This window comes from Aphelocoma coerulescens, chromosome 5, assembly GCF_041296385.1.
Source record: "Aphelocoma coerulescens isolate FSJ_1873_10779 chromosome 5, UR_Acoe_1.0, whole genome shotgun sequence".
In the NCBI taxonomy this organism is placed as follows: domain Eukaryota; kingdom Metazoa; phylum Chordata; class Aves; order Passeriformes; family Corvidae; genus Aphelocoma; species Aphelocoma coerulescens.
Window position 1 is genome coordinate 2,229,295 of NC_091019.1, and position 122,618 is coordinate 2,351,912.

The 122,618-nt window shown below is 62.0% G+C and overlaps 22 protein-coding genes across 38 annotated transcripts; 7 read left to right on the forward strand and 15 right to left on the reverse strand.

Annotated features, from left to right (window-relative positions):
• The first annotated feature begins 14,331 nt into the window (after positions 1–14,331).
• SYT7 (synaptotagmin 7) lies at positions 14,332–21,932 on the forward strand. The gene is made up of 8 exons (XM_069018781.1): positions 14,332–14,909; positions 16,531–16,656; positions 18,917–19,052; positions 19,458–19,728; positions 20,082–20,251; positions 20,624–20,738; positions 20,820–21,019; positions 21,828–21,932. Exons 1-8 carry the CDS (start codon positions 14,332–14,334, stop codon positions 21,930–21,932), a joined length of 1,701 nt encoding a protein of 566 aa, XP_068874882.1.
• Positions 21,933–26,268: 4,336 nt separating this feature from the next.
• Positions 26,269–27,117, reverse strand: LRRC10B (leucine rich repeat containing 10B). Its single transcript, XM_069018782.1, has one exon. The coding sequence runs from the start codon at positions 27,115–27,117 to the stop codon at positions 26,269–26,271; it is 849 nt and encodes a 282-aa protein (XP_068874883.1).
• Positions 27,118–28,032: 915 nt separating this feature from the next.
• Positions 28,033–30,254, reverse strand: LOC138111082 (uncharacterized). Of its 2 annotated transcripts, XM_069016281.1 has the most exons (7): positions 29,709–30,254; positions 29,417–29,628; positions 28,818–28,897; positions 28,692–28,742; positions 28,484–28,564; positions 28,337–28,409; positions 28,033–28,256 (listed from the first exon to the last, which is right to left on the reverse strand). In XM_069016281.1, the coding sequence occupies exons 1-7, from the start codon at positions 29,993–29,995 to the stop codon at positions 28,126–28,128; spliced, it is 915 nt and encodes a 304-aa protein (XP_068872382.1). In that variant the 5' UTR covers positions 29,996–30,254; the 3' UTR covers positions 28,033–28,125. The 2 variants fall into 2 exon arrangements, with proteins under 2 accessions (XP_068872382.1, XP_068872381.1); XM_069016280.1 differs by having other exon boundaries at positions 28,692–28,897.
• Positions 30,255–30,334: 80 nt separating this feature from the next.
• Positions 30,335–32,300, reverse strand: SDHAF2 (succinate dehydrogenase complex assembly factor 2). The gene is made up of 4 exons (XM_069016290.1): positions 32,233–32,300; positions 31,546–31,754; positions 30,702–30,811; positions 30,335–30,621 (listed from the first exon to the last, which is right to left on the reverse strand). Exons 1-4 carry the CDS (start codon positions 32,245–32,247, stop codon positions 30,491–30,493), a joined length of 465 nt encoding a protein of 154 aa, XP_068872391.1. The 5' UTR covers positions 32,248–32,300; the 3' UTR covers positions 30,335–30,490.
• A 9-nt stretch (positions 32,301–32,309) lies between these two features.
• On the forward strand, positions 32,310–40,055 carry CPSF7 (cleavage and polyadenylation specific factor 7). Its single transcript, XM_069016275.1, is given in 11 exon segments — positions 32,310–32,357; positions 32,969–33,089; positions 35,456–35,674; positions 36,114–36,217; positions 36,462–36,607; positions 37,831–37,963; positions 37,965–38,237; positions 38,314–38,432; positions 38,512–38,677; positions 38,768–38,941; positions 39,028–40,055. Coding segments are annotated over 9 exon segments (1,383 nt in total). The 5' UTR covers positions 32,310–32,357; positions 32,969–33,035; the 3' UTR covers positions 38,937–38,941; positions 39,028–40,055.
• TMEM216 (transmembrane protein 216) lies at positions 39,992–41,672 on the reverse strand. 3 transcript variants are annotated; one of them, XR_011151246.1, is made up of 6 exons: positions 41,597–41,672; positions 41,308–41,409; positions 41,133–41,225; positions 40,719–40,920; positions 40,324–40,628; positions 40,002–40,076 (listed from the first exon to the last, which is right to left on the reverse strand). XR_011151246.1 is itself a non-coding variant. In XM_069016287.1 (5 exons), exons 1-5 carry the CDS (start codon positions 41,607–41,609, stop codon positions 39,992–39,994), a joined length of 540 nt encoding a protein of 179 aa, XP_068872388.1. In that variant the 5' UTR covers positions 41,610–41,672. The 3 variants fall into 3 exon arrangements, 2 of the variants coding, with proteins under 2 accessions (XP_068872388.1, XP_068872389.1); XM_069016287.1 differs by lacking the exon at positions 40,324–40,628 and having other exon boundaries at positions 39,992–40,076; positions 40,674–40,920; XM_069016288.1 differs by lacking the exon at positions 40,002–40,076 and having other exon boundaries at positions 40,094–40,628.
• A 291-nt stretch (positions 41,673–41,963) lies between these two features.
• Positions 41,964–44,662, reverse strand: TMEM138 (transmembrane protein 138). The gene is made up of 5 exons (XM_069016289.1): positions 44,594–44,662; positions 43,447–43,662; positions 43,203–43,374; positions 42,371–42,446; positions 41,964–42,288 (listed from the first exon to the last, which is right to left on the reverse strand). The coding sequence occupies exons 2-5, from the start codon at positions 43,572–43,574 to the stop codon at positions 42,176–42,178; spliced, it is 489 nt and encodes a 162-aa protein (XP_068872390.1). The 5' UTR covers positions 43,575–43,662; positions 44,594–44,662; the 3' UTR covers positions 41,964–42,175.
• Positions 44,661–47,137, forward strand: CYB561A3 (cytochrome b561 family member A3). 4 transcript variants are annotated; one of them, XM_069016282.1, is made up of 6 exons: positions 44,661–44,807; positions 45,655–45,860; positions 45,925–46,133; positions 46,208–46,362; positions 46,575–46,731; positions 46,845–47,136. In XM_069016282.1, exons 1-6 carry the CDS (start codon positions 44,767–44,769, stop codon positions 46,866–46,868), a joined length of 792 nt encoding a protein of 263 aa, XP_068872383.1. In that variant the 5' UTR covers positions 44,661–44,766; the 3' UTR covers positions 46,869–47,136. The 4 variants fall into 4 exon arrangements, with proteins under 4 accessions (XP_068872383.1, XP_068872384.1, XP_068872385.1 ...); XM_069016283.1 differs by lacking the exon at positions 44,661–44,807 and adding an exon at positions 44,862–44,938 and having other exon boundaries at positions 46,845–47,137; XM_069016284.1 differs by lacking the exon at positions 44,661–44,807 and adding an exon at positions 44,862–44,921 and having other exon boundaries at positions 46,845–47,137.
• Positions 47,138–47,637: 500 nt separating this feature from the next.
• Positions 47,638–51,192, reverse strand: TKFC (triokinase and FMN cyclase). Its single transcript, XM_069016272.1, has 17 exons — positions 51,091–51,192; positions 50,816–51,005; positions 50,635–50,745; positions 50,371–50,552; positions 50,222–50,300; positions 50,034–50,123; positions 49,887–49,921; positions 49,705–49,789; positions 49,542–49,631; positions 49,329–49,445; positions 49,039–49,158; positions 48,818–48,955; positions 48,467–48,573; positions 48,287–48,390; positions 48,175–48,208; positions 47,979–48,068; positions 47,638–47,891 (listed from the first exon to the last, which is right to left on the reverse strand). The coding sequence occupies exons 1-17, from the start codon at positions 51,094–51,096 to the stop codon at positions 47,721–47,723; spliced, it is 1,749 nt and encodes a 582-aa protein (XP_068872373.1). The 5' UTR covers positions 51,097–51,192; the 3' UTR covers positions 47,638–47,720.
• Positions 51,193–51,807: 615 nt separating this feature from the next.
• On the forward strand, positions 51,808–63,539 carry DDB1 (damage specific DNA binding protein 1). The gene is made up of 27 exons (XM_069016268.1): positions 51,808–51,915; positions 52,486–52,634; positions 52,739–52,855; positions 53,704–53,925; positions 55,117–55,231; positions 55,340–55,437; positions 56,126–56,284; positions 56,666–56,749; positions 56,901–57,017; positions 57,336–57,438; positions 57,538–57,613; positions 57,693–57,801; positions 58,024–58,202; positions 58,283–58,446; positions 58,526–58,633; positions 58,846–59,053; positions 59,152–59,247; positions 59,416–59,527; positions 59,988–60,111; positions 60,343–60,507; positions 60,831–60,925; positions 61,049–61,219; positions 61,691–61,800; positions 61,942–62,111; positions 62,228–62,330; positions 62,528–62,651; positions 62,941–63,539. The coding sequence occupies exons 1-27, from the start codon at positions 51,855–51,857 to the stop codon at positions 63,022–63,024; spliced, it is 3,423 nt and encodes a 1,140-aa protein (XP_068872369.1). The 5' UTR covers positions 51,808–51,854; the 3' UTR covers positions 63,025–63,539.
• A 1,133-nt stretch (positions 63,540–64,672) lies between these two features.
• VWCE (von Willebrand factor C and EGF domains) lies at positions 64,673–70,930 on the forward strand. Of its 2 annotated transcripts, XM_069016271.1 has the most exons (20): positions 64,977–65,167; positions 65,662–65,756; positions 65,830–65,919; positions 66,185–66,313; positions 66,400–66,516; positions 66,583–66,699; positions 67,184–67,312; positions 67,412–67,719; positions 67,794–67,887; positions 67,977–68,059; positions 68,246–68,333; positions 68,442–68,527; positions 68,710–68,827; positions 69,186–69,271; positions 69,442–69,538; positions 69,607–69,689; positions 69,840–69,930; positions 70,041–70,123; positions 70,235–70,316; positions 70,421–70,930. In XM_069016271.1, the coding sequence occupies exons 1-20, from the start codon at positions 65,058–65,060 to the stop codon at positions 70,819–70,821; spliced, it is 2,487 nt and encodes an 828-aa protein (XP_068872372.1). In that variant the 5' UTR covers positions 64,977–65,057; the 3' UTR covers positions 70,822–70,930. The 2 variants fall into 2 exon arrangements, with proteins under 2 accessions (XP_068872371.1, XP_068872372.1); XM_069016270.1 differs by having other exon boundaries at positions 64,673–65,167; positions 65,662–65,919.
• Positions 70,931–71,264: 334 nt separating this feature from the next.
• Positions 71,265–75,687, reverse strand: LOC138111080 (pepsin A-like). Its single transcript, XM_069016276.1, has 10 exons — positions 75,624–75,687; positions 73,268–73,492; positions 73,030–73,174; positions 72,723–72,840; positions 72,495–72,613; positions 72,214–72,413; positions 71,977–72,093; positions 71,765–71,903; positions 71,598–71,690; positions 71,265–71,510 (listed from the first exon to the last, which is right to left on the reverse strand). Exons 2-10 carry the CDS (start codon positions 73,321–73,323, stop codon positions 71,361–71,363), a joined length of 1,137 nt encoding a protein of 378 aa, XP_068872377.1. The 5' UTR covers positions 73,324–73,492; positions 75,624–75,687; the 3' UTR covers positions 71,265–71,360.
• A 1,173-nt stretch (positions 75,688–76,860) lies between these two features.
• VPS37C (VPS37C subunit of ESCRT-I) lies at positions 76,861–80,398 on the forward strand. 2 transcript variants are annotated; one of them, XM_069016279.1, is made up of 6 exons: positions 76,861–76,907; positions 77,215–77,349; positions 77,945–78,049; positions 78,119–78,290; positions 78,523–78,605; positions 78,857–80,398. In XM_069016279.1, exons 3-6 carry the CDS (start codon positions 77,957–77,959, stop codon positions 79,586–79,588), a joined length of 1,080 nt encoding a protein of 359 aa, XP_068872380.1. In that variant the 5' UTR covers positions 76,861–76,907; positions 77,215–77,349; positions 77,945–77,956; the 3' UTR covers positions 79,589–80,398. The 2 variants fall into 2 exon arrangements, with proteins under 2 accessions (XP_068872380.1, XP_068872379.1); XM_069016278.1 differs by having other exon boundaries at positions 77,215–77,344.
• A 321-nt stretch (positions 80,399–80,719) lies between these two features.
• CD5 (CD5 molecule) lies at positions 80,720–86,791 on the reverse strand. Its single transcript, XM_069016119.1, has 11 exons — positions 86,352–86,791; positions 85,340–85,638; positions 84,754–84,792; positions 84,195–84,485; positions 84,051–84,113; positions 83,632–83,931; positions 82,461–82,748; positions 82,156–82,287; positions 81,514–81,567; positions 81,155–81,259; positions 80,720–81,076 (listed from the first exon to the last, which is right to left on the reverse strand). The coding sequence occupies exons 1-11, from the start codon at positions 86,789–86,791 to the stop codon at positions 80,991–80,993; spliced, it is 2,097 nt and encodes a 698-aa protein (XP_068872220.1). The 3' UTR covers positions 80,720–80,990.
• Positions 86,792–87,817: 1,026 nt separating this feature from the next.
• CD6 (CD6 molecule) lies at positions 87,818–91,745 on the reverse strand. The gene is given in 13 exon segments (XM_069016273.1): positions 87,818–87,992; positions 88,073–88,237; positions 88,472–88,618; positions 88,714–88,794; positions 88,885–88,980; positions 89,065–89,187; positions 89,286–89,423; positions 89,524–89,592; positions 89,686–89,992; positions 89,995–90,362; positions 90,462–90,512; positions 90,802–90,867; positions 91,691–91,745. Coding segments are annotated over 13 exon segments (1,764 nt in total). The 3' UTR covers positions 87,818–87,894.
• Positions 91,746–92,840: 1,095 nt separating this feature from the next.
• On the reverse strand, positions 92,841–99,171 carry TMEM132A (transmembrane protein 132A). Its single transcript, XM_069016267.1, is given in 12 exon segments — positions 92,841–94,399; positions 94,476–94,667; positions 94,866–95,142; positions 95,431–95,633; positions 95,706–95,849; positions 95,920–96,112; positions 96,189–96,347; positions 96,854–97,209; positions 97,286–97,855; positions 97,931–98,139; positions 98,908–98,973; positions 98,976–99,171. Coding segments are annotated over 12 exon segments (3,651 nt in total). The 3' UTR covers positions 92,841–93,313.
• A 461-nt stretch (positions 99,172–99,632) lies between these two features.
• On the reverse strand, positions 99,633–102,048 carry TMEM109 (transmembrane protein 109). Its single transcript, XM_069016291.1, is given in 5 exon segments — positions 99,633–100,397; positions 100,482–100,584; positions 100,671–100,898; positions 101,670–101,920; positions 101,923–102,048. Coding segments are annotated over 5 exon segments (1,077 nt in total). The 5' UTR covers positions 102,047–102,048; the 3' UTR covers positions 99,633–100,026.
• PRPF19 (pre-mRNA processing factor 19) lies at positions 101,964–105,905 on the forward strand. Its single transcript, XM_069016274.1, has 16 exons — positions 101,964–102,054; positions 102,222–102,371; positions 102,615–102,691; positions 102,765–102,906; positions 102,990–103,063; positions 103,174–103,236; positions 103,323–103,364; positions 103,450–103,524; positions 103,648–103,723; positions 103,852–103,961; positions 104,103–104,258; positions 104,336–104,405; positions 104,660–104,745; positions 104,957–105,127; positions 105,252–105,357; positions 105,449–105,905. Exons 1-16 carry the CDS (start codon positions 102,036–102,038, stop codon positions 105,544–105,546), a joined length of 1,515 nt encoding a protein of 504 aa, XP_068872375.1. The 5' UTR covers positions 101,964–102,035; the 3' UTR covers positions 105,547–105,905.
• A 139-nt stretch (positions 105,906–106,044) lies between these two features.
• On the reverse strand, positions 106,045–111,299 carry ZP1 (zona pellucida glycoprotein 1). 4 transcript variants are annotated; one of them, XM_069016296.1, is made up of 12 exons: positions 110,131–111,299; positions 109,862–109,983; positions 108,315–109,788; positions 108,064–108,207; positions 107,790–107,974; positions 107,486–107,583; positions 107,204–107,331; positions 106,945–107,134; positions 106,716–106,866; positions 106,405–106,489; positions 106,201–106,322; positions 106,045–106,111 (listed from the first exon to the last, which is right to left on the reverse strand). In XM_069016296.1, the coding sequence occupies exons 1-11, from the start codon at positions 110,288–110,290 to the stop codon at positions 106,204–106,206; spliced, it is 2,856 nt and encodes a 951-aa protein (XP_068872397.1). In that variant the 5' UTR covers positions 110,291–111,299; the 3' UTR covers positions 106,045–106,111; positions 106,201–106,203. The 4 variants fall into 4 exon arrangements, with proteins under 4 accessions (XP_068872397.1, XP_068872395.1, XP_068872394.1 ...); XM_069016294.1 differs by having other exon boundaries at positions 109,862–110,037; XM_069016293.1 differs by having other exon boundaries at positions 106,945–107,331.
• Positions 111,300–111,368: 69 nt separating this feature from the next.
• Positions 111,369–114,183, reverse strand: LOC138111090 (acyl-coenzyme A amino acid N-acyltransferase 2-like). 3 transcript variants are annotated; one of them, XM_069016297.1, is made up of 4 exons: positions 114,014–114,183; positions 112,936–113,405; positions 112,299–112,501; positions 111,369–112,021 (listed from the first exon to the last, which is right to left on the reverse strand). In XM_069016297.1, exons 2-4 carry the CDS (start codon positions 113,396–113,398, stop codon positions 111,434–111,436), a joined length of 1,254 nt encoding a protein of 417 aa, XP_068872398.1. In that variant the 5' UTR covers positions 113,399–113,405; positions 114,014–114,183; the 3' UTR covers positions 111,369–111,433. The 3 variants fall into 3 exon arrangements, with proteins under 3 accessions (XP_068872398.1, XP_068872399.1, XP_068872400.1); XM_069016298.1 differs by lacking the exon at positions 114,014–114,183 and adding an exon at positions 113,786–113,972; XM_069016299.1 differs by lacking the exon at positions 114,014–114,183 and adding an exon at positions 113,811–113,888.
• Positions 114,184–114,548: 365 nt separating this feature from the next.
• CCDC86 (coiled-coil domain containing 86) lies at positions 114,549–116,785 on the reverse strand. The gene is made up of 4 exons (XM_069016300.1): positions 116,508–116,785; positions 116,053–116,182; positions 115,635–115,709; positions 114,549–115,016 (listed from the first exon to the last, which is right to left on the reverse strand). The coding sequence occupies exons 1-4, from the start codon at positions 116,687–116,689 to the stop codon at positions 114,897–114,899; spliced, it is 507 nt and encodes a 168-aa protein (XP_068872401.1). The 5' UTR covers positions 116,690–116,785; the 3' UTR covers positions 114,549–114,896.
• A 275-nt stretch (positions 116,786–117,060) lies between these two features.
• LOC138111092 (membrane-spanning 4-domains subfamily A member 4A-like) lies at positions 117,061–118,935 on the reverse strand. Of its 4 annotated transcripts, none has more exons than XM_069016303.1 (6): positions 118,584–118,935; positions 118,281–118,400; positions 118,039–118,098; positions 117,540–117,695; positions 117,340–117,459; positions 117,061–117,227 (listed from the first exon to the last, which is right to left on the reverse strand). In XM_069016303.1, the coding sequence occupies exons 1-6, from the start codon at positions 118,752–118,754 to the stop codon at positions 117,183–117,185; spliced, it is 672 nt and encodes a 223-aa protein (XP_068872404.1). In that variant the 5' UTR covers positions 118,755–118,935; the 3' UTR covers positions 117,061–117,182. The 4 variants fall into 4 exon arrangements, with proteins under 4 accessions (XP_068872404.1, XP_068872406.1, XP_068872402.1 ...); XM_069016305.1 differs by having other exon boundaries at positions 117,061–117,191; positions 118,584–118,933; XM_069016301.1 differs by having other exon boundaries at positions 117,061–117,459; positions 118,584–118,934.
• Between the last annotated feature and the right edge of the window lie 3,683 nt (positions 118,936–122,618).

The following is a 122,618-nucleotide window of genomic DNA, read 5'->3' on the forward strand; positions in this document are numbered from 1 at the left end:
GGAGTCTGGTCTTGGCTGGCAAGGGGTGTTGGGAATTGGGATCAAGCTGAGGCGCTTCCCAAAGCGGCTCCCGCCAGCTGGAGGCATTTTCGGGGAGCCGCAGGGGGCCGTGCTGCTGGGGGACCACCCAATGATGTGTCAGGACAGCCGCGTCCGAGCGCGAAGCAGAGCTTGGGGCTGCCCGCAAAGGCGCCCTCTGTGCCACAGGGCCAACGTCTCCCTTGCTTTGGGAACACCGGACAGCTCCCTTCCTCCTGCCAGACCCCTCCCTCCATCCCCGTCCCCGCTGCTGGCACCAGCTGTCCCCTTTGGGGCGACCTTCGCATCCCTAAAGCTCCATCTTAGCGCGGCGAGCAGGTGCCGGGGGCCCTGCTCCCCACGTCCCCATCTTTCCCGGCTGGAAGCGTTCCGAGCAGAGCCGCGCGGCGGCTGGAGGTGGTGAATCAATAACCAGGCAGCAGCTGCCTGTTTTCCCCCCGCACCGCCTCGGAGCGGGCGATGGAGCGCCCTGGTGCTGGCGCGGCCGTGGGAGCAGCTCCCCGGGGCTTGGGAGAAAAGCCGGGCTTCCAAAGGAGCCGGAGCACGGCGAGGAGCGAGGCGGGGGCCGGCGGAGGGGCTGCGAGCGGGGTGAGGGAGCGTGACGGGCGGGAAGGCAGACAAAGAGCGCAGGGATGGCAGCGCACGGGCCTCGCCGGGAGCCAGGCACCTGCTGCAGCCTCGCGTCCCGTGCGGCGCCCACACGGAGCGGGAGCTCCAGACCCCCCCGGGACCCCCATCCTGAGCGGCTCCGGGGTCCCCCTCCCTGCCAGCCCCTCTGCTCCAGCCCGAGAGATGCTCCCGCCTGCGTGTCAGAGCATCCCCCGCGGCCTCACCCACGGCCCTTTGTCCCCCTCGGCGGCTCCATCCCATTTTCCGTGGAGGTGGGGGGTCCCCGCGGATGCTGAGCCCCCGAGGGTGGGGGTTCCTTGCTCCCAGCAGTCGCCACCAATTCCGACCCTTTCAGCCTCCCCACGCCCTCACTGACGTGTCCCAGGGGCCCCCTAAGCACGGCTGGGCCACAGCAAGGACAAGGATTGGGGGGCTGCCCGCCGGGCGGGGGGTCTGGCAGGGAGGTCTTGCTGATTCCCCCTGACTCCAAGGAGCAGGAGAGGAGCCGGAGGCGGCTTTTCCAGCGCCTGATCTCGCGGCTTTTCCGCCTGCCGAGGAAGGAGGGGGGAGCGGGGAATGAAGACAGATGCAGATAATATCGCTGCCACCCCCCGGCCCCCGGGGGCTCGGCTACAATATCCATTATGGATGGATCTGGCAAGGGAACGGCTCCCGGAGAGCCGCGGGAGCGCGGGCATGATGGGCAGAGCCCCAGCGTCGAGCAGGGGGACGGACCCCCCTGGCTGTGACTGGGGCCCCGGGGGGACGTGTGTGGGGCCAGGATGGGCGTGGGGGGCGGCGGGTTGGGATGTGCCAAGCGCAGCATCCCCCATCCCTGTGGGTGCCAGCGTGGCTGTGGCACGGGATGCTCCGCGCCCGCCTGCCAGCTCCGGGTGCCCCCCCGGCGCCCCGTCCCCTCCTGGTGTCCCCGGGCCTGGCTGCAGGAGGGAGAGGGTCACCTTGGGGGGAGTTAATGAGGTTTGAAGGGAAGCGGTCGCGGCGGCGGGGACGGAGCCGGCGCGGCGGCGGAGGGACAGCGCAGCACAGCAGCCCCGCTCCCGGCCCTCCGAGGCCGGCACAGCCCGCGGGATACACCCCGGGGGGCTCCGGGTGTCCAGGGAAGGAGGGGTGATCGTCTCTTCCCCTGCGGAGGGGCTGTGGGACACTGCTGGCTGCGGGGGGCGATGGGTCCTGTGCCCGCTCCACCATGGATGACCATCCCTGCAGCCCCATGGATGACCCTGTCCGTGTATCCCTGGAGGATGCAGCCCCGGCATCAGGCTCTGCTGGAGGATTTCCACCGCCCTCACCTCCCCCGGGCACCTTGCCATACCTGTGTCCCCAGTCCTCCCTCTGGGGCCTTCCTCGGCCCTTCATTCCCCTCCTCTGCCTCCTCCCTCCGAGCTGCACTTCTCCATCTTTCCATGTGCTCTCCTCCAAGCCTCCTCTTCCTCTCCCAGCACCACCAGCCCCCAGGTCTGAGGGCTGTGGCCGACCCTGAGCATCCCCCATCCCTGAACTTCCTGCGGGAATCCTGTCTCCACGGTGGCCTTGCCGTGACAAGACGTGGATCCCGGGTGACGTGACTGGGGGGCACTGCCCGGGGGGAATCAGGGAGCTGGGGAAGCAAGAAGGGGGCTCGTGGAGCTGGGCTGGGCTGCACGGAGCCTGCCCGCCCCTGTTCCCCGGGAACCGCTGGCTCTCTGCCTTGCCTCTCTCCCGCTGTCACCCGAAGGGCTCGGGAATGATGGAGAGCCCTGGGGCGAGAGGCTAAGTGGCGACGGCGCGAGAGCTGGCAGTGCCACTCGGGATGAGAGCCCAGCCTGCTCCTCCGTGCCCGCTGCCGGAGCCAGGAGAGGATTCTGCGCCAAGGGAAGGGGGGCTGGGGTGACTCCAGGGTGGGGAGCGATGCCCAAGGGCTCATTTTGGAGCAGGGATGACGTGGAACACCAGCCTGGCCGGGGCATGAGCGGCGTCCTCTCGGGAGCAGCGGCTTGGAATGGGGATGGGGATGGGGATGGATGCAAACCGCGGGAGCAGAGGGGGCTCCGGGGTTCTGGGTGCTCCTCGGGAAGAGAGACGCGGTGGGGACCACGAGGCAGAGAAACCACACGGCTCTCCGGAAATCCTCGGCCAAAAATAGCCCGGCACCGGGGAAGGAGCGCCTTCCCTTGCCAAATTCTCCCTCCATCCCCAGCTGCTGCTTGCCGCGGCCACGGAGCGGGGACGGGTGGCATCAGGGCTGGAGGGACACAGGAGGGACACATCCCTGCGCGGCAGCTGGTGGGGATAGGGGATGTTTGGGAACATCCAGGCGGAGCTGTGCGGTGTTTTGGGACGCTGTCCACCTGCCCCAGCCCCCCGTGGTGGGTTGGTGGGCTCCACCACCCGAAGCCCCCCAGGACCGGCAGCTCGGTGTGGGGGAGGCAGAGCCGGCCGCATTGACAGCTCCGGGGGATGGACAGATGGCTGGATGGAGAGGCAGATGTGTACGAGGGGATGGATAGACGGATGGATGGATGGATGGATGGATGGATGGATGGATGGATGGATGGATGGATGGATGGAGAGATTGATGGATGTGTTGGAGAGGAGGACGCACAGATAGACAGACAGATGGAGAGCAGACGCCCGTTCTCGCCCAGAGCACGCCTGGGGCGCTGAGCTGCGGCACCACTCCTCTCCCCCGAGGCTCATCCCAGGATCCTGCCGGGCAGCGGGATGGCCGTGGCGCTTCCAGTGATCCCTCACGTCTACAAAGCCCCTGGCAGCACGTGGGCAGGTGGCACCGCCGGACCCAGCTGGCCCAGCCCTCCAGCTCTTCCACGTGACACGCCAAGCCTGGCTCACAGCATTCCCAAAATGCCCACTGGGTTGTTACCAGGGATGGCAGCAAAGCCTCGTCCCCCTCCGTGCCCATCCCTTCTCCCTCTCCCTGTGCCAAGGGCTTGGATTCCACATTCCTGCTGTGCCTGCCGGGGTCCTGCCCTGCTCGCCCCCACCCCACGCCCGGGATCCTGCACAGGAGCGAAAGCTACAAATTCACAGCTTTTCAGCTGCATCCTAAAAATAAGAGGTTTGGGAAATATCAAGCAAATGAGTGGGAGGATGAGAAGAGGAGGAATTAATGGCCTGGTGCCAGGCAGGCAGCATCTGGGAAGCCCCGGCGTGAGAATGTGGCCACCTCGCTGAGTGCCACGTGGCCCTCCACCCTGGCAGCACGAGGGGCTGCTCCGACGCCACATCCCTGCCCTATCCCTTCCCATCCCGCATCCCTTCCCTGCCACCACCATCCCTGTCCAGGCTCACCGTCACACCCCATCCCAACTCTGCAGCTCACGACGACGGCACACGGCGGAATGTTGGGGGGCGTGCACTGCTCGCTTGGCACCTTCTCCTGCTGCCCTTTTCCCGGGAATGCACGCGTTTCCGCTGCCGGTTTGGCAGCCTGGCACATGGAGCCGTTTCTCCATGTGGAGCTGTGGATGTCGGCTTTGATCACCACTTCCAGGGAGCTCAGCGGGAGCTTGGCCGGGGGGGGGCTCCCCACAACTTTGATTTTCCCCCCCAGGGTACTTGGCATCTGTGGATCTCGCCGCTGGAACAGGGTGAGTGGGAGGATGCTCCAGGAGATGGGGCTGCAATGCTGAGCAGCTGCCAGGGAGACGCCGTGTCCACAAAAGCTGGGAATTTCAGGGTCTGGATCCAAAAACATGGCCCTGAGAGCCTGGATGGGGCCATCCGTACTGGGACACCTGCAGAGAGGTCGGTTCCAGCCAGGGTGCCACACGTGTGAGGCTTGTTCTGAGGCCTTTGCTCATCCAGAGCCGCTGGCAGTCCATGGAGATTCCAGCCTCTCCATCCTGTGCAGGAACTTGGGAGAGGAGCTGGAGCCGCCCATGGATGCCCCTCACAGGGGCTTTGCCCTCCCAGCGTTGCTCCAGGGCTGTGTGCTTTGGCTGGAGGTGGTGGCGGAGCTGTCAGATGGGTCTGAATCCTGGGATGGGCACAGGAAAACAGGGAACTGGGGGAAACAGGTGGAGCTGCCCTGGAGCCTGAGGGTCTCACTGTGTTGGGCTCAAACGAGGCCTGTCCTGGAGCTGAGTGTGCACAGGGCCACCAGCGTCACAAAGCCACCAAGGTGTCCAAGGCCACCGGGAGGCACAGGGACACCGGGATGCTCAGGGATACTGGGTTGCCCAAGGCCACTGGGATGCTCAGGGCTACCAAGATGCCCAGGGCCACCAAGATGCCCAAGGCCACCAGGATGCTCAGGGACACCGGGATGCCCAGGGCCACCAGGATGCACAGGGCCACCAGGATGCCCAGGGCCACCAGGATGCCCAAGGCCACCAGGATGCACAGGGACACCAGGATGCACAGGGCCACCAGGATGTCCAAGGCCACCAGGATGCACAGGGACACCGGGATGCCCAGGGCCACCAGGATGCACAGGGACACCGGGATGCCCAAGGCCACCAGGATGCACAGGCATGCTGGGATGTGCAGGATCACTGGGATGCCCAGGGCCACCAGGATGCTCAAAGGCACCGAGTGGATGACAGAGGCCACGGAGGAGTTGCTGGGAGCAGGCTGGGACACCTCCGGGTGTCCCTGGAACGGGCTGTGCCACGGCTCCCACATCCACCATTCCTGCACTGACCGGAGCTGAGCCGTGTGTCGGATCCATCAACATCAGCAGCTCTTCCCTCCTTCGGGGGCATCTTGCCGGATCTCCGGCTCTCACACCGCTGGAGAGGACTAATCCCTCCTGGATCTCCGCGCCTCTCCTTGTGCCGGGGTCGGGTTTGAAGTGTTTCCTCACATCCACAAAGGCCGGAGCTCGCTCGTGCTCCGGAGGCAGCTAATCCCGAGCCCCCGGGAGCGGCGGATAAAGGAGGACAGGCACGTGACAGCATCCCTGTCTCCCAAACATTCCTCGTCTCCCACTCCGAGGTGGGGACTGTGATGGGTGCGGGGGTTCCCTGCTTGTCCCAGGTTTGCCACGGAGACCCCTCCCCTGAACCCGGAACTCTCTCCACTGGCACAAGGACCCCCCCCTGCCATGGGGACCCTCTGCCTGCATCCAGAGCCCTCTTCCCCTGGAACAGGGACCCTCTTCCCTGGCTCCTGCTCACGCAGCACTGCACAAATCCCACGCTGGAGAGCTGCGGCGCTAAGGAGGCAGGTAATCCCCTCATCAATAACGGCCTGGAAAAGTGGAATTATATCCCGTCAAGTGGCATTGAATCCTGATGAAAGAGCCGCAGGGATGTTCCACCCCCTTCCCAGCCTCCGCAGCATCCCCTGCTCTGCCAGCACGTGGGACGGGATTGGGACCTCGATCCCTCCGAGGAGGGGCGTGGGGTCTCCGCCTGACGGCCCCCCCCTCACTGTGCCCTTGGGATGAGGCAGGAGCGGCAAAGGGCCGCTAGGATTTGGGACATGGCCGCAAGGCCCCCGGGGCCGCGGACCCTCAAGTCCCACCCAGCCGTCTCCACGCTCCCGCCTGGATCCGCGCTGGCAGCCGCGGAGATTTATGGAGAGCGGCGGGGAAGGAGGGCCAGCGGCGGCGTAAACAAGCGCCGCGTTTGCACCTTGTCACCCGCTCCCGGGGCTGCGTCCCGGTGCCACGCAGCTCCCCGCGCCCCTCGTGGATCCAGCCGCCCCAGGACATCCCATCCCAACCGGCACAGGGACCCCACACCGCGCCCCAGGGCTGGGGACGCGCCAGGAGCTCCGAGCGGCTCCGAGTCTTTAATTAACCGAGAGCTAATTGCCTGGAAAACGAGTCATTTAAGTCACGCTGAGGGCGGCGCAGCCTGGGGGCCGCAATCGCTCCCCCCGCCCAGGGGACACGGTGTGATCCCATCGGGAAGGGCCGGACCCGCCCCGTGCACAGGGACACCCCCGGAGCTCCCCGGGCAGGATCCCGCTGGCGCATCCGTCAGGATCGTGGGGTGACGCCAGGTTTGGGGCTGTGGTGGCACCTCGGCTCAGGGAATTTGGCTCCGGGAACCGGCGCTCACTGATGTCCCTCTCTGGCCACTGCCACGGCCGTGGTGGCTTCCGCAGTGCCCACGCCTCCCCTCGCCTTCTCCTTTGATTCCATCTCTCCAGATTAATTTGAGGATGAACTTGACCCCTGCGAGGACCGAGGGATCTGTTGGAGCTCCGGGATAAGCCAGAGGGGTCACGGTGTTCCCAAGCTGGAGCAGGGAGCGCCAAGCGGGGGGGCAAGGAGGGCTCATCCCAATTCCCAGCCCGCCCAGTACGCCCAGGTGCCACTTGAACTGGTCGGGGTCCCACCCCAGGAGGGGTGCCCGGCGCTCTCCGGCCGTGCCGGCTGCTTCCCATTCCCCCGGCAGCTTATCCAGCCGGGGTTTATAAATGTTGGAAATTAAGGGCTGGTCCCAAATTCCCTCCTAGGCAACAGTTGCTATGTGAGTTTTATACACAGCTCCTCGTGATCCGGGAGCGATGGAGGAGCTGCCTTTGGATGGAGGGAGAGCGGGTGCTGCAGGGGGGACCGGTCCCCAAAACCACCCCCACCTCATCCCGCCCTCTTCTTCTCCTGAAGGAATTTTTTATAAATCTCCCCCTCGCGGTCACCATCCCCTTTGCTCGTCAGCTTCCAGCGGGGATGTGGGAGCTGCGGGTGCCTCGGCACGTGCCGGCGGCGATTCCAGAGCCCCGATCCCCCCTCCCGGTCCACTCTGACTCAGCCCGGCCTCGGAGCCGCCGGGAAATTTCGTTACAATAACAAGGTCTGCGGGCGAATTAATTATTAACATCTATTGTTTAATATTTATACTGCAGCACCGCTCCCGGCGCTGCTCCGGCCTCGCCGCCTCCCGCCGCCAGCTGGGGCTCCCACCATGGACAATCCCATCCCAGCGGGCACGGCGGGATGCGGAGCATCCACAGGGATCCTGCCTGGAGACAAGGCGGAGCCGGTTTGGGGCCCCACTGGACCCCTCCGAGCCACCTTGGGTCCGCATTCTCATCCCACGGTGGTCATTCCGCACGCTTGGGAGCATGGGTGTGAGCGGAAGTGCTGGATGAGGCTGATGGGTCCTTCCCACACTTTTGGGGTCCCCACGGTTGTCCCCACGGCCACGCTGGGGAGGGGCAGGTCTGCATTGCCGTTTGGGATGAATCCGAGTGGGATTGGCTCACAAAGCAGCACCGCGGCCTTTGCCGGCCGTGCCAGCGCTCCCAGGGTGCCGGCGGGGATTAAAGCTCCATCCTGAGCTCCCGGGAAGCGCTCGGGGCCGGATTCCTCCCAGGACACACGCCACTGGGAGCCCAGAAGCCACGGAGGTGGCCACCGTGACGTGACGGGGTCAGAGCCTGTTGGACCACCTTCCCTGCGTTTTCCCTCCCTGTACCCCCACGCACGCCGGGAACACCCCGGGATTTAGGTCTGACCCCCCCTCTGTTCTCTGCTCCCCCCAGGGACCCCCTCCCGCGACGTCCTCCTGGTCTCAGCCATCATCACCGTCAGCCTTAGCGTCACCATCGTCCTCTGCGGGATCTGCCAGTGGTGCCAGCGGAAAATGGTGAGTGGCCGCTCCCCTCCCGCCTTCCCGGCATCCCGACGTGCCCGCCGTGTCGCCGGGCGGGGGCAATTCCCGCTTCCAGGGCAGCAGCCAGGCGGAGGCAGCTCCCCGGAGCCGCCGGCTGCAGCTTTTATTTGGGCTTTTCCGGATGTGCTAATGAAATGTTTGGGCGAAACTGTTTGTGTGGCACAAAGGGAAGTTTCCAAATATATGGATATATACTGGTGACGAGCCGGAACGAGCTGGCCCCTGTCCTGCTGGGCACGCTCCTGCCTGGAAAAGCCCCGCGGGAAGGCGGCCAGCCCGTCCCTGGCAGCGCCGGGTGCCGTGAGCCATCCCTGCCGCCCGCTGCGCATCCCTCCTTCCCTCCCCGCTTCCCACCGGGGACTTGGGACAGCGCTCCCTCCCGCCCCGCATCCTTCCTCCTCCTCCTCCTCCTTCTGCTCCTCCTCTCCCGGCAGCAGGACGTGCTCGGCCACGTTTCCTTCGCCATCGGAATCGAATCTGGGTCAAGTGCTGCGATGGCAGCGGCGCTTCCCGCGAGGGAGATGCCCACCCCGAGCCGTGGGAAGGCAGCATTCCCTTGGGAATGGGAGAGGGGGTCCGCAAGGCGATGAGGCAGAGGGAGGGCGGTGGGTGGGAAGGGCCCTTCCAGGTGCCACCCAGGGGATGGGGAGAGAGGGAAAACCCTGGAAAGGAGGAGGCTGGAGCTGGCAGAGGAACAAACAAGTGTAAATTGGCCGGGAAGGCGCATCCCAACTGGCCCTCGACAGCGCCCGGAGCTGGAGCGGCTGCGTGGGAATGATGGCCAAGCCCGGCGGGCCGGCTCCGGGCCGTGCCCACGCGGCCACCGCTGCCGTGTCCTCACGAGCCCCGAGCCTCTGCAGCCGGGGGACATGGATGAGCGCAGGGCTGGGGGATGATTCCCTCCGGGATGGCCCGTGAGCATCCAGGGAGGTGCAGGTGCTCCCCTACAGCTCCTGGCAGCATTAGCCCTCGGGCATCCAAGAATATCCAACATCCCTGCAGTTCCTGGCAGGATTAGCCAGTGTGAATCCAAGGAGATCCAGGTGTTCCCCTGCAGCTCCCAGCAGGATTAGCCCATGGCTGCCCAAGGACACTGTGCTGAGGGTCCAGGTGCCCCAGCAAGCCAAGGAGGTGGCTCCATGTGGATCTGAAGAGGCTGGGAAGAAGGAGAAAGGAGAAATATTCCCATTCCATGGGCAGGCTGGATGCAGGCCGGGCTCCTGAGATCCAGGAGCAGCGTGATGGAAGTTTTCCACCCCACCCTACTCCGGCAGCTGCTCCCATCCCACCTCATCCGCCCAGCACCTGCTTGGAGCATCTCTGGCTCCCAACTGTTGGATAATTGGCATTAATTGGCTCCTGCCCACCCTGGCTCGGAGCCGTGCTCGGAACCTGCCGGAGTGCCCTGATTACCAGCCCCAGTTAGGAGCCAGCTCTGGCTTCATTATCCTATGGCAGCGCTTCCCTGGCGCTGGGAAAGGTGAACTCAATTAATTCAGGCCCAATTAGGCCTAAAATTATCCGCTCCTTCCCAGTGAGGCCATGGAATGGGATGCTGGCGGCGGTGGCCGTGCTGTCCTTGGGGTGACGCAGGGCATGAGCCCTCAAGGACCAAGGGATGGAGCCTTTGGGAATTTTGCTGCCTAGATGGGTGGGATGGAGCCTGGAGACTGTAAGGGAAAGGGCAAAATCCAGGTCAAACCCTCCAGGTGGTGGCAGCTCCCATTCCCCACTGGGATACTCCTGGGGTCCTCTGCCAACCCCTGACCCCCTCTCCTCTCTTTTCCACAGGGAAAGCGTTACAAGACTTCCCTGGAGACTGTGGGAACTCCGGATTCCAGCCGAGGCCGCAGCGAAAAGAAAACCATCAAGTAGGTGCCAGGATGGGGGGGGAGAGGAAGGACAGAGGTGGCCGTGCCTTCTCCCAGTGGGAGAGGGGCTCCAGGAGACTGGGAGAGCTGGTGGGTGTCTCCAGCATCCCTGTGTATCCCACTGAGCCGTGGGCACGACGGAGTCACGGGAACGTCGGCGCGGGTGTCCCCAGGGATGCTCTGGGCCTGGGCGTGCGGATTCCGAGCCCTGCCCCGCGGGGCTGGAATGACTCTGCATCCCACGAGCATTCCATGGAGGAAGGAAAGCAGAGCTGGCGCATCCCACGGCGCTGGGTAGGGAGCGAAGGAGAGGTTGGAAGATGGGGGGGCCTCTCCTGGGCATCCCAGATCCAGCACTGCCCCTCTGCAGGCCTCCAGGGAGGAGGGGACTGGACCAGGAGGGAAATAGCTCCTGCCTGGAATAAGCCTATGGAAAACCTCCTCCCGTGGCTGGCCTGGATGCTTTCGGGGTGCAGGGGTACCTCGGGCACCTGGCCGGCTGCTCCCAGCCAACCGGGATGAGCTGGAAATGGAGCGGGAGGCACATCCTGCCCAATGTCATGGCACAGGCGGCTTTCCCAAACCCCAGTACCTTCCATACCACTGGGATCAGCCTGGAGCTGCAGGTGGGCGTTGGGGGCTTTTCCAGTCTCTCAGGTGCCAGCAGGGAGCTGCTGGGTCTCCCAGCCCCTGGTGGCTTCCCAGAGCCAGGAGGTCCGGGTTCCGTGCCGGCAGCAGGCCGGTTCCGCGGGAAGGGATCCGCAAGGGAAGGGATCCGCAAGGGAAGGGATCCGGAATGGTCTCCAACACGCAGCAGTGTCATGGTTAACCAAGCACTTCCAGGACCCGGCTGCTGAGCAGGCGAGGACACACGGACAAGCGTGCCGAGGGCGCACAGACACGCGTTTGGGAATGCCGTGCCGGCACCGCGCTCGCCGCCACCTCCCTAGCCCCTCACATCCTTCTCTCCTTCCCAGCCGGCCGAGCCACCCGCTCCAGTCTCTCCACAGCTCTTCCCATCCCTCCATCCATCCATCCTTCTGTCCGTGTCTGTGTGTGTGTGGTGTGTGTGTGTCGGTGTCCGAGGGGTGGGCTCCCTGTCTCTCTCCGCAGGATCCTGGCGCTCCGGGGGCGGAGGGCTGCTTTTCCTTCCCTCTCGCAGGAATTCAGCTTCTCTCTCTTGTATTTCCCTTTTCTTTCTCCCCCGGAATCCGGCCGCTGTAGCGATCTAGACAGAGACTTTTGGAATAACAATGACAACACAGTGCAGCAGAAATGGAGCTCCTACCCTCCCAAGGAGTTTATCCTAAACATTTCTCCTTACGCTCCGTACGGTGATCCGCGCCTTTCCCTCAAGTGAGTCTCTCCTTACCGGGTTTGCTCCGCGTAGTGAGTATATGGGCAGCACCCACTCGCCTTCCTCCTCCTCTTCCTCCTCCTCCCCCTCCTCCTCCTCCTGCTCCCGGGCTCCCCGCACGCCACCCCATGGGCCGTCCCATGGAGACGAGCAACCCCTCCTTCCCGCATTCCCGGGGCCGGCCGGGATCTCCCTCCAGGACGGGGTTGCGCGTTGGGGGCACCCCCTCGGCACGGGGACGGGTCCCCCCGGGGCTGGGCTGCCGGCGAGCGGGACCCCCCTTCCCGAGCCCTCTCCCTCCTCCGCCCTTTCTCTTGGATGTTCTGCCGAGGCCCCCGCGCACCCCGCGGCCAGGACCCCTTTTTTTTGCAGTGCTGATGTCTCTCTTTCTCTCTCTGTCTGTCTGTCCGTCTCTTGTCCGTCTGCCCCCTCCGGCTCTGTCGCCCTCCCCTCATTCCCCGACGGCTCCCCACGTTTTCCACGTCCGTCCGTGTGTCCGTCCGGCTCCCTTCGTGTCTGTCTTGGGGGGGTCCGGCCGCCGGCCCGGCCCAGTGGCTCTCTGTTATCAGGGGCCAAGCTGACGGCGTCGGCCGCCGCCGGGCTGTCCGGGGACCGCGACGGCCGGCCCGGGGACAAGCAGCGGCTCGGCGAGGATGGAATGAGGAGCAGCGTGTCCGCCCACAGCGAGCCCGGAGCGGGAAAGGCGGCACGGGGCCGCTGGCACACGGTGCAGAGCCACTTGGCCGCAGGGAAGCTCAGCCTGTCCAAGTGAGTGAGCACGGCACGGTCCGGCACGGCACGGCCACGGCCACGGCCGGCGAGCCCGGGCGCCCGCTCCTCGCTGCGGATGCGCTTGGATGGGGGCCACCGACAGGTCCCCGGGGCCGCCAACAGGTCCCCAGGACCACCGTGCCGAGGGAGAGGAGGCGTTTCCCCTTCTCCCAGCGGTGTTTTGGCTCAGGGGCAGCAGAGGAGGCAGCCGGGCAGGAGCAGCACCTTTGGGTGCTGTCCCCGGCGTACTTCCAGCGCTGAGGGTGCCTCTGCCCAGTCCCGGGGGGAAGCGGCTCAGCATTCCCAGCTCGGCTTCTCAGGGCAGGCAGCGCTACCTCGGTGGTGTCCCGAAGGCAGGAGGTGCTGTCCCAGGCTCCCATCCCTCAGGGACAATCAGGGACAGTGTGCGGCACCTCCCCTCCGTGTGCTCCCCTGACCCCCGGCACAGCCACCGGACCCGGCGCCGGCACCTGATGTCGAGAAAAGTTGGGGAAAGTCAGGGATTGATCAGATTTAGGGAAAACCCGAGCTCTGGCAGGCTCTGCAGGGCTCCAGGCCGGGGTGGGGGTCTCGGCGAGACCTTTCACTGCCGGCAGCGCCGTGGCTCTGCCGGGGGGTGCCGGGGCTGTGCCGGCTGTGGGCTCCTTCCGGCGTTCCCGGTCTCTGCTCCGGTTCTTCGCGCTGGGATGTGGCAGCCGGGGCGTCCCGGGAGAGCTGTGTGACACCGCCCATTCGGCGTGAGGCTGCTGAGCTCCAGCTGGGCACTGGGAAGCAGGAGGGAGCGGCGAGGAAAAGCGGGAGCTTTCAGCCGTCCCTAGACTTGGTGGAGAAAAATCCCGCTGGGAATCCGGACAGGCTGGCGCAGGCGGCGAGGGCAGGGTTAAGGGGATGTGGCGGAGCATCCTGTTTTCCAGCATCCCTCCGGCGCAGCGCCGCCGGGAGTGGGGGTGTGCCGGGGGTCCAGGCCGAGGGTCTGGCTGTGCCGGTGCCAGGGGATCCATCCGGGCACGGGCAGGGCGCGGTGCCGCCTGGCACGGCGCTGGAGGAGCCCGCGCCTCCAGCTGGCGCGGGGCCGACAGGAGCCAGATTTAGTTTCCTGTGACTGAGAGGTTGTAAATTGAACTAATTTGGGATTCGATAGGAAAACGAAAGGAGGTCGGCGGCGGCGCCGGGGGGGAGGCGGCAGCGTCCGGGCAGTGCCTTCGGCCCCGGCCGTGGGGCTCCGTCCATCCCAGCTCTCCGCTCCTCTCCACTCCCTTCCCTCCTCTCTCTCTTTCTCCCACCTTTCGCTCTTTCTTCACCTCTTTTTTTTCTGTTTGTGTTTTGGAGCTGTTTATCCCTCCCCGCTCCCTCTCTGTCCCCGCTGCTGGCATTGCACGATGGCGCAGCTTCGCCCCGCGGTCCCAGCCGGCAGCGCCGGGGCCGGGACAGGGTCGGTGGCTGCTGCTCAAGGCCGCTCCTCGGTGCCGGGCGGGACCGAGGGGGACTTTCCTCCCCTGATCTCGCGGCCACGAGCTTTGCCAGGCTGCCGTGGGCAATCCGGCGCGGCTGCATGGGCTGTGCCACGCATGTGCTGCATGGCCAGCGCCGGCCAGCGCCGCTTCCTTGGGGCATCCCGCCTGCTCCCCCCCGCTCCGCCGCCCACACGAAGCCCGTCCGCCCCGGGCCGGGCTGCTCCGCTCTCCGTGTCCCACCAGAGCTGCGTCCGTATCCCCCAATCCCACGATCTCCCACCCCGGTGGGTGGGAGCCTGGCTTGGCCCTGGGGACGCCTCGCTGGAATGTCACCACCACGGGGGTTCGGCCCCCGCCGCGGCGCTGCGGGATTCCCCCCCTCCCGCAGCCTCCCGCACCGAGGGGACGGGACGCCGAGCCCCCGCGGCGCCGCTGCTGGGTGCTGGGCTGGACTGGGAGGGACTGGGACGCTGCGATGGGCTGGCTGGCAGCACGTGAGCGGGCGCCACGGGATTTGCCTCCACGCAGCAGCCTAATTATCCCGCAGAGCAGGTCGGCCGGCGTGCTGGGAAGGCGCCGGCGGAGCGGCGGCCGCGGGAGCGGGTGGGCATCCGGCCCTGGCGAGCCCCCCGGGAGGCAGGATGGTGGCGGCCCGAGCCCCCCGTGCCGCCGGCAGGGCCGAGCCGCGGGCGAGAGGCGGAGGATCCGGGCGCTGCCCCCGCTGGCTCCCGCCGGAGCGCTCCCTGCGCTGGGGCATCTTCTCTCTAACTCTCTTCTTTTCCTTCCTCCAATTTTGCCCCTTCACCTTCTTCTCCTTTCTCTCCTCTCCTCTGCCCTTCCTCTCCCTAAGTTTCGAGGACTCCACCCTGTCCACAGCCACTACCCTTGAGTATATCCCCACCTCAGCAGGCGATCCCAAATTCCAGAGGCCCCGCACCCTCGTGCGCCAGCAAAGTCTGCAGCAGCCCCTGAGCCAGCACCAGCGCGCCAACCACAGCCAGCCCACCACCAGCCAGAGCCTGGGCCACCTCCAGGCCCACAGCGGCTCCTCCGCCGCCGCCGCCAACTCCCGGGGCTCCCGCGGCGGCCCGGCGCGCCAGGGCACCGCCGCCGGCTCCAAGACACGGATGGCCGGGGGCCGGAGCCGCTCCAACCCCGGCAGCTGGGACCACGTGGTGGGGCAAATCCGCAACCGCGGCTTGGACATGAAGTCCTTCCTGTAAGTGTGCGTTCGCCATCGCTGCCCTCTGCATCCTCCTCTCCATCCCCCTCTATTCCCCTCTCCATCCCTTCCCCTCCTTCGCTCTCTCTGCTCCATCCCTCTGCTCCATCCTGCTCTCTATCCCTCTCTCCATCCCTCTCTCCTCTGCTCCTTTGCTTGCCCCAGCGTGGCCACTCATCCGTCACCCCCTCGGGGACACGCTGCCCACGGCCTGCAGGAAGATCCATGTCCCCTCCGGCTCACAGGGGGCTCAGGGCAGGGGCTCATGCACTTCCCCAGTGTGCTTTGCCACGTCCCTGGCCATCCTCTTCCATCCCCAGGGATGGGCCAGCCCATGGGACGGCCACCTGCGAGGTTCCCAGGGAGTGGCGTTGTCCCAAGTTGTCAGGGTGGGGGTGGCAGAGTCCCCCGTGCCGGGGTGACCGTGAGCTGGGCCCCGATAATAATTCCCAGCCGGAGGAGCTGTGGGATCTTTAATCTGCCTTAACCCCATCTCCTCCATCGGCGCTGGATTTCCAGCATCAAACCCCGGGGATTAATCCGAGTCCCGTGTTGTTGCCGCATCTCGGCACATGACATTGTCCCTCCTCTGCAGAGCTGGGCCCCCCGGCTCCATCCTCCCTTGGATTCTCCAGCTCCTCCCCGGCCGCTATTGCCCCCCGGCACCCTGGAAGAAGGGATGCTGAGGTCCCAGCTTTGCTTTCCGCAGGCTGGTGGTGCTTGGAGGGGGACCCAGGACTGATCCTGCCCTTCCATGAGTTGACACAGCACTTCCTGCACCAGGATTAGATGAGGGACACAAATTTGGGTGCCCATCCCGCTCCTTCCCGCTCTGGAGAGAGGGTTGGACCTTCCTCCAGGCACCCTGGGGCGCGCTGCCCGCGATCCCCTCTCCGCTCTGCCCTCTCCCACCGAGGGGTTCCTCCCAGCTCCATTTCCCGGCTTCCCGACGTGGAGCTGCGGCTCACCAGCCACCCCGAGGGTCACGTTCTCCCTGTTTACCCAGCGCCCAGTGCTGGTTCCAGCCTGGCTTGGCGGAGGGGGAGCAGCCGCAGAGCCCAGACGTGCCGAGTCAGCGCCGCTTCCCAGCGGAGCAGCCGCTGTCATTTCCCACCGCCTCTTTCCCGATCCATCGATTTTCCTTTCGCTCTTCACCCTGTTCACCCTCCCCGGCGCCGCGGCCTAAATGTGGTTACGGACCGGGGCGAGGACCCGGAGAGGGCAAAGAGCCTTGGCCATGGCACCGTCAATCCCTTCCTCCACGGAACGATGCTGGCACCTCCCTCCTGTCACACTCCCTCATTCCCAAGCCCCTTCAGGCATCTTTTCCCCCCGTTCCTCAGGATTTTGGCATCCTCCCTGCCCGGACCGCTGGAGGAGAGGGACAGCGGGGGTATCCACGCGTGCCGGGCTCCCCGGAGCCGGCGCCTTTCTCCCCACAGCCCTGCGCGCCCATCCCGGCCATCGCCACCTCGCAGGAGCCGGCGGGGAGAGCCGGGGTCCCCTCGCCGCCGGGGGTCCGCGGGACGCCGCCGGCTCCTGCCGGTTCCCTGCCTGACGCTGTGTTCTCCTCTCTCTTTCTCTCTCTCTCCCGCTGCCGGCGGGGCCGCCCGGGCAGGGAAGGCCGGATGGTGGTGTTATCCCTGGTTTTGGGACTCTCAGAGCAAGATGACTTTGCCAATATTCCCGACCTGCAACCCGCTGGGACGCAGCCGAACCAGGCGAACGCTCAGGGGGACAAGAGGTATGAGCGAGGACGAGGCCAGTCCCGCAGGAGGAGGAGACGAGGGCCCCACCCAGGGTGGAGGAGGAGGAGGAGGAGGAGGCTGGCCTCGTGGAGCGCGAAGGTTGGAGCGGCACAGGGTGGCCCAGCGGGACGTCTGAGCTCTCCCCGGCACCGGCACCCGCGGTTCTGCCTCCGGAGCAGCGGCACCGAGAGGACCCCCATCCCTTCCTCCTCCCTCCTTCCTCCCCCTCCTGCCCCTTCCCGGCCCTGGCTGCATGCGGGAGGGGGCGGGGGGACGCGCTCAGGGACAGGGGGACACGGGGGGTACCCCCGAGTGACGCCGCATGGGCTGAGCCGCGTCCCATCCCGACACGCTGCTGCCACCTCCATTCCGGCGGGATGGGCAGCTCCCCCGGGCATCCGGGGACACCGCTGCGGTGGCACGGGGGCAGAGCGGGCGCCACTGGCCGGGGGGGGGACGCCGTACCCCCCGTTCTCCTCCAGCACGGCACAGCCCCTCGCCTCCGGCTGCTCCCCGCATTCCCGCCGTGCCGCAGGCTCGGCGGCGCATCCAGCCCCGGCACCGGCGCCCGGCCGCGGCCACCGGCGCTGGCTGGCAGGGGCAGAGGGTCCGTGCGCCGCCGGGAGCGGGTGTTCATCCCCTCCGGAGCGGGGAGGAGGTGTGAAGCCGGCGGGCGCTGCCTCCCCGTGTGCTCGGCGTGCGGACGAACTGGCACCGTTCTCGCCCGCCGGCTATTTTTACCCTGCTCCGCTTGGTTTCGCTCCATCTTTTAGCACTTCCCTCCCCGGCGTCGCGCTGCGCAGCCGGTCCCCGCCGGGAGCACCGGCAGCCCGTGCCGGCCGCCGGCTGCCCCGTGCCGAGGGGACGGGGACGTGGGACACGGCGGGTGGGTGGCTGTGCCGCAAGACCCTGCTCCCCGCTCCCCGCTTGCCGCAGCTCCCTGCTCCGAAGCCCCATCCCAGCACACGCATGGCATTCCCCACCTCCATCCCTCCCGCTCCCCGTTCCCTGGGCTCCGCAGGACGCGGCGGGATCGGCCGGCGGAGGGGACGCGCTCCGGCAGCCTCGGCTCTCTCCCGCCCACCGACGCTGCCGACCACCCGCTCTTCTTCCTCAAAGCATCTCCTCCATCCCTGTTTCGCAGCTTCTTCCTTCCAGCCTGTCCCCGGCGGCTCCAGCCCGGCGCCTCGGCGTGTCTCCTGTCCCGGCGACTCCGTCTGTCCGTCCATCCGCCCCGCTCCTCTCTCCCATTCCCTCCCGGCAGGCCGGCGCTGGACGACGCTGCTCCTCCTTTCTCTTGCTCTCTCCCGCTCTCTCTCCCGCTATCCGTGACTTCCGCCGGCATTCCCGGCTCCACCGGCGCCTCCTCGCTCAGCGGCCTCGCCGCCGGCTCCTCCGCCTTCATTTTCCCTGGTTTTTAACCTAATTTTGCCTCCCCAGCTGCCTCGGCCTCTCCGGCCCTTCCCGAGTGCCATCCCGTGTGTGCGTGTGGGTGTCCCCATCGCCCCCCCCATGTCCCCTCCCCGTGTGTCTGCGTGTGCTTGGCGTGGTGGCGCGTGTCCGTGGCATGTTGTGGCTTCCCGTGTGTCCCTGCGCCTCTCGGCCCCTCTGGTGGTTTGTCACCGTGTCCCAGCTCGGGCAGGAGCCGTGGCGGGGGGGGTGGGAGCATCCCGGGCTGCCTGTCCCCTCCGCCACGTGCCTGTGTCCCGTTGTCCCCGTGCCTCGTGGCAGCGTGGCCTCGGCGCGTTCCCGCCCGTCTCCATCGCTGCTCTGTCCGTCTGCCTCCCGCCGCTCCCGGCTGCCCACCCTGCCCGGCACCGTGCCCAGGAGCCACCGTGTGTGGGGACAGCCAGGACAGTGATCCCAGGGGTGTCTCAGCCACAGGAAAGGGGGACACGGGGCAGCGAGCCCACGTGAAGCACCCGTGGGTGGCCGGCGCCCACCGGGATAAGGGGCTGTGGTGTGTGAGGAGCAGCCGGAGCCGTGCGTGCTGTGGGGACCGGGCTGTCCCTGCCATCGCCGTGGGACGTGGCCAGGGGGACCTGCTGCCGTGCCCTAAGGGTGCCAGGCCACCAGCTGGCTCCGGGACCAGGGCCGGGATGCTGGCGGGCTGCAGCCACCGCCTGTCCCGGCAGCGTCCCTCGGGCGCCGGCACGGCCCAGGCTCAGTATCCGCTGGGAGAGGGCGCCCGGGACGCCCCTCGCTGTCTCGCCCTCGGCTCCCGGCCCTTCTCCTCCAAGGCCTCTCTTCCCGCAGGTTGCCGGCCAGTGGGAAGGCTGGGAATGCGGCACCGGCGCCGGGGCAGCCGCCGCACGACGAGTCCGACCGCAAGACGGAGCCGCACTCCTCCGTCTCCGACCTGGTCAACTCCCTGACCAGCGAGATGCTCATGGTGGGTGGGTGGGGTGCGCCGGGTTTGGGGGTCTCCATGGTCGGCATCCCACCCTCCCGGCTCTTCCCTGCGCCATCCACGAGCACGTCCCCGCCCGCTGTGCCAAGTCCCCGTCGGCCGAGCCGACGCGCCGCGGACGTGTCCCCCGGGCTGGCACGAGGGAGCGAGCGGTGCCGGACACGTGAGGGACGCGCTGTCAGGAGGAATTTGGCTAATTGGAGCTCCCGTTCCGCGGGACGAGTGGCGCCGAGCCAGGAGCCGTCGGAAGCGGTGGGGGCGGCAGGGAGCCGGGGAGAGGCTGATGTCCCCTGACAGCTGGCAGGGCTGGGGTCGGAGGGACTGGGGTCGGGTCCCCATCGGCCCCCGGCGCTGCGCTCACCCCCCTCTTCTTCCCCCCTCCTGCAGCTCTCCCCGGGCTCCGAGGATGACGAGGGCCACGAAGGCGTCAGCCGGGAGAACCTGGGCCGCATCCAGTTCAGCGTCGGCTACAACTTCCAGGAGTCCACCCTGACCGTGAAGATCATGAAGGCGCAGGAGCTGCCGGCCAAGGACTTCAGCGGCACCAGCGACCCCTTCGTCAAGATCTACCTGCTCCCCGACAAGAAGCACAAGCTGGAGACCAAGGTCAAGAGGAAGAACCTCAACCCGCACTGGAATGAGACCTTCCTCTTCGAAGGTACGGGCTGGGATGGACTGGAGTGGGTCAGGGTGGGAGCGCAGCCTCCTGGGACGCTCCTGGGGTTCAGCTCAAGCCACCAACGTGGTGGACGTGGGTGATGCCATGGGTTGGCCGAGCCACCGAGGCCAGGTTGGATGTGCATCCCATAAAGGGGATGTGGGGGAAGGCTTGGAAGGCTCCATGCCCCCATGGGTGGGCGCAGATGTGGGAACTAACCTGGCAGCAGCTCCTCGTGCCGTGGGCTGCTCCCCATCCTCTGCTGGTTCCCGGGGTCTTGACACCAGGACAGGAAAGGTGGAGCGGTCCTGAACTGCTCCTCATCTCCTCTGGCTTCTCCATCTCCGGCACAGGGTTCCCCTACGAGAAGGTGGTGCAGCGGGTGCTGTACCTCCAGGTCCTGGACTACGACCGCTTCAGCCGCAATGATCCCATCGGAGAGGTGTCCATCCCGCTCAACAAGGTGGACCTGACCCAGATGCAGACCTTCTGGAAGGATCTGAAGCCCTGCAGTGATGGCAGTGTAAGGCCCTGGACCCCTTCCCGCCCCCTTGGGGAGGGGAGGTGACCTCCAGTTCCAACAGGGACATTTTCTGCTTCAACGTCTGACGGAGACTTTTCTCTTCCCAAATTTTATATTAAGTAGCCCAAAGTCTCATTTTGGGTCAAACCAAAGTGTTTCAGGTAGACTTAAAATGAATGTTTCCTCCTGCCTCCAGCAAGACCAGAAAATGTCCCACTGGGGGCGGCCCCGTTTCCTCCTGCCCTGATTTTCTGTGCTTTCCCAAACCCCACCCTTGGGCTGCTCCAGGTGGGGGTCCCATCCCAGCACCCCTCTCCCACCGAGGAGCTCTGGGGCGCGTGGGTGTCCTCAGAGAATGCATGTGTCCCTCAGGGAAGCCGTGGGGAGCTGCTGCTGTCGCTGTGCTACAACCCCTCGGCCAATTCCATCGTGGTGAACATCATCAAGGCACGGAACCTCAAAGCCATGGACATTGGGGGCACCTCAGGTACGGCTCCGGCTCCCCCCGGTCCCGGGGCAGCATTCCCTGGCATCCATCCGGGGCTAAGAGCGGCTCCTCTCCCGCCAGATCCCTACGTGAAGGTGTGGCTGATGTACAAGGACAAGCGGGTGGAGAAGAAGAAGACGGTGGTGATGAAGCGGTGCCTGAACCCCGTCTTCAACGAGTCCTTCGCCTTCGACATTCCCACGGAGCGGCTGCGCGAGACCACCATCGTCATCACCGTCATGGACAAGGACAGGCTGAGCCGCAATGACGTCATCGGCAAGGTGGGTGACACGCCCGAGGGACAGCCAGGTGGGAATCGGGGACAGCCAGGTGGGAATCGGGGACAGCCAGGTCCGGGGCTGCCGGCGCCTGCTGCCATCTCCCGTGCGGAGCGCGGTGGGGACCCCTCGTGCTGGGTGGCACGGCCACAGCGTGCCGGAGTTTCCCCAGAAAAGCAGGGATGGGGCATGGGGAGCCACACCCGGATGGATCCCACCCCCTGGGATTACGCCCGGGGACAGGAGCGGAGGAATCATCCGTGAAATCGCCCAGCTCATCGTTAGCGCAGCGATGACAAACGCGCGCCGTAATCTCCGCCCTTGATCCCCGCACGCCGCGCTGGGATCGGGAAAACACAGCGGTTGGGATAAATCCATCTAATAAATCCCAGGATCAGCGCCGCGGGCTGCCGGGCAGGGGCGGAGGTGGCAGCGTCCGCGGTGTGGGCACAGCCAAGAGCCCGATTCCAGGGATGGACAGGCAGTGTCCGTGATATCCCGCTAAAACCCCGCCGTGGCCCGAGGCTCGCTCGCTAATCACTTCTGATCGCATAATTAGCGGCGAGCTCTGCTCCACCCCGGCTCTCCGGCGGTGATCCGCGGAGCCGGAGCGGTGGCACCGGCTCCCCGAGGTGGCAGCAGCAGCCGCGAGTGCCGGCACACGCGCTTTTCCGCGGCGCCATATGGAAAATCGAGGGATAAAAATAGCCCGGCTCCGCGCCCAGCCCGGAAAAGGGGGGCTGGAGCAGTTTGAGGGTGAAGGGACGGGGATGGAGCGGCCGCGGTGGCTCCAGGGGTGCCTTTCCCGCAGATTTACCTGTCCTGGAAGAGCGGTCCCGGCGAGGTGAAGCACTGGAAGGACATGATCGCCCGCCCGCGGCAGGCGGTGGCACAGTGGCACCAGCTGAAGGCCTGAGCGCCGCCGGACCGCGGGCTCGGGGTCCCCCTTCCCAGCTCCCAGCCCCTTCCCGCGGCGCTCCCGGCCAGGGACCGGCGGGACAGAGGCCTGGCTCGCGGGGACCCTGCGGGAGGAGGGGAACGGAGCCCCCCGACCCCCCGGGCTCGCCTCTCCCTGGGGTGGGGGGGACGCGGAGCCGCCCCCAACCCCGGCCGAGGAGGTGCCAGAAGCGATGTCCCTCCATCCCTATTCCCACCACCGGGCAGGACTTCTGCGAGTGCTTCCAGCCCCACTCCCGCAGCCCCTCGGCCCCTCCCCGGCCTCGCCCCCCCGCCCCCCATTTCAGGGGGTCAGGCTGCGGGTGCCGGAGGGACCCCCTGTCCCTCCCCTTTCAGCTCAATAAAACCTCTCGGAGCCGCCAGCGGAGCCACGGAGCCCCCCCTGCCCCGCCCCGTCCCCGCCGCCCCCCCGAGTGTCCCGGGGCGGGCGGGGGACACCGAGGGGAGGGGACAGCCCCTTTCCCTGGGATCGGAAGCCATGACACAGTTCTTTATCCAAAGCGGGCCCCTTCGTGCACTGCCTTCAGCCGGGTTCGATGCTTTACCTCCGTCTTGGGGCTCGGCGGGCGCGGGGGGTCCCTAAGCCGCCCCGGGCACCCCCGGTCCTGCTCTCACTCCCACCCGGGGCAGGTGGGGGCCCCTCGGGGGGGATGCGGAGCCCCACAGGGCCCCCTTCCAGCCGGGCTGCTCCGGGAGCCCCGTGCCCACCACTGGGGATAAAGGGTGGAGCGAGCGCTGCTGTCCGCACCCACCGCGGGCAGGTGACATTCCCCGGGCTGGTGGCATTCCTTGGGACAGCCAGCCTGGCAGGATCAGTGCCAGCAGCAGCATCCCCACGGAGCCCCGGGATGCACATGCCAGACCCCTTCCCGCTCCCTGGGACCCCCAAAACCAGGGACAAACCCACCTGGGAGCCCCACAGGGGGTGACAACGGGGTCGGTGGTGGCTCTCCGTGGCGGACGCCGGATCATCCTCAGTCTTCCTGCTCCCCCCGTGGCACCCTCGGTTCCCAGCAGCTCCCGCAGCCCCAGTTTAGACGATTTTGGACAATCTGGAGAGAAAGTCATACTACTGCTACTACAGTAATAACAATGCTTTTAGGGACATTTGTATTTTTGTCATATTCTCTCTTTTTTTAACATAAAAGAAGAGACTTACATGCCTGGGGAAGGGGTGGCAGGGCCAGGGCTGTGCCAAGCCGGGTGCCCCCCGCAGCCCCTCGGGCACCCCGCTTTTCCAGGCCGGATTCCTCGTCCGCGGTCGGGCTCCCCGGGGGTTTGTGTGTTCATTTTTAACTCTAGAGCTCGTAGCCGTGATCTTGTTCAGGTTCTCTCTTCTTCATGTGACGGTAACATCCAACTGGTGTGTAAAATACAGAAACACAGGAAAAAAAAAAAACAAAAAAACCAAAACAAAACAAAAAAAAAACAAAAAAAAAAACACCAAAAAAAGACAAAAAAAATCCATGAAAAAGAAAAAGATCAAAAATCCAATAAAGAGCCCGGCCCGGCCCGGCCCGGCTGAGGAGCGGCTGGAGCGGGGGAGTGCCCGGCTGGCGATGCTAAGGATGGGGCGCGTGGGTCGGGGCGTCTCCTTTGCAGAATCCTATTTTTGGGGAGCGGGGCCCCTCGTTTTCTGGAGGCAGCCCCTGCTCTCAGTAATAAAGGACAGTCAGTAACTGCCAGCGTGAGTCGTCTCTGGGATCGGGGGAAGGCGGGGGGCAGATCCTGGGGTGGGAATGGGGGCACCACACCTGGGTGGGCATCCCCCCGACACTGGGCATCCCTCTCCCAGCTCCGAGCATCTCTCCCAGCGTTATCCCTCCCAACCCTGAGTATCCACCCGCTATTATCCCATCCAGCTCTGAGTATCCCCCCAAAACTCTGGGATCCTGCCGGGATTGGGATCCCTGTGGCGGCTTCAGGGACAACAATGACCCCCCCAGCCTGCTAGGAGCCAGATGAGCTCCCATCCCATCCAGGTCTGGGCCGGGTTCCTTGGGGTGGGATGTGCTGGATAGGGACTGGATTTTGGCTCCAAAAGGAAGGAGGAGGCAGGGAACCATATCCTGTGTCCAGGTGCCATTGTGAAGGCTCCAGTGGCTGTTAAATAATTCACCGAATGCTGGTCTTGAATAAATAAATGAAACTCCAAACGCAGAGACGGCAGGAGAGCCATCCATGTCCTCCTGGCCCAGGATAAAATCCCTCTGGATTCACCCTTCAGGCCCTGGGATGCAGTGTTGGAGGTGGCAGCAGGGGACAAGGCAGCAGGGGACACCCGCACCCACTCCGGCTCCAACTGAGCCAAACCTGGGAACTCTGGCATTCCCAAGCTGCCGATGGCATCGGTGCCACCGATCCTGGCTTCTTTCATCCTCCCAAATCTTTGAAAGCGCAGCGATCCCGGCGCTCCTGTTGCACGGATCAGCAGCAATTCCCAATCCCGTTGCTTTGTGCTGGCAGGCAGCGGGAGCAGATGGAAATAGCAGCGTGATCCCAGCTGCGGCAGGGCCACAAACCGTTGCACACGGGGCCGGGAGAGGAGGCAGGGATATATATAGGGACAGACGTATGGATGATGCACGTCCGGGAGTGGGGACTCGCCGGTGCCAGCGGCCCCAAAATACTCGAGCGGAGCCGGAATCTGTCAGATTCCCACTGACTGCAGCAGCTCCTGCTCCTGGTGTCACCGCGATCGTCACCAGTGCCTGGATCCCGACCCAGCTCCTTGGGAAAAGCAGGGAGGGAGGACCCCCCTATCCCAGGTGTCAGAGCTCTTGGATCTGATCCCAGCCATGGGGACAGGCTGGTGGCATCCAGAGCCACCTGCATCCCAGTTCCTGCCGAATGGATGGGCTGGCAGGGATCTGCATGGAGCTGGTGGCATTGGATCTTGCCTGCAGCCTGGGCTTGGAATGCTGAGGGTCCCTGCCAGGGTCAGCACCCTCCTTTCTAATTAGCAGCAGTGTCTTCCCAGATAAAGCAGCAGCCCCCTGGATCGATGGCACAAAGGGCTGGGAGACACCCAGAATTCCAGGGGTGTGTTCCTGGGATGTCGTGGGATCCTGGGATGCTCTGCCCCACAGTGAAGGGTACCTGGGTGGGAAAAGGGATTGACAGTCTGGACCTGCTGAGAAGACCCGATTCCAAGCTCCTGCTAAGCCCCAAATCCCTGAAATTACCCCGGAGGAGCTGGCACCAACAGCTCCTGCCCATCCCGCAGATGAGGAAGCTCCACGTGTCCAAAATAGCCGTGGTTCCCGCTGTGGAATAGGAAGCGGAGGGAAAAGCCGGCAGCATCCGCCCTGCCAGTGCCGGAGCGGATGTGGCAGCAGCTCTGGCTGCCTCCCAGCCCCAAACCCAAATCCAGGGCCGTTAAAAGCGGATGCGTGGTTTGAAACCTCCAGCGAGCTCCAGACCTCGGATCCCCGAGCTTCCCACCACACCGGCTCGGCTTGGGGACAGGCAGAGGGAATCGGGATTCCTTGGATGTCCAGAATAAGAGGAGCTGGTGGTCGCACACCAGGATGTGTTGCTGGGTTTTAGGGATCCCAAATGAACCCTTCCCTGAGGCTGGTCCCCGTCACCTTTCTCTCACACCAAATTCCTTGGATTTGTGCTTTTTATTGCCTGAGCTCGGTCCAAGAGGCACTTGGAGAGAGGAAGAGGGAGGGTAAGGGGTCAGCCCTGGATCTGGTACCTGCTTTGGGACAGACGGTGCCAGGGATGAACCTCCTCTTCCCACAGTGGCAAAACCTTTTCCAGCTTGGAGACAGGCAGTGCTTAGACCCAGGTGGATTTTCCAGCGGCTCCTTCCCAAACTTCATGGCCAGGAGGAGCCTGGTGGAAAATTCTCTCCCCCAGCCCAATTCCAGCAGCAGGATGAGGGTCTCAGGGTCCGTGCCTTTGTTCCCAAACCTCGAAGCTCTTCAGGATGATGGGACCCATGGAATGGATGCAACTGGCATTGCGTTTCCCTGTGCTGCCCATAGGGACAGGAGGAAAGGATTTCTTGGAGGTGGAGGGGCGGGAATGTCCCTGTGCTTGTGGGGTGGCAGTGTGGGATCACCTCGCAGGACAGGGGGCTGTATCCCAACCCAAGGCACCCTGGGGTAGGTGGGATCACTGCTGGGGGCCCTGCAGATCCAGAACAAAACTCTTTGCTGAATGACACTGATCCTCAGACCGTCGGTTTTCCTTTGTGGCTGCTGAGCTTCCTCCTTTCCCAGCCCTGGATGGGAACTCCTTGGGAGGCAGGTGGAGGCTCTGCACCCTTTCAGGAGGACAGCGGCTCATGTTTCCTCAGGAGACCCCGTCAGGGCCGCGAATTCCCCCTCCCCATCCTGCAGCCCATCCTCGGGGGATACCGGGGTGGCCTCGGTGCCTTCCTCCTCCTCCTCCTGGCGCTGCAGATTCTGCAGCCGCTCCTGCCGCGCTTCCATGTATTCCTGCGCCCCATCCCCCACCAGCTGCACTTCATCCCCGACACAGGGCGGCTCCCGGACGGGATTGTGGTCGTAGGACAGGAGGCGCAGGGAAGCGAGGCCGGTGAGGTCCGGGAAGCTGGCGATGCGGTTGCGATCCAGGTCGAGGACGCGGATGTGATCCATGCGCAGCAGCACGGGCGGGAACTCCTGGAAGCGGTTCCCGTAGAGCCAGAGCCCCCGCAGGCCGCCCATGCGGGGCAGCGCCGCGGGCAGCCGGCACAGCCGGTTGTCCCCCAGCTGGAGGCTGCGCAGCTCCGGCAGCTGCAGGAGGGCGCGGGGGAAGTGCGCCAGGAAGTTTCCCTCGATCCAGAGGCAGCGCAGGCTCTGGAGCTGGGCGAAGGCGGGCGGCAGCCCCTGCAGCCCGTTGCGGCCCAGGTACAGGTGTGCCAGGCGGGGCAGGTCGCACACGGCCTCGGGCACCTCCATCAGCTCGTTGCCGTCCAGGGCGAGGGTCCGCAGGTGCTGCAGCTCCGCCAGCTCGTCCGGGACCTCCCGCAGCCCCGCGTCGCTCAGGTAGAGCTTCCGCAGCCCCTGCTGAGCCCACAGCTCGGCCGGGACCTGCCGGCCCCGCACCTCCAGCCGCTGCTCGACGCCGTCGGGGCCCTCGGCGGCCGCCAGCCGGGCCCCGCGCCCCGAGGAGCCTCCGCTGCCCATCGCGCACCGGGACCGGCACCGGGACCCGGCGGGGCGGGCGGGGCGACGCCGTAGCCATGGCAACGCGCCGCAGCCAATGGGAGACCGCGCCCCCTGCCATTCATGCCCCGCCCCGCCGTTCCCACGCCCACCGCGCCCCATTCATGCCCCGCCCCGCCGTTCCCACGCCCACCGTGCCCCATTCATGCCCCGCCCCGCCGTTCCCACGCCCACCGCGCCCCATTCATGCCCCGCCCCGCCGTTCCCACGCCCACCGCGCCCCATTCATGCCCCGCCCCGCCGTTCCCGCGCCCACCGCGCCCCATTCATGCCCTACCTGTGACCCACCTGAGCCCTACCTGGCCCCGCCCTGTCCCCAAACCAGGCAGGACCCCCTCGCACCCCAGCATTCCCAGCCCCTTTTCCAGCAGCCTGGCATCAGCATCCTCACCCTGAACTGGGTGTGGGGTTCCTAAATTGGGGGGGGGGGGGCGGGGCAAAATTGAGTGTGGGGCTCCCTGGGCTGCGTAGGGATGCCTAAACTGAGTGAGGGTCCTTAAACTGGTGGGGAGTCCCTCTGTGATCCCTCGCATCCCCCAGGACCCTCCAGGGAGCCACCCTTTGAGGCACAGACCCCCTTCCTCATGGCCAGGGAAGACATGGTGGAAGCCTCTCCAAGTGCCCCCGGTGCCACGGCTGCCCACCCTGCGGGATCCTTCCTCCTCCTCCTCGTCCTCCCGCTTCCCATCGCAGCCCTGCCTGGATTTTCCCGCAGCAAATCAGCTGTGTCATCCCAAAGCCGGCTTGGAAAGCCGGAAAGCCGGGCTCGTACAGCCCTCCAGCGGCAGCTGGCCAGGTGACAGCCCCCGACCTTCCAAAAACCCTCCTGCCAGCTGTTGGGATGCAGGAAATCCCCAAAACGAGGGGGCAATCCAATGGCATCGTGCGCAAAGTCTTTATTTCTCCCACGGGGATTTGGGAAAAGCCGAGGATGGACTCCCGGGATGCGGCAGCACGTTTTTGAGGGGGTCACGCCAGGGGCTCATCGATGCGCCACAGGCTGGTGGGGTGGTTGTTGGTGCTGAAGCCACTGGGAGGTGGGATCTGGATGCCCTCCACGGATCTTGGCGCCCAGGCAATTGGAGCCTGTGCCCACCAGCCTGGAAAACCCACAGGGGAATTGGTGAGGGGGGTGTCCGCTCCTCCTGGGGGCTGCAATCCCTCACCCCCCCAAACTCACCTGGCGCTATGGGGGCCAGTGGCGAGAGCTTGGTCAGGTACTTGTTGTGGACAGTGGCGTAGGACAACGGCTCCTGAGGGATGGAGCAGGTTGGGGGCGTGGTCCCGTGGGAAAAGGGAGCAGGACAGGGGACAGGGCTGCACCCACCTTCCTGGAAGTGACTCCCTTGGGTCCCACTCGGAGCTCCAGGGGGGCGAAGGGCGGGGGGTGGCCCATGGCAGGCTGGGGCTGTGTGGGGACACAGGGATGAGATCCTGCTCATTCCCATGCCCTGGCAGCTCCCACTGCCTCAGAGCCCACTGGGAGCACTAGGACAGGATGTCCCCTGCCCTTGCCACTCCCTCCCTTTGCTTACAGAGGTGCACATGGAGGGAAAGGAATCCATCCGAGCATCACTGAAGTCGAGCTGTGGGAGAGGAAAAGTGTCCCCTGGGGTGCTGAGGGGTGGGGGAACAGGGGACACGGTGGGGACAGGGCTCACAGGCTGCTCTGGCAGGGTGAGGTCACTCCTGGGGGCGGTCCCAGTGAAGCCCGACAGCTCCGTCGTCCTCTGTGGGGCATCTGTGGGGAGCAGATGGAGCAGGGACGTCCCCTGTGCCCCCGGGCCTGGCATCACCTGGATACACCTGCCCCACTGTGCTGAGAGGGGGCAGGGGGTCTCCAACACTCCCCAAACCTCCTGAGGTCTCCGAGACCACTGACACCCCAAAATCCCTGGAGTTGGATGCGGCCCTGGGACCACAAATATCCCCAAAACCTTCCTGATGATGGAGCTGGACCTGCAACCCCCAGGACCCCAAACCCTCCTGGGGATGGAGGTTTCCTGGGAATCCTAACACCCCAAAACCCTCGTAAGGATGAAGCTTTCCCCAGGATCCCCAGGACCCCAGAACCTCTTGGGAATGGAGCTTTCACTGTGATCCCAACACCCCAAAACCCTCCTCCTAAGGACAGAGCTGTGCCTGCGATCCCAACACCCCAAAACCCTCCAAGGATGGAGCTTTCCCTGAGATTCTCAACACCCCAAAACTCTGCTGGTGATGGGAGCTTTCCTGGGATCCCAGGACCCCAAAACCATACCTGGCTGGGCAGGAGCGGTGCAGCGGCTCCAGGTGCTGCATTCCCTGGATGCTTTCGGCACCCTCATCTCCCCGAAACGGAGGCGGGAAAAGGAGAAGCCAGCGGGATAGCGACACTCCAGCTCATCCACACAGTGGGGCAAGATCCTCTGGTAGGCAGGGTGGGCGAAGAGCGTGAAGTCCTCGGAGGTGGTGGACACGTCGGTGTCCTGGCTGCGGCGGGAACGGCCGTCACGGAGCGATCCCAAAACGTGCCCCCTCCTCCCCCCCAGATTCCAGGAGCAGGGACCTACCGCTCCTCGTACGGGGAGATGAGGGACGAGACCGCCGCGTAGTTGTTGGCGACGTATCCCGAGCCGGTGTGGACGCCGAGGAGGGGGTGCACATCCCTGTCACTGAGGGGCTCAGCCCCCAAAACGCGCCCCCCCTCGAGTTTTTGGGGTGCCCCCCTGGGCCTCTGCCCAAAGGACGCCTCGTAGGTGGTGACATAAGAGCCCATGAGCTCAGAGGGGGGGCCCCTCACCACGGGGAACCCTGTCCCCAACCCCGCGGCCGGCGAGTCCTGTGGCAGGGATGGCATCCTGGCACTGGGAACGGCCCCCTGGCGTTGGGAATGGCCCGAGGCACAGCCCTACGCCATGGCTGGAGCTGCGAGGCCCTCCCACAGGGCAGGCCCGGGAGCTGTGGAATGCGACTCTGTCTCCTGGTAACGGCGACAGTGCGGGAGGCTGCGGCTGGAGGGCACCGGGAACCTCCCGGCGTCTCCAAGCGGGACCTGCCCCGGGGCGGGGTCACCTCCTGGGGGCCCTGGGAAAAGGGGCAGGTGGGAATCGGGAGTATCAGTGAGGTGGGATGTGCCGCAGCAAGCTGGGAATGTCTCCAAGGGCCCGACCCCGATGTCACAATGCAGGGCCAGCAGTCAGGCAGGGCCGGTAGCCACGGCTTTATTCAGCATTCCATGAGTGTCCAAAGGCTGCTGGAAGAGGAGGAAAACCGCGGGGAAGGCGGGAACGTCAGTCCGGAGCCCCGTGTCCTTCCGTTCCTCCAGGGAATGGGGACAGGGGCAGCCCCTCCCTCAGCGTGGTGGCTCAAACAGATATTCCAGGTCCGGCTGCCGGAGCCTCTGCTCCCTGTTCCTGTTTTTGGCGAATTCCCTCAGCATGGCCATCACGTCGGTGTCGAATTCCGCCGGCGTCGGCTTCGCTTCTGAGGGGAAAACAGGGAGAACTCAGCTCCGTGCTGTCCCAAAGTGCCATCCCGGTGTCCCAGGGCGTGGCCACACGTACCAGTGGCCCAGTAATAAATGTCCCAGTCGTTACTGGGCTCGTTGATGAGGCGGTCATAGCGGTTCAGCTGCTCCTCGCTCATGCGCGCCAGGTTTTCCTTGGCAAAGAGGCTGGAGAGGGATGGATCGGGATGGGATGAGCAGGAGATGAAGGAAGAGTTGGGACATGGCAGCCAGCTCGACGTGATCCTGGAAAACACGGACCCCCAGCCTGCTCCCCTTCACCTCAGTGGGTGGGAAAACACCAGCACAGCATTCCCAGAGAAGCTGTGGAATCTCCACCCCTGGAATCCCCTTATCCAGCCTGGATAAGGGCTTGGAGCAACCTGGTCTGGTGGAAGGCGTCCCTGCCCACGGCAAGGGTGCAGCTGGGTGATCTGTGAGTCCATCCCAAAGCATTCCAGCATTCCATGTGCTGGTTCACATGAGATATTGGGAAGAGATTCTTCCCTGGGAGGGTGCTGAGGCCCTGGGATGGATTTCCCAGAGAAGCCGTAGCTGCCCCATCCCTGGAAGCGTTCCAGGCCAGGCTGGACAGGGCTTGGAGCACCCTGGGCTAGTGGATGGTGTCCTTAAGGTCCTTTCCCACCCAAACCATGCCAGAATTCCACAATTGTACGAGCCTAACCTCTCCTTCAACCCCAAAATCCAACTGGCCTTGCGTTCGCATGTCCCAGGATTTACGTACATCCTTCCCAAAGGATTTTGGCTCACTGGGCTCTCCCGGCTCACTGGATCCTGAACCAGCAGCATCTTGGAGCGATTTACCCCAAGGACTTTCGCACCACCTCAACAAACTCCTCCCTGCTCATGGAAGCACCTGGAACACCCGGAGCCGAGCCCACCTGAGCAGGATGCAGTTTTCCAGCATCCCCCTTTTCCTGCTCTCGTACAGCAGCCGGGCTCTCTTGGTGTCCAGCGGCTCGTCCGGGCGCTCCTGCCAGGGGGGCAGCGGGATCTCCAGCACGTCCTTCCCGGAATCCGTGGGGGAATCCCCCCGGTAGCCGCGCTGCGGGACCAGCGGCCGCAGGAGGTGCCGGCGCAGGGAGCAGAGCTGGAGGGAGCAGGGAAAGCACAGCGACGTCAGGCCTGGGAGTGCCAGCAGAGGGACCCCCCGAATCCTGCTGGACACCATTCTCAATCCCACCCCCCCAAACTCTGCCGCCCACATCCCATAAACCCCCCCTTTTGTCTGCTCGGACTCTCCTTCTCCCCTTTTTCTCCACTTTCCCCCCCAATACGCTAATTTTTCCCCCATCCTGCCTTTCCCCCACACTCACCCCTTTCCTCTCCTTTTCCTTCCCCCTTTCTCCCTTTTTTTTTCCCTTTCCCCTTTTCCCGCCTTTTTCCCCCTTTCTTTTCCCCCCTTCCCACTTTTTTTCCCCTCTCCCCCCCTTTCCCTCCCCCTTTTATCCTTTTCCTCCCACTTAACCCTGTTTTTTCCGCTCTCCCTCCTTTCTCTCCCCTTTTATCCCAGTTTCTTTCCTTCTCCCTTCCCTTTCCCCTCCCAGTTTTCCCCCCTTTCCCCCCACCCTGGCCGCCGCCATCTTGGCCGCGCGCCGCTCTGGCCGCGCCCCCTCCCGACTCGATGGTGCGGGGCGGGGCGTGCCGGAAGTGGGCGTGGCCACGCCCGGAAGTGGGCGCGGCGGCGCTGGCGGTGAGCGCGGGCGGCGCGCGCGGGGCCGGGATCGGGGGAGGGGGGGCCCGGGGTGGGGGGGGCGCGACCTATCGCGACATATCGCGACCCGCCGCCCCCTCCCCTCACATCCCCCCTGCCCACAAACCCCCCAGCCCGGGACCCGCCGCTCCGCAGGGCCGCATATGGCGGGGACGGGGCGGCGCGGGGGGGGGGGGGGGGCAGTGGGGGATCTTGGGAGGGGGGGAAACAGGGATTTGGAGGGGGGGCAGAAGGATTTCGGGGGACACGGGATTTGGAAGGAAATGGGATTGGGGGGGCACAGGGATTTGGGGAGCAGAGGGGATTCAGGGGGACACGGGGATGTGGGGGGGGGACGTGAGATTTGAGAGGCAGAGGGGGTTTAGGAGGTAGAAGGGATTTAAGGGGGCACAGGGATTTGGAGGGAGGAAGGGATTTAGGGGGAAGAGGCGATTTGGGGGCACACAGGGATTTGGAGGGAAGAGAGGATTTAGGGGGACACAGGGACTGGGGTGAGGAAACGGGATTTGGGGGGCACAGGGATCTGAGGGGACACCCCCAGCGTGTCCCCAAGGCCTCACTGTCCCCCTGCCCCGTCCCCCCCTTCCCAGAGCACCTTCCGTGTCCTGGCTCCGCCCGGTCCCAGCCCGGGCTCCCGCTTTTCCCGCCTCTGGAAATATGTCCGAGGGAGTGGATCTGATTGACATCTACGCCGACGAGGAGTTCACCCAGGTGAGGGGTGGGATGGGGGTGCAGATCTCCCCCCCCCCCCCCTTTTTTTTTTTGGGAAGAGATCCCAGTGTCCTGCAGCTCATCCCGTTGGAAGATGCAACTGGTGTGGCTGGGAAAAGGGAAGGATCATTCCCGATCGTTCCCAAATCTGGGTGGCTGCCACCTGCAGCTGTGATTAAAGGGTTTCCCTGTGGGCTGTGACACGTGGCTGGTCACAGAATGTTTGGGATTTAAGGGTTTAGCTGTGTCCTGGTTGGAAAGATGAGGAATTCCAGCTGGAAGAGGCACTTCCAGGGAATTACACAGAGAGGGGATACTGAGAGCCAAACCCATGGGATCACCCAGGCTGGGAAGCTGCACGGGGACTCGCTGTTCCCGTGCTGCTTGTCCCATCCCAGGAATATCTGGGATTCACAGGAGGAAATGATGAAGGAAGGGGGTGTTGGAGGAGCAGATTTTAGGGAGTTCATGGATGTGGGAAAGCAAGTGTGAAGGCAGATGTTGGAAAATTAGAAACTGCCACGGAAAGCCTGCGGAGGGAAGTTGGCAAGAGGAAAAGTCATGGAAACTGGAAGCGAAGCACCCGGAGGAAGGAATCACCATGGAGAAAAGAATTCTTATGAGCTCCTGGCGGGATGAAGAGAAGCTTCTTCTGGATATTGGGTGAGAATATCCCACGGAATTTCCTGGGAAGAGCAAGTGGCCAGAGGATTCTCAAAGCTGGAATGATGATCCAGGCCAGTGTCGCTCCCTTTGGGACGTGTGGCAGGAGGAAACCCGGAGTGAGTCCACGGCGGGATCAAAGCAGTGGGGAGGTGCTGTGGTGTCCCTGCAGCACTCCAGGGATGCCAGTGTCATTCCAAATCCCACAATCCCAAGTGATGATTCCCATGAACAGTGCCCGGCCTCGTCCCTGCGCACCTCTGTTCACCATGCATGGATTGGGAGCAGGAGAATCCCTAAAATCTCCCAAGCTGAAGCAGAACTGAGGGATTCCAAGGGATTCCTCCTCTAGCCCCTCCTTCCTATTTTTGCTCTTGACTTTCTGAAACTTCCAGGCGGGAATCTTCCAGCCTTGGGCTGTGTCCAAAGGCTCCTGGTGGAGGTGGGAGCGTGGGAGTCAGATTAACCAAACACTGGAGCTTTTTTTGGGAATGAACACAAAACTACAGCTCCCTCTTCAAATCCTTCTTTTATCAGCTCCGTGGAAAGAGGTGGATACAAAAGTTCAGGGAGAGGGAAAAGGGTTGGATTTTGTGGATTTCCTGATTTCCATGATCCTTGGAAAGCTGTGTGCTGAGCATCCTTCCTTGTCCAGCTCCCAGTGGGATGTTTGCAATTCCCTGACCATCAGTCTCCAATAGAAATCATTATCCAAAGCGCCTGGAATCCAAAATTTGGGAGCAGAACCTCTGGTTTTTATGGCACAGCAGCTCCCGGGGGACGGATCCTCACCAAGTGATTTTGTGGGATGAAACACTGGGCACAATCCGGGTGAGGAACTGGGATCCATAGAGAACACAGCACCTCCTGGACATTCCAAATTAAATATATCCCCAGACAGAGTGGGAATTGGGAGGCAGATCTAGGACACGCTGGAATTCCCAGCTCTGGAGCTTCCTGAGCTTCCTCTGCCGAGGGGAGGGACCCAACATGTGGGAGCTCCTACCTTAAAAAGGGTTTTTTTCCCAAAAATGAGCGAGTTTGGGGTGCTGGGCATGGTTTGAGGCGGGTGTGCAATTCCCAAGTTGGATTTTTGGGAAGCATGTGTTGCCAAGGAGCAAGAGGCTCATCCCTGGAGGGTGTTTGGTTTTCCTCTGCTGAATTCCTGCCCTCCAAATTGGGAATTTCTTCCTGGTGGCAGCAACAGGGTCTTGTCCTGTTGTGGGGGATCCAAGTGGGCTGATCCTTGGGATATGCTGGAGCTCAGTTGGGGTTTAGATGGGATACTGAGAAGAATTTCTTCTCTCTGAGGATGGTGAGGCCCTGGAATGGATTTTCCAGGGAAGCTGTGGCTGCCCCATCCCTGGAAGTGCTCCAGGCCAGCTTGGATGGGGCTTGGAGCAACCTGGGCTAGTGGAAGGTGTCCCATGGCAGGGGGGTGGGATGGGATGGGATGATCCTTAAGGTCCTTATTCCAAACCATTCCACGATTCTGTGAAATCGGAGCCCATCATCCTGGTTTTTAGGATTGCCCAGCCGAGGGGTGGCCGTAATTCCCAACTGTGCACAGACCCGTTTGGGCCTTAAACCTTTGGACTCGACTTGGAAATTCGACTTGGGAACTGGGACATCAGGTTTGGAAACAGCAAAGGAGGCTTCCCGAACCCTTCCCAAGCCGGGATCTCACGGCGTTTTCCCGGCAGGACCCGGAGTTCAGTAATGCTGACCAGATGGATCTGTACGACGACGTGTTAGCAGCCAGCTCCCAGCCCCAGGAAAAGCGTTCCAGCAGCTCGGAAGCGCCTCCAGAGATCCGTCAGGAGCCGTCTCCCAAGCCCAACAGCAAACCCCCGGCCATCCTGTACACCTACAGCGGGCTCCGGAACAAGAGGGCCGCCGTCTACGTCGGCAGCTTCTCCTGGGTGAGTTCATCTTCCTGGGAAATTTGGGATTCCTGGCGAACCTCGGAGGGGCTGCTGGGCTCTCTAGGGGACTGGCAGGGATTTTGAGGGCGCTGCTCCTCCTCAATCCGTGTTGTCCCGGTGTCCTGAGCTGGATTGTGAGCTGGGCTCGGCTTTGTGATCCTCAGGGAAGAGGGATTTGTATCCCTGAGGAGCTTCTGGGCTGGGGTATCCGCCGGTGTCCCTTCGGAGCCGGCACTTTGGGGTGTGCTCCCGAGTTGCCTTCTCCTGCTCACAGATGCAGGGACAGTTTTGGGAAGGCTCTGTCTTGTCCGGAGAACATGGCTCTGTTATCCGTTCCCAAGGATGATTTTAAGCTCCCTGGGGGTGACATTCCTCAGGTGGGTGGGGGACGCTGGGGACACACAGATGGACACCAGCCTGTTCCCTGTGCCCTCAGTGGACGACTGACCAGCAGCTGATCCAGACCATCCGCTCTGTCGGAGTCTACGACGTGGTGGAGCTGAAGTTCGCGGAGAACCGAGCCAATGGCCAGTCCAAGGGGTGAGAGCCCATGGGATTTGGGCTGGGAATGGCGGGAGCCAGGCTCTCACCACAGCATCCATTGTTTTGTGGAGGGTGAGGGAGCAGCTGGTGCTTTTCCTGCCTGTCACAGGGGATTCACGGAGTCCCAAAGAGCATGGAAAAGCGAGGAGGGGGTGTGGAACGGTGGGATGGGATCAGGAGGAGAGTCCCGGGGGGGTCTCTGCAGCGGGATCAGGGCTGAATCCCCCTCTCTCCTGCGCAGGTACGCGGAGGTGGTGGTCGCCTCCGAGAACTCGGTCCATAAACTCCTGGAGCTGCTTCCTGGGAAGATCCTGAACGGAGACAAGGTGGAGGTGAGGCTGGCGACCCGGCAGAACCTGTCGCAGTTCGAGGCTCAGGCTCGCAAACGTGAGTGTGGCGCCGGCGCGATGCGGGCGGGGGGTTCCACCTCACACACGTCCCAAATCCCCCCCGGATCAGCTGCCAGGCCCAGCCCAGCGAGCCCTCGGGATGGGGGGAGACCCTGCCAGGAGCGTCTGGGGGTTGTTTTTCCCGTTCCTGAGCCGGATTAGCTCCTGACCCGAGTCTTTATGATCCCCTTTTAGGTGCTCCCACACTGCGAAGATCCCTCGTAGCCTCCTCCTCCTCCTCTCCAAACTGAATGGGCTTAAGCTCTTCAGGCTCTCAGCATAGCTAAGACCCTCCATATCTATTAGTAGCTCCTCTCTGGATCTGCTCCAGAATTTTTCCATCCCTGCGGAGGTAAGGTGCCCAACACTGGAGGAATATTCCAGCTGGGGCCTGGCCGTGGGCGTCCCTCAATGGCGATAGGTGGTCCTGGCCTCACTCCGCAGTGATGCGACGGGATCCGCAGGGATTGTCCTGGCAGGAGCGTGTCCGAGGAGGTCTTGGCCAGCTCTGGTCGTTGTAGCTCCCTTGGCATGTTTTGTGCAAGGAAACCCGCCCCCTTCCCAGCAGAGTTGCTTCGCTCCCTTCCTTTGGCTCCAGTGCCCGAGGGGATCGGCTGCTTGGTGCTTAGGCTGTGTCCCGACCTGCCCTGGAGTTTTGGTGGAGCAGGGAGTGTTCCCTGGGCCGAGTTCCAGCTGCCCCCAGGGCACAGCAGAGCTCCCGTGCAGCCTTTGGCACCGCTGGGAGCTGTGGCTCCTGTCACACCCCTTCTGTCTCATCCTCGAAGCCTCTTTGGACAGAGCAAGGCTTCTTGTCCCTCTTGCAGTGCTGAGTTTTCCTTCCTCCGGCAGCAGCTCCGTTGCTGTCAGCACTTGGGTTCTGTCCCTTCGTGTTCCTCCACGCTTGGGCCTTCCCAAATCCATGTGTGGATCTCAGGCTCTCCGGGTCTTTGGATGCCTTTGGGGATCTCTCACCATTCCTTGCGGCTTTTGGCTCCTGTCCCTGTGACCTGCCTGTCCCCAGGGCGCCGTGCGGGGTCCTGCTGGAGAGCTGGGCCCCTCTTGGAAAAACACATGGAAGTGGAGGCTACGTGTGACCGGCTGGATCTCTCTCTGGGCACCTCCAGCCCTCCGGGGGTGGGAGGAAGAGGAGGAGCAGGAGGTCTCGGAGACCTGGGCGCCCTCCAGCTGCACCTCACAGCTCTTTCCCTGTGCCACTTCCAGGTGTGCCGCCGCGGGCCCACTCCCGGGACTCCGTGGACGCGGTGGACGGCCGGGCGACGCCGACGGAGAACGCGCTGCCCCCCGCCCGCATGGAGAAGCCCCCCTCGGTCCTGTCCTTCTTCAGCCGCCCCCCCCGCGCTGCCCCTCATGGGGCTGCCCCCCCCTCCCATGCCCCCCCCACCTCCCCTCTCCTCCGCTTTCGGAGTCCCTCCGCCTCCTCCCGGAATTCCCTACCAGCACCTGCTGCCGCCGCCGCCCCGGCTGCCCCCGCCCCTGGCCGTGCCCCCCCCGGGGGCCGTGCCCCCCGCCCTGCACCTCAATCCCGCCTTCTTCCCGCCGCCCACCGCCGCCCTGGGACCCCCTCCGGATACCTACGGCAAGGCCATGGCTCCCTACAACCACAGCAGGTGAGCCAGGCGGGAATGGGGGGTGGGGTGCTCGGGGAGGACCCCACTGATCCCCCCGTTCCCGCTGTGCCGACAGCCGGGAGCTGGGCCCGCCCATCCCGGCCGTGAGCGAAGGGGAGTTTGAGGAGATCATGAACCGCAACCGCGCCATCTCCAGCAGCGCCATTTCCAAGGCGGTGTCCGGCGCCAGCGCAGGTACTTCCCGCATCCCTCGTGTCCCGGCCCCCGTCCCGGGATGGATTCCCGCTCCTGACCCCCTGCTCCGCTCCCCCAGGGGATTACAGCAACGCCATCGAGACGCTGCTCACGGCCATCGCCGTCATCAAGCAGTCGCGCGTGGCCAGCGACGAGCGGTGCCGCGTCCTCCTCTCCTCCCTCAAGGATTGCCTGCATGGAATCGAGGCCAAATCCTACAGCAGCAGCTCCAGCAGCAGCTCCAGGTATCCCCCTGGATCCAGGGAACGGGATCCTTCCCGCAGGTGAGCGACTAAGAGGTCACCCTTTGGGTTTTGCCTCCTCTTTTCCCAAAGGAAAAGACACCGATCCCGGGAGCGCTCTCCCAGCCGGTCCCGCGAGAGCAGCCGGCGGCACCGGGATCTGCTCCACAGCGATGATCGGCACGAGGATTATTTCCAGGAGCGGAGCCGGGAGCACGAGCGGCATCGGGACAGGGACAGAGACAGGGACCGGCACCACTGAGACAGGTGGGAGGCTCGGGAATCCCCTGGAGGCGTTGAGGGATGAGGGAAGAGCGCTCCGACCACTGCTCTCCTCTCCTCTCTCCTGGCAGGAATTTAGCAGGAAGTGGTTTTTAATGGACTCGTATCTCCTCACCTCGATCAGGACGCCGTGCCCGAGGCCGCTCTGCCCCATCCTGGCCCCCTTCCCACCACCCCCAACCCTCTCCGGGCGGGACTCCCGCCCGCACCTCGTGGCCTTGGGAAACCCCCACCGCTGCTGCTGCTTCCCGGGGCCATCCCGCTCCGCTCCGTGGACACTCGGACCCAAAGAGAAATGGTGCTTTTACTCCATGGAGGGAGGTTTGTGAGCCCTTCCCAGCCCGGGGGGGGGAGACGGAGGGGACGGAGCCCTCCCCGTGCAGCTTGGGAGCTTGGAGATGCACAGCTCCCGATCCCGGGATCAGGAGCCACGTGCCATCCTCTGGATTGCCTGGGGACACTCCTGTCCCCATCGCCCCGGCGGGACACTGTGCCACGCTCCTCCTTTGCCCCCTCGCCCTCCAGGAGCTGGGAAAAAGGGGCTGGAGCTGGGCCGGGGGTCACCCTCTCCTCTATCCCGACATTCCCCACAGCAGCATTCCCACCCAAACAGCAGCTCCAGCCTCTCCCGCAGAGCCTTCCTTGTTTTAGAGGAAGCGGAAGAGGCAGGGCAGGCTGTGACCCCCTCGTGTCCCCTCGGGATCCCAAGCAGGGAGAGGAAGAGCCCAGGAGGGTCGGGATGAGCCGGGACACACTGGGTGACTTCCAGGGCTGGAATCACCCCCGGGTGGGAAAACCGAGGCCCTGGAAGTCTTTTTAAGTTGAAATAACCCAAATTCAGGAGAAACCACCCCAATTTTCCCAAGCCCCACAAGGTGGGAACACTCGGCGGGAGAGCTCCGGGTTTTTTTTTACTTACCGCCACAGATTTTTAGTTTCTTTCCAAATAGTGGAGGGGGGAAAAAATTCCCCCCCAAATTGCAGAGCAAATCCCTGGAAGCCCCGGCGAGGCGCCGCCCCTCCTGCTCGCAGTGATTAGATTTGTCTTTGGATAGGTTGGAATTGTGTAATAAACTCGGATGACGTTGTCAGTCTTTTATACAGCGCTCCTGTTGCCTTCCTACAGTGGGATTTGGGATAGTGAGGGATAATGGGAGGGATTTGGGGAAGTCTCTGCACCCGTTGTCCCTCACCCTCTTCCTCCTCCGATGGGCTCCTGTGGTTCCCAAACCAGCTCTGAGGTGCTGGAAGCACCTGAGCGTTCCCAGGGGGACCCACATTCCCGGGCACCAGGTAAAAATAAATATTTATTGGAAAATAGTGAATTTTTCTGGAAGGTCGTAGAAAAAAATAAGGATTCTTCATACCTTGAGCTGGCTCAAACTCTGAGGAGCGAGGCCAGGTGGAGTGGAGGGTGGGAAAGGAGGGAGGGCTGTGTCCTGGGGGGAGTGAGTGCAGTGGCAAGTGGGAAAAGGGAGGGATGAATCCGTGTGGCAGCAGGTCCCTGGTGAGGCGGGAAGCAGGAAAAGTGGGAGGGACGTGTCCAGGTGGCAGCAGGTGAAACGGGCAGCGGGAAAAGTGGGATCCTCCCCCTTCCCGGGGCTGGGAAGTGGAGCTGGCACGGGTGACGCTTCCCCGTGTCCCCGGGCCGTGTCCTCAGTAGGGATCCGCGCTGTGGAAAAGGACAGAGACAGGGATGTGTGGGTGCCAAACCAACCTGGCAGCTCCCGCGCCGCGTCCCCCAGCTCCCGGGATGCGGCACCTGGAGAAGGAGAGCAGCGCCAGGAAGCCCAGGAGCAGCTCCAGGCCGTAGAAGAGGAGCAGGATGGCGCTCAGGAACGCTTCCAGGCGCAGGGAATACGTCTGGAGCAGCAGGTAGTACACGGCCAGCACGGCCGCCGGCACCGTAAGTGCCAGGCTGAGGGACAGCGGCACCTTCCGCTCACACAGGTTCCCCTTGGAGCCTGTGGAACACAGGGTGGGATCAGATCACGGAAATCACGGACGGTTTTGGGTGGGGAGGGAAATTAAACACCCCGTTCCCGTGGGCAGGGACACCTTCCACTAGCCCAGGTTGCTCCACGCCCCATCCAACCTGGGCATCCAGGGATGGGCTTCAGGAGTGTCCCAGGACTCTGCACTCCCTGTGGAGCCTCTGGAATTCGGGGGGACTCACCGAAGAAGATGCGCGTGGCCTCAATGCCGAGGTAGAGGAGGAGCAGCACCACGTCCACCACCAAGTTGGAGACGGGATAGGGCAGGAGCAGCACTGCAGGAAAGGCACCGCCCTCAGCACCACATCCCTGCCCATCCCGGCGGGATCGGGAAGAGCTCTGGAGAGAAAGACTCACCTTTGTACACGAACACGAACGCTTCCAGGAGGAAATATGTGGCGCAGTACCAGCCGTTGAGGAAGAGCAGGACCTGCAGCGGAGCCGAGGAGCGATGGCGGCCTGAAGGGACACGGGACGGCCATGAGGGGGGGGCGCACGGGGCGGCCATGGCAGCGCGGTCCCCCGAGCCCTGCAGCGCCTTGGCCACCCCCCAGCCCCTTTCCCAGCGCCGCTCCCAGCCCGGGTTCCTCCCGGTACCCTCCGTACCCTCCGGAATTCCCCGTTTCCCCCCCGGTCCCGCTCCCACCCCTGGGCGCCATCTTCCATCTCCATGGGAACCGCCGCCGCCGCGCTCGCCCGCACGGGGGCGCCGAGGGCGAGGAGCCGCTCTATCCCCCCCTCCTCATCTCGCGATGCTTTGGCAGCGCGCGCGCGCCCGCGCGTCGCCGCTCTACCCGCACCTCTCTATGGTCGGAGGACTGATCGCTGACGCGCCGGTTCGCGTCCCCGTCCCTCCAAACCACGCCCCCTCCGATCCATCGGGATAGGAATCCCACACTGGAAGACGGGAATATCCCCGTTTTGCGGCTGCAAGCGCAGCGCTGAGCTGGGTTACGACATAAGGATGTTGGGAGTGCAGCCGTGACAGCGGGTGGGCACAAACAGCCGGCAGCCTCTGGAAAACACGTCCAATTTATTCCTTTGGGGTTTCCAGAAACATTCCAGTCCCAACCGAGGCTGTGGCGCTGAAATGCAGGGATGCCCCAAAAGCCTCCCGCTGACTCCCAAAATCCCAAGGGCTGCTCCCCAGGGGAAGGATGAGCCAGAGCCGACCCTAACAGAGCCTGTGGGGTGCAGAGAGACTCCAGGGGATTCCGGGGATCCATCAGCCACGGAAGTGGGCAAATTCCTTGCGGAGCCAGAGTGAATCCTGGTAGAAGAGGGGGTCTCCCAGATGCACAGCTGTCCGCTTGTAGAAGTAGCAGTAGAGCACGGCCGCTGTAGGGAATTTGGGGATGAGAGAGGGCCCCCTGCACCCCCAAAGGGTGCGGGATCCCACCCCGATCCCAGGAGTCCTTACCCAGCCTCTGGAAAACGAACAGGGTCTGGAGGCCTTCAGTCCAGATGAAGCGGCTGGAGTCGCGCCAGCGCAGGTTCTGAGGGGGTTGGAAAGCTGGGAATAACCCCTGGAGCAGTTTTGGGGAACCCCCCCCCGCCCAGACCCCTCACCCCATTCCAAAGGTTCTGAGCAGGATAGAGGGACGTCAAGCCAGGAATAACACCTGGAGAAGTTTGGGAAGCTCCCTACTGCAAAGGTTAAGCAGCTCAGGGGATTTAGGCACTGAGCCAGGACCTATTCCGGCTTCAGACTGCAGATCCCTGCAAATCCCTGCAAATCCCCTTCCTGGATGGTGTGGGCAGCACTGGAGCAGCTGCTGTGGCTCCTGAGCCCCCAAAACATTCCCCGTGCTCCAGGGCAGCAGGATGGGGGGAACTCCAGGAGGTGTCCTGGGGATGGGAACTGCTCCACTGGGAAGGAGCCAGGAAGGAGTTTATTTGGGAAAGAAAAGGGGGGGAGAGGCTGTCAGGACAGATCCAGGGGCCTGGACAGCCCTTGGAGCAGTGGGAAGGGAGGGGCCTGCCCCCAGGTACAGGGATTAATCCCAGAAGAATCAGGAGCTGCTAGTACAGGCTTTCCCTGGGGAAGGTGGATTTTCTGATGGGTCACGGCCCTTAGGGAATGAGCTGGGATGGGGCTGGGATTGGGCAGGACCCTTCCAGCCTGATGCCAACCACGGGGTCATGGAATGGGACACCTTCCGTGGGGAGACGGTGAGAAAGGACTGCGGGAAGCCGGGGGTCACAGAAAAATCCCTTGGGAGAATCCAGCAGCTGTGCCCACCCAATCCTACCATAATCCAGATGTGGAAGGAGATGCTGAGCGCCAGGTAGGCTGCGGAGAGCAGGATGGTTCCCTTGAACTTATGGAAGAGGAGGTTGACCAATCCCGCCTGGAAAACGTAGGTGTTGAAGAACATGAGGAAGACGATGATGACGTTGAAGACGATGGCGATGTCCTGGATGCTGCCGGGAAAACAGAGGGATTTTGGGATCCTGGGTCTCCCAGAGCTGCTGCCCCACCTTCCCAGCACTCACATGAAGAGGACGAGCTGCACGGCCGGAGCCGTGCGGAGCAGCTCCGAGAAGGAATTCACAAAGAGGTCATAGGAGAGCAGGAGGAACTGCAGGAACAGCACCAGGCTGTAGTTGCTGGGCTGGAGCATCCTCCTTCCTGGGGCTCGGAGCCCTCAGCCCCAGCATTCCCAACGGATCATGGCGCTGCTCAGCGGGGCCTCTCCCGACATCCCGGACCTGCAGAGAAGGCACAGGGATTGGGATGGATCCCAGGAACCAGGAAAACCCAACGAGCCGTTTTCTCTCTCTCCTGCCCAGTTCAGTCTCTTCCTTCCCCCCCAAATCCACCCCAATCCCCACGTGAGGAAATCCAGGCATGAGGGAGACGTGCAGTCCCAAGGAGCAATGTCCAAGCAGGTTATTCCTGGCCGTTCCCAGCTCCATGGGCAGTTCTGAGCAGGTTTGGGCATGTCCTGCTCGAGGCACGGGGAGAGGAGTGAGGAGACAGACGGGAATTTTTGGACACGGGAGCAGGTACAGTCTCCTCGTGGCACACATATCCCAGGGGAACAGACCCCCCTGGAACATCCTGGCTGGAAAGGGACGGAGGGAGCAGGGCTGTGCCGGGGGCTGAATTCCGTGAGAGAGAGACACAGAGCTGGACTGGGGGAAATGGGCTAGAAAGGGATGGAAAGTGGCTAGAAATGGGGGGAAGGGGGCTGGATACGGAGAGGGGAAGAACTGAACGGGGCGGGGGAAAGGGCTGGAACTGGGGGGGAAGAGAAGCTGGACATGGGAGCGGGAAACGGATGGACACAAGGCGGGGAAAGGGCTGGAAACAGGGGAGGAAGACCTGAACGGGGAGGGAAGAGGTGGTCATGGAGAAAAGGGCTGGATATGGAGGAGAAAAGGACTGGATATGGAGGAGAAAAGGGCTGGATATGGGGAATAAGGGGTCACTCTCTGCCCCCCCAGACTCTGCGTCACTCCTCCCCCTTCCCACAGCCACCACTGCAGAGCCCCCGAGCCCCCTCTCGCCGCCCTCTCCCCCGTCCCTGACACCCACCCCGCTCTCGGGGTCGCCCCCCCGATACGCCCAAACCCCCCTGGGTGTCGAGGGTCCCGGTCCCGGTGGGTCCCCGCCGTGCCCCCCGCCCCGGGCGCTCACCCGCCACCGCCATCTTGGTCCCCATGGCAACTGCCGCCGGAGCCGGAAGTGAGGGCGGAATGGAAGCTGGAGGACCCGCGGGGGCCGCTCTGGCCGCTGCTCCCCTCGGTGGCGGCACATTGGAGCGGGCGGGGAAACCATAGAGATGAGCCGGCAGAGCGGCGCCCGCCAAGATGGCGGCGCCCAATGACGAGGAGGGGGCGGAGGGGCCCAGGTACGGCCCCGGAGTTGGGGCGGGAGGCGGGGGGCGGCTCCGGGGTCGGGAAGGGCCGAGGGACTTCCTGGTCTGGGTTTTGGGTGGCGTCGGTGCCGGGCGCTGTGTCCCCAGGTCCAGGGGAGCCTCAGGTTTGGGGGAGCTGTGGAGCCACGCGTTGCCAGATTTCGGGGAGCCATGGCACCCAGTGTCCCAGATCTGGGAGGTCCATGAGTCTCTGTGTCCCAGATTTCGGGGAACCGTAGGGCCCCGTGTCTCCACCCTTTTCCTGTCTCTATGTCCCGCGAGGCAGCTGATTTGAGGGTGTCGGGACATCCCCCGCCCTCGGAGGGGACAGAAATACCCATTTCTGGGGGCACATGCAAATCACATGTAAATCACATGCAAATGAGTGCGGCCGGGTTCCTGCCGGGAGAACCGTGACAGGTGACACCGGGAGCCCCTCGCTGCCATTCCCTGGGCTGCTGTGCCCGGGAATTTGGCTCTGCATGACCTGTTCCACCCCTGCTCTCCTTCCCAGTCCAGGCCACAGCTGGACTCTGGTCATCCCCTCAGGGTTCCCAGTTCCCCTTTCCGTGGTTCCTCCTGGAGATGTCGGAGAGCCCCAACAGGCACCTCAGTCATCCCCAGGTGCCACCATCCTGGATCCATCCCTGCCCACCATTCCCAGGCCGGGAAGCGGCTGGGGCACCATCCGTGGCTGGGAAGCAGCTCCATCCCTGTCACCTTTCCCAGACTGGGAAACAGCTGCCCCCCCCACACCCTACTGGGGCTCCCAGTTCCCCTTTCCGTGGCTCCTCCCCAGGACTGCATCCGGAGCTTGAGCCGGCTCCTCGCTCACCCACAGGTGCCAACACCGCTCCACGGCCATGCTGGACGTGCCCTTCCTGCCCTTCTGCGCCTTCCTGGGAACGCTGGGATTGCTCTGCGTGGCCATGGTGGGCACCTGGTGCCAGCACTGGCGCGGGGGTTTTTCCCTGGACGGCAGCTCCCGGACATTCAACTGGCACCCGGTGCTGATGGTGACGGGATTGGTGGTGCTCTATGGCGCAGGTGAGCTCAGGAAGCGCGGGGATCCCGGCACGGCTCCTTCCTCACCTTTTTTCCCCCCCCACAGCCGCCCTGGTTTACCGCATTCCCAACACCTGGAGCGGCCCCAAGCTTCCCTGGAAGGTGCTGCACGGCAGCTTGGCTTTGGGAGCGTTCATCCTGACCGTGCTGGGGCTGGCGGCCGTGTTCTGCTTCCATAATTCCCAAGGGACGCCCAACATGTACTCGCTGCACAGCTGGATGGGGCTGGGAACTGTCCTGCTCTTCTCCTGCCAGGTGGGAGAGCCTCCCTAGATCCCCCAAACCCTCCGGCATCCCGAGTTTTCCAGCCTCACCTTCTCTTCCCGCAGTGGGCAGCGGGTTTTGGAGCATTCCTGCTTCCCTGGGCTCCCGCCTGGCTCCGGGCACTCTACAAGCCCATCCATGTTTTCTTCGGCTCCACCATCCTCATGCTGTCCGTGGCTTCCTGCGTGTCAGGAATCAACGAGAAGCTTTTCTTCAGCCTGTGAGAGTCGGGGGGGCTTGGGAAGATTCCTCACAGGGAAAGGGGGGCTCGGCGTGGGGATTTGGGCTGGATTTGGGAGCGGCCAGCTCGGAGCAAAGGGAACTGAGCGCTTCCTCCCTCAGGTGTGTGGTTCCCTGCACACTTCCCTGCAGGCTTGGGGAGGTTTTGGGTAATGTCCAGAACATTCCCAGCCCTTCTCTTCCCCGCTCCAGGAAGAACGGGACCACGGTGTACAAGCTCCTGCCGGCTGAGGCCGTGTTTGCCAACACCCTGGGGCTCCTCATCCTCATTTTTGGGGTGCTGGTGGTGGCTGCCCTGGCCAGGCCCAGCTGGAAGCGCCCGGATTCCGACTCCCCGGACTCCCGCCAGGTACAGGATGCGCTGGGTGGATTTGGGAAGCCGGACTGGGAAGCTGCCCCCCCAGCACAGCCCTGAGGGTGGGGAAGGATTGAGGGATCCGGGCTCATCCCTGTATCCCACAGCCCCTGCTCTCTGGCGAGCGCTGATCCCAGGGATCTGCCAGCACTCCCAAGCTGCATCCTTGTGCCTCCACGTGCCAGCTCCTGCCTGGATCCCGGGCCATGCCAAACCCCAGCGCTTCCCAGTGCCATCCCTCATTGCTGCAGCTGGAGCTGCCGGAGCCTCACTGGGATGAAGAGGAGCATCCGTATCACTCCCACTCCAGAGGATCCGGCTCAGGGTGGAGCCACTCAGGGACCTCACGGACATGGAATAAAGCACTGGCTTCCGCAGGGCTCCAGCACTCAAATCCCTGGGGACAAGGGAGGGCCTGGGAGCTGGGCTGGGAGGGGTGGGAGCTTGGGAGCCAAGCCAAGCTGCTCCTTCCAAGGGCTTGTCCTCGCTGGGCAGGGACACGGGACAGCTCCCCGTGGTCACCCCATGGGATTTGGGATCATGCTCTGCCCCGTCCCTGCTTCTCCTTTGTCCCTTTCCCAGGATCCCCCCCCAGACCCCGTGCCCAGAGCCATGTGAGCCCTGTGGTTTCCCCTCCACACCCCGGGCTTCCTTCCTCCCCCTAAGTCACAGGATCCCTGTTCCCATCTCCCTTTCCAGCCTGGAGCAACAGCGGGCACCCCCACACCCCCAAATTCCACCGTCCCGCCGCTCCCAGCCAGCATGGGGAACACGGAGAATTTTTGGGATACACTTCCCGGTCACCAGGGTGGGGTTATGGGGGGCCACATCCCAAGGTTTATTGGGAAACACGTCCTTGAAGGAACCCTGAGGGTTATTGGGATATGCTTCCCAGTCACGTGGGGGGGCACGAGGATTTATTGGGATACACGCCTCTATCACTACGAGGGGACACAGATTTTTTGGGATACACATCCCTGTCATCAGTGGGGGGCCTCCAGGGGGTCCCGCAGCCCCTCCAGCACCGCTCCCAGCACTGCTGCCACTGCCACAGCCCCGGGATCGGGCTGCTCCAGCCGGGATGAGCGGATGTAGCTGGCTCTGCCCGCCCCAGCCTCCATGTGCCTGGTGGCCTCCGCTGCCGCCTCCGCGCTCTGCCAGGGAAAACAGGGTGTTTTCCAGGGTAACAGCAGGGATTCCCATCCAATTTTCCCACCATCCCAGCTCCCAGCTCTCCGTACCTGGACAGCAGCTGCCAGCACCCGGAGCGGGTCGGCACCGGGACTGCGCAGGGCATGCAGAGCCTGCGCGGCTGCACACAGCGAATCCAGCTGGGAAAAGCGGGAATCAGGCTGGGAGCCGGTGCTGAGGCCAGGTGGGAACTCCCTGGAATCCTCCTGGAAGCCTTCCTGGCTCCCAGGCTCTCCTGGCACTCACCATTGTCCGGTCTCCTGGCGCGGCGCCTCCGTACCTGTGCGGGATGCAGGGAAATTCAGGGGGGATTTGGATTCCCAGGGGGAATTGGGATTCCACAGCCCCCAGCACTGACCTCTGCATGGCCTCAATCCCGGCGTCCATGGCATCAGCCCATGCCGGGGAATCGCTGCGGCCCTGCAGGCTCCGGGCGGCCGCCGTCAGGAAGAGCCCATAGAGCTTTGGGAATACCATCAATCCCATCCTGGCAACATGGCCCCTTCCCATTCCCATTCCCACTCCCATTCCCACTCACCACTCCGGAGGAGCCTCCCATCTGCTCCAGCAGCACATCTGCCAGGGCGGAGAGCAGCTGGGCCGGGGCAGCCGGAGGCGGCCGGGAGCGCATCCATTCCCGGATGGCTGTGGGGATGGAAGGGACAACGGGATGGGGGTGGCCCTGGATTCTCCTGTCCCTGGTGGGGACAAGCACGGACAGCCCCCAGTGGCATTGGATGCAGAGACATTCCAGGATACAATTCCAGGAAGGAGCACCCCAGGCTTCCTTAATCCCAAGAAGGGATGTCCTGGGGAACTGCCTGCTCCCGGGAGGTGCCATGGGGATGCCATTCCCCACAATTCCCTGGATAACGGCGCCCACACCCACCTTGGGCTGCCCGGGCGTGCGTGTGGCCGCAGTCCCCGTCACCAGCTCCCCGATCCAGCTCGTTGAGCTTATCCTGGATATCCAGCAAGGTGCTGCACACCCGCTCCAGCACCCGCTGCACCCGCACCGTGCCAGGCCCTGCAGAGGGGAGATGCATCCCTGCACGTTCCCGAGGGAAACTGAGGCACGGGGGGGTGTGACAAGGGACGGGATCTCTGTACCAATTCCAGGCTCATCCTGTGGCTTCCTGGGTCCCTCCATCGGTGCTGGCACCTCCTCTCTCCGGGTGGTTGCCGGTCCCGCGGGAATGTTGGGCCACGCCATGGCCGTGGTCTTGGCATCTGGAAGAGCCAGAGGCGTGCGGCGGCTCAGGATGCCATTGGATCCTCACTGGCGCATCCAGCAGCCAGGAATTCCACTCCCAGACATCCCACTGACCTCGTGTCCCATCACCCAGCACCTGGCAACCCTCGTGCCCCAATCCCAGGCCACATTCCCACTGGGAACTCACCGATCAGCCCCACCAGCTCCTCATCCACCCGCATGAGGGTGAGGGACACTCCGGCCATTTCCAGCGCCGTCATGAAGGATCCCACCAAGGCCCGGGCGATGCGGATCTCTCGGCTCTCTGTGGGATCCAGGAGCGAGGCGGGGGAATGCCAGAGCGGAATTCCAGAGCGGCCGGAGCCAGGGAATGGGATCCCAACCTCCCCCCTGCACTCACCCAGGCAGCGCACAGCAGCTCCAGCCACAATTCCCAGCTCCAGGCAGGACAATCCACCCAGGTTGTTTACCACGAGCACCACGGAGGATCCTGCAGGATGGGTGGCAGGATGAGACTGGGATCCGGGGGATTTGGGGGAGCACAGAGGGGCCGGGGGGCTCACCAGGGGTCAGGGACAGGTGGGAAGAGTTGGATGGATCTGTCATGTGCTCCAGCATCGTCTCCACGGCCTTATCCGCCGGCAGCACCTGGAGGGGACATGGAGCAGGGGAAGAGCAGAGTGGGGAGGTCTGGGAATAGGGGGGATCTGGGAATGGGGAGGAAGCAGCAGAATTCCCCCCTCACCTTCATCCTGCGCACTCCAGCCTCGCCATGGATCCCTACGGAGACAGGGCCGTGTCACATCCCAACCCTGGTGATGCCTCCCCGGGGGGACAGGGGTATTCGGACCCTCCGGGGATCCGAGGGGGACGTGGAGGGGCTGCTCCTCACCCAGCCCCAGCTCCATCTCGTCCTCAGCCAGCTGGAACGAGGGCTTGGATCCCGGGATGCTGCAGGGAGACAGGCTGAGACCCAGGGTACCTGTGCGGGTGGGAATGCTCCATTAAACCCAGGGGGAATTTCGGGATTCAGGGGCTGGGGGACAGAGGACAGCATTCCCACGGGATAACACAACGCACCCATGGCTTTGGCAGCCGCCGTCACCTTCTCCACAATCTCATCCAAGCTCGCTCCCGCCTCGGCCAGAGCTCCCGCCACCTGCCCCGGGCAGAGCGGGTGAGCGACCCACCAGAACTCCCCAAATCCCCACAAAGGATCCCGGCAGGACCTTGTGGATGAGGACGGTGCCGCAGATCCCGCGGCGGCCGGCTTTCCCCGGCGTGGCGAAGGCGCAGTCGTCGCCCACCACCACCATCCGCACGTTGGCCCCCTCGGCCCGCGCCCGCTCCAGGGCCATCCCGAAATTCAGCCGGTCCCCGGTGTAGTTCTTCACGATCAGGAGGATCCCAGCTGCGGATGCATGTGGAGGCAACGGGAATGACGCAGCACTGGAGGGGGGAACCCCAAAGCTCCAGGCCGGTGTGCTCCCAACCTGCTCCGGCCTGTGCCACGGCCCGGATGGCCGCCAGGACACTGCCCACGGACGGGGACGCGAACACGGCTCCGGCCACCACTCCGGTCAGCATTCCCTTCCCGACGTAGCCTGTGGAGAGGGAGGAGGGCTCGGAACAGTGTCTGTGGGGGGGAGTACAGGTGGGGCAGGGGGGTCTCACCTGCGTGGGCGGGCTCGTGGCCGGATCCCCCTCCGGACAGCAGAGCCACGCGGCCACGGATGGCCGGCAGATCATCCCGAAGGACCACCCGGTGTCCCTGGAGCAGCCGGAGCCCGGGATTGCAGGCTACCAGCCCAGCCAGAGCATCGTCGGCACAGCCGGACACGGTCGTCACCAGTTTTTTGGAGACCTGGGGGGAAAACGGGGGGCGGTGGGATAGGAAACAGAGGAATGCCAACCCCACAGGAATGACAACCCCCCCGCTCCAGGCTCACCTCCATGGGAGCGGAGCGCAGCGCTCAGATCCGAGGATGGGATCTGTCCGGAGAGAGGGCAAGGTCCAGGCTGGAAGGGACAGCGGTCCGGAGAGGCGGGGCTGGGAAGGGAGCGGGGTGGGATGGGAGTGTCTGGTGGGAATGGGGGACTGGCGTTGGTGTTGTCCCCAAATAGGGACACCCCCCCAGGCAGGGAGCTCCTTGTGGGATGGGAAATCAGGATGGGACCACCCCCAAATAGGGATCCCTCTGTTTTGTGATGGGGGGACTCCCACCTTCAGGGGTCTCCTCTCAGCGCAGGCCCTGGACGGATCCACGCTCCCCCCTCACAGCGGGGACCCCCCGCCCCAGGTTTCGGGGGTCACAGAGCTGCAGGGAACTGGGAGGGGGCTGCATCCTCCCAAGCGGGGCCCTCCCTTCGGGATACGGCGTGGGATCAGCGCGGATCCCGTGGGTTTTGGGGGCGATCCCCCGCGCATCCCCCTCCACACCTGGGCTCTCCAGGGTCCTCCCGTCGCCCCTCTCGTCTGCTCTCCAGGGTCCTCCCAGCTTGCTAGAGCGGCCCCTCTCATCTGCTCTTCGCGGTCTTCCCAGAGGGCTAGAGCGGCCCGTCTCGTCTGCTCCTCCCATGTCCCCTCAGCGGGCTAGAGCGGCCCAGTGGCCCCACTTCCCGGAAGTGGCGGCGACGGCGGCGGAGAGGCCGCGCTCCCCGTTCCCCCCCGGTTTCCCCCGCGACCCCCCCGGGCCCCCCCGGTTCCCCCAACATGTCCTACAACTACGTGGTGACGGCGCAGAAGCCGACGGCCGTCAATGGCTGCGTCACCGGTACCGCGGGGCGGGGGTGACGGGAACACCCGGTTTTGGGGGAAACGTGGGAGGGCGGTTATGGGGTACCGGGGGGTACGGGGGACACGGGGGGGGATGGAGGTGCCGGGGGGCGCTGGGGGCTCTGGGGGGGTTTTGGGGCACCGGGAGGGGATTGGGAGTATGGGGAAGGTTTTGGGGTAGGGCGGGCTTTGGGGGTCACGAGTGGGTTTTGGGGTACCGGGGGATTTTGGGGTAGAGGGAGGATTAAAGTGCTCCTGAAATCCATAATAGGAGTGAGAGACAGTGGGATTTGGGGGAGCCGCGGGAGCCCCAAGAGCCCTGGGAGTGCTGGGCGTGGTGGGAAGAGACCCCGGGATTGAGAATTCCTGAGAAAAGACTGTGGGAAGAGCATTCCTGGGGAAAAACAAGGAGTGCGGGCTGAGAGAAAGCAGCTGGCTGAGAGCGCTGGGCACCGTGGAAGGAACATGCTGGGATTTTGGGATGCTCCAGGGAGGCTGTGGGAGTGCAGCCCGGCACCCCGAGGTGCCAGCTGATCCCTCCTCCGGGATTCCTTCCCGCTTTTCCCAGGACACTTCACCTCTGCGGAGGACCTGAACCTGCTGATTGCCAAGAACACCCGGCTGGAGATTTACGTCGTGACGGCTGAGGGGCTCCGGCCCGTCAAGGAAGTGGGAATGTATGGAAAAACCGCCGTCATGGAGCTCTTCCGCCCCAAGGTGGGTGCTGGAAGAGCAGGGATGGAGCTGTGCCCACCTGGGTGGGGTGGGATGGGCACGTCCAGCCCCTCTGGAATTTGCATTGTCCGGGTTTTTTTGGGCAGGGGGAGAGCAAGGATTTGCTGTTCATCCTGACGGCCAAGTACAATGCCTGCATCCTGGAATACAAGCAGAACGGGGATAGCATCGATATCATCACCCGTGCCCATGGGAACGTGCAGGTGAGGGGGAAGGCAGCACCTGGAATGGGAATTCCCTTCCCTAGGGATGGTTTTGCCTTGCTGGTGCAGCAGCAGGTGGGATTTGGGTTGTTCCCTTGGTGGTTCTTTGCCGGCTCCTGGATCTGGGATGGCTCACCTGCAGCCACGGGATGTCTCCAGAGTTACTTTTGGTCTGTGTGAGGATTCATGGAATTCTGGGATGGTTTGGGTTGGAAAAGGGACCTTAAAGCTTATCCAATTCCATTCCATGGGCAGGGACACCTTCCACTCTCCCAGGTTGCTCCAAGCCCTGTCCAACCTGGCCTTGGACACTTCTAGGGATGGGGCAGCCACAGATCCTCTGGAAAATCCATCCCAGGGCCTTCTCGCCCTTCCAGGGAAAGATTTCTTCCCAATATCCCATCTAAACCAACATGTGGAATCCTGGAGTGGTGTGGGATGGACAGGACTTATGGATGATCATTCCACCCCTTGCCCTGAACACGTTCCACTAGACCAGGATGCTCCAAGCCCTGTCCCTATGGATTCAACCGAATTCATGGGAGAGTTTATGGAATAACAAATTAAATTTAAGGGAAATTAAAGCCTAAACTCCTTGTGAGGCCGAATTTTCCCTGGGAAATGAGTCCTGTGGGAATTTGTGGTGAAGGTATGTGGTGTGGCACCTGGAAAGGCATCTCCTCCTTAGCCTTGGTGGCTTCCCAGCCGGAATTTTCAAGCCCGTTGGGAAGTGTTGCAAGGAGCCACTCCTCACCTAAGGGCTGGCAACCCCTGCCGCTGTTTTTCAGGGAAAATTTCCTGGCACTTACCACCTTTTTCTTTCCCCTCTCCGTGGAATTCTCCTTCAGGATCGCATCGGCCGCCCCTCGGAGACCGGGATCATCGGGATCATCGATCCCGAGTGCCGGATGATCGGGCTGCGGCTCTATGATGGCCTTTTCAAGGTCATCCCCCTGGATCGGGAGAACAAGGAATTAAAGGCCTTCAACATCCGCCTGGAAGAGCTCCAGGTCATCGACGTGAAATTCCTTTACGGCTGCCAAGCTCCCACCATCTGCTTCGTCTACCAGGTGCCTGCTTATCCACGGATAACCAAGGTTTTCCAAAGGTTTTTTGGAAGGCAGACTGAGGGATGAGTCCAGCTCCTCCAGGTCCAGCTCTTTTTTCCAGCTCTGGGAGAGAGGAAGCAATGCTTTCCCTCAGGATTCCTGGGCAGCTCTGCCTTGGATGGGAATGCTCCCGTGTTGAACCCCCAGGAGGAGCTTAGGGATCATTTCCAGCGAGTGGATCAGATCCAGAACCAGTCGTTTTCTGTGGCAAGGCCTGAGCCTTTCCTTAAAAAACAAGGCAACGACTTGCTCGGTATTTTTGGGCGGCGACTCCGGGTGTATACGAGGATCCGTAACCTCTCCATCACCTGGCTCCTCAGGGAGGGAGCATTCCAGGCCTTATCTGGATGGCTGCTTTGATCCAAAGAGCCTTTCCCATGCTGACTGAGCACGGGATTAGCTTTCCTTTGTTAAATTCCAGGCTATGCCCAGCTCAGCTATAATCCCATGCCAGCCCCGGCTCCGTTATTCCCTGTTTGGGCACTGCTGGATCCCCCCCCAAACTTCCTGCAAGGAAGAAACCACTTTTTCACCACACAGCTGGAGTTTGGGGGAACACTTGGAGAAGTGCTTTTCCAACCTTAATGATTCCAGGATTCCATGTCAAAACAACTTGGATCCTTGGAGCAGGAGCAGGATGTCAGTTCTTGACTCATAAACCGCTGGATTGTTTCGATCCCTGCCTGGGGAGAGCAGGATGTTTCCAAGCTGCTTCCTTGATTCTTTCTGCATTTATTACCCATTATCCTAGGATTTGGTCTGAATAGGACAGCAGAGGCTGGGATAATTTTTGGGAAGTTCTGAAACCAGGGGGAATATGATAAAAACCCCTGAATTCCTGAACGTTTGCAGGAGCTGGAGGAAGAGGTGATATTCCATCGTGCCACTTGTTCCCAGGTTGTTGGAGGAACACAAAACCCAGGAAATCAGTTGTAAAACAGTGAAAAAGCACTTCCCAGTCTTTTCTGGCACAGGGATTTCCTCAGGGGGCTATTTATATATGGCAAAACCTGGGAGAATGGTGCCGTGTGGATGCGAGGGGCGATGAGGAGTTGGGGAGCCTCAGCAGCTCCCTGGAATGGCATTTTTTCGGGAGATGAGGTGGAATCTCCTCACTTCTGGAATCTCAGCCACCTGTGCCTTCTCTTGCAGGACCCCCAGGGCCGCCACGTGAAGACGTACGAGGTGTCCCTGCGGGAGAAGGAGTTCAACAAAGGCCCTTGGAAGCAGGAGAACGTGGAGGCCGAAGCCTCCATGGTCATCGCAGGTTGGGATGACCTTGTCTGTGAAAGATCTTCCCGTGGTTTTTCCAGGCTGGATGGCTGGATGGCATTTTTCCCGATGGGATCTCTCATGTTTGTTGTGTGTCCCGCAGTGCCGGAGCCCTTCGGAGGCGCCATCATCATCGGGCAGGAATCCATCACCTACCACAACGGCGATAAATACCTGGCTATCGCTCCTCCCATCATCAAGGTGAGGGGATGCAGGGCTGCTGCATCCCAAAAAGTCCCGCCTTTCCCAGGCCTTCCAACCGGGAATTCCAACCCCTCTTGTCCCAGGTGTGGTCTAACAGCGCCACTTACCTGGACTTGCAGAGGTTTGGCTTCCTGGTCGCTGAGGGACATCCATGATCCCTGTGTGCTTCCACTTTCTGTGGAGTTCTTGGCATTTAGTTTGGGCCCCAGGGAATGGGATTAATTAGGAATTAGTGCATGGTCTGGGCACAGTTCCAGGGCAGAGCCTGGTTTCATTTCAGGCAGTGGAAAACATGGATGAGCCTCTTGGAGACTTGTCCAGAGGAGAAAAGGCTTAAAAATTTTGGGACAGCAATTGGGCTTGTGGGTTTTTTGGGAATAACAGGCCACTTCCCACATTTAATCAGAGCAGGAAGCACCAATGGCATGGCTGAGGTGCTGCTCTGAGCTGAAAGAGGGCTGGAATTGCCATCCAAAGGTCCCTTTAAGATGAAAATAAGGACAGGCTAAAAACCTCGGGGGAAGAAACGGGAATATTGGTGCCTCGAGGTCTCAGTCTGCTCCTGGGGCTCTGGAATGTGGAATCTGGGATCCTGGAGCCGGGAGTGTGTCACCTGCACAGACCTTCTGGGGACCAGTTTGGGGCTGTTCCAGTGGAATCCTAGAATTCCCTGCTTTCCCTGCAGCAAAGCACCATCGTGTGCCACAACCGCGTGGATCCCAACGGATCCCGGTATTTGCTGGGAGACATGGAAGGGCGGCTCTTCATGCTGCTCCTGGAGAAGGAGGAGCAGATGGACGGCACTGTCACCTTGAAGGACCTGCGTGTGGAGCTGCTGGGAGAGGTAGGAATCACCTGGGCCATCCCTGGCACTTGCCTGGGATTCTCCCAAGTTGGGAAAGGCTCCGTTTAGGGCTGAGTGGGAATTTTGGAGCAGGGGGTGTTGATGTTTCACATGTGTCACAGCCCTGAACTGTTGGTGGCTGGGAAATTCCCAGTGGGCACTTAACTGACACCTTTTTCCCATTTTTTACACCATCTTCCCATTTTTTTTTCCTGGTATTTGCACTGGGAGGAGCTTGGACTCTGTGGGATTTATGAAGGGATCAAATCCCCTTCCTACGCCCGGGGTTTTGCTGTTGGGTAACAGCTTAGTGGTGGAAGGTGTGCATGTGTGCCAGGACCTTTCTGTGCCACATTCCACCTGCCTCTTCCCACTTCCCAGACATCCATTGCCGAGTGCCTGACCTACCTGGATAACGGAGTGGTGTTTGTTGGCTCCAGGCTTGGAGATTCCCAGCTCGTGAAGGTACATGGCAGCTCCTGGCCGTGTGTTCCCACAGGACTGGATTTCCATCAAAACCTGGAGATGTGGATACATTTTCTCATCTTCTCCTTGCCCACCCTTTCCCTGTCCTGCTCCTTGAAAGGCAAAAAGTGATCCCAGTGTTTATTCCCAGCTCAACGTGGACAGCAACGAGCAGGGATCCTACGTGGTGGCCATGGAGACCTTCACCAACCTTGGGCCCATCGTGGACATGTGTGTGGTGGACCTGGAGAGGCAAGGCCAAGGCCAGGTAACATTCCTGCTTTTCCCTCCTCACTGCTGGGAGTTTTTGGCTGGGTATGTCCATAAAATCATAGAATTCCAGAATGGTTTGGGTTGCAAGGGACCTTAAGGATCATCTCATTCCATGGGCAGGGACACCTTCCACTAGACCGGGTTGCTCCAAGCCCCATCCAGCCTGGCCTTGGTGGATCTTTCAGGTCCCTTCCAACCCTAACCACTCCAGGATTCCATGATTCTAGAATGGGTTCCCCATTTCCATGATCCCAGAGAGGAGTGGGAGAGCTTCCCAGCCACAGCTGGTATAGTCCATCTGCTTTTCCCTCAGCTGGTCACCTGCTCCGGGGCCTTCAAAGAGGGATCGCTGCGGATCATCCGCAACGGCATCGGGATCCACGAGCACGCCAGCATCGACCTGCCGGGAATTAAAGGTGTGGGAGGTGTTCCACAGCCTGAGAGGGGACATGGTGGGCACGGATGAGGCTGGGATGGGAGGAATTGTGTGAGGATTTGTGGCCTCCTTGTTGCAGGGCTGTGGCCGCTGAGATCGGATCCACACCGGGAGACAGACAACACCTTGGTGCTGTCCTTTGTTGGCCAGACCAGGTAAAGGTGGGATGAGCTGATCCAGGCTCTCAGCCCCGTGTCGGAGCAGAAATTAATGGGAATTCCCTTCCCTGCTCAGGGTTCTGATGTTGAACGGAGAGGAAGTGGAAGAGACGGAGCTCACGGGATTTGTGGATGACCAGCAGACGTTCTTCTGCGGCAATGTGGCACATCAGCAGCTGATCCAGGTAATTCCAGCATGAGGAATACATGGATTTGGCTTTCCTGGTGCCACTTGGATCGTGACTTATCCAGGGTAGGGGTTGGGAGTGCTTCCCTGAGATCCGATGGGATCAGCAAACAGGATCCTGGGTCCGTGTTTCTAAGCGATATGGAAAGAGGAAGGTTCTTGCTGTGCCACCCACCTTGGAAACGCTGTTTTCCATGATTTTTCCCATCTTTCTTCCCAGATCACCTCTGCCTCAGTGCGACTGGTCAGCCAGGAGCCCAAATCCCTGGTGAGCGAGTGGAAAGAGCCCAATGGGAAGAACATCAGCGTCGCCTCCTGCAACAGCAACCAGGTGGTGGTGGCCGTGGGAAGAGCCTTGTACTACCTGGAAATCCGGCCCCAGGAGCTCCGGCAGATCAGGTGAGCCCACATCCTGAGGGCTCTTGGGATGCTGGGATTTGGGATCCAGGCGGACACCTGTCCACCCTCCTTCCTCGCAGCTGCACGGAGATGGAGCACGAGGTGGCCTGCCTGGACATCACCCCCCTGGGAGACTCCAACGGGATGTCCCCGCTCTGCGCCATCGGGCTCTGGACCGACATCTCCGCCCGCATCCTGAAGCTCCCGTCCTTTGAGCTGCTGCACAAGGAGATGCTGGGAGGAGGTAGGAGCCTCCCAAGGGTGGCAGGAGTCACTGGCCGGGTCCTGAGCGACCTCATCCATCCCTTTCCTGCTTCCCACAGAGATTATCCCTCGCTCCATCCTGATGACCACCTTTGAGAGCAGCCACTACCTCCTGTGTGCCCTGGGGGATGGAGCTCTCTTCTACTTTGGCCTCAGCCTTGAGACAGGTGACCTTTTCCTTTCCTTTCCAGTTTCTTGGGAAAGATCCTCCTTGCTTTCCCAGCCTCATGCTCAGATGGGACTGGCTGAGGGCTGGCGGATTCCTCCAGCACGCTGGAGGAAGGAGATGGATTCCTCAATGCGGGATGTGCTTACCTGCACTCCTGTTTTTCCCTGAGGTGGTGTGGCAGATCCCAATCCCTTCTCCCTTTGAATCCAGGCTTGCTGAGTGACAGGAAGAAGGTGACCCTGGGCACGCAGCCCACCGTGCTGAGGACATTCCGCTCCTTGTCCACCACCAACGTGTTCGCCTGCTCCGACCGCCCCACCGTCATCTACAGCAGCAACCACAAGCTGGTCTTCTCCAACGTCAACCTCAAGGAGGTCAACTACATGTGCCCCCTCAATTCCGACGGATATCCCGACAGGTGAGCCTGCCACGATTTCCTGTTCCTGAGGAATATGGAGGAGTGGGAGGTCCTGGCTGTTTCACCACGTGTTTTCCATGATTTTTTTTCCCCAAAAGTTTGGCCTTGGCCAACAACAGCACCCTGACCATCGGCACCATTGATGAGATCCAGAAGCTGCACATCCGCACTGTTCCCCTCTATGAGTCGCCCAGGTGAGGATTCCTGGGATGAGGATTCCTGGGATTCAGGTGCTCCGCTGCATGGGATGAGGGTTGGGGTGATGTTGCCATCCCAGGAGCAAACACAGCTCTTGTTGTTCCAGAGCTCTTGGAATGGCCTTTCCTGGCTCCCCCAGCCACATGGCTCTGTTTATCCCGCAGGAAAATCTGCTACCAAGAGGTATCCCAGTGTTTCGGGGTGCTCTCCAGCCGGATCGAGGTGCAGGATGCCAGCGGGGGCACCACGGCGCTCAGACCCAGCGCCAGCACCCAGGTGAGATCCCAGGCTGGGTCATCCCTGCGCTGTGGGGATCAGAATTCCTGATCCGGCTTTTCCTCGATGGTCCTCCCTTCCAGAGCTTCCAAAGCTGTGAGTCCAGTCCAGTTCCTCAGCTGGGCAGGAATGGGATGGTGGGATCTCTCCGAGGGGGTGGCACAGCCACTGTTCCACCTGATCCCTCTTTATTTTTGGGCGCTGCTCCTTCCGTATCCCATGCAGGCTTCTGTGTGGTCTCCAGTGTTTTGCTTTTCCCAAGGATCCGGCTCTGGCAGCCACAGCTCTGTGTAAACTCATATCAACGCCATCACCCAGCCCTGCAGGAGCAGGGAGTGTGTCCCTTTACTCATTCCTCGCTCCACCTGCTCTCCCATCCCTTTTCCTGCTCCCCGGCTGCCTGGGGCTCTGTGGATATCCCGAGTAGCACTGGGATGTGACGGATTTTCCTGTTTCCCAGGCCTTGTCCAGCAGCGTGAGCACCAGCAAGCTGTTTTCCAGCAGCACGGCTCCGCACGAGACATCCTTCGGAGAGGAGGTGGAAGTGCACAACCTGCTCATCATAGACCAGCACACCTTCGAAGGTACCTGTCCCATCCCAAAATCCAGCTCTTCCCATCCTGGAGAAGCCCAGGGGAGCTTCAGCCAAAGCATTTTCCTGGAGGAACATCAGCCATATTTAGGGAATAGCAATTTTTGATGGCACGAGGTAGTGGGGAATAAGACAGGGAATCTCTAGGATGTGTCTTAAGTTTTCACTTCAAGGACTTTGGGATGCCAGTTGTTCCTCCCTTTCCCACTTTTTTTTTCCCCAGTGCTCCATGCTCACCAATTCCTGCAAAATGAGTACGCCCTCAGCCTGGTCTCCTGCAAGCTGGGGAAGGATCCCAACACCTACTTCATCGTGGGCACTGCCATGGTGTATCCTGAGGAAGCGGAGCCCAAGCAGGGTCGGATCGTTGTCTTCCACTACTCCGATGGTAAGAACGAGGTGTTCTCACTGGGAAAAATCCCGCTGGTTTTGGTGGGAGATCAGGGATGAACTCCTCAGACCCTGGAGAGCTTGTGTCTCAGGAGCAGGCAGTTTTTCCCAAGGAATCAGCTGTCAGGATCTGTAGGTTCTGTGTTCCCCCCACCCCCTGTCTCCTAGAGAAGCCCAGGAATCCCTCACCAGCCCTGGATTCTGGGATTTGCTTCTCATGGCACTTGTTCCCCCTCAGAGAGAGTTTTTTGGGAGACAAAATTCAGAACAGCTCAGCTGAACTTGCCACCCTTGGGATAAACAACCCAAGCTTTATTCCAGGGAAGCTGCAGAGCCTGGCTGAGAAGGAGGTCAAGGGAGCTGTGTATTCCATGGTGGAATTCAATGGGAAGCTGTTAGCCAGCATCAACAGCACGGTAAACATGACCCCGACCCTGACTTTTTTTGGGAGCATGTTTGTGGATGTGGATGTGAGCCAGGTTGAGAGTGCATATCCCAGCTCCCACGCGGAGTATCCCGATCCGTGTCCCATCCCGCAGGTCCGCCTGTACGAGTGGACAGCGGAGAAGGAATTGCGCACGGAATGCAACCACTACAACAACATCATGGCCCTGTACCTGAAAACCAAGGGGGATTTCATCCTGGTGGGAGACCTCATGCGCTCCGTGCTGCTCCTGGCCTACAAACCCATGGAAGGGAATTTCGAGGAGGTGCGGAAGCGGCGCTGGGAAGCCGTTCTGACAGCTCTGGGCACAGGGAGTGGTGTTGGAGGGGATAAAAGGAGGAGTTTGGCTTGGCTGGATACGGTTTGACACAGATCCCCGTGGTTTCTGGAAGGATGGATCCCTCAGTTTCCAGGGAACTGGCTGTGGGAAGAGCAGCTGGTGCCTGGCGGGTGGGAGGTGCCATCTGGGATGCCTGGTGTCCACTTGGAATGGGGGTTTAAATTGCTGGAGTGCCTCTGGCACGGGCTGCTCCACGCTTTCCCAGGATGTTATCCAAGTGCCACTTGGAGCAGGACCATCTCCAGGAGTGCCTTTCCTGCTCAGCTGCTTCCTGGAGCAGAGACGGACAGGCTGGATCCCACGTCGCTCCTGAATATTGGTGTTGGGTGGGATGAGCATGCAGGGTCTCAGGCCAGGCCACCTGGACACAGCGTGTTCCCTCTTGGCCCCTTCCAGATTGCCCGGGATTTCAATCCAAACTGGATGAGCGCTGTGGAGATCCTGGATGATGATAATTTCTTGGGAGCGGAGAACGCTTTCAATCTGTTCGTGTGCCAGAAGGACAGGTGAGCTGGATGGGATGGATTGGGGATGGGATGGGGTGATGGGATCTTGAGGAAAACTGGAGGAGCATTCCCAGCTCTTGGGAGCAAGGGATAGCTTTGGAGTGCCCCCATCCGGACTGAGCAGAGTGTTTGGGATTCCAGCGCGGCCACAACGGACGAGGAGCGGCAGCACCTGCAGGAAGTGGGATTATCCCACCTGGGAGAGTTCGTCAATGTCTTCTGCCACGGATCCCTGGTCATGCAGAACCTGGGAGAGACTTCCACGCCCACCCAGGGATCTGTGCTCTTCGGCACTGTCAATGGAATGATCGGTAAGGAGCAGGCCCTGAGGATTCCCTGCAGAATCTTGGAATGCTTTGGGTTGGAAAGCTCATCCAGCTCCACCCCTTGCCGCATTCTGAGCCCCGTGACCGTTATTCCTGTGCAGGCCTGGTGACATCCCTCTCGGAAAGCTGGTACAACCTGCTCCTGGACATGCAGAACAGGCTCAACAAAGTCATCAAGAGCGTGGGGAAGATTGAGCATTCCTTATATCCTTTGGCATTCCAGCCAGGAGCTGGCGCCGGGTGGGGTTTACCGGCTGGAGAGGGTGGGAGCGGGTTTGCTGGCACCCTCAGAAATCATGGAATTGAGGTTGGGAAAGCCCTCTGAGAGAGCAGAGTCCAACCATTAACCACGTCCAGGGCTGGTATTAGTCCCTGTGGATTTGGCTCCTTGACGGCAGCACCTGGAGATCGTTCCACACCGAACGGAAGACGGAACCGGCCACGGGATTCATCGACGGGGACCTCATCGAGAGTTTCCTGGACATCAGCAGGCCCAAGATGCAGGAAGTGGTGGCAAACCTGCAGGTGAGCTTGGGAATGTGGCCTTGGATCCTTCAAGGACTTTGCTCAGGAGTCCAGGCTCGGTAAATTGTGGAATTGTAGAGTTATGGAATGGTTTGGGTGTGAAGGAACTTAAAGGCACCTCCCACCAGACCAGGTTGCTCCAAGCCTCGTCCAACCTGGCCTGGAGCATTTCCAGGGATGGGGAAGCCACAGCCTCTCTGGGAAATGCTAAATCCACACCTTCCCAAACGATCTGGGAATGGCTTTTGGCACTTGCCGATGTCTCCAATGCCTTTTCCTCCCTGCGCAGATCGACGATGGAAGCGGGATGAAGAGGGAAGCCACCGTGGACGACCTGATAAAGATCGTAGAGGAGCTGACCCGGATCCATTAGCAGGATTCGGGATCATTCCCTACTCCTTCCCTCCTCATGGAGCAAGGGAATCCTTCCCCAGCTGTGCCCAACACCGGCGGCAGCGGCCAGAGGGGGACGGAATCTCACAGGGGGAGCAGCTTGTTAGGAATTTGGGGCGGTGTTGGTCATCTCCTGCAGGGATTCATGGATTCTGCGGACTTGGCTGTGCCCAGAACTGTCCCTTTCCGTGGGTGATCCACCGGGATCTGATGCCCTCGCCTCAATTCCCTTTTCCCTGGTGTCCTTAGATATTTTATTACTTTTTTTGGCTTTTGGTTTCGCTTTTGATCCTGGTTTTTTGGTTGGTTTTTTTTTTTTTGGATTCCTTGTGGTTTTTTGGAAGAGGAATCAAAGCTGGAGGAGCAGCCGAGGCTGGAGCTGAGCGGGGTAACTGTCTCCATAGGATCCATGCCTTGCTCAGGGAGGGAAGTTCTGGGAAGTTCAAGCTGTTGCTGATTTCGGAGTTTTACCAAATAAAGTAGTCCAAGAGGAAAGATCCGTGTCCTGAGGAATGGTGATATCCGTGTCCTTGGTTCTGGGATCTCGGGGACACCTGTTTTCCAAGTACATTTTTATGGCTTTTCTTGGATCTGTAGGAAATTTTAGTTCCTTACCTGGTTGCCAGTGGTGCTGTGAGTGCCTGGAGAGGCAGATTTTAACGGAATTTTTTGGGAAAGCTGGATTTTCCAGCCTCTGGCTGCTCGTGTTTTCCTGGTCTCCCACCTCTTTCGCATCTCTCATGGAATTTGGGGGTTATCTGGATCTTTCCATGCTCTTCTCCAGGTTGGATCTCCCCTGTAACCGCTGGTTAAGTGCCCCCCAAGTCCCATTTCGTGTGGGTTTTTCCCAAATCCTTCCCTCCAGAGACAGCTAGTGCTGGAAGCATCCCTGGCTCCCGCTTCCATCCCGGATTCTCTGAGGAGGCTGCAGGGAGAAGGCTATATTTGGACATCTCTTCCCAGAGCTGGGGGAGCAGGGAGTGACCGTGGACTCTGTGCTCCTGCTTTTATTACCTCGGGCTCTGTTTACCTGCCTGGAGCAGCCTGTTTCCAAAATTTGGGAGGCCCAGGGCACGGCACAGCCTGGATCCTGGAAGCTCTCTCCTTTTCCCACCAACACTGGGGGTGCTGGTGCCAGTGCAGTGTTGGCACCCTGCTCTTTTTGGGATAAAAGTGCTGCTGGCCCAGGCTGGACCATTGTTTATCCACTGCCACTGCTCATGGAGCTGCCTCCCAGGGATTTGGGATCACATTCCCTTAGGACAGGAGCTTCCCATGGCTGCACTGGGGTTCCTAAAAGCCTGGCATGACCCCCCCAATGTGGCTTCCATTGGGAAGGGGGCTGTGTCTTGCCTGGGTGATCCCAGCCCTTGGGAAGGATTTTGTGCTGGATTGGGAATTTTGGAGGCAGCAGTGCCCTTTGCTCCATGGGATCAATCATTTACCTACCTCCGACCTTTGCTTCATTCCCTGCCCTGGGATGGGGGCGCGGGGTCGAGGGGTCAGCGGAGCGGGGTGTCCCGCAGCATCCCTCTCCCTCCTGGATGCATCCCACCATCCCGGCTCCGCTCGGCCCCTTTCTCCGCCGCGTGGGTCCCCGTGCAGGGCTGGGAAGGCGGCCCAGCGCCTCCAGGAGAAGGAGGAGGAGGAGGAGGAGGGGTGGGGAGAGGCCATGCCGGAGCTTTGCCAGATGTGGGAAAGGAGAGAAGGGGGGACGCCTTTCCCGCTGCTTCCCAAGCCTTGGGGGTACCCCCTTTCCCGGCCCGCAGCCAGGGCAAGAATGGCCGGGATGCCACCACTCGCCCCAGCTGAAAGGGACAACCTTGGGGTGACCCCAGACCCCCCGTGTGGGTTTGGGGGGGGGGTGGGTGCCGCTGGCGACCCCCCCGCTCTCGCCCCCCTCCAATCCCGCATTGTTCCCGGCTCGGCGGGAGGAGGAGGAGGAGCAGGGCCAAGGGCCAGCGGGAAGGCAGGCGGGAAGGCGGGCGCCGGGACGTGCTGGAGCCGCCTGTCATGTTGGTGGAGCTGCTCTTCCAGGCTGCCTGTGTGTCCCTGTTCCTCTCCAGCGCCCAGGGCAGGGTGTATCCCGCGAGGAAGAAGCCGGCCAGCTTTGCCGTGGAGAGGTAGCTGGGTCCCCCCCTTTTCCCTCTCCCTCTTCCAGCTACACCTGGGATGGGCAGCGTGCCGAGCTCCGGCTACCCCTGCCTCCAGCTGCAGGAGGGCTGGCCAGAGGGTCCCAGCTGGAGGGGCTGGCACCCCGCAATTCCCTCCCTCTTCCCAGCTCCAGGGGAGCATGACCCTGCTCCTCGCATCCCTGTCCTTTTCCCCACATCCCTGTCCCGCTCCCCGTATCCCTGCCCTGCTCTCCGTATCCCCGTCCAGCCGGGGGACGTTTCTCCCGTCACCACGTGCTGGGATGTTCGGGATGGCTGGGAAGCGGTTGTCCCCTCTCTGTCCCACTGTATCCTACCTTCCTCCGATCCATGCCATGCTCTGCTTCCCGGGACACGGGCACATCCTGGCTGCTCCGGCTGTCCCCTCGTCCTCGCATTCCCGGGACCTTTGCTCCATGCAGGGGGCTCAGGACAGGGTGGCCTCAGGCTCTGGTGTCCCACAGGCGTCGCGTGGGGCCCCACGTCTGCTTCCAAGGCTCCAGCAGCGGATGTTGTCCCGGCTGGATGCTGTCCCCGGGCAGCGGGAAGTGCACCCTGCGTGAGTACAGGGGTCTGGGGGTCCGCTGGGGGTCCTGTTCCCATTCCCAGAGCTCCTGTTCCCATTCCCACAGCGCTCTGCTCCTTCGGCTGCGGTGGCGGTTCCTGCATCGCTCCCAACCTTTGTGTGTGCCCGGATGGAGAGCAGGGAATCACCTGCCCAGGTACCGGGAGAAGTAGCTATGCCGGGTGCCCTTCCCTGTCCACGCCACGAATCCCAAGGGATGGAGATGGCCATGAACCCGTGGGCACCGTGCCCAACCCTCTTCCCTCTCCATGCCACAAATCCCAGCGGATGGAGGTGACCATGGCTCCTTGTCACCTCTCCCCGGCACTGTCCCCATCCCTGGCGGATCCATGCAGCGGGGTGGGAAGCGGGTGGTCCCAGGGTGGCCTGGGTGCCCTGTGGACGCCGTGTCCGTGTTCCAGAGCCAGCGGGAACGTGCGGGGAGTACGGCTGCGACCTGTCCTGTAACCACGGCGGCTGCCAGGAGGTTGCCCGTGTGTGTCCCATCGGTTTCTCCATGGCTGAGACGGCCAACGGCGTCCGCTGCACCGGTGAGCGGGAGTGCGATATCCCGACGGGAGAGGGCATCCCGGTGGTGTCCGCACCCAAATCTGGCCGTTCCCTGTGTCCCCCCCAGACATCGATGAGTGCCGGAGTGCGGCCTGCGAGGGGACGTGCGTGAACACGGAGGGCGGATTTGCCTGCGAGTGCGGAGCCGGCCGGGAGCTCTCTGCTGACCGCCGCAGCTGCCGGGGTGCGCGGGGGCCCGGGGGGGCGGCCGGGGCTCCCGAGGGATCCTGACCCTCATCCCAACCCCCAGACATGGATGAATGCCAGGCCACACCGTGCCAGCACCGCTGCGAGAACAGCATGGGCAGCTACCGCTGCTCCTGCCGGCCTGGATACCACCTCCACGGGAACCGGCATTCCTGCGTGGGTGAGCACCAGGATGGATGGGGCCCTTCCCATCAGTCCCGGGGGATGGAGGTGGCCCTGAGCACTGTGCCAGACCCCCTTCCCTCTCCATGTCATGAATCCCAAGGGATGCAGGTGGCTACTGAGCCTCTCCCTGCATGTGCGAGCACCAGGCTTAACCCTCATCCCTCTCCATGCCATGAATCCCAAGGGATGCAGGAGGCCATGAGCCTGTGGGCACAAGCCAGACCCTCATCCCTCTCCATGCCATGAATCCCAAGGGATGCAGGAGGCCGTGAGCCTGTGGATGCTGTGCCAGCCCCCCTTCCCTTGCCATGGCACAAATCCCAAGGGACGCAAGTGTCCATCGGCCTATGACCACAGTGCTGCCACCTCATCCTCATCCCTGCGTGGGCCATGCCGAGGGCCCATCCCAGTGCTCCAGGCTCTTTCCTGGGCCACATCCCGGGGTGCAGCAGCTCCTGCCACATTACCTTATCCTGCAGATGTGGATGAGTGCCGGAGGCCTGGTGTGCGCCGCTCCTGCCAGCACAGCTGCCACAACATTCCCGGCAGCTTCCGCTGCTCCTGCCGCCCCGGATACCGGCTCAGCGCGGACAGAGTGTCCTGCGAAGGTATCTGCGTCCTTCTCCAGCCTGGGGGAGCAGGGTGGGATGCTCCCATCTCCCTGCCTGCCTCAAGTGATGTCTCTCCCTTCCTGATTTCCCTCCTAGGGTACCCCAAATCTATCCTGGCCCCGTCGCCCATCCTGCAATCCCTACAGCATCCACCCACCCTTGTCCTGCTCCCTCCTGGCTCCCACCTGCTCCCGAGGGGCTCCCCCTCTCCCCACCTCCCTGTGGCAGCTCCCGGTACCCAATTCCCTCCCTCCTCCCCATCCCTGTCCCCTGAGCCGTTCCCGCGTAGCATGGGAGCCCCCGGCACCTCCGTCCCACCGTCCCCTCGTTGCTGGCACCGGGGGATCCCTCGGGAGCCTGGCGCTAGCTGGACGGAGCCGGGATGCCAGAGCTGCACCTGTCAGGTGAGCATCCCGTCCCCTGACCCCTTCCCATGGCACCATCCCGACCTGGGATGAGCCACCACGTGTCCTGGCAGGGGGGACGAGTCCTCTGTGACGCCGTGAGGTGCTCTGTTCCCTGCTCCCACCCACTTCCCGCCCTGGCTGGGGGTTGCTGCCCCACCTGCACGGGTGAGTCCTGGCCCCTCTGATCCCCACCAGTTCCCAGGATGGCCCCCCTGAATTCCCAGGGGAATGCCCCTGACCCCCATGGCTCGCAGGGTGCCTGCACGAGGGGGTGGCCAGGGCCGAGGGCGATGTGTTCTCCCCATCTGATGGGAATTGCACCGTCTGCGTCTGCTTGGTGAGCTGGATTGGGATGGGAGAATCCCCCCCCCATCCCTGGGCAACTCCCAGCCTTGGGGACCCTCATCATGCTGCATCCTGGCTCAACCATGGATGGGGATGCTCTGGGGGGGATGACACCCTCCCATCATCCCTCCATGGGGAATCAGGATCCTGTTTCCCAGCCCCATGCTCCCCTCCACAGGCCGGGAATGTCTCCTGCCTCTCCCCAGAATGCCCCCCAGGATCCTGCCCCAGTCCCTCTCCGGCCGACTGCTGCTCCTGCACTCCAGGTGATCCCGGCACCCCCAGTCTGGGGGTGTGAGGACCCCCGGCCTGGGCTGGACATTAGGGAAGAGCTGTGTTTGGCACTCCAGCCCCGCTGCTTCCCCTTTTCCCAGAGAAGTGCAATTTCCGGGGACGCACGTATGCGCACGGAGCCCAGTTCAGCCTGGATGGGGATGACTGCACCACCTGTGTCTGCCAGGTGAGTCCCGGATGTCCCCAGGGATGAGGATCCCCAAGACTGGGAGGTCTCCAGGCACGAGGATCCCCAGGGATGAGGATCCCCAGGGATGCTCCAGTGTTTCCCTGCACCTGCTGGGGAGATCCCGGCTTTGCTCGGGGCTGCTGGTGGGGACAGCAGGTGACCCGTTCCCATGTTCCCAGGGAGGAGAGGTGGAATGTTCCTTCACTCCCTGCCCCATTCTGGATTGTCCCCAGCACCAGCGGCACCTGGGTCCCGGGCAGTGCTGCTCCACCTGCCGGGACCCTCCGGCCCCCACCGGTGAGTCGGGATGAGGGACACAGCTGGGAATGGGCAGGGAGGGACACGGAGAGGGAGGAGGGGGGAAAAGCTGGGGGAAAGGGGAATGGCATGGCATGGGGAGAACAGCTGGGGGAGAGGATGTGGGGGACACTTGGGGATGGGGAGAGTGGGATGTTGGGATATTTGGGGATGGGATGTGGGGAAGGGCAGGGTGGGATGAGGAGGGACACAAGCCAGGTGGGATGTGGGAATACTTGATGATGGGAAGGGTGGGAGATGGGGAATACCTAGGAACGGGGAGGGTGGACCATCGGGAACACCCAGGGGCTGGAAGGGCAGGTTTTACGGGACAGCTGGGAACAGGGATCCTACCCAGGTTGCTTCCTGGATGACAACGGCGTGGAGTTTCCCGTCGGACAGATCTGGTCTCCGGGCGATCCCTGTGAGTTATGCATCTGCCAGGTGAATGAGAACCTGCTCTGCTTCATTCCCTCTTCCCTATCCCTGCCCCAGCGCACGGCTCCTGCCCCATTCCCGCCCTCAGGATGCCCGTGGCCTGGCGGGCCCCAAATCCCCCAAATCCGGCGGGTTTGGGAATGCCGAGGTGTCTGTCAGGGTGTTCCCGCCTGCAGGCAGACGGCTCCGTGAACTGCCAGCGCACGGATTGTGTGGAGACCTGTCCTTATCCCATCCGCATTCCCGGGCAGTGCTGCCCCGACTGCTCCGCAGGTGAGGGTGTGCCCGGAATTCCGGCATTCTGAGCCGCCCGGGGACCGCCTGAGCCCCTCTCCCCGCAGGCTGCACCTACATGGGGAGGATCTTTTCCAACAACGAGACCTTCCCGTCGGCGCTGGATCCCTGCCTAAGCTGCATCTGCCTGGTGAGGGCTGGGCCGGGCATTCCCAGAGGATTGGCGGCTCCCGCCCCGTGGGCTGAAGGCCGGTTTTTGGCTCCGTTGCAGGGAAAAGCTCCGGGGGCGCCCCGGGGTTCCTAACGCCCGGCCCTCGGGGGTCTCTCCCGTCTCTCGCAGCTGGGCTCGGTGGCCTGCTCGCCTCTGGAATGTGCCATCGTGTGCTCCTACCCCTTCCACCCCGAGGGTCGGTGCTGCCCCGTCTGTGAGGGTACGAGCTCGGGGGATAAGGGGGGGGGGGTTGTCCCCAAAATCCTCCTGAGCCGCCCAAAATCCCCCTTGAACTCCCCAAAAACCCCCCCTGAAACTCGGTCCCCCCAGACTGCAACTACCAGGGCAGGAAGGTGGAGAACGGCCAGAGCTTCATTCCCGAGGGACAGCCCTGTACCCACTGCACCTGCCAGGTGAGACCCCCCGCCCGTTCCCATGGGATGCCCGCGTCCATGGAGAGCCTGTGCCGGTGCCATTGGATCCCTGGAAGGGCTGGCAGGGCTGGCTGATCCCTGTTTTCCCAGCTTGGAGAGGTGAGCTGTGAGGAGAGGCCGTGCCCCCACTCCTGCTCTGAGCCCCCCATGGGCTGCTGCCCATCCTGCCCAGGTAATGGGATCCCCGGATCCATCCCCGGGCACTTGGATGTGCCCCCTGCGGACTGGGGCTCCTGGGAAAGAGGTGGGTGCTGACCAAAATCCTCCCTCTGTCAGCCACAGACGTCCGGCTCCTGCTTCAGGGCGGTGACCTGTCCCCATCCTCATCCCCATCCTCTTCCCCATCCTCATCCCAGTCCCCAATCCCTGAAGATTCACCCCCTGGCACCCCTCACCCCCCGCGTCACCGCCTGGCCCAGCTCCTGCTTCCCACCACACTCCCCCTCGGTCCCTCTCCAGGGATTTGGGATGCCGGGAAGCCCCCTCCGACGACTCCGAGCCCCTCCGGATACCCCTCGGCACCCACTGTTCCCCCCGACCCCCCCTGTGAGGCCACAGCCCCCCCCGATCCCACGGGCAGCCCCAAGGCTCAGGGATCCCCTGGGAATGAGGATCCCTCTGCAGTGCCATTGGACAGCCCCAGGTTCCAGGTGCCAGGTGTGCCTGGAATGCCGTGAGGAGGAGGATGAAGGAAAGGAGAAAAAGGGGGTCTGCAGGACCAGCAGGCCTGGCCCTGGGGAGGGGGAAACTGTCCCCCTGCCACCAATAAAGTCACTCTGGTATTTATTCCCTGTCCCTTCATCCCTGCCAGCACGTGGAGCCCTGGGGCTTGTCCTCTGGGAATTTTGGGATGAGTGGCTTTCCGGGATGATGAGGGCAGTGCTGGAGGTGTTCAGCCCCCTCAGCCTGAGTGGGGGTTTGGGGACAGGAAGGACATGTCCTGCCCCAGGTTCCCAAGGCTGGGAGCTCCCCAGGGATGAGCAGAGCCACATCCAGGCTCCCATCCTGGGGGCACAGGGACATCCTCGGTGGGTGCAGCTGAGGGTGGCACCAGGGACACGCCACATTCCCAAGGATGTGGTGGCCTTTCCCACAGAGACACGGCACAGGGGGGCTTCTCCACACCTTTATTGTCCTCGGTGGTGGCAGGCGTGCCCGGAAAGGGACAAGCCCTGCCAGCCACCGAGTTGGGAACACCTGGGATTCCCATCCCAGCTCAGGGCAGCCGGGACAGCCCCACCTTGTTGTTGGCCCTGTCGAAGATGACGTAATATTCCCGGATAAAGACATCCCCCAGGATCCAGAGCTCGCCCTCCTCCGTGGGCACATCCATGCCTTGCAATCCCAGCGTGCAGTACCCGTTACTCTGCTCCGAGGATATGGAATGGGGTGGTCACCAGTTGTTGGATCCCTCCCTGTATCCCCACAGACCCGCTCCCAGTGGGATGCTCACCCTTAACACGTAGGCTCTGGGCGGCACCGGGAATTCTTTGCCGTGGATGTGGAAGATGAGGTCGGGAAGGTTCCTGGCGGCCTCACAGCTGATCTGGGGAGGACATGGGGGGGTCAGCAGCCAATCCAGCCGGGACAAAATTCCTAGGGAGCATCCCAAGGCCTCACCTCACCACTGGGGCTGGCGCCAAGGCGCCTCAGGAGGGTCCGGAGGGCCCGGACAGGAACAGCCAACAGCGTGGTTCCCGTATCCACAATGGCCTGGCATCCCGAGGAACAGGCCACCGGAGCCCCGTTGACAGAGACACTGGGAAGAGGGATGCAGGGTGAGCCTGGATTCCCCAAAACACCAGCTGGAGGGCAGGGAATAGCAGGAATACCTCTCCATGGTGATCTGCCAGTAGGTTTCTGCGGAGAGTGGGATCCATGAGATGCCTTGGGTGACATAGTAGGGATCGATGGCACCGAAGAGGACAAAGCTCCCACCTTGGCTGTCCCTGGAAAGGGGGATCCATCTGGGGTGGTTCCCATCCCGCCAACACCCCTGTTCCCATTGGAAAACGGGGCCAGTGTGAGGGAAAAGGGAGAAATCCTCAGCAGCTCCGGCTGGGATTTACCTGCTCAGGTAGACAGAGAAGAGATGCCTATCCACGAGGTTTTCTATCATCATGTTGTCGAAGACAGGGGTGGCTCCAGAGGAGGCGATGCTCGGGAATGCCAATCCCAGGATGCCGTCGAAAGGGGTGTAGTAGAAGAAATCCCCCGGCTCCGTCTCAGCCAGCCCAAATATCTGGTTGCGGACATTGATCCCGGCGACCTGGGAGAAGGGAGACAGGTGTGGATTGGGCACGATCCCATGGGATCCCACGGGATGAGGGGGCTGGAGCGCGTGGTATACGTTGACGGTGTCGTATCCCAGGACTCCGGTCATGCTTCCCGTGCCGTAGGCGATGAACAGGGTGTCGTTGGTGCTGAGGAACGTGGAGGATTGCGCGGGATTGAAGCGGTTGTGATTGCCTGTGGGGGTGGGAAGGAGGGGGATTGCCTGATGTCCCTTGGGAAAAGACTGGGCAGAGCCATCCAAGGCTCCCAAAGGACACATTCCAGCCTTATTCCAGACACCTACGGCAGGCTGGGCTGGAGCAGAAGACTGAGGGAACCCAGAGGTTAGAGGAACCGGTGTCGAAGACCACAGTGAATTCCTGGGGTGGGGTCCCGATGGAGATGGTGCCGAAGTACTCATCCTGTTGGAATGGGGTTGGGAAGGGGTCAGTGCGATTGGGAAGGGGAAAGGAGAATGAATAACGGGCCAATGGGATGAGTTAAAGGGATGGGGAAGGGACCAGTGGGATGGATAATGGGCCAGTGGGATGGGGAAGGAGCCAGCAGCCCCCCGTGCTCCCTGATCCCAGCTCCTAATCCCAGCCCCTCACATCCATGTAGTTCTCCAGGGGCTCCACGGCAATGCCCGGGAAATACTTGGCAGCCAGGTTGTAGGGATGCTGCTCCAGGTAACTCTCCAGCAAGCCCTGCTCCTGCAGCCTCTGCCGCAGTGACTTCATCCTCTTCAGCGGCACCCTGCGGACAGAGACCGGGATGTATCACCAGGATGCATCACTGGGATCGTCCCGCATCCCACATCCCTGTTTTGGGGACCCCCCCGGGGCTCACCTGGTCTGGATGCCCTGGGCCAGGCCCACCAGGGCAAGGAGCAGGAGCAGCTTCATGGTGGGAGCTCACGGAAAATGTGCCTCCAATCCCGGTCCTGCTCCTTATATCCCAGCTCCGGTGTTTGGCCGGAGGCCCCGATAAGAAAGGCAAACTGCTGCTGGGATGGTTATCAAAATGTCCTTAAGGAAGGCAGGGGGAATGTCAAGCCAGGGGATCTCCGTATTCCTGGGGGGAATTCAGGCCATGGGGATGTTGGGATGGGCAGGAAGCACTCCCGGTTATTCTGTGGGAGCTGGTGGGAATGCAGGGTTGTTTGTCCCCTGAACCCTCTAATTCCTTGCTGGAGGGTTTGAGCCGGACTCTTCCAGGAATGAGGCAGCCACAGCTTCCGTGGGAAATCCATTCCCAGGAATGCCTCACCACCTTCACAGGGAAGAATTCCTTCCCAATATCCCATCTAACCCTGTCCTCTGGTAGTAGGAAGCCATTCCCCCTTGTCCTGTCACTCCAGGTCCTTTTCCAAAGGCCCTCTCCAGCTCTCCTGGAGCTCCTTAAAGCACTGGAAGAGGCTCCAAGGTCTCTCCAGATCCTTCTCTTGCCAAGGCTCCATGAAGGATTTTCAGGCTGCCAGGTCCAGATCTTCCATTCTGGGAATCAGCCAAGACTTTCTCCTTTCCAGCCCCCTACAACACATCCCATCCCGCTTTCCTTCCTCAGGGATAATCCGGTGCTCCATCCCTTCTCTCCCGACATCCCCCATCCAGGCTCTTTGTTTCACTCCCCCAGCGCAACCTAGCATCGTATCCTTGGATTCTTCCACCCTTCCCAGCTGGGATGGGGCTGATTCCAAGGGAGGAATGCCAGCTCCAGCCTTAGGGAGCCTTTGATCTCCTCCAGGACAAGGTGACCCTTCCAGGAGCCACGGATCCAGCACGTGGTGCCATGACCAAAGCCAAGGTGCCCAATCCCACTCCGGTGACCTTCATCCAGAGGCATCTGGAGCTCGGCTTTCCCCCAGCTCATCCCAGTTTTCCCCCAGTTCAGGGATTTTGGATGTGGGAATGGAGTGACAGGACAAGAGGGAATGGCTCCAAACTGGGAAACGGGATACTGGGAAGAAACTCTGCCCTGTGAGGGTGGTGAGGCCCTGGGATGGATTTCCCAGAGAAGCTGTGGATGCCCCATCCCTGGAAGCATCCAAAGCCAGACTGGAATATGAACCTGTGGATTTTAGAGCCGCCAGGTTTTCCTCCTTTTTTTCTGGCCAAAACAGAAAACAAAAATACAAAGTTTTCCCAGAGCTGTAAATCCATTGAATTCCCAGAAGTGCCATCCCTGGGGATCAGGATTCCTGGTTTTTTCAATGGAAAAAAAACCCCATTTGCCCAGTTATGGGAAGTTTTAGGACAAGCTTTTTGTGCTGCTGGTAAATCCCATCAAAGCAGAACAATGGATCCAACAGGGATGACACCCACAGAAGGAAGAAGCTGTGGAATTCCAGACTGGAAAAAAACCCCTGGGAATTGCTATTTAGCACTAATTAAATCCAGAATAAAATCTGGGAGGATGGAAAAATAACCCCTTTTAAGGCATGAAATGGCTTCCTCCGAGAGAAATCCTGGATTTTCCCAACCTTGGTCGGGAAATGGAGGGAATGAGATGCTGGATCCTGGAATAAACCATCCCAGTGCTGGGAGCCCTTTGGATGGGAGCAGGTGGCCCGTCTGCCACAGCTTTCCTTGGCACCAGAGGGCACCAAAGCATGGGGAGATCCCAAAAACCCCCAGCTGGAAAGATGGGTCTGGAAGCTTTTCCTCCTGGTTGAAGCAGCAGGGGCTGGCTGAGGATTCCCAGGCAATAAAACCCTCCCAAAATTTAGGCTTTTACCGGGAAAATTCAGATTTTTAATGTCATTTTGATGTGGGGACACCCCTTGGGATGAATTTAACTTCCGTGGGAATCACCCTCTGGATCAAACAGGGATTCTCGGGACATCAAAACTTGCTCTGACAAAACTCCCTTAATTTTATCTCTGCAGCCTCCCCCCCTCCCCCCCCCAAAAAAAAATCCCTTTATGGACACAGATCTTATCTTGGGAATGGATTAAGGAAGTCAATTTTTCCAGGCCCTGTTCCCAGTTTTTCTTGTCCCTTCCCTAAAGGCTTTCATCACCCGGGTGCTTTATCGGAGCTGTCAGATGAAAGGAGGGAAAGCTGACGCTCCCGAGGTGTCAAATTTCTGGGATTGGATCAAAAACTATTTAATTAACTTATCGAGGAAGCCCAGGGATGTTGGCTGATCCTTGTGGGAATGGAATTCTGCAGGACCTCGGGCTGCTCAGGTCACCTTTTCCTACCTGCTGCGGGTGATTTTGGCTGTGACTAAGACGCCATCCGAGGGAAAAAAACCTGTGGAACCATCTTTTGTGGGAATTAAGGATATTAATAAGCAGATAATGGGAATACCCTTCCAAAAGCACCTGTTTATCCCAAATTCATTTCTGGAGAACACTTTTAAATGGGTATTTTCCCATTTCTTCTGTGCAAATCCAAACACAATTTCGCCCCTCTCCTCAAATCTTACGCTTTGGTATAAAACCAATTAAACATTTTCCAGCTTTTCCAGATCTGTGGAAACAACTCCAAAAGAAGCCTGGAAAATATTTTTTTTTTCCTTTGGAAAGTCAAGTCCCTTTTTTTCCCCCGTAGCACTGGGGGTTTGACCTGGTTATCAGCCACGCTGGGAACAAATTGTCCTTGATTTACCTGGAATTATTTGGGATCATATGACTCCCGTTTGTTGCACAACAGCTCTCAGGTGACGGGATCAGAGGTGCCTTTCCCAGATCCCGGCACTTCTGGAACAGCTGGGTGACCTTGGCCGGCCTTCCATAGTCTCCTGAAGGAGCAGAAATCATGGAGCTCTTCCCCTGCCTCATCCTTGCTTGGGTTTTGGGAATGTGGGGTTACAGCTGGAAAAGTGGGGCATTTTCCAAGCTTACTTTGGGAAAGTTGGATTTGTAGAGTGGGTGATGGGATCGGAGCTTTCTCCGGAATATTGCTGCTTCATGTGAGGAGGAACTAAGCAGGTATTCCAGAGGAGTTTGCTTTGACCTCTTGGATCCAGCTGGAAGAACCTGACATTTTATAATGTGCTTTCTAAACCACTTCCAACCTGGTCTTGGACACTTCCAGGTATGGGGAAACAGCAGCTTCCCTGGGCAACTTGCTTCGCCACCCTCACAAAGAAGGATTTATTCCCAATATCCAACTTTAAACCGCCCTGTGTCCGTGTGGAGCCTTTCTCCCTTTCCCTATCGCTCCACGCCCTTCTCCAAAATCCCTCTCCAGCTCTCCCGCAACTCCGTGCACCCCGAAAACGCGAAGGATATAATTCCTAGAGCAGCTACAGCTCGGGGAGAGCCCCGCGGGCAGCCAAAGAACGATATCGATTAAAAAATTCCATTAAATTGGTCCCTGCTCCCGCCCCCCCCCAACATGGCGGCGCTGGGCGGAACCTTTCCCCTCACGCTCGGAGGGGGGAGGGGCCTGCCCCTCCCGCCCCGGCGTGGCCCCGCCCACTTCCGGTTAGAGCCGGAAGCCGGAAGCGGCGGCGGGCGGAGGGTCCCCGTGGCGCCTCGGTGAGTGCGGGAGAGGGCCGGGAATGGGAATAACGGGAATAATGGCGGGATAACGGGGATAATGGCGCTGCTCCCGCCGCCCGCTCGCTGCACCTCCGCAGGTGCGCAGCCCTTCGCGTCCATCTTTCCTGAGCGCCTGTGGATGCTTCCCAGAGCCCACCCCGAGCTTTCCCACTCGCAGCATTCCCGCTTTTCCCTCTCCAGCTCCATGAAATCTAGCTAATGATCCCCCTAAAGAACCAAATCGGGTGATTTCTGCCCCACACCTGCAGCGCGGGACTTCATTGCCAGTCTTTCCCTCGGACAGGTTTATCTGGATCGTGGATTGGGCAACCCTGAGCCTCAGCGTGGCTGTTGCGGCATTCCCGGCGTGATATCCCTGGGATGTTCCACCTGGATGAGAGGTAGAAGAGCTGGCAGCGAATAGGACGGCGCAGGTTTGGTGTGTTTCCTTGTTTCTTAGGGCATTCCCACCTTATTCCATCCCACCTCTTGGAATTTTCACCAGCCACGGGATGCTCGCTCAATATACCCGGCAGCTGGGAATGCTTGGGATAAACCATGGATGCAGTGCAGGAAATCCATAGTTTCCCTGGTCTTTTTTGGGATTCCACCGAATTCCGTGGCAGGAGGCTGGAATTAGGTGATCCTTGAGGTCCTTCCCAAGCCTTTGGGCATGGTGGGATGTGGCCAGATCCAGGTTTCCTTGGGAACCTGCAGTGGGATGGGATGGAGTCCAGAATGAGGCGGCCTCTGGGATGGGATGGAGGCATCCAGCTGGAATTTGCGACTCGGGGCTGTGGGTGGGTTTTTCCTTGACAGAACACCCTGGGATACACGGAATTCCATCCAGACAGGCTCGGGAAAGGGGAAAGAAGTCTTTTCCCGGGCAGGAATTAGTGGGAATGTTGCTTCTCCCTCTCGGTGAACGGAACCCAGCGCTGCTGCTCCAAGGGCTTTAACAAGCCTGGATTTCAGTTGGAAACCTATCCCCAGTTGGGCTTGGGGATTGATTTGCCTCTTTTTCCGTGCCCCAGGAATACGGGAGGATGGACACGCTGAGGAGCCGGACGGTGGAGGAGCTCCGGGAGCTGCAGGAGGATTCCCAGGAGATCGAGCGCTTGGCTTTGGAATCCCGGGAGGTTTGTGCCGGGAGGTGGCTCCGGGGTGTCCTCGGCGCCTTCCCGCGCTCACCATCCCGAACTCCGCAGGTGCAGGAGCTGCAGCTGGAAAGGGAGATGGCCCTGGCTGCCAACCGGAGCTTGGCCGAGCAGAACCTGAAATTCCAGGCGCCGCTGGAGACGGGACGCAGCGACCTCTCCAAGAAGTACCAGGAGTTGCAGGAGCTGGCTGGGAGGTGCAGGGAGCAGAAGGAAAAGCTGGGTGAGCGCTGGGGTCTTCCCCCAGGAAGGATTGTGCTTCCTGGAAAACCGATAGCCCGCTTTTTTCCAGCAGCTGGAGAGATGGAGGATGTTATTCCTCTTGGATTTCCCTCCTTCCACCAGCACTTCCCAAGCCCGTTCCTGTGGGATCTCTGCTGGTTTTTCCCTGGTTTCTGTCCTGTGATGGTGATTTTTCCTCACTTTTTCCCTTTTTCTCCCCTCGGTTTTCCCAGAGAAATTCTCAGCAGCGCTGCAGCCTCAGACTTTGCTGGATCTCCTCCAGGTGGAAAGCCAGAAGATTGAAGAGGAATCCGAGGTGAGTTTAGGGCTTAAACCCATTGGGAGTTCCAGTGATTTCATCCTCAAAGACTTGCAGTGACTCCCAGTCCCTAAAATCATGGATTACCTTTGGAGTGTGCTGGGTTTTCTCCAAAGAGCTGGATCCGTCCTTGCTCCTGTGTGGGTGCTGCTCCTTAGGATGTGGCTGGGAGGGACCTAGATCAGGATGAGGGAAGAGGAGGAGCAGAGGGATGCAGGGATGAGCCCAAGGCTGTTCCTCTCTTCCAGAAAATGGCCGAGAGGTTCCTGGAGGGCGAGGTGCCCCTGGAGACGTTCCTGGAGCAGTTTTCCGGCATGAGGAAGTTGTCCCACCTGCGCCGGGTCCGAGTGGAAAAGCTGCAGGAGATCGTGAGGAAGACGGAGGGATCCCAGGAGCGCGCCAGGGACTCTCAGCCTCCTCTTCCTCCTCCTCGTCCTCCTCCTCCTCCTCACGTTCCCACGGATCCAACAAAACCCCTCCCATCGGGATCTCCGGCCTTCCCTCTGCCCTACAGCCCGGCTCCGACCCTTCCGCCCGGCCCCACTGCCCACGGAGCGCTGCCTCCCGCCCCTTTCCCGGGATCTCCGGTCACCGTGGGACACGTGGCTTCCTCCCAGCCCAGCTCCCAGGCCACCTTTCCCTACCCGCTTCCTCCAGCTCCCGGATATCCGGCGGCTTCTGCTGCCGACTCTGCGCCGGGGTATCCCAAATCCACCTCGGGAGGCTTTTCCTGGTCTCCATCCCGGGCCCCGCCGCAGCCCTTGCCCTATCCTGCTCCCCATCCCTCTCCTCCCCCTGCCAGACCGGGGTACTCTCCCTACATCCCGCCTGGAGCAGGGAGACCGCAGTGTCCCTACCCCACTCAGCCCCCTCTCCCGAATTTCCCGATCCCAGCACAGGCTCCCTATCCTGGGCCTCCCCCAGCCTTTGGATACCCCCCACCTCCAAACCCTCAGCGTCCTTCCTGGCCTGGATACTAATCCAGGACTTCCAGGGAGCATCCTGTGCTGATTCCTCCTCTTTTGGGGACTGAGGAAGAAGAGGGATCCCAGAGCGTTGCTCCTGGATCCGCCGGTGCAAAGGAATTACACGGGATAAGAGTCGGGCTCCGGAGGTCGGAGCGAGAGGCAGAGCCAGACCAGCAGAAATCCTGAGAGGAAAAACCTCCAGGGAAACCTTGGAGCACCTTCCGGTGCCTAGAGGGGCTCTAAAAGCACTGGAGAAGGACTTGGACAAGGACTTGGAGTGATGGGATGATGGGGAATGGCTTCACCCTGTCGGAGGGTGGGTTTAGATGGGATTTGGGGAAGAAATTCTTCCCTGTGATGGTGGTGAGGCCCTGGAATGGATTTCCCAGGGAAGTCATGGCTGCTCCATCCCTGGAAGTGTCCAAGGCCAGGTTGGACAAGGCTTGGAGCAACCTGGACCAGTGGAAAGGGATTGGAAGTGGCTGATCCTTCAGATCCCTTCCCACCCAAACCATTCCAGGGCTGGCAGTGGGAGTTGGTGATTCCCACCCGGGCCTGGGCAGCCTCTGGTATTCCCAACCTCCTGTGTGGTTTTTCGGGCTCCTCCCGTCCCCCCTTCTCAGGAAACACTTGGAAACGGAGGGAATGACAAATGGTGGAAATGGGATTTGCTTTGCTCAGCACTTTATCCTACGAATCCTGCCTGTATCCCTGTAAGTTATTTATAAGGAACCATTACTAATGGACTAGGACGAGGGGTTGGTGGAAGCAATTCCATCCCTGGCATTAATTAGAGTAATAAAACTGGATGAATTAATTGCACTCCGGAGTCATGGCCGCGGTTACTTTGGGAAGCAACGGAACATCCGGCTAAGGATTGATCCTTTTATCCCTTCCTGGCATCCACCTTCCTTTGGATCCTATCAGTGAAATCTTTCACCCCCTTCCAGAACCACCTCCAACCCTGTTTTTCTTGCTTTTCTTGGGGTTATCTTTGGGATAAAAGCCAGGGAAAAACATGTTTCCCTCTACTGCTTTTCCCTCCTCACTGGGAGCTTGGAATCACACTGGGATAATGGAGGGAAGAGGACGAGGTGTAATTAGTACAAAACCCCAATTTTATTCTACTTCTTGGTCATTAAATATCTCAGACTCATTCCCAGTATTCCCACCCTCGCGTCCCTCTCCTTTATCCATCATCCCAACTCTTCATCCTGGTTTGGAGAAGCTGGTGATCCCACTATTCCAAAGGGCTCCTTGCACCCCACCTGCCTCTTAAATTCCTATAAATAGCTTTAAAAGAACCCAAAAGCCTCCTTTTCTCCCATGAGGAGGCTGGGAAGCGCTCCTGGAAGGGCTCTGGAATGCCGGGATATCCCCCCCACAGGGATCAGCTCCTTTGGGAAGCAGGGACTCACACCCTGCGGGCAGAGTGCAGGTCGTAGTCGCTGTCTGAGGAGTTATCCGGGGGGTTGGAACGCCGGCATGCTGCTTCCAGAGCTGTGGAGGACACGGATGTGGCCTGTTGGATGCACTTCCATGGAAAAGGGGCGGGGAGGAGCCGCTTCCAGCACTTACCTGGATAAGCGGAGACCTGGGAGCTCTTGGGGGGGGGCTGAGCGTAGTCGTTGTCCCCTCCGTGTCCCCGAGGCCTCGGCGCTGTGCTGGAGCGGTGGAAAGACACTGGGAAAAACAGTGGGATTGGGATTTTTGGGGTTGGAACAGAACCTTGGAGGGAACATACCCACCCCGGGAAGGGGCTGAGTAAAACCGGTGCCTGCTCCAGGCCCGGATTCCCTGGATGAGTTACATCCCAAAAGGAAATGAGATCCAGCGCCCTTGTGCCAGGATCCGGGGGGAACAGCCTGCCCAGACCCCAAATCCACTGCCAGGAACTCTAAATCCCATTCCCAGCCCCTCAGGGAGCTGCTCCTTACCCGTCTGGTTGACTCCTGTGGGGCCGATCCACTGGCGCTGCTTCTTCTTGGAGACTGAAAGAGAGGGGGAATTGTCTCTCCAAGGATCTTCCTGATCCTTCCTCCGGCTGCTTCCCCCCTGCCAGCCCCATATGTCACCCCGAATAATCCCCCCCTTCCCAGTAATCCCCCCGCCCCAGGATCCTCCACCTGCTCTTTTGTGTCTGCTCGGAGCTTAATCCCTCTTCCCGCTCCCACACTACTTGTGGGACAGGCTTGGGGACAATGGGACAAGTCTGGGAAAAATGGGACAGGTCTGGGGACAATGGGACAGGTCTGGGGACAATGGGACAGGCTTGGGGACAATGGGACAGGTCTGGGGACAATGGGATAGGCTTGGGGACAATGGGACAGGTCTGGGGACAGTGGGACAGGCTTGGGGATAATGGAACAGGCTTAGGGATAATAGAACAGGCTTGGGGACAATGGGATAGGCTTGGGGACAATGGGACAGGGGGATCTGTCAGGCTGAGCAGCCAAATCCCACCCCCCAAGGAGTTTAGGGAAGCATCCATGGAGCTGCCAGCCCTGAGGGGACACAGGGGGATGGCGGAGCGGGAGGAGGAGGAAAAGGAGGATGAGGATCCCAAGGGTGTCCCCTACTTCTCTTCATCAGCTTCCGGTAGGCAGGAGGGCCACAGATGAGGACAAGGATGAGGAAAAGCAGCAGCGCCAGGCAGATGCTCACAACGGTTCCAGCAGATGTCCCGGCAGGAAGCGGCTTCGAATCCTGGCCTGGGAAGAGCATGGATGTCATCGGATGTGCCCAGCTGGAGGTTGGCACCAGGGTGGGAGCACCCATCACCCTGCCAGGAGCCTGAATCCCACGTGGCATCCACCCCCATCCCTGCCCACTCCAGAGGTGTGGGAATTCCAGCTCCCAGCACCGCACGGATCACGTGGCTTACACACGACTCTGGTCCGGGAGCAGCTCCGGATGTTCCCGAGCTTGGGCTGGCAGAGGTGCAGGGGGCCGACCCCACAGGTGACTCCCGTCGAGGGAGGCTCCCGGATTTCCGTGCTGGAAGTAAGATTCCCGCAGCCCAGCTCCCGGCAGATCTGCCGGCCACGCTCGGCTCGCCGTGCTGCTCCGGAGTCACACAGATCCTGCCACCGTCCTGCGTGGAATACCTGGATGTCCCCTTCACAGGGAGTGGGGCCGGCCGCCAGCCTCCGCAGGGCCCGCGGCTGGGAATCTGTGGGAGAGAGGAGCAGATCCATGGGGAGAAGGGTTGGATCCCCAGGGAGAGGTCAGACCCACGGCGAAGGGTGAAATCCACAAGGAGAAGGGAGTCAGATGCACGGAGAGGGATCGGACCCATGGGAGGAAGAACCAGATCCACAGGGAGAGAGGAGTCGGAGCCCCAGGCAGACAGGGATGAGATCCACAGGGATGAGAGATCCACAGGGATACCGCTGGCACGTGCTCCTCCTCCTCGTCCAGCACAGGCTCATGGCATGGGGATGCTCCCGGCATCTCCCCTCGTGCCTCCCAGAGCCAGGCATGGAGGAGCTTCGAACTCTTCCCATGGGAAATGCAGCATGGAAGGTGGCTCTGCCAGCTGCCCCAGCCCGTTAAACCCCCCACATCCCACGGCATTCCAAGCCAGGCCAGATGGAGCCTGCTCCGAGCCTCGTGGCTTGGCTCTCCATGCCACGGAGCTGGCACCGAGCTGATCTCCAGGGAAACGCTCATGGAAAAGGACAGGGAGAGGCCTGTGGCAGGGAAGACGTCCAGGGCCATGCCCGAGGCAGGGAGATGATGGGAGCAGGGAGATGGAAGGTACTCAGGGAGCTGCCCGCAGCAGGATGCTCACAGCCTGCTCCCTGCCTGTGTTCCCCACTCCCAGCTGGAATTTGGGATGCTGCCACGGCTGCTCTCCCTCCCCAGCGCATCCTCCTCTGCTGGGAACTGAGATTTCCTGTTTTGCCCTCGCACCCCAGAAAGGAAGAGCGGGAGTGGGTGGATGGGGCCCGTGGGGCGGGCGGGGATGGGGCTGGTTCCCTGCTCCGGCCCCACAAACCCCCAGGATATCCCACCGGAGTGGGAAATCATGGGTGCTCCAGGACCGCTCTCACCTGAGCAGGTGACGAAGGCGGGCGTTTTCCCCCGGGAGCTGGTCCTGTTGAAGCAGTCCGGCAGGAAGTGGCTCCCACAGGAATCCACTGCCTCCCACCGCACCGGCAGGTGGATCCCCGGATCCGGCTCGCCGTGGCTGTTCCCAGCGGTGCCGCAGCGCAATTCCCGGCAGATGAGGGTGGCCAGGTGTGGCCAGATGTGCGGGACGCTCGCCACGGCCCCCCACAGCCCCTGCTTGTGCAGCTCCAGGAAGCCGGAGCAGCTGAAATTGCCGTCCACCAGCCGCAGCCGGGGGGGTCCTGCAGAGGGAGTGACGATGGAAGAGGAAGCATTACGGATCGGGATGGTGTTATTTTCCATGATTTAGTGGGAAGTCCCCACGTTTGACGCTGTGGGTCCCACAGCATGAGGCACTTACCTGTGGGCTCCGGGGTGGTGGCCGGGGGTGCCGGTGCGGGCTTGGGAGTGGTTTTCACCGCCTCTGGAATGAGAAGAGATGGGGCCACGTGGGCATGGATGACCCCTAGGGATTGAGGTAGCCGGGCTGGGGGTCCAGGCTCACCTCTGCAGGAGACAATGACGTGCTCCGTGCAGTTCGCCAGCTCCCAGTTGCATCCCAGCAGCTGCAGTGGCCTCTGGCACCTCGTGGCCTGCCTGAGCGGCCCCTTCCCACCGAGAGTGATGAGCTCCAGGGACTCAGAGGAGAGGGGGCCACACTCCAGCCGCTGGCAGATCCAATCCAGGTCGTCCATGCTCACGCTCTCCCTGCAAATTTGCCTCCATTGGTTTTCCCAGTTCACCTCCAGTATCCCAGTGCAGCGGCAGCCACCTCTGGTGAGTCTCAGGAGGGGCTCTGCGGGAAAACACCGGGAAAACACCATCATCAGGGGCTTCCTTCCCTTCCCCGGTGGCTTTTCACCCTGGGAATGATGGAAAAGCCCTTGGGGGGGGGGGTCTTGGGAAGAAGCAGCGCAAGGAATGGGAGCGTGGAGGGGTCGAGGGAAGGTGGGGGGCTGAGCTGGGACCCCGCGGCTCCGCTTCCGGATGATGCAACTCCAGCGCCCGCCATGCTCACAGAGCCGGGGGCAGCATTCCCGAGGAGCCGCTCCCCAAATTCTCACCTCCAGGGATCCAGGTGGCTGCTCCACGGTCAGGGACGGCTGTGGGAAGGAGCGGAAATGGGGTGTCAATCCCACGTCCCACCCTGGGCAGTCCCGAGTTTGGGACAGCGGCTCCGTCGATGGTTGTTTTGGGGAAAAGGGGGATTTTGTGGGAAAACTGGGACTTCTGGGGGGGAGAAAGACGATTTGCTGCCTCCCCATCCATCTGCTGGGGGATCTCTAGGGCTGAGAAAAGATGGAGGGACCTGCTAATCACGGCTAATTAGCCCCGCTCCTGGGTGGAATGTTCGGGAACGGCGCCATGTGGACGGAGGGAAGGGCAGGAGCCGGCAGGGAATGAGGATGGGGAAACACCTGGCTGCCCCCAGCACCACTGGCTCCATCTTGGGGACCCTGGGGACCCCCAGAGTGGTGGGGGGGTGGGGGGTCACCAGAGTGCTGCCCACCCCGAGCCCCACACTGTGGCTCACCCAGGGTGGAGCCGCGACTCCACAGAGCCGATTCCGCCTGGAGTGGGAAAACCGGGGGGAGGGGTTGTGCCACGAGATTTGAGGGCTGTGCCGAGGTCGGGGCGCCTGGTACTCACCCCATATTCCCAGCAGGAGGCACAGGATGGGCAGCTGGGTTGCCATGGGCTCCGGTGGCGGGATGGGGGACACGGGGGGCTCCGGAGGCTCCGCCGCCTCCGCTGCCCGGCCGGGAGCAGGCGAGGGAGGGGGCCCGGGCAGGAACCGGCTGTTTTTCCTCCCTCTGTGGTTTTTTGACGTCACCTCTGGGCCCCGTTTGAAGGCTCCGTTGCCTCCCCGGGTCCCGCCAAGCACGAGGGGAAAGGGCTGAGACACTTGTGGGGTGCAGCTCCCGCCAAATCCCGGGATGTCCACAGCTCTGGGAAAGAGAGGTGGTGAACATATCCAGTGCCCAGGGAGATTTGGGGGTCTCCGACCCCCCCGGGGCTGCAGAGGAGTCGATGCCCATCCTGGCATCCCCTAAATCCCCAGGAATGGGATGGGGGAAGGTTTTATCCAGGCACATCCCGGGTTCTGGCATTCCAGGGACACCCTACACCCCTGCAAGGGCACGTGGGGCACCAGCGATGCAGGAGCTAGGGAGGGTAGAGGCGTTGATTGATTGTGCCCTAATTAATCGCTCCGAATCCAGGTCAGGCATGCTAATGAGGCAGCTGTTTTCCATTGACCCCGCGGTGTTCCTGCTGGAAGGAGACACGGATGGAGCTTCCCATCCCGTCCTGCTCCACCATCCATGGATGCTCCAGTCCCCAAGCCTCGAGCAGGATCTCAGCACCTGGGTGCTCCCTGTAGCCACCACTTGTTCCCACCCTGGTTATCCCAGGGGTGCTGCTGATCCTGGTGGGAGCAGGCCCGGTTGGGATATCCCACATGGGAGTCCCGCAGCTGCTCCCCCACCCACTTTGGCTTTGAAAATTCCCTGGAAAAGGGGTGCGATTCCTAGGCCTGCTCCTACAGGACTCACTGGAGGGTCCTCAATCCCCCTAAATCAACCTGAAATTTGGGATTCACCCCAAACATCCCAGGGTACCTCTAGGAAAGGTCCTGTTATCCAGGGGGTGTGACCCCCACGGATATGGGGCTCCCTCAGAGCCGTGACTGCCTCTGGAGGCCGTGAGATCCCAGGGATGGGATTTGGGCTTGGATTGAGCATCCGCCTTGCCTCGGGCGCTGCGAGCCAGCTCAGCATCCTGAGCGTGCCGTGGCAGCAGCTCCAGCAGCTCGGGATGATTGGAATCTCTTCCCGGGGGGGAGTTTGGGGGGCGCTGGGAAGCGCTGACAACGCTGCCTGCCGTGAGGAGCCTTCCAAAAAGCAGGAGCTGCCTTTGGAGTGAGCGGGAAGGGGCTCGGTGGCTGTCAGCACGCTGCCGGGATGGCGGCGGTGGGGAAAAGGGGGATTTTCCAGGCAGGAGCGGCTCGGAGGAACGGTTGACGCTGATGTGGCTGTGTGGGGGTGGAGGTGACACCTCGCCTGGGGGGCCACGGGCGGGCTTGTCACACTCCAAAGGCATCGGAACCTGCAGGGAATTGGTGCCCTGCCGGGAATCAGCACCCTCAGGACACTGCTGGCCCTCTGGACATTGGGATCCCAGCCAGGACATCGATAGCCCCTGGACTTTGGGACCCCCCCCCCCCCAGGGCATCAGAACCACCCTCCTCCAACTCATCCATCCCCCCAGGCCTGCCCATGCCACAATCCCGGCCATCCCAACACCATCACCTCCCTCCCAGCCCCCTCTGGCACCCGGGGCCAGGAGCGGGGCTGGGGCACCCCCCGTGCCCGCCCCGTGCCCGCTCCGCTCTCGGCCCTCGCCCTGTGCCCTTTGTTGGGGTTTTGCTGCTATTTTGGGATTTCCTCCGTTGTTGCGGCTCCTTTGTGCGGGGCCTCTCGCTCGGCAAACAGCTGGAGGATGTGGGGGGGGCCCACATTTTCCACTTGGGGTGCGGCTGAACCCCGACCTCCTCCCCGGGGAGACAGAAATCCGGTGGTGGGGCTGGGGCAGGAGCAGCCGGCTTGGGATGGGTGGCGGGAAGTGGGGTGAGGGCTGGGGGGTCCCAATCCCGGGGTGATGGATGGGTGCTGTGCCCCCTCCCAGCCGGGAGCACTCCCGAATCCCAAAGCTGGGATGTGGATGGATTGGGAGATGCTGGAGGGGTTGGGGGCTGTATCCCACCCCTATAGGGCACCATCCGGTGGGTTTGGGGTGGCACCTTGGTGTCGTCCCTTCCAGCATCCCTGGAGCCCCCCGGATGGGATTTATGGACAGCATGTTCCTGGGATGGGGACTGTCCCAGCGGGGTGTAGGGAAGCTCCGGGGGGACACGAGGGACATCCATGTCCCCCCTTGCTGCGGTTTAATTTCCACCCCCAGTGCTATGGAGCTGGACCAGGGCCCTGCCGCCCCCTTCCCTGCTCCCGTGGGTTGGGAATGGGATATTTGGCCATCCTCGGGTCACCTGGTGGACAAGTGGGAGCACGTGGTGGCCACTCCTATGGACAAGGGACATGGTGGGAAGAGCTTTTAATGGTAGCGCGGAGGAGATGGTTGGAGAATTCCAGAGAAGACAGCTGGAGAATTCTGGGAGATTTGGCCTCTGGAGTGGTGGGACAGGCTCAGTAGGCAGAGCCCTGGATGTCGTCGTAGTCGCTGCCCTCGGAAAAGTCGGGATCCTCCGGGTGTTCCCCCAAGGGACAGGATGGATCTGACCAGCCTGCGGAGACAGAGCCGCTCAGGAGGATTGGGGAGTTCCCGGAATTGCCTGTGTCCCCCCCTCCCGCACAGGATGCTCACCAGGATGGGAGGAGGGGTCTCCGGGGGGCTCCGTCTCCTGCACGTTCTCGTACCACTCCCCCGAGGAGGTGCTGGAGCTGCCGTCGGGATCGGGATCTGCCGGAGCCGCAGGTGCCCAGGGCTGGGAGGGCACTGGGGCGGGCGCTGCCAGGGGAACTGGGGGAACTGGGAAGAACAGGGTCACCGACTGGCACTTCCCATCCCTGCTCCCACTCCATGGGGTCCCATTTCCTCACCGAGGTTGAACCCATCCCTGTCCCCACCCTTGGGGTCGCTCTATCCCCGCTCCCATCCCTGAACCCCCATTCCCTCCCCATCCCTGTGGTCTCTGCATCTCTTGCTCCCATCCTTGGACTCTCTCCCCATGCCTGCTCCCATCCCCGCTCCCACCCTGCCCACCTGCGCTGTAGTCGTGGCTGGTGCCTGCCGGGTCCCAATGGGTGCCCTGGGATGGAGGGGGAATGCTGCCATTCCAACAGGGCTCCGTGGATGAGGATGAGGATGAGCTGGAGGAGCCGCGGAAGGCGGGGCTTGGCCTGGCCGGCTCTGTGGGAACAAGGACACCAAATGTGGGAACAAGGATATAGGAACGGGGGGTGGCCACCCTCCCGTCCATGGGATAGAGCCCCCTCGTATCCTACCATCCTCAGGGAATGGCTCCATCCTGTCCTGGCTGCGTCTCAGAGGGAGAAGATCGTCCCTGGGATGCCGGCGCAGGGAGTCTGCAGGAAGGGGAGAGGGGTGGGGGCATCCTGGGTGACAGGGATCCCGGGACAGGGTGTCAGGGATCCCAGAGGAAGTGGGATGCTCACTGTAGAAGGTGGAGAGGGCGACAGGAGGCTTGCTGCTGAACTCATAATATTCAGAGTCGGAATCAGAATCCTTGGAAATGGCTGTGACCAGCAGGTCTGGGGGGTGACAAGGCGATGTGGCATCTGTCACCAGCCGGGACCTCCTGCTCCACAGCCCCCGGGGGGACCTGCCAGACCCACCTGATCCTTTGGGAAGGCTGGTGGGAGTCTCCCTGTAGTCCTTGGGGATGCCGGAGGTCGCGTCGGGGCTCTGGGATCTGTGGGTCCCCAGGACTGACATGGGTATTCCCAAGGAGGACGTGGCTGTGGGGACAAGGGGATGCACCCACTCCATGGCTGAGCTGAGCCCGAAAAGTGAGGATTGTACCCCAATTCCAATGTCCGGATCCAGAATTTCTTACCGCTCCTCTTCCTCAGCCTCAGCAGGGCGGCGGAAAAGGCCAGCACGGAGAGCAGGAGCAGCGCCGCCAGCACCAGGCACAGGACAAAGAGGGGACTGTCCAGGGCTGGTGTCCCCAAGGCTGGGGTCCCCTCCTCGGCTGGGACAGAGAACGGACACAGCCCATCCCACATAAATCTTTCCCCTATGGAATTTCCCCCCGATCCCAGGGAACGGCCGCCGGGGGCTCGGACACTCACCGTGCCGGACCGTGACGTTCCCGGGAGTCACCTCAGCCGTGGGCGTCGGCGTCTCCAAACCCTGGGAGCCTGGAAAAGGCGGGGGCAGGAAAGGGATGCTTGGGAGAGGGCGGGACCCAGGCCGTGCCTCACATCCCAGCGGGAAGGATCCCGATCCCTTACCGTTGCAGATAACCCCGGCGGCCCAGGACTGGTAGCACGGAGCGGATTTATTGAAGGCCCAGCGGCACTGTGCCAGCGAGGGCTGCAGGCTCCCGCACAGGTACACCATCTTCCCGGGAAGCGTGTGTCCGAAGGAGGGCCGCTGGAGCGCGTTCCCGCATCCCAGCGTCCGGCACAGCACCGTGGCCTCCAGCTCATACCAGGTGCTGTTACACACCGTGCTCCAAATGCCACGGAAAAACACCTCCACCCTGCCGGCGCATCCGTCCCGGCCTCCGGAGAGCCGCCACTCCTGGTGCTCTGCGGGAAGAGCGCAGGGTTCGGGACGCGCCGCCCGCATCCCCGGCTCCGGAATATTCCAAACCCACCTGAGCAAACGACGCCGGCGTCCTCCTTGTGGCTGCAGTCGTGCTCCGGCGCGGCCGGACATTCCCAGAGGTGCCGCTCGTGTCCCTCGCACCCCACCTCATCCCGGAGGATGGGGCCGTGCCCGCGGCCGAAGGCGGCGTTGCCCTGGGCTCTCACGGCGTGGCCGCACTGGAGCTGGCGGCACACGACGTCGGCGTCGGGAATGTCCCAGCCGTCGTCACACACTGTCCCCCACGTCCCCTCCTGCTCCAGCTCCACGCGGCCCTCGCAGCGGCTCCGGCCACCCGCCAGCCGGAGCGCTCTGGGATCTGACAGATGCACCGGGAAGGGTGAGCTGGCCTTGTCCCAAAAAATCCCAAAATCCCAAAGAGTGGGCGTGAGGATGTCCCTCGCCCTCCTGCACTCACCCGGTGTCACCGAGGTGTTCCCAGTCGGAGTAGTGGGAGCTCCTGTCGTTTCTGTGGGGGATGTGGGGAGAAAGGGCAGAGGGATGAGGGGCTGAGCCCCCCAGGATTCCCAGTTTGGAGGGGTGTATCCCAATCCCACCCAAACATGGCCCAGAGGATTCTCCCAGCTGTGAGTGGCACACTGGGAATCCCCCCAAGCTCTGGCAACGTGGTTACAGAGCTGTTGCATCCCAAAAATCAATCCCTGTGTGCCGCAGGATGTTTCCCAGGGCTAAATCCCGGTGTGGGATCTGCAGGGAGAATTTGGCCTTAAATGTGGGAATACTGGGACACAACTCACCAGTGGAAGAGAGAAAATTTGGGATGTCATCCCGCATACGTGTTGTTCCCGCCTTCCGGTTGATCCCTGCGGACACAGAGGGGCTGGACCTGCCTGTACCCACCTGCCTGCACCCATTCCAGAGCCACAGGTAAGTGGATGATCCAGTTATCCCTAAAAATTCCCGATTTGGCTCCTCCAGGGGGAAGGATTCACCCCCGGAAGTGCGGCACCCAGGGGGCTGCTTGGGTGGAAATCCTGGGAAGAGCCACCAGAGCTGGTAGGGTGTGGATTGGAGTTCAAATGTTCAAGGAAAAGGTCAGGGATGAGGGGAGAAGGTGGGAATGAGCTGCCCCAGGTGGAGACGGAGGTGTGAGAAGGGCGGAAATGGGGTGATGGGGCCATTCCCCCATCGATTGGAGGCCTCAAGGCAGCTCCTGGCAGCCATTTCAGCAGCCAAACCATCCCAAATCCTGCTGGGATGGGGGGGGGAGACAGGAGGCCTCACATCCCAAAACCATCCACAGGGTACACGAGAGACAGGATGGGCTTCAGGCCCTGAGTGTCACCCCATTCCCACAGGGATTGTAGGTGGGATGGCTCTGAGAGCACTTTTAAGGGCTTAGGGTCCCCTTTTAGGGGTTCCCAGGGTGCTTTTGGGGGATCCAAGGGGGCCCTAACCCTCAGGAGGATCCCCAAGCCTTGGGATACCCTTGTAGGGGATCCCTTTCCCTCCATCCCAGTGGGTTGGAGGTCAGCATCCTCCCCCCGTGACACCCACGTCGGGGACCCCCCAGGACCCCCGGTGCTCCCCATCCCAGGAAGGTCCCCGACCCCCAAATCAGCGGCTCCACCACCCCGAGGTCCCAAGAGAGTGACGGGAAGGGCCAGGATGGGGACGGTGACGTACCTCGTGCAGGTGCCACAGCAGAAAGAGCCACCAAGAGCAGGCAGAGCCCCCCCATCCCATCAGCGGGGCAACCCCATGGGATTCAGGGATCTGGGATTCAGGGGGTCCCTGTCTCAGCAGCTCGGGGACATGGCTTGGCCGTGTCCCCTCGCTCCGGCGGCTCCGGGACTGTGGCGGAGGGCAGGAAGCCGACTCAGTGCTGCAGGGTGGAGGAGGGTGATGGGGTGGCTCCGTCCTGCCCCGCCGGGGAGGAAACGGGGTTTTGGGCACCCCGCAGACCCTCCGGGGCATGGGAGCCTCGTGGATCTGGTGCTCCCACCCCGGGGGACAAGGATCTGTTGGAGCCATCCTGATCTGCAGCTCGTTTGTGCCTCCAGGTTGTGGATTTGGGGTGGTGGCAGGGGGGCTCGGGCTCTCCCGAGCTGTGGGACATCGGTGGGGTGATGGAGAAGAGCCAGGAGTTCTCCCCTTCTCCCTGATTTTTGGAGTCAACGTTACCTGCGCCTCCACATCCTGAGCATCTTCCAGCACATCCAGGACCACCCCTGGACCCTCCAGGAGTATGATGTGAGGGATAAAGTTGGAATTTCCATGGGTGGGAGGTGGGGAATCCCAGGAGATGCTGATCCCCCACTGTGGGTGAGGGCACCTGGGGACCCGGGGTGTTGGGAATGGAGGACAGGACCCCAGTCATCCCAACTCAGCAGGGTTTTGGGAAGGTTTGGGGAGCAGGGTGATGGGGTGAGGGATCTCCTGCTATTACCCAGGGTGTCTTGGGATTGCTGGGACTTACTGGGAAGCTGGAAGAGTGGGAATCCCCATGGCACCCCTAAATAAAGGGATGTGCTGGCCAATTCCAGTTGCTGAGGGGACATTTGGGAATGTCGGGGCTGGTGTTGGGGCTGGAAAGGTGGAGGAGGAGGATGGCAGGAGAGGGAGGAAGGAGATCCCTTATCCCAAGGTGACCCCGGCTGGGCCAGGGCCAGGCCCAGTCCTGGATCCAATCCCGTGACCAGCTCCCACGTGGAGCCAAGGTCAAGGGCATGTACCCATTCCCGGGAGCCTGGCACTGCCACGGGGGCAGGGTGGGACCTGGTGTCGGGATCAGAGGAGACAGCACGGGGTGGGGGGGGACTGCCAATTTTTTTTTTTTAAATACTTTATTTTTGTAACAACGTCAGAATTAAAAATTTTCCATAAATACCAGTCCCTGGCAGCCCCTTCCCGGGCGTTCCCGGTAAAAAAATGTGTACAAAACGGATGGGTGGCCGGGGTGAAGGTGGGGGGGATACAGGATCCTCCCCGGGATCAGACCACAGGAATCATCACCACCATCATCATCACCACTATGAACACCATGTCGCAATGAGACCCAAAGCAGTAAGAGCATCCCAAATTCCTCCCCGGTGCCGCCGGGATCCCGCAAGGACGGGGCTGGGAGACCCCCCCCTCCCCCTCACCTTCTGTGGGCGCCTCGGGGCGGTCCCAGGAGGCCACCAGTGGTCCCCGGCACATCCCGCTGGGAAGGGGGGTCGGTGTCCCCCCAGCGCGGCACGGGGAGGAGGTCGGGCCCTTACTGGTTTGCCCGGGAATTGGGGGGGTCCGGGAGTCACCCCCTTGGGGTCAGGAGCTGCCGCGGATCCTCTCCATGTAGCTCCGGAGCTCCTCGGGATCCCGCAGCCCCATGTCCTCGCACACCCAGCGGATGTCGTCCTCGCTGGCCACCAGGATGGACTGGACGTGGGGGGCGGCCGCGGGGGGCTCCTCGGGGACGCGGGGGGGACCGAAGGTGACAAACTCCACCCGCTTCCTGCGGCCGCCGCCCGGAGCCGATCCCTCCTTGCGGGGCGGCGGCGCTCCGGGAGCCGGGGAGCCGGGGGGAGCGCCGTCCTCGCCGGAGCCCGGGGGACCCCCGCAGCCGCAGGGGGGGCCCGGGGGTGCCGGGGGTTCCGGCTGCCGGCGATCCAGCTGCGGCCGATCCATCTGCTGCCGATCCAGCTGCCGGCTCAGCTCTTCCTGGTCAGTGCCCAGCCAGACCCAGTTGTGGGGTTGTGGGGCCGAGGGGGCCCCACCCGGCTCGGGCAGCTCCTTCTGCTGGTAGCGGAGCACGAAGAAGATGCAGTTGACGAGGAAGATGAAAATGGCGAGGCAGAAGACTCCCAGGAGCACATACATCCCGATTTCCAGGTCGGTCACCCGCTCCGGAGCCTTCACCATCTCCTCCTCCTCCTCCTCCTCCTCCTCCTCTTCCATGCCGGCGCGGTTGCGTCCGTAGCCTTCCTCCTCGTCTTCCTCGGAGGAAGACCCCTGGAGCTTGGTGGCCGCCGGCCCCACGCCCGCGGGGTCCCTCCGTCCCACGGTCACCGCTTCCCCGGACATGGCGCCCTCAGCCCGCGGGAAGGGCCGGGGGCTCCCGGGAGAGGGGACCCCCACCTCGAGCCAGGCAGTGCCAGTGGCCAGGGCGGCCGCGCGGTGCCGGCCACGCCGGCACGGATCCGGGGGGTGCAGGCTGAGCTGGAGCAGGGCCCCCCGGCCCGGCCCCTCGGCCACCACCCAGGGGTGGGCAGCGGGGACCCCAGGGGACCCCCTGACGGTGGCGATGGCACGGTCGAGGGACGTCACGGTCAAGGCCACGTCGTGCCACCCGTAGAGCTCCAGTGGGGCCAGCGTGCGGTCGGAGAAGGAGAGCCAGACGGACAGCGTGGCTTCCTGGCGGGATGACAAGCGGGATGGCAGAGGTTTGGGGGACACCAGGGACACCGGGGGGATCCCCCACCCGTCTCACCTGCTTCAGGACCCGCAGCGTGGGCGTCCCCAGGGCGGTGGCGGTGACCATGCCAGGATGATCCAGCTGTGTCCGTAGGGATAAGGAGAGCCCGGCCACCACCTGGGCACGGAGCTCTGTCACCGTCACCTTCTCCTCGGACACCACCAGCGTCTGCTCCCCCAAGATGGAGTCGGAGAGCGGGGAGCGCACCTGGAAGCACCTTGTGAGTCCCCCAACGTTCCTCATGGCCACTGTGTCCCCTTCCCATCCTGTCCCAGCCCCTCAGTTCCCTCCCCCTCTGTATCCTGCCCAGCTCCCTCTGGGATCATTCCCAGCCCCCCAACTCCATCCCTGCAACCTTTCCACACCCCCAGAACTCCCTAAATTCCCACAAACAACCCCCTTTACCTCCACAGAGGTTACTCCGGGCTCCCGGCCCACCACCACGGCCCCCTCTTCCAGCGAGGCCACGCGTGGGTCCTGGACACGGGTCCGGGTGGCCACCAGGTGGGTGACATCCAGGAGCCACTCGGGGCCAGGCAGGTAGGACAGGTGACGGCCACCATCCAGAGGGTGGGCCACGAAGTGCGCCAGGACACGGAGCCCCGTGCGCTGGAACTGGGGCCGGCAGCCCCGCGCCCGCCGCTCCGGCTCCTCCGCGGGGTCCTCGGACTCCACCGTGCCACTGGGGACAGCAGGACAGGGTGACAAGAGTCCCAGGATGGGGTGACAAGTGTCACCAAGGGGCAGGGGAACAGGGATTGTAGGACAGGGTGACAGGAGTCTCAGGACAGGGAAACAGGGATCCCAGGGCAGAAGATCATGGCACAGGGTGACAAGGGTTCCAGGAAAGGGTGACGGGAATCCCGGGACACAGGAGTAGATGGGGACTCAGCAATGCATCCCCACACGTCAGCTCTCAGCCCCATTCCTGTCTCCCCCTTTTCCCACCATCCCATTCCGCAGGCCTCACCTGTCAGGCCCCCCAGGCAGTCTCCAGCCGCGGAGCTGCTCCAGGACAGGATCTCCCAGCTGGACACGGAGCGGGAGCAGTGGAGCCCAGACGGAGAAGCTCAGCTCCGCCCGCAGCCGGCGCGCCCAGAAATCCACGCGGGCCCCCCGCGCCCCCCGGCTCTCCTTGCCCCCCACGAACACCAGGTCGCAGGAATCCGACACCTGCAAGGGCACATGGAATTCCATAGGAATCTCCCAGGTGAGGTGGGATAACGAGGGGACAGCAGGACTCACCTGCAGCACCTGCTTGTCAGCGGATTCGCATCCCACGGGATCCGTGAGCTCAGACACTCCACCCCCCGCTTCCACAGCCACCAATTTCACCGGGATAACGCGGGGGATCCCGGTCAGCGGCGCCGTGTTCAGGATCTCCAGCTCCTGGAAGCATGGCGGGATGAGCGGGCGCTTCCCACGGGATGGAGGGCCGGAACGGGATGGGGGCACCCACCTGCACCAGCGGGACGAGGGCACGGATGTCCCGCTCCGACACCTGGATTTCCCAGACCAGTTTGTCCTTCTGCGCCTCAGGATCCTGGCCAGGATACTCCACCTGCCACGTGAGGGGCCGTGCTGGCGCCAGCCCCCCCGTCCCATTTTCCACAGCCACATCCAGGTGCAGGAACGCGGCCGGCTCAGACACCCTGCGGCAGCGCACCGGGATCAGGGTGGAGCAACCCGCAATTCCCGCCGGGATTGGGGTGCTGGGATATTCCCTACCTGGAGCTGTCGGGGATGGCAGGGATGTCCCCGAGCCGCCGGCACGTCACCACGGCCGTGGAGTGCTTGGGACCACGGGAACGCTCCAGGTGCGCGCTCCAGGCGCTGGGAATTGCGGGGCGCACAGAGAGCACCTGCAGGCCCTTCTTGGCCTTGATCCTGCAGGGACACACGGCGTCCCAGGGTGTCACTCAGTCACACAGTGTCACATAGTGTCACATGCTGTCACACAGTGTCAGATGGTGTCACACAGTGCCCCAAAATGTCACACAGTGTCAGATGGTGCCCCACAGTGTCACTCACAGTCACACAGTGTCACACCGTGTCTGATACTGTGAGATGGTGCCAAATAGTGTCACACAATGTCACAAAATGCCACACAGGGTCTGATGGCATTACACACTGTCAGATGCTGTCACACAATATCACTCAGTGTCACATGGTGCCAAATGTTGTCACATAGTGTCACATACTGCCACACACTGCCACATAATGTCACACACTGCCACACAGTGTCACTTACAGTCACATGGTGTCACTCACAGCCACATACTGCCACACAATGTCACACACTGCCACACAGTGTCACTCACAGTCACACCATGCCACACACTGCCACACAGGTTCCCCCACTGTCCCGGTGTCCCCATTGTCCCCGCTCTCACCGCAGGGTCAGGCTGTCGGCGGTGAAGTTGTGGCGCAGGGCGATGCTGGCCGTGAAGCGCTGCCCGGGCCGCAGGGGGACACTGGGGACACGCAGCAGCACCTTCTCGTCCAGCCGCACCTCCTGCTGCCGCTCCGGCTCTCCCACCCGCAGCTCCAGCATTCCCAGCAATCTGGGAGCCTCCCGCTCCCGGTCCCCGCACTCCCCCACGCTGTAGCGCAGCTCAGCTGGTTCCGGGCGCTCCGGAGGCTCCGCGGAGTCGGAATCTCGCCGGTGGCTCCGGTGGGAATGGAGAGATCCAGGGGAGAACCAGCGTGGAGGGATCTCCAGCTCCACTACGCACACGCCCAGCGGGGCCTGGAGGAGAGAGGGGATCCCGGGATTAGGGTGGGGGGGAGCTGCGGGTCCCCAAGGTCCCCAGGGTGGCACTGACCTGCAGGTGACACGTCCCCCGGGCCACCCGCCCGCGCTGGTGGGCATGGAGGGTGACGCAGGGGAGATCCCGAGCTCTGGAGTGATCCCAATCCCTTGGGGCATCCCAGTTCTCAGGGTGGTCTTGCTGCACAGGGTGGTCCCGGTCCTTGGGGTGGTCCCAGTTCTTGGGGTGATTGTGGATACCAGGGTGGTGCCGGTCTTTGGAGTGATCCTGGACTCCATGGTGGTCCCGCTGCTCAGGGTGGTCCTGGTCCCTGGGGTGGTCATGATCCCCAGGGTGATCCCGGTTCCTAGGGTGATTGCGGACCCCAGGGTGGTCCTGCTCCCTGGGATGATCCCAGTCCCTGGGGTGACCCTGGCCCCCAGGGTGGTCCCGGACCTCAGGGTGGTCCCAGTCCTTGGGATGATCCCAGACCCCGGCGTGATCCCGCTTCCCGGGCATCCAGTCAGGCCCCTGCAGATGGAAGAGGACGCGGGCCACGGGCTCGGCGGGGGACACGGAGCTCTCCAGGGACACGGCACGGATGGCCCAGGCTGCCGAGCCAGGGGCGCTCTCCATGGGCACCTCCTGCAAGGACACCGGGATGGTGGCGGGGCCTGGGACACCCTGGAGTGGCCCAGGGGTCACAGGGGTCCCGGTTACCTGGCGGGTGCTGAACGGGGGGTAGGTGGCCTGGACCAGGGGCTGGGATCCGGCACGGAGCAGCAGGAATGTCTCGGAGCGGGTGTGCAGGGAAGAGTTGGGGGCCACATCCTGATCCACCCTCTGCAGCCGGTAGGACTCGGGCACCCCAAGGACCTCCAGCTCCGCCGGCAGGAACACGGGATCCGGGGGGTCCCCATCACCCCTCACTGCAAGGACAAGGATGTGCCACATCCCGCAGGGACACAGCGGGAATGGGGTGCGCTGGGGTGGCAAGTGGGGGTCTTTGTGCCCACCTTTGTGGCACACACAGGGTGACCCCCTTTCCTGGGCCACCCCATTCTGAGGTCACCCCATCCCTGTGTCAGGACTGGGGGGGCCACTAAGTTCTCCCAGCCCCGGCTGTTCCCTGCGGGAATGTGGGGAGAGGGTTGGAACCGCGTCCTGCAGGGTGGGATCCAGGCTCGTGGTGCCCAGATCAAAGGGATCCCTCATCACCGGGAGCAGATCCCACCTGGATGCCCGGGCAGCGCTTCCTCACGGCTGGGAACTGATCCCACCTGGGCGATCAGGTGTGCGGGGAGAGGCGAGGCAGATCCCGGGATCCGGGGGGAACGGGAGTCCCTCGGGCGGCGGGTTCCCGTGGGGATTGTGGGGAGACTCCTCCCCCCTCGAGATCCCAGCGGATCCCACGTTCCCCGGGTGACCCCCTCGGGATCCCAGGCGGTGGAGGGGGCGCGGATCCCGGAGAACGCGGGGAAGGAGAAGGGGGGGGGTGAGGTCGCCCCGACTCCCGGGATCCCGGCGGGAGCAGATCCCGGCGGAATGGAAGGACCCCGAACGCGGGGAAAGCGGAGAATCGAGCCGGGTCGCGGAACCGCGCGGGAACGGATCCCAGCAGGACGGCGGGGGGGGTGCGGAGCGGGGCCGGTGCCGTACCCGTTCCCGGTGCTATTCCCGGTGCCGTTCCCACTTACCCAGGCGGCAGAGCAGGGCGGCGGCCAGCAGCGCCAGCCGGGGCGCCGGAGCCATGGCCGGGGGGCTCGGTCCGTCCGCCGGTGCCGCCGGTGCCGGTGCCGCCGGTGCCTCCCGTCGCTCCGGTGGTGCCTCCCGTCCCTCCGCCCCCGCGCCCAGACAATGGGGCCGGGGCGGGACCGGCACCGGCGCCGCCTCGTCCCGCCGGGTCCTAAAGCCCGGCCGTGCCCGGCGCTCCGGCTCCTGCTCCACAGCCCGAGGCACATCCCACCCCGTTCCCCATTCCCAGCCCTGCTGCCCCTCCTCATCTCACCTCGCTCCCCATTCCCAGCCCTGCGCCCCAGCCCCATCCTCATCCCACTTCCTATCCCCATCCTCACACCATTCCCCATCCCTATCCCTGCTCCTCACCCCATTCCCATCCCCACCCAGCACCAGACACCCCAGGCCACACAGAGACCGCCGGAGCTGGGCAGGAGGGTGGGAATTCTTCCCCCTGTTCCACCGGGGTACTGGGGACATGGGAAGGATGAGGACATCCATGGCCAGGGGCACAGAGTGAGCGGGAAGCACAGCAGGAACAGCTGGAGGCCCGTGGGACCCTGGCATGGATAAACCACCCTCCTTCTCCTCCTCTTCCTCCTCCTCCTTTCCCACCCCCAAATGGACTGAGGGGGCCAGCTCTGAGCCTGACCCCCTTCCCATGGGAAAGCAAGGGGGCTGGGCCGGATAAATCCGTCTTTATTCCAAACCACGTTATCAAAACCGTTTAAAAAGCAGCTTAAAACCCAAAACCTGACAGTGGGGGGACCCTAAAACGAGCAGAGGCCCCGGGATGGAGAATGGGATCCCCTCTGCACCCCTAGCCGGCTGGGCTGGGACAACATCCCCAGCGAGCAGGGAACATGGGAGCTCTTCTCCTGGATTTGAGGCTCGTGGGGGCTTTTGGGGTGAAGGCACTTGTGGTGAGGCACAGCCCCCGATTTTGGGGTGCTCCCAGAGGGATCGGGGGCTCCCAGGACCCCTGGGAGAACTGGGAAGCAGAGGAGGGGGTGCGGGGGGACACATGCTTGGGATGCTTGGGATAACGGAGCCAAGCTTTGGGAGAGCTTTAGGGGAGCTCAATCCTCTCGGTTCCGGGGCCCCCCGAATTTCTGGCGCCGCCGCAGCTCCTCCACCTTCCACTCCAGGCTCCGCACAGCCGCATCCAGCCGGGAGCTGGGATCCGGGGATGCCACCAGGCTGCCCAGCAGGGCATAGAGCACCCACAGGCCTAGCAGCATTCCCGCCTGCACCGTGGGGCTCTCTTGGGAAGTGGCCACATGCAGGAAGGCTCCGAGGAAAAGGAAAACCTTCACCCCACGGAGCAGCGGGAGCAGCAGCCCTCGGAGCTGGGACAGCACCCAGGATCCCACCAGGGCGGCCACTGCCCACAGGAGCACCCTCTGCACTTCTCCGGGAGCCAGCGCCGCCGCTCGGACCAGCCGGTGGCCTGGGAATGGGATCTGGGAGTCAGTGGCGGCAGTGGAACCGGGAATGGGGGCGGGAGCTGTCCCACGGGGTGAACCCCACTCACCGTTGATGCTGAAAGCGGCCAGGAGATCACCCAGGATCCCACAGAGCGTGGTCAGGGCTGCCGAGATCCCGGAGGAAACGATCCAGAGGATAGCGGAGAGGCTCTGCGGAGAAAGATGTGGATAAGGGAGTGGGAAAAGAGGGCGTAGACCCCCATGTCCCAGGGAAGGTTTGGGAATCAGGATCCCACCTCTGCCACCATCCGCAGGGGCTGGGGTCCCACCCAGTTTTCCAGGGTGTCCCAAGCAGATCTTCCCAGCCGGAGCAGCAGGTCATTGGAGGTGACGGCGTGTCCCCGGAACCCCTCCTGGCCATCCTTGGCTCCGTCCCCCGCTGATCCCATGAGGAATGGGATCCACAGTAGCAGGGCCAGCAGGGCCTGGTGCCCCACAGCACTCCCCATCCTGGGTCCTGGGATCTGTGGGGAGAGGGAGAGCTGGGGGTGCTGGGAGGCGGAAACCCTGCTGGTTTGGGGGTCCGCTTGCTGGTTTGGGGGTCCCCCCAGCGGGAGGGGAGGGTGGAGGCCACACAGCCCAGTTCCACCCCCCCCTCAGCACAGGCCTGGGTGTCCTGGCTATTTTTGGGATAGACAAGAGCCAGCGGGGACATGGCCAAGGGCACCGGGCCTGGCTGGGAAGGGGGGGCACCCCTTCCCAAAGGAGGGAGCGGGGCGCTCCGGGATGGGACACAGCCACCACTACCACCCCTGAGAGCCCCCGAGCTCCCCACTCTTCCCCAGTCCCCTCTGGGGATCCCCCCAACCCCTCTGTGCCCAGCCCCTCCCAGCTCCCCCCATCCCCATGAAACGCCTGATCCCCCCCTGTGCCCGGCCGCCCTTAGGGCTCTCCACCCTTCACGATCCCCACAATCCCCCCATGATCCTTCCAATCCCTCCTGGATCCCCAAATCCCTCTGAGCGCACCCCACCCACATCTCCCCGGTCTCCAGGATCCCCCTGATCCCCTCAGAATCCCCCAAGTCCCCCCTGTACCCACCTCCCACAGTCCCCCCCCCAACCCCTCAGGATCCCCCCGATTCCCCCAGGAACCCCCACCGCAGCTCCCCCACCCCGCCTATCCCCCCCCCCGGACCGCCCCCGCCCATTTTTCTCTCCATTTTCCCCAGGTTTTCCCCGATTTCCCCCCGATTTTCCCCGAATTCCACCCCCCACCCCGGGGTCCCCCCCGACCCCCCCCTCACCGGGGCTTCCCTCGGCTCCGCCGCGGGGCACGCCGGGAGCTGTAGTCCCCGGGGCCGCCGCGGTGCATGCCGGGAACGCGGTCACCATGGCAACACCCGGAGGCGGGCGGCGGCGCGCGGTGCACGCCGGGAGGCGCCGTTCCCGCCGGCGGGGGGAGCGCGGGGGATGCCGGGAGCGCTTCCGGTTCCGGCGGCGGCGGCGGGGCCCGCGTGAGCGCTCGGGAGCGGCGCGGGGGGGGCCGCGCGCGCCAACCGGAACCGGAACCGGGACCCCGGACCGGAAAGGAGAACCGGAAACAGCCTCGGAAGGGCAGCGGGGCCGTAACCGGAGCGCCGCGACCGCCCGGCCTCCGCCATGGCGCTCATCTGCTCCAGTGAGTGCGGAGAGAGAGAGCGGCCGCGGGAGGGGGGGGGGGTCGTTAATGAATGGGGGCCCCCGGTCTGCGGGGCGGGGACAGCCGGGGTCACCGGGGGATCACCGGGCAGGGCGTTCCCAAAGCCCCGCTCCCGTCCCATCCCATCCCTCCGTTTTACCCGGCAGTTTCCAACGAGGTCCCGGAGCACCCGTGCGTGTCGCCGGTGTCCAACCACGTGTACGAGCGGCGGCTGATCGAGAAATACATCGCGGAGAACGGCACCGACCCCGTGAACAACCAGCCCCTGTCCGAGGAGCAGCTCATCGACATCAAAGGTGCCGGGGGCGGGATGGGGAATGGGAACGGTGCTCCCGGGAACAGCGGCACTCCCGGCGGAAGCGGCTCCGGGGTCGGGAACGGCGGTGCCCGAGGTGTTTTGGGGTTTGCTGAGGGTGGCCGTGAGATGCCGAACTCCGCTGTGGAGGTTGGGAAAGGGAGGGATAAAGGCAGGGGGGGTGGGAGCGCGGGGATCCAGAGGGAGATCGAGGCCATGGATGATGTGCCCGCCCTTCTTCCAGTCGCGCACCCGATCCGCCCCAAACCCCCCTCGGCCACCAGCATCCCGGCCATCCTGAAAGCCCTGCAGGACGAGTGGGTGAGTGCCGGGGGGGCGTGGTGCGGGGCTGGGCTCCCGGCGTTCCCCGGCTGACTCCGGTGCTTCCCGGCAGGATGCCGTGATGCTGCACAGCTTCACGCTGCGGCAGCAGCTGCAGACCACGCGCCAGGAGCTGTCCCACGCCCTGTACCAGCACGATGCCGCCTGCAGGGTCATCGCCCGCCTCACCAAGGAGGTCACTGCCGCCAGAGAAGGTGACAGGGACGCGTGGCATTCCCGGGAAGGGGCGCTGGGAAGTGCTTTATGCCAGTTTCCCCTTAAACTTGTGTCTTTGCAGCTCTGGCCACGCTGAAGCCTCAGGCCGGGCTCATCGTGCCCCAGGCGGTGCCATCGGCTCAGCCCAACGTGGCTGTGAGTCCCTGCTCCCCATCCCGGCCCTTGTCCTGCTCCTTCCCAACCCTTTTCCCACTCGTTGTGCCCCAATTCCCTCTCCGCATTCCCTGTCTCTCCATACCTCACAGGGCGCTGGCGAGGCCATGGATCTGGGAGAGCTGGCAGGAATGACCCCGGAGATCATCCAGAAGGTAAGGGGGGATCTTCCATGTGTCCCTCTTGCCACCTTCCCATGGTGGAATTCCTGGTCCATGCTCACCCTCTGCTTGTTTTCCAGCTCCAAGACAAGGCGACGGTGCTGACCACGGAGCGTAAGAAGGTGAGTGCCCTTCTCCAAGGATTCCGTGGGAGCCGGGATGTGCCGTGCTCCAGCAAAGGCTGACGTTTATCCCTGTTTTTTCCAGAGGGGCAAGACGGTCCCGGAGGAGCTGGTGAAGCCGGAGGAGCTCAGCAAGTACCGGCAGGTGGCCTCGCACGTGGTGAGTGCCTGGATGGGAAAGGACTGGAAAACTCTCCCATGGAGCTGGGAATTCCCTCTCAATTCCCTCTGGGAACATTTTCCTGCCGGTGGCGTTAACGTGGTGTGCTCCTCCCTCACACAGGGGCTGCACAGCGCCAGCATCCCGGGAATTCTTGCCTTGGATCTGTGTCCTTCCGACACCAACAAGATCCTCACTGGTAAGGGACCTTTCCTGGGGATTTCCCACCTGGGAGTGGGTCTCCTTCCCTTTGTTACCAGGAATTTGAAGAGGATTTGTGGGTTGGCCCCACACTCCCATCCCAACGCTTCCCGCTCGGTTTTCCAGGTGGGGCCGACAAAAACGTCATCGTGTTCGACAAGAGCTCGGAGCAGATCCTGGCCACGCTCAAGGGCCACACCAAGAAGGTCACCAGCGTCGTCTTCCACCCATCCCAGGTGCACCCGGCTCTTCCCTCATTTCCAAGATGCCTCAAATTTGGATGTTGGCACCGTTCTTTGGTGGAATCTCCCATCGGGAGCTCTGGGAGAGCAGAATTCTTCCCATGTGAACCTTCTTCCCATGTTGTCCTGCTGTAGGACTTGGTGTTCTCAGCTTCTCCCGACGCCACGATCCGGATCTGGTCCGTTCCCAACGCCTCCTGTGTCCAGGTGGTCCGTGCCCACGAGGGCTCTGTGACCGGGCTCAGCCTCCACGCCACGGGTGATTACCTGCTCAGCTCCTCGGATGACCAGGTGAATCCCTCACCTTCCCACCAATCCCACCTCTGCTTCCCAGCCCTTCCGTATCCAACACTCCTCCTCTCTCCCAGTACTGGGCTTTCTCGGATATCCAGACGGGCCGTGTCCTCACCAAGGTGACGGATGAGAGTTCCGGATGTGGTAAGGCCTGGAGTTGATTATCCCCATCCTGGGGATCCCTTGGCTCCTGGAGTTCATGGGAACTCCTTTTGTGGGGGTGTATGGGTAGCCTTCCTAACCTTCCTGAGTCTTCCCAACCTTCCTGAGTCTTCCCAACCCTTCCACTCCCCCCAACTCTTCCAACCTCATCAACCCTCTTGAGCCTTCCCAGCCTTCCAAATCTTCCCAGCCCTCCCAGTCTTCCCAAGCCTCTGAGTCTCCGGCTGTCTCCGCAGCTCTCACCTGTGCCCAGTTCCACCCGGATGGGCTCATTTTTGGGACAGGAACAATGGATTCCCAAATCAAGATCTGGGATCTGAAGGTGAGAGCTAATGGGAATGTATGGGAACAGGGGGTGGTTTGGGGATCAGTCCCAAGGAGCGGGACTTTGAGGAACGTTTTTGGAAGTTTTCTCCAAAAATGCCAAGCTTCCAGCTCCAGAGCAGCCGCTGGCGGCACCGTGACCGCACAGGTCAGTTGGGAACGATGGCGCATTCCAGTGCCGCGATTCCCTCTGCCCACCTTATCCCCAGGAACGCACCAACGTGGCCAACTTCCCGGGACACTCGGGCCCCATCACCAGCATCGCCTTTTCCGAGAACGGATACTACCTGGCCACGGCAGCCGACGACTCCTCGGTCAAGCTCTGGGATTTGAGGAAGCTCAAGAACTTCAAGACGTTGCAGCTGGATAACAACTTTGAGGTGGGTGATGTCCCTTTTTCCCTCCCTCCCTCCCTCCACGGCCTCTCTACTCCAGGGGTTGTGGCATCCCAAAAAAAGGCTGTTTGGAGCTTTCCCAACACCTCGTTGTGCTTCTTCTCCGCAGGTGAAATCCCTGATTTTCGACCAGAGCGGGACCTACCTGGCACTGGGCGGGACCGACGTCCAGATCTACATCTGCAAGCAGTGGACGGAGATCCTCCATTTCACAGGTGAGGGGTTGTGGGAATCATGGAAGTGGCCGGGGTGGGAATGGGACAAATCCACTCGGAGTTGTGACCGTGGATTGTTTCCTGTCCCCAGAGCACAGCGGCCTGACCACGGGAGTGGCCTTTGGCCACCACGCCAAGTTCATCGCTTCCACAGGCATGGATCGGAGCCTCAAGTTCTACAGCCTGTAGCCCTAGAAGTGGGGCTGGCATTTTTTGGGATGTGGGGCGGGAGGTGGGTGGGAATATCCATGTGGGATTATCCAAGTGGGATTAAGCCCCTCTGTTGTAGCTGTTGGCACAGGGGAAGTCGGACATCACCTTCCCTGTGGCTCCACGAGTTTATTGTTTAGTTTTCTCCCCAATTCTGTGTGTTTTCTGCCTTTAGATTGTTTTGTGCTTGTAACTGGTTTGACAAAAAACCCCCAATCCTGGTGCTGGTGGAAGTTTGAGGCCAGGACGTGTGGAAGGAGGGAGGGAAGGGAGCACTGTGCAGGTTTTGTAAGCAGTTACTTAGTTTCAGTATGGAAATAAAGAATTATTCCCTGTCATCCCACCTGGAAGAGGCTCCTGTGAAGGGCTGGGGTGTAGCAGGGTGGGATTTGGGAGGCTGTGGCTGCTTCCAGTTGGGGAATGGGGATGAGGGACCCACTTTCCCCCCCTCCTAAGGACAAACCACCCTTAGAGCCGTGCTGTGCACTGGTTTATTTTTCCAGCTTTCCCAGAGAGAGCAGCGGCATCTGGGTAGAGGCAGGAGCTGTGAGGACGAAGAGGAGGAGGAGATAACTTCAGGGGAGGAAGGGGGTTTTGGGATGAAGGGGTTTTTAGGGAGCAGAAGGCACTCACCCCTCAGCCTCTCTGCGGAGTTCCCCCTCCCTTGGGAACGTCGGGAAAGATGATGCATCCCTGGGATGTGACTGTCCCCACGCCATCACCTGTGCTCCTGTCCCCCGGAGACCTCCGTGCTCCTGTGGGGAGCAGCAGGTTGGCTTGGGAAGAGGGGGACACACAGCAATTCCCCCCCAAACCCCTGGAGGCTCCCAGACTCACGTGAGGGCACTCCCAGCTGGCAGGAGGGCCGGCAGGGCTCTGGCTGGGCCAGGTGGCACACGGAAGCGCTGCAGGAGATGTACACCTGGGAGCCACGGGAATGCCAGCGTCACCTGGGGATCCCCAAAAAGGGTCCCCACAAGCTTCAAGGGACCCCCCAAAAAGCACCCCCAAACCTTGAGGTACTCCCAAAAGCAGTGTGAGCTTCTCAAAAGGGTATGACCCTGGGAGCAGGGGTAGGTGTTGGGATGGGGGATTCCCAACACTGAAGGATTCCCAACAAGGAGGGATTCTGGGGGGGACCCCCTCACCTCCCCCTCCAGCACAGCCATGCCAGAGGTCTCCACGAAGGCAAAGGTGGAGATGACAAAGCGCTGGTAGTGGCTCGGGAAGGGCAGCTCTGGAGAGGCCGGACCCATGGGAATCAGCCGCGTCCTGTAGTTGTCCCCTTGGAAGGGACACCTGGGCAGGAAACAAGGACACTGTCAGCACAGTGATACTCCCTCCCCCACTTCCATCTTCCCGTCCTTTTCCACTCACCCCTCCACCAGGATGGGCCACTGGGGCTGGGATGTGGCGTGGGAGCCGGGGGAGGCCCAGCAGTGGTGCAGCACCAGCACCAGATTGGGATCCGTCTTCTGGAGCAGCCGGACTTCCACGTAAATGGGGTCCCGGAGCACCCTCACCAGGGGGAAATCACCCACAGGGTGGTAGGAGCTGTAGGATTCGTCTGCAGGAATGTTGGGAGGGGTTGAGCGGGATGGGGAGCGGGATAGGGAGTGGGATAGGGAGCACTGACCGGTGGCGATCCGCAGCTGGAGCCCCAGCGGGCCCGGCATGGCCAGGGGGGCGGCCGTGGGGGGCACGGCCACCTCCACTCCCAAGGGAAGGAGGTCACTGGCGTTGTAGATGCATCGAGCTCGGAGACTGGGGAAAAGAGGGAGAGAAAAGTGGGAGACTCCCGAATCCTCCGTCAGCCCCCTCAGCCCGAATTGTGGGGACACCACCAAGGACGTGGCCGGAGCGAGGAGTGGGTGGATCCAAGGGGGACTCTGGGCTCTCCGCCCGGATTTTCCCTTACATGTAGACGCTGTCCCGGGTGATGGAGCCGCGGGGGGATCCCTGGATGTCGATGGTGGAGATCAGCTGGTTCTCATAGATCAGCTTGTCCTCGATCACCTGTGCAGGGAACACAGGAATGGGAAACATCCTGAGGGATACATGGATCAGGATCTGAGGCAGGAGGCAGCGTGTGGGTGAGTTCTTTATCCTGAAGTTTTGGAGGGGGGAAAATGTGGGACTGGGAGCATCCTGGGGGCCACTTCTATCCTGAAAGGACCCCACCATGCCCACCTTGGGCTGCGCTTGGGGTTTTCCCACCCTACCTGGACAGTGGTGCCGCAGTGGGTGACCGGGAAGCGGAACATGACGAAGGCCTCGGACACATGGAGGGGCTCACAGCCTGCCTGGCTGCTGGCCAGCCGCACGCTGTCCAGGTTGTATGGCGGGGCCACCATTCCCCGCGGGACCACCAGGACGAAGTGTCCCTCCAGCAGGCACTGCACGGTGGCTGCGACACCACAGAGAGGCTCCGTCACCCTTGAGCACCCTCTCCCAGGGCCGGGGAGGGATTTTGGGATGTGCCTCCGGGTGTCCTACCGGTATTCCCGTAATAGCAGGGGGTGGCACGGTCCATGTCATCGTAGCAGCATCCGGCCTGCAGGCATCCATCCCGTCCCTGTGGAGCCACGCACGCCATCCGGCCCACCGGCACCTGGCACTGCTCCCGTGTCAGCTGCATGCCTGCAGGGAAGCAGAGAGGGGGCACAGCATGGAATCTAGGTTGGAAAAGCACCTTGAGGCCGTTTCCCATTGTCCCGGCGTCCCTCCATCCCATCTCCCCGCCTTACCTGCCCCGGCTGAGGGGTAGAAGAGCGCAGTGGACTGCAGCAGGGTGGGCTGGGAGTGAATCCCAGGATGCAGCAATCCAGGCTGCGGCTGCAGCCCTGGGCGGCCCAGGCCCGGCTGGGGCTGAGCCTGGAGTCCAGGACTGAACAAACCCGGCCAGGACGGCAGTCCTGGGCGCACAAAAGCCGGGCTGGGATGGCCGGGATGGAGCAGCCCAGCATGGCCTTGGAGCCCGGTTTGGGAGTTGGAGTGATGACTGGGACGAGAAATTCCTGGCTGGTTTGAGGGCTGAGCTCCCGGGCGCAGGAATCCTGCTGGAGTCTGGGCACCAGTGGGGATCAAGCCAGGCTGGCTGTGGGATACAAGCCCGGGGCGAAGCCCTGGTTGGTTTTGACCCCTGGGAGGGTTTTGGGATATGAACCCTGGACGAAGTTGCCCTGGTTGGTTTTGACCCCCAGGCTGGTTTTGGGATCCAAACCCTGGACGAATTCCTGGTTGGTTCTGACCCCCAGGAAGCACCATCCCAGGCTGACTTTGGGATACTGACCCTGGGCGAATCCCTGGTTGATTCTGACCCCCAGGAAGCACCATCCCAGGCTGGTTATGGGATACTGACCCTGGGCGAATCCCTGGTTGGTTCTGACCCCCAGGATGCACCATCCCAGGCTGGTTATGGGATACTGACCCTGGGCGAGTCCCTGGTTGGTTCTGACCCCCAGGATGCACCATCCCAGGCTGGTTATGGGATACTGACCCTGGGCGAATCCCTGGTTGGTTCTGACCCCCAGGAAGCACCATCCCAGGCTGGTTATGGGATACTGACCCCGGGCGAATCCCCGGTTGGTTCTGACCCCCAGGATGCACCATCCCAGGCTGATTATGGGATACTGACCCTGGGCGAATCCCTGGTTGGTTCTGACCCCCAGGATGCACCATCCCAGGCTGACTTTGGGATACAAAGCCTGGACGCAGGTGCCCTGGCTGGGTCTGACCCCCAGGGTGCACCAAACTGGGATGGTTTTGGGATACAAGCACTGGGCGAAGGAGCCCTGGCTGGCTCTGCCCCCCGGGCTGTGGGGACTGCACTCCCGGGTGGATGAAGCTTCCCTGGATTTGGGTGACAGGACGAACCCCACCAGGCTGGGACAGAAACCCCGAGTGAGCCGGACTGGAATGGTGCCAGATCCCGGGAAGCTCTGGATTGGTCTGGTGCTGTCCCACAGTGTGAACCTGCTCCAAGTGGTCTCGGGATGAGAGCTGGGATTCTGCGAGGGTGAGGGAGGACTCGGAGATGTGGTGCAGGAGGCCAGTGTGGGAGATCAGGAGTCCATTGTCCCGGCCCCGCTCCCGGTTTCCATTTGGGATCATCTCAGAGCCACCTAGCTTGGGGCAGGTCATGTTGACCTCGTAGGAGGTGACCGGGATCCCGCTGGACAGCAGCTCCTCCAGCTGCACCCGCAGGACATAGCGGTTCTCCTGTGGGGGGGGACACGAGGGACAGTCACCCCCATCCCGCTGGAGGGGACCGCGGAGGGGACGGCAGAGTCACCTTGAACAGGACATGGCAGCCCTTGTAGCCGGAGGAGAAGATGATGGAGCCATCCTCCCTGGAATTCAGCCAGTGGAGGCAGATGGAGCAGTTGGCCACATCAAAGCGGGAGCCAAATTCGTCTGGGGGGACACCGTGGACACAGGGAAGTGACACATCCAGGTCGGGCTCATCTCCTTGGGATCCCACCACCATGGAACACTCTGGTTTTAGGGGAATCCCAGGGAAATCCAGCACCCCAAGGGGACCCAGGGAGTCCCCCCACTCACCCAGGACCCTGAAGCGGACGGTGCGGCTGTGGGGCGGGAAGACCAGGAGCTGCATTCCCAACTCTCCGCAGTTGTACCGGTACTGAAGGAGCGCTACAGTGGCTCTGGGCCACGGGGACAGAAGGAAGAGGAGCAGGAGGAAGGAGCAGCTCTGTCCCATGGCGGTGGCACGGCCGAAGTACGGGGCTCTGCGGTGTGGATTTATATCCGGATGGCTGGGATGCGGGGGGGGATCAGGATCAGCTGATCCCGTGGGATGAGCTCTGCCCAGGGCTCCTCGCTCCCGTGCCGCTGGTGACCTTGGTGCCCCGGCCCTGTGGTCACCTCCCGTGGCTGTGTCACGGTGACCAGGGACAAACCAAGCTTATCCCACACTTGGAGACTCTGTCCCGGTGAACAGGGAGCGGAGCTGGTGCTGGGCGGGATGCCCAGCTGGATCAAGTTATCCAGGGGCAAAGGAGAAGGCTGGTGTGTGCCCACACCCCAGAGCCGGTGGGGACAGCAGTGACATCTGGACACGCCACTCCTGGGACAGCCATGGGACCAGGGGACACAGTGGCATGGCCCCAGTGATGTCTGAGGAAATCAGTCAGTCATCCCAAATCCCTGCTGCACCCTGGCTGTGCCCTGCTGGCAGTGCCACAGGGAATCCAAAGTCCTCCGTGGGCATTCCCTCCGCCTCCCTTTCCCCAAGTTTCTCTCCTGGGATTTATCTTTACTGTTAAACCCCTCCCCACCCTTCCCGGAGTGCTGGTCACGGCCACTCCCTGTCCCATGCCCTGGGTGGGGGAATGGGGTAATACCAGCTCCCAGGGGCACAGGGATCCCGGTGGGAAGGTGTGAGGAGCCGGGGGCTGGATGTGATTCCCTCAAACCTCCTGGGGAAGCAAGGGCAGCCGCAGAGAGCATGGTACATCCCCAGAGACACAGCTGGGCCAATACATGGCCACCAGATGTTCCATATGTGCCCCATATATGTCCAATATGTGTCTGAGCTGTATCCTATATATGTTCCATAGGTATCCAATATATATCCTATACATACATGTCCAATATATATCTGATACATACCCAACACATATCCCATGTGTCCAATATATAGGATATATGTATCCAATGCATATGTATATGGGTCCAGATGATGTATCTCCCACACATCTCCAGTGAATCTCCCACACATCTCCAGTGAATCTCCCAAATCTGTGCAGCCTTCGTCCCCCAGGAGCACAGGCAGCAGCCTCCAGTGACACTTTATTCCCCACAGTGACAATCCCGGTGACACTGACCCCCTTTTCCTCACCCCTCACAACTTCATGGCGGCAACCGATCCCAGCTGGAGCTCCAAGAACTGCAGGATCTCCCGCCAGGAATCCTCCTGGGCCCGGGCATGGGGCTGGGGCTCTCCCCCCCATGCCACCGGCCTCGGGGTGCCCCGGATGCTGGAGGTGCTGCACAGGGGGGATCCAGGGGGTTCGATCAGGTGCCCAGCGCCGGGATAGGACAGGATCCGGCCGCTCTCCGGTGGCATCCGCGCCAGGGCCAGCTCGGCGAAGAGCTTGCTGTTGAAGCTGCGGTCGGCCTCTCCCACCACAAAGAGGACCTTTCCCTGGATCTTCTCCACCGGGATGGCTGAGGTGCGGTAGGCGGGATCGCGGGGGTCGGCGAAGATGGCCGAGTTGTCCATGGCTCCCAGCTCGGTGAACAGGACGCGCTCGGTGTAGTAGGGGATGGGAGGGATGCGGAGCTCCTTGTAGACCAGCGGGTTTCCGTGCAGGAAGGCCGTGCCGTTGATCCACACCGTGGCCACCACCCGTGGCAGGAAGGCAGCCATGGCCAAGGCCACCTCTGCGCCTTTGGAGACACCCACCACGCCCAGGCCGGGTCCTCGGACCTGAAGCGAGAGGAAACTGAGCCAGCTGGGATAAGACACAGGGATAATAAATTTACTGGGACATCCCTGGTGCCAGGACAAGGGTGGCCTCATGGGATAGCTCCAGTCACCAGGACATCCCACTCACTGGGATATCTCCAGTCCCTGTGATGTTCCTGGTGCTCGGGACAACCCCAGGACACAACCCTGGTCACCTGGACATCCCACTCACCAAGTTGCCCCCAGTCCCCAGCACATCCGGGCTCACAGGTGCCTTTCTCCTCGCTCTAGGACTCACCTTGGGATGCTGGAGGAGCAGCTCCACCGCTTCCTCAAAGTATTCCAAGTCCAGCTGGGCCAGGACCCGGGGCAGGTCATCGTAGGCGAAGAAGGCGAGGGCCAGCACGGCAAAGCCCCGGCTGGCCAAGAGCCCCGCCCGGAACTCGATCAGCCCCCCTGCACCCCCAAACAGGTCGATGACGCCTGGGAAGGGGCCTGGACCTGTGGGAAGACAGGGAGAATGTCAGAGATGGGGAGCCACCGGCGCTGTCCTGCATCCCAGAGATTCTGTGGTTGGGCATCCCAGGGGCCACAAGATTCAGTATCTCGGGGGTGCAGGGTTGGGTGTTCTACAGGTCCTGAGGCCGGGCATCCTGGGGATCCCAAGGTTCAGTATCCTGGGGGTCCCAACTTTGGGCATCCCAAGACCCTGAGATCTGGGATCCCAAGGATCCCAAGACTGGGCACCAAGGGGTCCCGATGTCCATTATCCCAGGGGTCCCAATGTCAGACAACCCAGGAATCCTAAGGTTTAACATCCCAGGAGTCCCAAGGTTGTTCCCCAGGGGTCCCAAGCCTCAGTATCCCAAGGGAACAGTGGCTGGGTATCCCAGGGCTCCCAAGGCTTTGACATCCCGAAATTCCCCGATGCTCACCAGGAGGCAGGAATAGGGCGCCGCGGACCCTTCCCTCGCAGATGGGCACCCGCTGCACTCCGGGGCCCACGTACCAGCGCTCGGCCTCGCAGGATGCCAGCGGCTGCTCCTTGGGATCCGGGCCCAGGGAGAGCCCATCAAACACCTCCAGCCGGACGCGGAAGGGGCTGCCGGCCACATCCCGCTTGACCAGCCGTCGGAAAAGGGTGTCAGGCTGCAGGAACCACAAGAGCCCCATGGGCCAGACCCCGGAGTAGCTGCCCCCCAGGGCGGCATGGAGCCCGGGATCCACCTCTCCCGCTCCGTCGGCGCGGAAAAAGGCGCGGGATTGGAAGCACTCGCCCTGCTCGTCCTTCAGCCATGCCCGGAGGGTGACAAGCTGGGATGGGGACAGTCCCCGCACCCGGATCTGCACCGGCCGGTCGGCCAGCGAGGACTGCGGTGTCACTGTCACCTCCACCATGGTGCACCTGGGAACGGGAATCACGCGGACTGTCCCACAGGGATTGCCACGCCCAGGAGGGGGCTGGCGGCAGGGGACTGTCGCCAGGGATCCTCACGGGGGACCCCCAGGATGGGCTTTGTGGTCCAGATAGTCCTGCTGGCATCCCTCCTTCCCTGTCCCTACCCTTCCCTCCCGTGTCCCCACCCCGTCGTCGTCGCTGCCCCTTCTTTCCTGGTCCTTGTCCTCTCCTTCCGGGATCCCCGTCCCTCCTTCCCTTTTCCCTGTATCCCCCCCTTCCCTACCACCTCGCACCCTCTGACCCCAAACCCCCGCTCCAAAGCTCACCCGGCAGCCGGGACACCCCTTTTCCATGTGTTTCCCAGCCCCCGCATTCCCAGCACCCACCGTCCCCCACCCCGTCTCCTGATACCCTCCTCCCTGGGGCCGGAGCGGGGTGTGGATCCAAGCCCCAAAATCCCGAGTGCACCCCGCTCCCTCCTCTCCGTGCAGGCACAGCAGGCTGGGAACGGGAATGTTGGCCCAAATCCAGCCCTGGGAGGAGACACACGGTTCTCCCACATCCGTCCCACCAGGAAATCGGCCCCCAAAGCCCTGAGCTTCCCCTTCTCTTACCCTGCCAGGAACAGCTTGGGCCGTGGGCTCTGCACAGGGAGAGGCTCAAAGATTCCTTGGAAATCATTAACCCGGGAAGGGCGAGGGCAGAGCCCTCCTGCCTCATGACCCCGTGCCCGGCCGGCATCGGCCGCACCCCGAAATTCCTGCCTGTCCCCGCCTTCCCTGTAGCACCCCCTGATCCTGGACATGGGTGGGCCAACCGCCCCAGTTGTCACCCCAGGATGAAGCTCCAGGGCTGGCATTACCATTCCAAGGCTTCCCACTGCTTCCTGCAGCCCCATTGCCCACCCGGTGCCCCCCTTTGTCCCCCCATCCCAGCTCACAGCCATGCCCCTCCCCCCCCCCCAGGAATGCAGAGAGGGGTGTTCACAGGCCAAGAAAAAACAGGAATGTGAAGAAATCCATGTGAATTTCCCACTTCCAGCCCCACTGGGCTGGAATTGCCAGTGTTTCCCCTCACAGGAGGGTGTGTGACACCATGTCCCCTTCCTTGGTGACAGGCTCCGGGGCTCATTCCCAACGGGAATTCCCTCTTTGGAGAAGGGAGAATTGCAGGGAATGAGGGGCCATGGCACACTCTGATCCTAGGAATGCCTTAGGGAAGGCCCCAGCTGGAGCCACCTGTCCCCGGAGTCACTGGAAGCGAATCTGTTGCAGTACCTATTCATTTTTATGAGGGAAAGGCAAATTTGGGAAAGCAAAGTTCTGTTCCAGCCTCCGGCACTGGCCACATCCTGATCCCACAGGGACTGGGGGATCCAGCAGCTGGTTCCTGCGGAATAACAACCCCCCAGCTCTGCCCTGTTGTTTGTCTGACATTGAAGGTCCTGGCAGAGCCGAGGAAAAGTCCCTGGAAAGGAGCAGGATCCCGATTCCCGCCTCATTCCGTGGCCTTGCTTCGCCTCACAGGCGTCTTCTGGAGCAGGGCCAGCGTATCCCGCTTTTCCACCCGCCTCAGCTGCTTCTTCTTGGCCCGCTTGAGCTTCAGGGGGTTCCGGATCTGGGAAATGGGAGAAGGGGGGGGGGGCATTTCATGGAATCATGGGGTCCTGGAGTGGTTTGGCTTGGAAGGGACCTTAAGGATGATCCAGTTCCAGCCCCCAGCCACGGGCAGGGGATACCTTCCGCTAGTGCAGGTTGCTCCAAGCCCCATGCTGGAGCATTTCTGGGGATGGAGCAGAGTGCTGGGAATGAGGCAGGATGAGCATGGATGGCTCCCAGCTTCCCACCACCAAGGATCCAGGATTTAGGAGTGGATTTATCCCCAAACTAACCCCATCCTCACCCACACATGAGGCCTTGACCACACCCACCCCGAGCTCCCAGGTCTCTTCCCAATGGAAAAGCCATGATTCTCCCAGACAGATCCCCACCAGCACCACATTTTCCTTGCTCTACTACCCCATTATCCCTCAGTTCTGGTGTTCCCAAGCGTGGGAGAACACAGGGAACACTCTCCCAGCGTGCCCAGCTTTGCTGGGAATCTCCCAGTCCTCCCAGTATCCTCCAAAGATGGAGACAGGGAGAGGAACTGGAGCACATGAGAGGCTGATCCATGTGGGGGCTGGAGGTTGTGGGGTGCTCCCAGTGCTGTTCCCAGCTGGAAGAGGGGACTCACCACTTGGACAATCTCTGCTTTCCGCTCGTTTTCCAGGCGCCGCTTCAGGTTTTCCTCCCGCCGCCGCTTCTTTTCCTGTGGGAGCGGCACCAAAACATTCTCTGCAGATCCCTCCCTCTGGGATTAAACCCCAGCCAGCACTGACCCCAGCTCCAGTGCCCACCCAAGCATGAAATCTGTCATTCCAGCAGCTTTTCCACCCTGGGTGAGGTTGGAACTGACCCAGGGCGTTTATTCCAAGTCAGTGACTTGGAGCATGTGACCATCACTGGCTGGATTTGGCACCGGAACAGGGAATTCTCCATCCCAGCCGCCTTTTCCCTGGGTTCTGCCACAGCTCCAACAGCCGGGATGAGGGCAGAGACGTGGGATTGTGCTTGGGAAAGTCAGGAATTCTCCAGCTCCCGAGCCGTGTTACCTCTTTCTCCCTCTGCTTCGCCTCCTCCAGCTGCCGTGCCAGATCCCGGACCATCTTCTTCTCCTGCCTCTCCTTCATTTTCCGTGCCCAGGAGCTGCGGAGCGCCTTGTCCTGGATCATGTGGGAGAACCTGGGCGGGCACACGGGACGTGTTGGCTCCCCGAAAACCCCGGGATGCAGCCGGGGCCACTCCAGCTCCTCTCCAGAATCCCATGAAACTCCGCCAACCCCGGAGCATCCCACGGCATCCTCAGCATCCCCTCCCAAGTCATCCCCGTTACCTCTGGATCCTTCCTAAAGCCTGTGGATACCTCCGGAGCCCCCTCACAAAGCAGCCGACAGCCCCCCAAACAATCCTGTCCCCCTCAAAATTCCCCCAGACCTCAAGACCCCAAAAACAGCCCTTCTGGAGCCCAGAGCCCCCCCCCCATCAAAATCCCTGCCTCCCTTCCCACCTCTTTTTCCCGGGATCCTTCCACACCCGTCCCGACTTGGGCTTGCCCCGCGGGATGGCCACCGCCGCCTCCTGCCGCTTCTTGCCGCCTTTCCGCCGCCTCCGAGCCGCGGCGGCCCCGCTGGGCTCCTCGGGGATCGCTCCCGGTCCCGATCCCGGGCTGCCTCCGTTCTCCCTCTCCATGATCCACGCGGCGTCGCCGAGAGATAGCGTCAGAGTCACGCTTTCCGCTGAAGGCACCGGGGCTCCCCGCCCGCCATTTTTGTAGCGGGCAACACCCTCCCCTCACGGCGGCGGCCGCCATCTTGGTGCCGGGCAGCGCCGCCATCTTGGTGCCGGGCAGCGCCGCCATCTTGGTGCCGGGCAGCGCCGCCATCTTGGTGCCGGGCAGCGCCGCCATCTTGGTGCCGGGCAGCGCCGCCATCTTGGTGCCGGGCAGCGCCGCCCACCACGGGGGCCGCCGGTACCGGGACCGCCCGAACCCCTCCAAGCACAGCCGGGGCGAGCCCTCCCCCGCACCCCGAGCCACCCCCGGAGACACGCGCGGGCTGGGCTGGGGGAGGAGAGACCTTTATTGGGGGTCGAACACGCTGAGGGCATCCCAGGGGGCTCCCGCACCGGGGACCCCCCCCCCCCCGCCCGGGATGCGGCAGCACGTGGGGGGGCTTGGCCATGGCTACAGCGCCTGGGAAAGCAAAACCAGGGAAATCCGGGGAAATCTCTGGGAGGCACAGAGAAACCGCCGGATTGGGGCGGCCCTTCGGAGGGAGGAAGGGGGTGGATCAGCATTCCAGGGACTTGCAGGGGTTCCCGGGGATCCCCGCCTCCCTCACCAGCTGGGTGTATGTGTGCCGCCGGGCAGCGTCGTATCCAAACGCCAGCACCGCCACGGCCACGCAGAATTCCAGGAGGCCGAGGAGCACGAAGGTGGAATCCAGCCCGTTGCTCAGGCTCTGCAGGGAGGAGAGAGGGAATATCCCAGGATCCCCCACCTGAACAGGACCTGGATCCTTGAAATCCTGGCTGTCCGTACCTTGCTGCGTGTGTTGAGGCACCATTCCGGGCGCGTCTGGAAGGGTTTGGGGTTCTCGCAGCCGGGCACGTGCCGGGTGACGGCCGTGCCGTGGATCCCAGTGGCCACCAGCGTGCCCAGGACAATGCCCACGTTGACCACGCAGCAGGTCTTGACCTGCGGGAAGCACCCGGTGACACGGACCCCGGGAAGGGCTGCTTCCCACATGGATTATTAGACTGGGATCAAAGAACTCCTGGAGAAGGCACCCAGTTTTGTCCCACTCATCCCACAGTGATTCCAGAAGCCATGAGGGTCTCCTGGACCTTCCATCCCCCTCATCCCACAGTGACCCCAACCCCTGTCCTGTGCTCCATGTGGGAGAGCTGGGCACCTCCTGAGGGGGAGACTGGCCTGTGGATCCTGTGGGATGAATCCAGGCTGTGGAGGGGTCCCGGCAGCTGCTGGAAGGGACATAAGGAATGGGGGGACATGTTGTCCCTCCCAGCCTGGATCTTACCAGCACAGGGCTGTCTCTCCTTTCACTTTCCACCAGCAACGAGCCCGAGACCAGGAGCTGCTTGGAAAACAGCAGGAATTTGTGTCAGCAGCAAGGCACCCTTCCCTGTGTCCCTCCAGCTGGGAATTGGGGTTCAGGGATGCACAAGCACCCCAGAATGGGGGGGTTGTCAATGGAGACCTGGATATTGTCCCTAGTCCACCAGGATTCCCTGCTATTCCCATGTCCTCATCCCAACTTACCAGGATCCCAAGCCAGAAGAGGATCCCGCTGGCCACAGGGAGGGAAGGGTTCCTGTGCTCCGACGCTGTCAGGATGATCCCGAAGCAGATGTGGACGATTCCAGTGAAGATGTGGATGGTCTGGGGAAGGATGAGGGAGAGGGATCCCGATCCCGTTGCTGTGAGACACATCCCACCCCAATCCCACGTCACAGTGCCGGGAAGGGACTGGGACAGGCACCTGTCCCAATGTCCCCTCCACCCAGCAGGACAATCCCTGCGGATCCCCAATCCCTGCTGTGCCCCTGGAAGGCCATGTCTCACCCCCAACACCTTGGGATGAGCCCTCCGGAAGCCTTGTGTTTGGAATGACGTCCTGGCAGGCGCAGGCGTCTGGGAGCCCGAGGCCAGCTGGGCCGCCCGGGGATCCATGGCCGGGATCACCTCCGTGATGATCCTCACGCTGCCGGCATCGGTCACCGTGGTGGCCGCCATGGCCTGGGAACGAGCCCGGGAAGCTGAAGGAATTTCCCAGGTGCCTTCCTCCTCCTCCTCGCCACGGTCCCTTCACCGTCCGAAATCCCCGGGAGGCGCCGGCCGGGCAGGGACACGCTCCCGCTGCCCTTTGCTCCTTGCGGGAAGCGCACTCATGGAATTCTCGTCAGGCCCCTCTTGCTCAACAAGGCAGCTTTGCCAACGGAGGCTCCCAAAATCCTGCACGGGAAGAGGGAGGGAGGGACAAAGGAACCCCTCTCAGGGCTCTGCAGCCTTGGGAAGGGTTGGATGTTTTTCCCTCGGGATGCTCCCAGAGCCCCTTTTTCCCAGCGTTGAGCAAGTCCTTGCCATCCCAAATTGTGGATGCTTTGCTTGGGAATCACCCCTGCAATTAGCCCGGCACCTAACGAGGTGTTCACATCCTAACCCTGCCCACTTCCCAGGAAAAACACGGATGGAGACAGGAAACTTCATAAACCCCATCATAAAGGAAGCTCCTTTATTGCCATTTCTGGGAATTCTCCCTCCTCCATCCCTGTGGATTTGTCCCCAGTGAGGACACACAGGAGGGATCCAGGGATCCATGGCCGGCTCCGTCAGGAGCCAAAGGGAAAGGAGATGTCATTACTTACAATGGGAAGTGGGAGCTCGGGCTGGGAATGGAGCCACCACACATGGCGAGGGCATCCCGAGGGATTCAGAGGCCCCTTCCTGCCTCCATCCCTCCCTCCTCCCAGAAAATGGCCATGTCCTTTTCTCCAGGAGGGTTGGGATACCCCGTGCCGACCTGGAGGACCTCCTCAATTTTTCTGGATGTCTGATGTGTGCAGAATAGGAATTCCTTGGTGAAACAGGAATTTTTAGGGCCGGGATTCTGGCGTCACCCCAACACCTCTCTCTCTGCCTGGGAAAGGACAGGACCGTCCAGCCGAGGATTTCAGGAGCAGGTGGAGCAACTCTTGGAAGTGTTTCTTCCTTCTCTCTGGCTCTAGAGGGAGCTGAGAGGCCGGGTTTGGAAGCACCGCGCTTCCAGAGCTCGGGAGATGCTTCCGGCCCTGCTTAGATGAGGCTTGGAACAAGCGGGACTAGTGGGAGGTGTCCCTGCCCATAGCAGCGGGGTGGAGCTGGATGATCCTTAAGGTCCCTTCCATCCCAAACCATTCCAGGATTCCGTGCCCTCCCCGTGCTCCCGCCCACCAGGGAACGGGACACCCCCTCTAAAGTGGCTGAAATCACATCCCGAAAAAAGAGCTGGAAGAACAGACCTGGAAAGCAAAGAGCAGCGACCCTGGTCTCCATCCCGGCTCCGATGGCATTCCTCCATCCTGCATCCCCGATGGAAGCGAGCGCTTGGCCTTGTAAAGGGCTGCATCTGGCGGCAGGGCTTTCCAGGAAAAACATGGACATGGACGGGATTCAGCCTCTTCATCACGTTCCTGATGCCTCGGAGCCTTTAATTCCTGCTGGTGCCTCTTCCCTCTCCACACTCCAATCCTAACAATCCCAGGGATCTCATTCCAGCCCCAGGAAGGAACACTTGAGCCCCCATGGAAATTCCGGGATCCCCTCCTTAGCCTTTAGGCAGCCGGGGCATCCTCTGCCGTTATCCACGGCTCACATTCCCAGCCAAAACCACCCTGCACGGTGGATTTCCTCCCAAATCCGCCTTTCCACATTCCTGAAGTTCCAGCCTTGCAGCCAGAAACAGCCGTGGCTGGCCCCAGCCCCTAAAACCCCACTTTCCGAGCAAGTTATCCATGGAAAAAGCGCTTTCCCCCTTCCTTAATCAAGCCAGGTCCAGCTGGGGAATGGCAGGAGCCCAAGGTGGGATGTCGGGATTTGTTTTGGAAGGGGATTCCAGAGGAGGTGAAGCTTTGAAGGAGATGCAGGGAAGCGGCAAGGCCGGGTGGTGGAGCTTTCCAACCTTTTCTTTGCAGGAATTCTTGGCTTTGGAGATGGATGCAACACATTCCTTGGATTTTAACATTCATTTTCCCATTTTTTAGGACAAGCTTTGGATGGGAAGCCTGGCTGGATGCTCCGGTGGGGGGGATCAGCGAGACCCTCCCAAATTCCCTCCCACCAGCACAGGACAAACTTTACGAGCCCTTGCGGAACCCAAATGCTTTTTCCAACCCCAAAATCCGTGAGGTTTTTTTTTTTTCCCCAAGGAAAACAGATTATGATGGAGAAAAGCTCACCACAGAAAGTTGCTGCTTCCTGGGACAAACTTTATATCCCCATAAAAATACCAAAAGCCAACATTTTGCTTTGCTTCCAGGTGTTTCTGCTTCCCATGGGGCTCTCTCCATACTTATTCCAGGAAGAAAGTCATGTTTTCTGGGAGAAGATTCAGGTTTTTTGGCTTTAAACACCCCAGTGTCCATCCTGGATTGGGGAATCCAGAGCTGGGAGCAGGCGGGAGGTTTGGGGGGGCATCGCTGCCTGCTGGGGGGATCCGTACCTGGCATTTGGGACACAGTGCCATCGCTCCCAAACCCCGTCCCAGATGTGTCCGTCAACCCCTGCATGTGACATTCCAGCCTTTGATCCGTTCGTTCCCAGGAAAGCTCCTGAGGCTGCAGAAAAGTTCCAGTATGGAATGGGACCTTAAGCACCTTCCAGGTATAGGGTAGCCACAGCTTCCCTGGGAAATCCATTCCCAGGAATGCCTCACCACAATGCCTCACAATTCCTTCCCAATATCCCATCTATCCCTGCCCTCTGGCAGTGGGAAGCCACCCCCCCTTGTCCTGGCACTCCAGGCCCTTCCCCAAAATTCCTCTCCAGCTCTCTTGGGGCTCCTTTAGCTGCTGGAAGAGTCTTCCTGGATCCTTCTCTTCCCAAGAGGAAGATCCATTGGGACACCCCTGTCCAGCTCACAGTTCCCCCTTCCGGCTCCTCCAAGAGTTTTGATTTTCCTTAGGGATCATCACCAGCAGGGACACAGAACTCTTGTGATCCCTGGCACCTGCTATTCCCAACTCCTGGAAGTCCCCGCTTTCCCCCAGGACTGCAAATTCCTACCTAAAAATAAAGAAATGTTAAAACCCCACCACCACAGTTCCATGGAGCCTTCAATACTTACTCCAGCATTTTCAGGGAAAGCTGCACCCAAACACTGGGATACTCTGGGCAAACAGACCCTGGTGCCGGTGGAGGAGGAGGAGGAGGAAGCCTCCTTCCCAGGAAAACCCACTGGGAAAACAGAGAACTCGGATGGGAGGCAGGATGGCTTCGTGGTGGTCCCCACGGAGCCAGGAGAAGTCGGGATGCTCCGGAGGCGCAGGTGAGGAGCCGAAGCCGTAATGGGGTTGTGGCCACGGAGCTGAGCAGAGACAGCCTGTTCATCCCGCTCCCCAAAATCCCCAGGGCTTTTCCTACTGATCGGGCTCATTATTTTTTCAGAGCCAGGAGCAGAAATAACTGACAGGGAGTGAATAATCCATGAGGCTTTGGCTGAGCAGCCGGAGCATCGTCAGGGAGCGGGGAAAGGAGAAGGAAAACACTTCAGTCACCCCAAAACCTAAGGGAATGTTCAAGGAGGAGGTCACTGATCCCACTCTGGCACTCGAGGGGAAATTTGGGATTCCCAATCCCCAGAAATTAAGGGGATCTCCTCACAGGGCACTGGGAAGTCCCCAGGATGCTCCCACCCCTTGGAAAGTCAGCTCTGGGGTCTCCTTCCTCACCTCCATCCCACCTTTCCATTTCCACGAGCTTGGGATGCTCCTGAAATAACTTGATGCCACTGCTGGATGCTCATCACGACCTCGTTAAATCGTCCAGCATTCCCATGGATGCAGAATAATTATGGATGGACCTGTAACGAGCTTGTCAGGAACTGACAAACCTGGTCTGGCT

What these genes read in the sequence shown, in the direction of transcription:
- CD5 (XM_069016119.1), bottom strand. Translation starts at nt 86,791, where the DNA reads ATGCCTTTGGAGTGTGACAAGCCCGCCCGTGGCCCCCCAGGCGAGGTG. An exon ending in TCTGAGGGAGCCCCATATCC is followed by an intron (nt 85,639 to 86,351) that starts GTGGGGGTCACA and finishes TCTCTTTCCCAG; the next exon opens with AGCTGTGGACATCCCGGGAT. An exon ending in CACAGGAGTCAACCAGACGG is followed by an intron (nt 81,260 to 81,513) that starts GTAAGGAGCAGC and finishes TGTTTTTCCCAG; the next exon opens with TGTCTTTCCACCGCTCCAGC.
- TMEM138 (XM_069016289.1), bottom strand. Translation starts at nt 43,574, where the DNA reads ATGCTCCAGCCCAGCAACTACAGCCTGGTGCTGTTCCTGCAGTTCCTC. An exon ending in GTGCAGCTCGTCCTCTTCAT is followed by an intron (nt 43,375 to 43,446) that starts GTGAGTGCTGGG and finishes TTTTCCCGGCAG; the next exon opens with CATCCAGGACATCGCCATCG. An exon ending in GTTCGTTTTCCAGAGGCTGG is followed by an intron (nt 42,289 to 42,370) that starts GTAAGGACTCCT and finishes AATTCCCTACAG; the next exon opens with CGGCCGTGCTCTACTGCTAC.
- SYT7 (XM_069018781.1), top strand. Translation starts at nt 14,332, where the DNA reads ATGGTGGCGGCCCGAGCCCCCCGTGCCGCCGGCAGGGCCGAGCCGCGG. An exon ending in TGAGACCTTCCTCTTCGAAG is followed by an intron (nt 19,729 to 20,081) that starts GTACGGGCTGGG and finishes TCTCCGGCACAG; the next exon opens with GGTTCCCCTACGAGAAGGTG. An exon ending in AGCCCTGCAGTGATGGCAGT is followed by an intron (nt 20,252 to 20,623) that starts GTAAGGCCCTGG and finishes TGTGTCCCTCAG; the next exon opens with GGAAGCCGTGGGGAGCTGCT.
- PRPF19 (XM_069016274.1), top strand. An exon ending in TCAGCTCCTCGGATGACCAG is followed by an intron (nt 104,259 to 104,335) that starts GTGAATCCCTCA and finishes CCTCTCTCCCAG; the next exon opens with TACTGGGCTTTCTCGGATAT. An exon ending in TCAAGATCTGGGATCTGAAG is followed by an intron (nt 104,746 to 104,956) that starts GTGAGAGCTAAT and finishes CCTTATCCCCAG; the next exon opens with GAACGCACCAACGTGGCCAA.
- CYB561A3 (XM_069016282.1), top strand. Translation starts at nt 44,767, where the DNA reads ATGGCGGCGCCCAATGACGAGGAGGGGGCGGAGGGGCCCAG. An exon ending in TCCTGCTCTTCTCCTGCCAG is followed by an intron (nt 46,134 to 46,207) that starts GTGGGAGAGCCT and finishes CTCTTCCCGCAG; the next exon opens with TGGGCAGCGGGTTTTGGAGC. An exon ending in GAGAAGCTTTTCTTCAGCCT is followed by an intron (nt 46,363 to 46,574) that starts GTGAGAGTCGGG and finishes TCCCCGCTCCAG; the next exon opens with GAAGAACGGGACCACGGTGT.
- LOC138111092 (XM_069016301.1), bottom strand. Translation starts at nt 118,754, where the DNA reads ATGGCGGCCACCACGGTGACCGATGCCGGCAGCGTGAGGATCATCACG. An exon ending in TCTTCTGGCTTGGGATCCTG is followed by an intron (nt 118,099 to 118,280) that starts GTAAGTTGGGAT and finishes CTGTTTTCCAAG; the next exon opens with CAGCTCCTGGTCTCGGGCTC. An exon ending in GGAGAGACAGCCCTGTGCTG is followed by an intron (nt 117,696 to 118,038) that starts GTAAGATCCAGG and finishes TGCTTCCCGCAG; the next exon opens with GTCAAGACCTGCTGCGTGGT.
- LOC138111080 (XM_069016276.1), bottom strand. Translation starts at nt 73,323, where the DNA reads ATGAAGCTGCTCCTGCTCCTTGCCCTGGTGGGCCTGGCCCAGGGCATC. An exon ending in TGGGATACGACACCGTCAAC is followed by an intron (nt 72,414 to 72,494) that starts GTATACCACGCG and finishes CCCTTCTCCCAG; the next exon opens with GTCGCCGGGATCAATGTCCG. An exon ending in TTCTCTGTCTACCTGAGCAG is followed by an intron (nt 72,094 to 72,213) that starts GTAAATCCCAGC and finishes CCCCCTTTCCAG; the next exon opens with GGACAGCCAAGGTGGGAGCT.
- TMEM216 (XM_069016287.1), bottom strand. An exon ending in GTTCGTGTTCGTGTACAAAG is followed by an intron (nt 41,226 to 41,307) that starts GTGAGTCTTTCT and finishes CCTTTCCTGCAG; the next exon opens with TGCTGCTCCTGCCCTATCCC. An exon ending in CGCGGCGCGGGAGCTGCCAG is followed by an intron (nt 40,077 to 40,673) that starts GTTGGTTTGGCA and finishes ATCCCACTGTAG; the next exon opens with GAAGGCAACAGGAGCGCTGT.
- VPS37C (XM_069016279.1), top strand. Translation starts at nt 77,957, where the DNA reads ATGGACACGCTGAGGAGCCGGACGGTGGAGGAGCTCCGGGAGCTGCAG. An exon ending in GGAGCAGAAGGAAAAGCTGG is followed by an intron (nt 78,291 to 78,522) that starts GTGAGCGCTGGG and finishes CGGTTTTCCCAG; the next exon opens with AGAAATTCTCAGCAGCGCTG. An exon ending in AGATTGAAGAGGAATCCGAG is followed by an intron (nt 78,606 to 78,856) that starts GTGAGTTTAGGG and finishes CCTCTCTTCCAG; the next exon opens with AAAATGGCCGAGAGGTTCCT.
- VWCE (XM_069016270.1), top strand. Translation starts at nt 64,717, where the DNA reads ATGCCGGAGCTTTGCCAGATGTGGGAAAGGAGAGAAGGGGGGACGCCT. An exon ending in GGACCCTCCGGCCCCCACCG is followed by an intron (nt 68,828 to 69,185) that starts GTGAGTCGGGAT and finishes GATCCTACCCAG; the next exon opens with GTTGCTTCCTGGATGACAAC. An exon ending in GTACCCACTGCACCTGCCAG is followed by an intron (nt 70,124 to 70,234) that starts GTGAGACCCCCC and finishes CTGTTTTCCCAG; the next exon opens with CTTGGAGAGGTGAGCTGTGA.
- ZP1 (XM_069016292.1), bottom strand. Translation starts at nt 110,290, where the DNA reads ATGGGACAGAGCTGCTCCTTCCTCCTGCTCCTCTTCCTTCTGTCCCCG. An exon ending in TGGCCCATCCTGGTGGAGGG is followed by an intron (nt 106,867 to 106,944) that starts GTGAGTGGAAAA and finishes TTTCCTGCCCAG; the next exon opens with GTGTCCCTTCCAAGGGGACA. An exon ending in CCAGCTGGGAGTGCCCTCAC is followed by an intron (nt 106,323 to 106,404) that starts GTGAGTCTGGGA and finishes TGCTCCCCACAG; the next exon opens with GAGCACGGAGGTCTCCGGGG.
- CCDC86 (XM_069016300.1), bottom strand. Translation starts at nt 116,689, where the DNA reads ATGGAGAGGGAGAACGGAGGCAGCCCGGGATCGGGACCGGGAGCGATC. An exon ending in CGAAGCAGAGGGAGAAAGAG is followed by an intron (nt 115,710 to 116,052) that starts GTAACACGGCTC and finishes CCGCTCCCACAG; the next exon opens with GAAAAGAAGCGGCGGCGGGA. An exon ending in AAGCAGAGATTGTCCAAGTG is followed by an intron (nt 115,017 to 115,634) that starts GTGAGTCCCCTC and finishes CCCATTTCCCAG; the next exon opens with ATCCGGAACCCCCTGAAGCT.
- LRRC10B (XM_069018782.1), bottom strand. Translation starts at nt 27,117, where the DNA reads ATGGGCAGCGGAGGCTCCTCGGGGCGCGGGGCCCGGCTGGCGGCCGCC.
- LOC138111090 (XM_069016298.1), bottom strand. Translation starts at nt 113,961, where the DNA reads ATGTGGGAGAACCGTGTGTCTCCTCCCAGGGCTGGATTTGGGCCAACA. An exon ending in AGGAGACGGGGTGGGGGACG is followed by an intron (nt 113,406 to 113,785) that starts GTGGGTGCTGGG and finishes TCCCGTTCCCAG; the next exon opens with GTGCACCATGGTGGAGGTGA. An exon ending in TGCTCCTCCAGCATCCCAAG is followed by an intron (nt 112,022 to 112,298) that starts GTGAGTCCTAGA and finishes CTCTCGCTTCAG; the next exon opens with GTCCGAGGACCCGGCCTGGG.
- SDHAF2 (XM_069016290.1), bottom strand. An exon ending in GAAAACTGCATCCTGCTCAG is followed by an intron (nt 30,812 to 31,545) that starts GTGGGCTCGGCT and finishes ATCCCTCTCCAG; the next exon opens with CCTCTTTGCCAAGGAAAACC. An exon ending in CATTTATTACTGGGCCACTG is followed by an intron (nt 30,622 to 30,701) that starts GTACGTGTGGCC and finishes TTTTCCCCTCAG; the next exon opens with AAGCGAAGCCGACGCCGGCG.
- LOC138111082 (XM_069016280.1), bottom strand. Translation starts at nt 29,995, where the DNA reads ATGCCATCCCTGCCACAGGACTCGCCGGCCGCGGGGTTGGGGACAGGG. An exon ending in ATCTCCCCGTACGAGGAGCG is followed by an intron (nt 29,629 to 29,708) that starts GTAGGTCCCTGC and finishes TTCCCGCCGCAG; the next exon opens with CCAGGACACCGACGTGTCCA. An exon ending in ACTGGCCCCCATAGCGCCAG is followed by an intron (nt 28,257 to 28,336) that starts GTGAGTTTGGGG and finishes TGGGTTTTCCAG; the next exon opens with GCTGGTGGGCACAGGCTCCA.
- DDB1 (XM_069016268.1), top strand. Translation starts at nt 51,855, where the DNA reads ATGTCCTACAACTACGTGGTGACGGCGCAGAAGCCGACGGCCGTCAAT. An exon ending in AGCCTCCATGGTCATCGCAG is followed by an intron (nt 55,232 to 55,339) that starts GTTGGGATGACC and finishes TGTGTCCCGCAG; the next exon opens with TGCCGGAGCCCTTCGGAGGC. An exon ending in AGACCAGCACACCTTCGAAG is followed by an intron (nt 60,112 to 60,342) that starts GTACCTGTCCCA and finishes TTTTTTCCCCAG; the next exon opens with TGCTCCATGCTCACCAATTC.
- TKFC (XM_069016272.1), bottom strand. An exon ending in CTGGAGTGCGCAGGATGAAG is followed by an intron (nt 49,790 to 49,886) that starts GTGAGGGGGGAA and finishes TGTCCCCTCCAG; the next exon opens with GTGCTGCCGGCGGATAAGGC. An exon ending in AGCTGCTGTGCGCTGCCTGG is followed by an intron (nt 49,446 to 49,541) that starts GTGAGTGCAGGG and finishes TGGATCCCACAG; the next exon opens with AGAGCCGAGAGATCCGCATC.